This window comes from Jaculus jaculus, chromosome 11 (assembly GCF_020740685.1).
Source record: "Jaculus jaculus isolate mJacJac1 chromosome 11, mJacJac1.mat.Y.cur, whole genome shotgun sequence".
NCBI lineage: Eukaryota > Metazoa > Chordata > Mammalia > Rodentia > Dipodidae > Jaculus > Jaculus jaculus.
In genome coordinates this window covers 104,738,032-104,845,367 of record NC_059112.1, presented here as the reverse complement: position 1 = coordinate 104,845,367, position 107,336 = coordinate 104,738,032, and the positions used below count along the sequence as shown (strand labels likewise).

Here is a 107,336-nt window from a genome sequence, read left to right as displayed (position 1 = left end):
TGGTTCACCCCGAGCAGATCCTGAGTGCCCACCCGTATCACTGACGCAAGCCAGTCATTCCTGTGGCTGTTGGGTTTGACTATCATCTGCCTGTGCAGAATTGGGGTTTGAACCCAAAGCCTCGTGTATGCTACGCACAAGCTCTGCCACCCATAACTGCATTCCCAGACCCTGGAAATTTTCTTTTTTTCCTCTTTGTTTTTTTCTGAGGTAGACTCTTGCTCTAGCCCAGGCTGACCTTGAGCTCACTGTGCATCCTATGGAGTTTCTGATCCTCCGGTCAACATTCCTCTCCCTAAGTTCTGGGATTCCCATTCTTGCTCTGTGCTGTGCTGAGAATCAAACCCAGAGAGCATGAATGTTAGCCTAGCATCCTACCAACTGACCCACACCCCCAGCTCTGGAATCACTTTTTTTTCTTGTGTGTGTGGTGTGCATATGTGTATGCATGTGTATGTCCTTGCACAGCCTCATGTATATACCCACAGTGAAGTGTGTTTGCCTGCCTGCAGTGGCTAGAATTGGGTGTCCACTTGATGTTTGAGCCAAGCTCCGGTGATTCCTTTTTCTAAAAATTTAAATATACATTTAAAAAAATTATTTGAGAGTGACAGAGAGAGAAAGAGGCAGATAGAGAGAGAGGGAGAATGGGTGCACCAGGGCCTCCAGCCACTGCAAATGAACTCCAGACGTGTGCACCACCTTGTGCAACTGGTTAACATGGGTCCTGTGGAATCGAGCCTTGAACTGGGGTCCTTAGGCTTTACAAGCAAGTGCTTAACCGCTAAGCCATCTCTCCAGCCCCAAATATACATTTAAAAAATAATTTTCCAGGTCAGCTTGGACCAGAGTGAGACCTTACCTTGAACCCCCTCCAAAATAATAATTTTAATTTATTTATTTGCAAGCCGACAGGTAGAGAGAAGAGAGAGAGAATGGTCATGCCAGGGCCTCTAGCCGCTGCAAACAAACTCCAGACGCATGTACCCCTTGTGCATATGGCTGGGGAATTCAACCTGGGTCCTTTGGCTTCACAGGCAGGCAAACGCCTTAATCATTAAGCATCCTCCAGCCTCCCCTTTTTTTAAGGCATGTGCCACCATGCCTGGCTTTAAGTATTCTTTTAAAAATACTTTTATTTATCTATTCATTTATTTGAGAGAAAGAGAGAGAAAGAGGCAGAGAGAGGAGGAGAAAGAAAATGGGCACGCCAGGGCCTCTAGCCACTGTAACAAACTCCAGATGCATGAGCCACCTTGTACATCTGATTTTACGTGGGTCCTGGGGAACAGAACCTGGGTACTTAGGCTTTGCAGTCAAACACTTTAACCTCTGAGCCATCTCTCCAGCCCTCTTTTTTTTTCTTTTAAAATTTTTTATTCATTTATTTTGAGAGAGAGAGAGAGAAGCAGACAGAGGAAAAGAGAGAATGGAAAGGAGACATAAAGGGAAGAGAAAGGAAGGGAGGAGGATACTTAATAGGTTGATATTGTACATATGTAATTACAATGATTGTAATGGGGAGGTAATATGATGGAGAATGGAATTTCAAAGGGGAAAGTGTGGGGGTGGGGAGGGAGGGAATTACCATGGGATATTTTTTTATAATCATGGAAAATGTTAATAAAAATTTAAAAATTAAAAATAGAGAGAGAGAATGGCCAGCCCTCTTTTTTTAAATTATTATTATTTTTTTCTGAGGAGGGTGGGGCCTCTCTCTAGCTCAGGCTAACGTGGAACTCACTCTGTAGCCCAGGCTAGCCTTGGGTGCTTAGGCGGCATGGGGAAGATAAGAGAGCGGGGAGGAGGGGCAGGCAGGCTGGGTGAGTCTGGGGACAGGGCAGGGAGGGACTGTGGTGTGACCTGCCTCCTCCCGTCCACAGTGGAAGTCAACAGAATGCCTAGGGTGTCGGCCTCCCTGCCCATGCCCACCAGGTGTCCTTTCTGCGGGAACTCTGTCATCACAGTGACCACCTCTACCCCAGGACTGCTCACCTGGCTGCTGTGTGCTGGGCTCTTCATGTTTGGGTGAGTGGAGGGTTCAGCAAGCATCTCTGTGGAGCGTGGAGGCCCGGGGACGAGGGAGGTCCCGGCGTGAGAGCACTGCTCTCTCGGGCGATGAGCCACCGGCTCGCGGCGTGGCTGGGGGTGCGGATGGCGGAGGCGATGCCGGGGCCCACTCGGAGGTGGGGTGGCGCGCAGGCCTCCACTCGTGCCGCTCTGAGGCTGCAGGTGTGGCCTGGGCTGCTGCTTCATCCCCTTCTGCGTGGGAAGCCTGATGGACGTGAGCCACTCCTGCCCCGTGTGTCACCAAGAGATTTTCCGACACCACCGCCTGTGACCCGAGCAAGAAAGAATAAAGTGTAACCTGTTGTGCGCGTGTGTCCCTGTCCAGCGGTGGGTGGCAAGGGACTGGGTCCCGCAGGCGCTGCGTGGCATGGCCCGGGTGAGCCCAGCACTCTCAAGGTCCAGCCGCTTCTGGCTGGACACACCGAGAGCCCCCGAGGACCACCTGTTCTTTCTCGCCCCTTTTTCCATCGGCTCCAGTCTCTGTCCCCTTGTTGGGGAAACCTGCATTCACCCCATCATCCCTCATCCGGGTTCACACTGGCTCTTAGCCTGAGCACCAGCGACCCATCGCTACATGTAACATGGCAACCCTTACCTGCCTGGGTCCTCCGCAGTGGGTTAGCCTCACTGTCCCCACAGGCACCTCCTGGTGGGCTTCTTCCCGTCTTCCCCTATGCCTCCCGCAGAGGTGTCTGCCCATGTCTCTGGCACCCAGAAGACACAGCAGGTCTCCCCTGCTGCAGGCATTCGCGCCTGGGGAGGGCACCCCACCTCCTCCATCCGGGGCAGCTCTTGGCCCCTTGTCCTGCTTCATCCACACTGCCTCCTCCCCTCTGCCTTGCCCTCGCTTCCACCTTCCTGCCCTGGGTCCTGCTAATCCTTCCATTCCTTGCCAGCAGCCTGTGGCTGGCGTGCTGGGACAGGGTGAACTCAATTCATGTGGCCAAGAATCGGTCACTTCCTTTGGAGGCTGAGTCACGAGGATTGACAGCTTGAGCTACATAATAGTAAGACTCTGTCACAAAAAAAAAAAAAAAAAAAAACACAAATCAGGCTGGAGAGATGGCTTAGTGGTTAAGGCACTTGCCTGCAAAGCCAAACGACATAGGTTCAATTCCCCAGGACCCACATAAGCCAGATGCATAAGGTGGCACACACACCTGGAGTTCGTTTGCAATGGCTGGAGCCCTGGTGCATCCATTCTTTCTCTCTCTGTGCCTCTTTCCTTCTCTCAAATAAATAAATGAAAAACAATTAAAAACATCTAAACTTGCCATGCCAGACCAAACCCATACCCTCAGCACAATGTCACTTGAGGCCACCTGTGAGCTGCCTTTGCCATTCTCCAGGCGAGTTGGTACCAAATGCCCACTCGCAGGCAGCCTCCTTCTGAGCATTCTAAGATGGCTCCTCCCTCTTAGTTGCACATGTTGCCTGGTTTGTGGCCTCTTGGCTTAGCCTAGCACTTCCAGGACTTGGCAGGACTGGGGTCAGGAGCTCTATGGAAACTGGGAGAGGACAAATCTTCCCAAATCTCCTCATGGGTCCCCAGCAAAGTTCCTTCCTGCAGTTGCACCCCAGCCTTACACACTGGGGATGCCAGGGAGGAAGGGAGTGTTGAAGGTCTCAAACTAACTTGTGGATGGATCTTCTGTAGAAAATGGTGACTGGAAGCAAAGCTGAAAATAACGGCTGACTAGATCTTTGCAGTGCTGGGGAATGAAGTGCGCAGTCTATCACTGCACTGATCTACCTTCCCAGCCTGTGTGTGTGTGTGTGTGTGTGTGTGTGTGTGTTTCGAAGTAGGGTCTTACTCTAGCCCAGGCTGACTTGGAATTTACTATGTAGTCCCAGGCTGGCCTCCAACTCACAGTGATCCACCTACCTTAGTTCACTTAGCTTCCACCACACCCAGCTAGTAGATTTTGAATTTTGTTTTTTGTTTGCTTTTTGAGACAGGGTTTTACTACACAGTACACACTGGCCTGAACTAAATACTCCTGCCTCAGCCATCTCAGTGCACCACATCTGACCTAGATTTTTAATTTTTTTTTTTGAGGTAGAGTCTCACTCTAGCCCAGGCTGACCTGGAAGTCATGGTGATCCACCTACCTCTGCCTCCCAAGTGTGGGGATTAAAGGCTTGCACCACCACGCCTGGCTGATTTTTAATTATTTTCAGAGATAAAGGCAGATAGAGATTGAATGTGCCAGGGCCTCTAACCACGGCAAATGAACTCCAGACAATGTACCACCTTGTGCATCTGGCTTTACATGGTTACTGGGAAATTGAACCTGGGTCCTTAGGCTTCGCAGGCCTTAACCACTGAACCATCTCTCCAGCCCTTTTTATTTATTTATTTATTAAGGTAGAGTTTTGCTCTAGTTCAGGCTGACCTGGAATTCACTATGTAGTCTCAGGGTGGCCTTCAACTCATGGCGATCCTCCTACCTCTGCCTCCCAAGGGCTGGGATTAGAGGCGTGTGCCACCACGCCCAACTCTGGCCTAGATCTTCAGGCATAGGTGGGATTTATGAATAAAATCTTCAACTGGGAATAACATGCCAGGTCTCATGCCATGTCCACACTCACCACCAGAGGGCAGTGCTGGCTCGGCCTCGGATGCAGACAGCCAATCCAGTGGCTAGACAGATGGACCCTTACAAACTTGGGTCTGTCCGAGACTCCTGAACTGGCAGCAAAAGATGTGGAAGGCGCGCACAGGGAGGCTTGGCGAGCTGGAAACTTTCCCTAACCTTCCCAGCTGAGATTCCTAGGAGCCTGAAAGTCAGGCAGGCAAGAGCTACACTGTCCAAGGCGAGGCAGTTCCTCCATGTCACCCCGGTTGGGGGGGAGGGCCTGGTGCTGGCCTGCTGGTCACAATGAAGGCCCGGGTACTGACCCAGCACTTGGCAGGCACTGCAGGACAACACCCCAACAGGTCCAGTAATAGGTACCCCGAATGTGTCCAGCCAGCTCGGATTCCTGGTGTGCTCCTGAAGCCAAAGGAGGTGACCTCTGGTCTGTAGTGGATGACGACCGGACACCATGCTGGCCCAGGGCCATGGGGCCTCCGGAAGGACGAGGGAGCGCCTGACAACCTGGTCACACACCATGCCTGTCTTGGGACTCAGGTAGCCACCGAGTTGCCACCTGGCTGTGCTGGCAAGGCCACGTTTACCCTGAATCACCAGGAGCTCAGCTCCAGACCTTTTCTCACCTGAACCTTGGTCTCCCCTGGGACTGCGAGACGAGCCCACAGGCATGAGTGTCTCAACCCTGGACCGAGAGGGATTGTGAAGTGACTGCTGGCGCACATCTCCCGTCCCAGTCAGTCATGGCCTTGATGGATACCAGTACCACCTGGGTGCCCAGATGCATCATGAGACAGGGGCGTCCCTCTCAGACCAGCCCTCACGTTGAGGAGCCAGACTTCCCAGCCTCATATTCACGGTGTCTGTAAGTGCTGCTCCCTGACTCGGGCATGGCCGCATCAGTGCACGCAGGCTTGGGGGTCACCTCCCCCTGACCAGGAGGGCTGGACCGAGGCACGGCTGCTCAGTCCGCACCTGCCCCCGGGGCTCTCAGAGGGGCTGCTGGTGCTCGCTCGGTGCGCACCTGCTGACTGACCGGTGTGACAAGGCGCTCTCCTGCCGCAAAGCCCAGCACTGTTCTTAGCTCCTATTTCCTACCACCCCGTCCCTCTGGGGCCACAGCCAGGAGGTTCAGCAGGTCTCACCCCACCCAGCCTTATCAGGGGTGCAGACAGGAGGGTGTGGTATGACCTGGGCAGGGTTCTAGTATCAGCAGATGTCAAGGAAGGCTCCTGTGCCTATGGCCCTCCTGCCAGTGTAGCCCAGACAGTTCCACTGGGGCCCCTATCCTCCAGCCAGGTGGGTGATGGGGATGCCTGGGGTCACAAAGGCTGAAGAGGGAACTTTAAGCAGCTTCCTGTATGCCCTGCCCTATAGGAGGGCCACTCCCTTGAACCGCACAGGAAGCGGCAAGGAAGGCCAGGTGTACTTACGCCTCACTGGCCGGTAGGGCTGGGCTCCAAGGATAGCCTGGTCTCCAAAGATCCACGCATGGTGAAGGGCCCTAATATCCGGCACAGACCCTGTGTCTCAAACTCACACAGCCCTGGCCAGCTGTGTTCAAGGCACGGAGCCCAGCGTTCAGGTTTCCCTCTTTAGCGGCCACCCAACTGCCCAGGTCCATCAACAACAAACCACAAGGTCTCAGAGACTTGTCCTTCCTGACCTTTGCTCCCACTCAGAAGGCTTCCAGGTGAATAGGTTGTAAGAACCTTTACTATGCACAGGTCCCATGAAAGAGTTGTTACAGGGTGAGGAAACTCGTCTAGGACCTTGTTCCCCACGGGGGCAGACATGATCACCCATCTGTACCACCAGAATTGGGGCGATTTTCCACTCCATCATTTTTGGTGCTCAGCTGCCACAGGGTACTGGGTGCGACTTAGAGTGGCAGGGCAGGGCAAGGACAGCAAGGACCAGAGGTGGAACCCACACACTCTCCCACACAGCCCTGGGGCACATCCCTAACTTGACAGTACGTGAGCACAAATGGGACCCTGGCTCCCCTTTGTCCCTAGCAGCACCACCTCCTGCAGCTAAGGCAACTGTGCTTGATGCCCGGGTTCCAAATGCCAGGTGGCAAAACAGCATTGTGACAGAGAACACCCATGCCCCACAGAGGCAACAGGCGGCTTCACAGCACCCTCATCCAACTCACATCTCCCTTTAGAAGCTCCCACACCGGGGCTGGAGATGGCTCAGCAGCTAAGATGCTTGCCCTAGCTTGCCTCAGGCAATGCCTGAGGACCTGGGTTCAAGTTTCCCTGTACCTATGGAAAGCCAGATGCACAAGCTAAAGCGTGTGTCTAGTTCACATGTAGTATCTAGAAGCCTTGGTATGCCCATTCTGTCTGTCTCAATATTTTTAAAATATTGTAATCATTACCTGAGCAAGAGGAAGATAGACAATGTTCACACCAGGACCTTAGCCACTACAAACTCCAGACATGTGCCACCTTGTGCATCTGGCTTACGCAGGTAAACTTTGCAGACCAGTGCCTTAATAGGTAAACCATCTCTCCAGCCTCTCAAAAACTACACACACACACTACACATACACATATTTTCACATGCTCACAGGAGCCAAAACTTAGTAATACACCATGGCTGTGTGTTCAAAGCTTGCACTCTCTACCCCTGGCACCACAAGCAGGGGTCTCCAGCACAGAAGGGAGAAAGAAGGGTTACGTGCAACACCTAATGCTCCCTGACATCACACAGGAGCAAGCCAAGCTGCAGCTAGGAAGAGGTAAGTGGTTGGCCCTTGGGGCTCACATAGATGAGGCTGTCCACAGGTTGATCCCAAGCCGCCGTCGCCATGCAAACCCCATTTCCACATGTGCTCTTTGTTTTGGAGCAGGGCCTTAAGCATGCCGTTCTGCCTCCACCTCCTTGTTCTGTTCAGTGCACATGTCTACATTAACATGGCGAGCGCTATTGGACACACATGCGCCTCTCCTTGCTGGATGTGCTGATCCTCAAAGTTACTCTAAAGGCAATGGTGATCCTCGAGATCAGCCAGCAGGGCAACCCTGGAATATGCTTTCACGTCGCCAGGTGGAGGATGTATATAGGAACGTGCTGCTGAAGATGCCGGTAGAATGTCCTTCGTGGAAGTCTCAAGCCGGCCTCACACTTGCTACGCGTCAAAGGATGGCTCTGAACTCTGGAGCCCCTTGGGACCCCAGGAACGCTCTACTGCGTCTCCAGCTTCTCGTTCTTCCTGGTGATCATTCTGGGACAGCTTCTGTGGAGGGCCAATGTGGCTGCACTTGCTCACTGAGGTCACCCTCTGGACCCATCAGTAAGTGCATCCGTATGTTGCATAGGGCCTGACATCCTCAGGATATTACAACAAGCTGGTTGGAAAACAGTTGTTTCTTCATTGTATTTTAAAAATTCCATTCCCATCTTCCCAAAACCAGTTTAAATGAACCCGGAGTCCTGATCTCAGAACTGAGAGTGAATGGCCAAGTGAACGCAAGGCATGAAAGACACGCTGGAAGATTTCTTTGGAAAACATCAATATTTGAGGGAAAGCATTTAGGCTGCAGTTACCTAAGACTCCAGCCAGCCCCCAGCAAACTCTAAACAAAACCCCTTCGTGTTCAAAGACTCACACTGAGCCGGGCGTGGTGGCGCACGCCTTTAATCCCAGCACTCGGGAGGCAGAGGTAGGAGGATCGCCGTGAGTTCAAGGCCACCCTGAGACTACAGAGTTAATTCCAGGTCAGCCTGGACCAGAGTGAGACCCTACCTCGAAAAACCAAAACACAAACAAACAAACAAAGACTCACACTGGGTGAATGGGCCTCACTGCCCTGCCTGTAGCTACAAACAAGTTGTTCACAGGAAGAAGTCCTTGAAGGGCACGGAAGGACCCCTGCGATCTTGCTGGTCCGGCTGACTGGTAGGCAAAGTGGGACATCTGAAGGCACATGCTTCACAGAGCAAAACAAGACATTTGACCCGGGGTTAAGACTGGGCCACAATCATGGCCTGGCTGCAGGATGAGGTGCCATAGGTAACATACACCCGAGAGCCTATCCGTTTGAGAACAGCCACCCACCATGGGCATGGCATGAGACCTGGCATGTTATTCCCAGTTGTTGGTTTTACTTATAAATACCACCTGGGAAAACTTATTCTTAAATGCTAGGGATGAAGTCCAGAGCCTGGAACAAAGCAGGGAAGGACCCACCAAGGGGTCGTATAGGCAGCCCTTGGTTTTTTCAGAGCACACATCGTGTACTGGTGGGCCTAGAGAACTAGGGACTCCTACCTCCTCCTCCTCCTAAGTGCTGGGATTATAGTACCACACTGCACTAAAATCTTCTCTTTCTTAAGCTCAAACGTGACTGGCTAGCTATAACCAACACCCTCCAACCTCCAAGAAAAACAAAACAAAAACCCCTGTAACTAAGAGGGAAAAGAATACCACAGAAAGACTTTGACATCGCCATAAATAAAAGGGCTCTCAGGTCAGTTTCTAGTGAGAGTGCAATCTTCCTCAACTTCCACAGCACTGAATGATCATTTTTATAGAAAATTTTATTCAACATACAACATTTTCCAGCAAAAGGCAATATACAGGAGGGTTGGTGTACACCGCTGCTACAGAAACAGAATACTGGGCGGAAAGGGGAAAGAAGTGTGGCTGCTGATTCTCTATGCACTCAACCCAGACACGCAGCTGGCAGGAGCTCCAACGCAAAGGGACAAGGCGGGGACTCAAATAAAGCTACGAACGAGTGTCGACGTCGGCGAATTCACTTGCAGACTCACCCAACAAAAAGTGACCTCCTCCCAGGGGCAAATTGTACATATTCATTCATTAAATATACAATTTCATTTTTCCTGTTTACTTTTTTATTTTATCTTTTTTTTTTTTTTTTTTTTTTTTTTTTTTACAAAGTCAACAGCTTACTAACCACTAGCGAGCATGCGCTCTTGCTAAAAGGCTCTCCTTCCTGCATGGCTCAACCTGTTGCGTCCTCACAGGTCCTCCTGGAATCCTTTCACCTGCATGGATCAACTGCTGAGACCATGAAGCCTGCGGAGGCATCAGAGTGACCTCACTGTATCTGCTGCTCTCGGTGGGACACGTGACCCTGCATGTCTGCCCGGCCTGTGCTCAGGGTCCGTTCTGCACAAGCTGCTGACAGCAGTGGCTGGTGGAAGCGAGTTTATTAAAAAGACCCAGGCAGCCGGAGAAGACCCCGAGCGAGGAAGGGCCGACAATGTGCACAACGAAGGAAAGAGCTCTGTTTATTAAGTTGTGAGTTTCTCTGGTTTGCCTTTACAGATGCACACAGGTCATTCAAAGTCTAACTGATGAGAGTCAGACAAGCCCACACATCAGCCTGTCTAGCTGCACAGCTGGTGGCAACCCCCAGGAAGGTGGCCAGGCTGCTTGTACCAACCACACAGCTCACAGACCTTCTTTCCACCAAGGACCCATGTCCTAGGAACCTCTGCTCCCCAGGATGCTGACAGTTGCCTTTCATTGTGGTTACCATAAAATAACTCTCATTGGCATCCAAGCTTTATAAAAACACCTTCATTTTGCTCAAAAAGGGCAGTCAATAGATACAGAGAAGCCAAACTGAACAGCCTCAACAAAATAAAATTAACATCAGCAGCAAATCCTCTTGCTGGAGACTTCGGCTAGAGTGCACGTGTACCAAAGTTCTACGGCTGTTAAGAAGGGGCACACAGCCACGCGCTGTCCCTCGCCTTGGACGCACAGTAAGGAAGTCAGTTGTGGATCTTAATGGCCTTTTCAAGGTAAGTGTAGCGACTCCTCTTTGGGGCTTTGTTGAAGTGATCAAGCCCTAGCCAAGGCCGAGGATGAGACATGTTACCTGGGGGGAGAAAGAACCACGAGTGAGAGCCCAGAACCCCATGGCACTGCTGTGCCAGACCTGGGGGCGGCTGCACGGTAGCAGAGCGGGGCCAGCGAGCTGCTCGGTCAGCCCTGTGCGCAGAGAACCACTGACATGCACGAGTCCAGTCACCACCCAGCCAGCTGCTACAACCGTAAGCCCACGCGATCCTAAGGCACTTAGGGCTGGCACTTGAACCAAAGCCACTGCAGTTCAGAGACCTGCACCTGAAACAAAGCCTTCCACGAGGGCCTTTCTTACCAGGCTGCGGCTCAAAGTCTTTCAAATTCACTTCATACTCATCTTCGTTAATGTACTGGTGCCGGCCCATCATGACAATTGCAAATTTAAACTAGAAGACAAAAAGCAAAACCCCTTATTTTCCTTGAGTGCCAGAGATGCAGCTGCCTTGCCAATGGGGGCCAAACACTAGTCCGAGGTCTGCAAGGATTACAGGAACGCCTACCTTCTCAAACTCCTTTTCCTGGATGTCTAGCAGGCTCTGTATCCGTCTCATCACCTCTCTGAAGTGCTCACCCTAAGAAGGCAGAGGACACGTGCTGAGGGCGTGCTGCCATGACGCCCCGCCCCAAGAGCTCCCTGAGGTTCTGACCGACACGAGATGCCCAGCCCCCTCCAACACCCTTACCTGGTGTATCCTCAACAAAAATGGAATTCCAAATGTCCCAAACACTTCTTTGTGAAAATGTGCCACTGTGATTAGCATCTCATTTTCCTTATCTATGTCCACTTGGTCCAAAGGTATTTCCTGGGGACAGTTTAAACACAATTAGTTTCCTAAGTGTTTTTTGTTTGTTTAGTTTGTTTTTGTTTTGCAGAGATCTAGATGTAGGCATTTAGTTTAGATGACCCTCCAACAAGTTGGCTCACTGCCTTACAAAGGGCTTGGGTGGCCCCAGAAGTCTTCAACACTTAGTCCTCAGGCTGGCACTGCTGGGAGGCGATAGAAACCATGAAGACAGTGGCCTAGAGAACGGTCTTAGGCAATGAGGGATTGTGCTCTTGACACAGCAGCAGGACGCGATCTCCCCTCTTCTTCTTTTATCTCCAGTCATGGGATGAACGGGTTTCTTCCATTACATGATTCCTACCATGACGTGCTGGCCTGCCACAGACTCAACAGGCAACAAGGCCAGAAAACCACAAAAGGAAACCTCCAAAACCACTCACAATAACCTTTTTCTCTTAAGCAGATTCAGAGATCTCGTGAAAATAACATAATCCAAGTGTGACTTACACAATCCTATTCTACCTAAATGTCACAGCTGAATCTGGCTTAGGGTCACTTTTCTAAGAAAACTAGTACCACTCCAGCTACTGTGAGAACAGGAGCAGAGACCCACAGCTCCAGCCTAGACAGCCTTGGTTCCTATACATCAAGTTCATTTCTTTCTTTTTTAAAAATATTTTATTTGGGATGAGAAAGTTTTTTTTTTTTTGCTTTTGTTTGAGGCAGGGTCTCACTCCTATAACCCAGGGCTGGGCTCACAATCAGGGGAATCCTGCTAGACCAGCCTCCAAAGTGCTGGGATTAGTGTGCATCACCACGCCCAGGTGAGCTGATACTTTTACCAAGTACAGAGTCTGCTTGGGACCAAGCACCAATGGGGAGGCAGATAGAAGGATCACTGAGTTTGAGGCCACCCTGATACTACAAAGTGAATTCCAGGTCAGCCTGGGCTAGAGTAAGACCCTACCTTGAAAAACCAAAACCAAAACAAAGTCTGTTTGGGACAAACAAGCTCCAGAGATGCAGGTTGGTAATGGTTTCACAAGAAGGAATGTACTAAATCACTAAACTGTACAACTGAAAGATCACAACACTTAAAACATGTTATGTGTATTTTCTATAGCGAAGCATGCAAAAACCTGTACTCAGGAAGCTGGTGCTTTTATGACTCACTGTGATTTATCACAAATACATCTACTCTTGCAAAAGAAGATCTGTAATGAAGTGGACCTCAAGTACTGGCACACATGCTGACTCAAGCCGCCTATGCAGCTCACAGGAAGTTCACACTAGCAGCAAGACAGATCTCCCCACTCGGGAACCCCCAGGTTCTTTGATGCCAGCCAGTAGACAGTTACCTCTATTCGAAACGTGCGACTTGTGGCAGGAGATAGACATTCTAATAGTTCATCTTCTTGATGTACACCAATGATTTTGTAGCTTACAATTTCTAGCAGCCTAAAAGAAAAAAATAACCAAAAGGACAGTCTTCATATTCATATAAGGTACAAGTAGATGGCATGGTGGCTCATACCGGTATGCTAAGAGCACAAGGTTAAGGTAGAATGATCACAACTTTCGGTGCATTGTGGAATATAGCACAATATGTTGTATCCAAAAACAAAAATCCAGCAACCAAAATGGATTTATGTTTAGGAAGAAATTATGTATGTAAGACCAGCCAGACATACTTCCTCTCCAACCACTCCCCCGGCCATGTTTGGTTTTCCGAGGTAGGGTCTTGCTCTAGCCAAGGCTGACCTGCACCTGACTATGAAAGTTAAGAGGTATTGGGCTGGCTTAGCAGTTTAAGGCATTTGTCTGCAAAGCCAAAGGACCCAGGTAGACACCCCAGGACCCACGCCAGCCAGATGCACAAGGGGCACAGGCACCTGGAGTCCGTTTACAGTGGCTGGAGCTCTGGTGCACCCATTCTCTCCCCCTCTCCTTCTGTCATATAATACATACATACATACATACATACATACATACACACACACACACACACACACACACACACACACACACACGTATATGTATATAAATAAAAGTTAAGGGTTATCTGATCCAAACACAAGTGCAAGAGTGGGAAGGACATCCTTTGGCCGAAGTCTAATATTTGGGGTGTTTATTTATTTATTTATTTCAATTATTTATTTATTTATTTATTTATTTATTTATTTATTTATTTGAGAGTGACAGACACAGAGAGAAAGACAGATAGAGGGAGAGAATGGGCGCGCCAGGGCTTCCAGCCTCTGCAAATGAACTCCAGACGCGTGCGCCCCCTTGTGCATCTGGCTAACGTGGGACCTGGGGAACCGAGCCTCGAACCGGGGTCCTTAGGCTTCACAGGCAAGCGCTTAACCACTAAGCCATCTCTCCAGCCCTGGGGTGCTTATTTTTGAGACAACACTCTTCACTGTATAGCCCTTCAAACTCATAGCAATTCTTCTACCTCTGAACTGCTGAGATTATAGGTGTGAGCTACCAGATCAGGTTAGGTACAATCTCCTCAAATTGTCTACTTCCCCAAGAAGGAACTGGAATTGGGCAGGACCAGGTCCTTGACTCAAGAATGTACTATGTTAGCCAGGCGTAGTGGCGCACGCCTTTAATCCCAGCACTAGGGAGGCAGAGGTAGGAGGATCGCCTAGAGTTCAAGGCCACCCTGAGACTCCATAGTGAATTCCAGGTCAGCCTCGCCTAGAATGAGTCCCTACACCTCAAGAAACAAAACACAAAACCAAAAACAAAAAATGTACTATGCTATATTTTTGTTAGGTAGGGTTTCTCTCTAGCCCAGGCTGACCTCAAACTCATAGCTGGGATTAAAGGTGTGCCTCGGGGCTGGAAAGACTATTTAGTGGTTAAGGCACCTGCCTGAGAAACCTAAGTACCCAGCTTCATTCCCCAGTACCCTCCTAAGCCAGATGCACAAGGTGATGCATGCATCTGGAGTTCGTCTGCAGTGGCTAGGAGCCCTGGCTTGCCCATTATCTCTCTCCCTTCAAATAAATAGTTTCCCTTACTATATGTATTTCAATTAATATCACAAGTAAAACGCTTATCTATCCTTCTAAAGTCCACCTTCCAAAGTCCATGAAACAAAGAACATGCCTCTTTTTTTTTCTTTTGATTTTTTTTTTTCAAAGTAATATCTCACTCTAGTCCAGGCTGAGTTGGAACTCACTATGTAATTCATGGCTGGCCTCGAACATATAGCAATCTACCTCTGCCTCCCAAGTACTGGGGTTAAAAGCATCAGTACCACACATGCCATATCCAACATTTAAAAAAAACTTTTTTTCTTTTTTTATTTGAGAGAAGGAGGGACGGGAAGAGAGACGCAAAAAGAAAGAATGGGCATGCCAGGATCTTCAGCCATTGCAAACGAACTCCAGATGCATGTGTCCCCTTGTGCATCTAGCTTAACGTGGGTCCTGGGTCCTTAGGCTTCGCAGGCAAATGCCTTAATCACTAAGCCATTTCCCCAGCCCATATCCATATCCAGTCTCTATCCTACATGGCACTGCCACCTACAAACTCTATGCTCCAAAACCATGCAATTGAGTTCTTAAAAAAAAAAAAAAAAAAACTCATTATGTGTAAGTAAATTTGGTTCTGTGTTGGCCAATGTTTCTAGCTCTCCTAGGCTGTGGGCTGGGTACTCCTGCATGGCAGTTGCATAGGCGGGTGTTCCCAGCCATCCCAGGGATGTACATTCGAGAGTAGATCCCAACTACAGCAAAGACACCTTTTTGAGTTCACGGTGATCACTCGACTTGAACCACACCATTCCCTGAGTGGCTTTTCTACTTGAATTTCGCCTTTTTTTTTTTTTTAAACCACAGACAACCACCACCTGAAGACAAGAAGGGAAAAGTGGCTAAATAACACAGCACTTCCTAACTTCTGCAAAACAGCAGCTGCAGGCAGACTTGGTTAGACATGTGGATTCTGGTGGGGTCCATTTCCATTTGGGAATTGCTTCGGGGACTGAGTTCTGGGTGACCACAGCTGGCTCCAGCTCTCCTGGAGCCTAGGGCAATACTTGCCTAAGTTTCCCTGATGCCTTGTCACCAAGTTCCACAGCTTTTTTACATTCTTCTAACAGGTCCCGGACACAGCCATGCTTGTCTGGATATAGTGTTATTTCCTAAGTAATGACAGGACATTGTATATCAATGTTGAGGCCTCTACCACACTGAGGGAGGAAGAGAGGGAATGGGTGGTGGGAGGGTGGGCTTTTTTTTCAAGGTCTGGGTATTAAAAACTACAGGTGGTGATAATTTTTTGTCTTTTTAGGGTAGGATCATATTCTCTAGCCCTGGCTTACGTGGAACTCGCTCTGGAGTCTCAGGTCGGACTAGAAGTCACAGTAACCCAAATTCTAGGGTTAAAGGCATATGCCACCATACCCTGCTCTCCCAGGAATTTTGTGAGCTCTTGTTTCTCTTCCTTGGCAGGTGGCTGAACTACATTTCCTAACACCCCTTGCGATTAGTTGTTTTTGGAGACAGAGTCTCACAAACTGCAGGTTAACCACCTCTAACTTCATTATGTAGCTGAGTGACTCTGAACTTCTATCCTCCTGGCTCTACCTCTGAGGGCTGAGACCAAAACCGGGGCCTTGAGCACTACAGGCAAGCACTCTCATATCTCAAGTACATCCTTGGCCCACTCGACAAACATTCAAATCTCACTAGTAAGAAACACTTACCTCTTCCCTAAATTGGCTGTTTAACCATATACACTTAAAACTTCTCCTGTTCTCAAAGTCTGTGATTTTCATCTTAAGCTATTGAGAAAAAGAAACACTGGTTTGAGATACACTCCCAGGAAATCCATTTATTCCTTTTTCAAACTGATTTTGACTCTTACCTGTTGGTAGTAAAGTTTCTTAGGTTGTCTTGGTTTAAAGAACTGTAGAAGATCTCTTAAAGTACCTTCATAATTGTGTCTAAGAGGATTACCTGGGCCATCCCTATAACTACACAAGAAAACAGTATATAAGTGAAAGAGAGAAATGTGAGCACAAAAATTAAACCAAACGCTCCTGGAAGCCTATGTCTGGTTCAGGGATCAACTGCTGTTCCCCAGAAAGAGTGCTGAATGTTCTCTTTGAGGAAACACAGCTCACAGAACCCCTGAATCCAAGGGGATGCTCTGAGGGTAGACCAAGTAAATGCTTTCAGAGGCAGTTTTCAAGTCACTATGCCACCTCTGGATCATGTGGTGTGATGGAGCTAGGTATATGGTAATGAGGAAGAGGCCAAGATGATCCCTGAACACAGGCAGTGAGGAGTCACTTGTGACTGTGCAGGGTGAATCAGGCTTACCCTTGAGACTTGAAGAACTGCAGCAACATTGGGTCTGTGTTGAGCCTCTGTGCAACTGTCTTTGCAACCTGGAGGGCAGGAAGGGAGTTTTGCACTCTGGACAGATAACATACATGTGCTAACAAAACTCAGGGCTATCTGCTTACATTTATAAAGAAGTGGCACTTAAGCAGCCCAGTTTAAATTCTCCACACAAATGCCAGGCATGGTGGTGCATGCCTTTAAGCCCAGCAATCGGGAGGCAGAGGTAGGAGGATCGCCATGAGTTTGAGGCCACCCTAAGACTACATAGCTAATTCCAGGTCAGTCTGAGCCAGTGAAACCCTACCTCGAAAAACTAAAAAAAGAAAAATAATAATAAATTAAAAAAAAAAATTCCCCAGACATTAAGAACTTTTTAGCTGGATGTGATGGCACATGCTTTTAATCCCAGAACTTAGGCGGCTGAGGTAGGAGGACTATGGTGAATGTGAGGCCATCCTGAGATTACAAAGTGAATTCCCAGGCAGCCTGGGATGGAGTGAGAACCTACCTCGAATAAGCAAAAGAACATTTAAAAAACAAAAACAAACAAACAGACCCTACATCCTTTAGTATGCCACCATGAAAGTGGCATAATGTTTAAAGGTGATGCATGCATCTGGAGTTCCATTACAGTGGCAGGAGACCCTTGCATGCCACTTCTCTCTCTCATGAAAAAAATTAAAATGTGAAAAAAAAAAATTAAAATGTGAACCTGGGCGTGGTGGCGCACACCTTTAATCCCAGCACTCGGGAGGCAGAGGCAGGAGGATCGCCATAAGTTCGAGGCCACCCTGAGACTCCATAGTGAATTCTAGGTCAGCCTGGGCCAGAGACCCTACTTCAAAATAACCAAAAAAAAAATAAATAAAATAAAATAAAATAAAATGTGCTACAGAGATGGCTTAGCGAAGCCAAAGGACCTAAGTTCATTTCTTCATATATGTATATGTGTGTGTATGGCTTCTTTCTCTCAAATAAATAATAAAATAACTTTTACTTATTTAATTTTTTGATTTTTCAAAGTAGAGTCTCATTCTAGCCCAGGCTGACCTGAAATTTTATAAAAATATTTGTGTGTTGGGGCTGGAGAAATGATTCAGTGGTTAAGGTGCTTGCCTGCAAAACCTAATGACCCAGGTTCAATTACCTAGTACCCACACAGAGCAAACTGCAGACAGTGGTGCATGCAGCTAGAGACCCTTGCCTACCCATTCTGTCTGCCTCTTCCCCTTCCTTCTCTCCCTCCCTCTTCCCAACAAATAATTATTTAAAACAATGGAGAATTTCTGGTGTGGAGCCACAGGAAGAAAAAAGCATCCACTGAATACCTGAAAATAATTCATCCTATTTGATAATGTAACCACAAATCCAGGGTCATTGGGAATTGTTTTATCACAGAAGATGACATCCACGCGGTGATAGAGGTCTCGGAAATATTCTTTTGCAGTGGGCAATTCACTGTTATCATTCTCAGGGTCATCCCTGGGAAGGGAAAAAAAAATGTTCGCAGACTGAAGTCCACTGCAAGCAGTAATTCAGGAAAAGGAATCCTCTGTTAGGCAACAGTGATACACTGGCTCTCATTTGAGGCTGCTAACAAGTCTCATATACAGTCCCACAAGGCGCAAGGAAAGCGACTGCTTATGAGAGGTCTGTAAGGAGCCCCTCGCGAGGTCAGCTGTGTGACCACTGCTTCCTGGGCAAGAGGCTCAGCACAGGGCTGGTTCATCTGGGAGCTGCCTTAGATGCAGCTTACTATCACCTGCTTCAGTGCACTGCTCTGCAGGCCATGGTGACCTGAGCTGCCTGGTGTATTCTCTACGACATTCCTAGAGAAGGGTAATGTTTCTGCTCCACCATGAAGATATCTCACCCTGCTAACAGTTATGGAGCTCACTGACTGCAGACACTGCAGGGACACGAGATCAACTCATGTGATGCCAATGCTCACTGCTAACTCCAACTAAGCAGAAAGCAGCTGCTGTGTGACTCTTCTAAACTGCAGCTCAAAGGACAGCACAAATGCCAGTGGGGCCAGGGCTGACTAAAAAACTTTCCACCATGTGTACACAGAGATAAAGAACCTTCTAGCATACAAGATGGAGGCTGTCAAAGGTACATACTTCTGAAACACTATAATGTCACCATCCATAAGTTCATCCAGGGCTTTATCAAGAGACACATCGTAGTCCTGAATTCTCTCTGTTAAATTCGGTTTAACTTCCTGCAGTGAAAGATATGAAATGGTTAAAGTGCAATTTTTGTGTTTAATATCTAATTTGATCACATTTTCCAACACGCTGTAAATGCCTGTCCTAATTAAATACATCTCCACCCACCCAAGGTAGATTAGAGTCTCACTCTAACCCAGGCTGATCTGGAATTCTTCATGTCTGTAATCTCTGGCTGGCCTCGAACTCACAGCAATCCTCCCACCTCCCAAGCACTCAAATATCTCTCCCCCCACCAATATACCTTTGTGCTTTTTTTGTTTTAAGTTTTTGAAATATGGTTTTCCTGTTTGCTCAGATTGGCTGAATTCCTGGGCTCAAGTGATCTGCCTGAACCTCCTCTTTGTCTCTAAGCACTTGCCAGCACTGGCTCATGCCTTTAATGAGCAATTAGGAGGCTGAAGTAGGTGTATCACCATGGGTTCAAGGCCAGTTTGGGCTACAAGAAGACCCTGCCTTGAAAAACAATTCATATATTTAAATATATACATACATACACACATATGTCCATTTATGCATGTGTGTGGTAGTAGATATGTCCTTAAAGGCAGCTTTAGAGGATGTAAGCAGGAGGCAGCTAGTCTCAGGTACACAGTGAATTCAAGGCCAGCTCGGGCAGTAAGACCCTGTATCTCAATAAATAAAAGTTGATTTTCCTTTTTTTTTCCCAAGGTAGGGTCTCACTCTAGCCCAGGCTGACCTAGAATTCATTATGTAGTCTCAAAGTGGCCTCCAAGTTGTAGTGATCCTCCTACCTCTGCCTCCTAAGTGCTGAAATTAAAGAATACGCCAGCATGCCTGGCCAAAAAAGTGCTTTTCAACTCAAGACTAAAGGTCCTAGGTTAATTACAGGCTTTAGGCAATAACAAATTCAAGGCTATAAAAATATCTCCCACCCACAACCAGAAATGATAGTGATTCTTGAGAAAGAAACTACAAACCTCATAGAGGATAAGGGTAGTATCCTGGATAAATCCTGCTCTGTCACACATAACTGGGAGCAAATCACCTATGATAAAGAAATCTGTGTCAAACCCACGTTATGATACCCCAAGCAAAGTCTACTTAAGTACAGCCAGGACTTACGTATTTTACAGGATATGGGTGTATAGATATGTCCACAGTAATTCAAGCTCCTTGTTTTAGGATCATACATCTTCAAAAATAACATTACATCATCTACAAGTTGATGAACAGACTGTTAGGAGGTTTAACACAGGCATGTGGCAGCTCAATGACAGCACAGGTCCCTAGAAGTCATTATATGAGGCTTGAGAGCAAACATGGGCTCCACACATCCCACCAGAAGGAACTGCTATAGAAGACAATACATAAAGGAACCAAGAAATCCTAGATTTGAGACTTGGCACTAACTAGCTACAGCACAGTGCCCACAGGAATAGAACAGCTGTGTGACCCCTCAAAGCAATGAAAGTCTGTTTGTATGACAGCCACCTATCAGTGGCACACCCCCGCAGCCACACCAGTCATAAACAGGCAGTGTGGCCTCAACAGACATGACATACACGTTAGCCCTACCTAAAGGAACAGAACAGTGACGAGCACAATCCTGGTCAAGGGGCTGCTGCTCCCACCCCTAGGACACTAAGGCCAAGCCAGGCCAAGCCAAGCCAAGCCAAGCCTTTTTTTTTTTTTTTTTTTTTTGCCTAGGGCTTTTAGAGCTCTGAACACAAAAAGGCCTGAGTGAACAAGGGAAGAGGTTCAGCCCTCTGCTGAGATCAATCCAGAATGCCACGCTTACTACTCTAGGTATAGCACCGTGTGGGCACTTACGATCTTTATCAAACTTGGGTAAGGTTGCTCCACTAGCAGCCAGCTCGGGATCAACTGTTTCCAGGAATATTGTCCAAGGGTTTTCATTATCACTGAGTTCAATCATCTATTTCCAAAAGAGACGATGACTTTAGACAGTGTAATGTCTTAGGTGACAGGGTGCCAACTATATTCAAGGCATGCAGAAAATATCTAGTTCTATTGAACAGGACCCAAAAGCCTCCCACAGAAGCCCAAGAGACACCCAAGGAACAATATTTACTGTTTTATTGCCGTCAGCTTCATTATCTAACATTGCAGGGCGTTTTGTTCCATTACTCCTTGCCTGCATAGGCCATAATCGAATTTGATCTTGTGGAAATCCCTGAAAAAAAATTTTTTTTTAAATATATTAAAACAAGTACCAACTTAAAGCTTTTGTGAGTAAAAATAGAAAATGTGGTAGTGGCAGAATACACATTCCCACACAACATTCTCTGGGCTCTGGTGAAAGGCTAGCTCGGAAGAGCTGAATGGGATCCTGAGACCTAGGTAGGAGATTGGCGTGGCACACCCACCTTCCACAGGGGCTCTGTGCAGGTCAAAACCTCACCTTCACAGAAGCCCAGACACAGAAACCACCCCCTAGATAAATGTCAGAGAGAAATATTACGGGATGAGTGGAGGCTGTACGCACCATGGTCTGAGAGAGGCTCTGAACAAACTCAGCCAGGGAGGAGTTCTTCAGAACCTTGAACACGGTGTACTTTACTTTCTCCTCATCATACATGTCATTTCCTTGGTGACCACAAAACTGGTCCTCTGCAACTATCTAAAGGCACACAGAGCAGAGCTTACAAACACAGTGAGGCAAGACTTGGGTTCCAAAAGAACTCTTTCCCTAGAGTCACGAGAGAAGCACTGGGAAAGAACCAGAACTCATCCAGATATCTACAAGATTGTCCCCCAAGAATTAGTAGTACTTCACTACAGGCACCTCCCAGATTCTAAGTGCACTGGCACCAGCCTGTACTTGCCCTGGAACATCTGCAGCTAAGCCTGAGCTGCCACAGCCGACTTCAACCCTCTGGGGCCACCCTGACCACACGGGGCTTGAGAGGGCCAAGGCAGACCTGCACTTGCATGTAGAGATGAGCTTCCTGCCGCTCCTTCCGCTTCTGAGCCTCAATCCTTTTCTCTTCTTGCAATCTTTCCACCAACTGCTGGGGAATATCATGGTCTGTGACAGCTTGTAAAACTTCACCTGCAAGACAAACACGTCATTTTTCACCTCAGTGCAAACTCTACTTTCCCCACCTTACAACATCATGGCTTTAGTTCTTACTCATAAAAGAAATAACCAGCTGGGTAAGGTACCCATGCCTTTAATCCCAGCACTCAGGAAGCAGAGGATCTCTGTGAGTTCAAGGCCACCCTGAGACTACATAGTAAATTCCAGTGAAACCCTACATTGTGTTTTTACCAAGGGAACACTAAGGAAGTTGTGGGGAACTTGTGACACAGCTGTGTGCACACACCACAACACAAAAACAAATTAAGCCATCCGTACTCACTGAGCTTTGACTCCCTGATGTACACTAACATGTAGGCGTTAGTGCAGTGTCGGACAGATAGGTCGTCATCATGGCCCCCATAATTGTGCTCAATCGCTTCTTCTTTAGTGCACCTTGACACCACGTCGTCATCAAATTTACACCACTGCAAAGAAAGACGGCAGCTGTCAGCAGACAGGCTTGAGGGCAAGTTGTACTGAGCACCCAGACCTGCTCAAGGCGCTCTCTGCAGACACCCCACGGCAGCGCTGCTGGCTGTCCTCCTTGTTCAGCAGTTCTGGGGGACACTCCTCTGCCCACTGTCAACAGTCTACATCTGTTCAATCTACAGACACTGCTCTTCACACGTCTAAAGCTCAGAGGTTAAGATCACTTGCTACTTAATAAGCATGAGGACCTGAGACTAGCACAGTCTGACTCTAAAACCAACGTTAAAAAACAAAACAAAACACGTTGTATTGGGCTGGAGAGAAAGCTTAGTTAAGACACTTGCTGGCAAAGTCAAAGTCCAGGTTCAATTCCCCAGCACCCACATAGGGCCATGCTCTAGGGTTCATTTGCAGTGGCTGGAGGCCATCTGCCCTTCTTTTTCTCCCCAGGTTGAGGTAGAAACCTTATCTCAAGGAACTATGCAGGGAAGAGGGCACCCAATGTTTCACACAGACAGGGTTCACATATCTGCATACAAATACATACACTATGCATCCAGACCGGAGTGGTGTGTTACTTTACACACAAAACTGCACACACACAAGCAAAAAGAAAAAAAGCCACAAAGCACACCAAATTGAATCCATAAAGTGCAAAGTTCATGCAGTGCTCATTAAAACACAACACAATATTTTATAGCATTATCAGGTAACATCATAGTTATGGGGAAGGTCACGCCAAGTCCAGTATTCATCACCCTCACATAAAATCAAGGGTTTCTGTGAGGCTCAGTGCGTATTGTGAGCAGTGGAAATGAGACAAGGAAGAAAACAGCCAGAGAACACATGCACCCTTCAAAGGTGTAAACAATCCTTAACTCACTCCATGTTAGGTTCCCTAAGGAGCACCACCCTGAGCCCCAACACTTACTTTGCCATCTCCTTTGGGGTTCAGGTAAACCACATAATGTCCACCATGGTTATCTCCACTGTGAACCAGGACTGCATGGAGAATATAATTTGCAGGGTCCTTGGGGTCTGTTTTTTGCAAAAATTCATCAAGTGGCAATTGTTCTGGAAACTCAAACCTATTATAAAAAAGCAATTTAAAGAAGCTCAATGTCCATTTGTACACAACACTGAACCTTCTTAGGGCTTCATCAAACGCCCATCTTGAATGACAACAAATTGGCTTCTTCTGAAAGTTAATGGTTAAATATTTTTATCAACTTGACGCTTGAGGGTATAGGTGAGGAAAGATACGTCAAACAATGGGATGACCTAGTAATAATTTTAAGTCCAAGGACCTTGCCCAATAGTCTTATGGTAAGTTCACACTGAGCTCACTTCCAGAAGGAGCTGGGATACCTAAGGGGAAAGGCATAAAGCATGGTATGATGGTGCATGCACTCAGAAAGCTCAGGAAGAAGAATTACTGTTTGAGGCCAGCCTGGGCTACAGAATTGAGTTACAGGTTTGCCTGGGTTAGAGGGAGATCCTGCCTTACAAAAATGAATTAAAATCAAGATGTGGGTAAAGAGGCCATCATCCTCAAAAAATATTTTTTCCTTTTGAGGCAGGGTCTCCCTCTAGCCCAGGCTGGCCTGGAATTTACTATGCAGTCTCAGGGTGGACCTCTAACTCAGACCGATCCTCCTACCTCTGCTGGATTAAAGGTATGCATCACCATGCCCAGTTTCACCTTCAAATCTTATCATGGGCAATACTTGACTTGGATCTAAATTACTGCTTTTTCAACATGACATTTAGTTGCCAAAAATCTCTTAAGCATGGGTAACAAATTTAAGTGCATTCAGTACAGGAATGAAGCTCCACCTGGCCTCAACCTGGCCAAGCCTGAACTAAGGACTGAGTTCAATCTCCAACCCTGCCTAAAAACACAGTATGACGGTACATACCAGATCCCAGCATTTGGGAGGTAAAGGGAGGAGAATCTGAAGGTCAAGGACATCCTTGGCTACATATCAAGTTATGAGGTCAGCTTAGGCTACATGGGGACTCAAAATTCTGCAAGCCCCAGAAACAAGAAGGAAAGCTGTGCCCAGAGTGGTGGTGCATGCCTTTAATCTCAGTACTTTGGGAGGCTGAGATAAGAGGACTGCTGTGAGTTCTAGGCCACCCTGACACTAATTCCAGATCAACCTGGGCTATAGCAAGACCTTACCTTGGGTGTGGGGGCGGGGGTGGGAGAACAAAAGAAAAGACAAGGCAAAGAAAAAGACAAAGAAAGCCAGGCAGAGCAGAAGTGATGCCAAAGCAAATCAGGCAGCTAGTGGCTTAGGCACTTTAGCCACCACCTTGGGTGGCTGCAGCACTGTACTGTTAAATGTCTGATTTCTTAAGTGAGAAATCTGTACACTGAAGGAAAATCTCACAATTGTTAAAACTCTAACAAGTAATTCACTAAAAACAGTAAGAAAGACAAGGTGAGGTCTTCACAACTGATCAGTGGGCTCAAACAGTCTTAGGCTCCATTTGTGTAAAGTGATAAAAAAAAAAAATCTTCCTTTTTTTTTTAGATAGTATCTTTTTAAAAAATACTTTATTTTTATTTGAGAACAAGAAAGAAGAGGCAGAAGGAGGGAGGGGGGAGGGATAGAAAGAGAATGGGCTTGCCAGGGCCTCCAGCCACTGCAAGCAAACTCTAGACGCATGCACCACCTGGTGCATCTAGCTTATGTGCATCCTGGGGAATCCAACATGGGTCCTCTGGCTTTGCAGGCAAGCGTCTTAACTGCTAAGCCAACTCTCCAGCTCTAAGATAGCATCCTGTTCTGTAGCCAAGGCTGGCCTCAAACTTCTTGTGATCCTCTTGTTAATACCTCCCCACTGCTGGGATCACAGGCTAGGAAGTAATGAGCAAGCAAAGACTCAGCTCATGCTCACACTGCACTCAACGTGAAAGTGAGTGAACATCCCTTGTCCTCTTCAGAACTGATGTTCAAAGCCAATAATGCTTTAAAAAAAAAATCTAGCCGGGAGAGGTGGCTCACACCTTTAATCCCAGCACTCGGGAGGCAGAGGTAGGTGGAGCACCATGAGTTCGAGGCCACCCTGAGACTGCACAATGAATTCCAGGTCAACTTGGGCTAGGATGAGACCCTCTGTCTAACAAAAAGGGGAGTGGTCTAGAAATGGATTAGCATTTCCTTGCAAAGCCAAGACAAACAGGTTGGATTTCCCAGGACCCATGCTGCACAAAGTGGAGTATGTGTCTGGAGTTCATCTGCAGTGACTAGAGGCCCTGGCCATATACTCTCTCTTTCAAATAAATAATATTAGCAAAAAAATGTGCAAAGGTACCAGTAGTGGAGTACAACATAAGCTTTCTTTAAAGCCCTAGCAGCTTCTGAAAGTATGTACATCAGAAACTATGAAAAGACAGATGTGATGGCACACGCCTTTAATCCTAGCACTCAGGAAGCAGAGGTAGGATTGCTGTGAGTTTGAGGCCATCCTGAAACTACAAAGTGAATTCCAGGTCAGCCTGAGCTAAAGTGAGACCATACCTCAAAAAAACAAAACACAAACAAAAACTGATGGAAAGCATGTGTACTCCCAGCACTCAAGAGGTAGAGGTAGGGGAAGCACCGTGAGTTCAAGGCCACTCTGAGACTACACAGTGAATTCCCAGTCACCCTGGGCTAGACCAAGATCTCCCTAGCTCAGGAAGGGGGGACACCCAAAATTACAGAAGACACTTTGCTAACATTTACATTATGCCCCAAATCCAATTTATCAGAAATGCTAATAAACACAAAATCTGTGAAAGAGACAGGAATCACCCTGTCCTTGCAGTTAGGGCATCTATGAGGACAGGCAGCTAGAAACAAGCAGGCCTTTGTATCTTCTAGGTGACACTCACATTATAAAGTAGAACCCCTAAGGAAAGAGGAATTGGCAGGTCAGAGAGCTAGCTCAGCCTCAGTCCCCACATCCCCCACATTACCTATCATTGATCTTGATGTTTTGGTCCGTCTGAGGGTCGTACATGAACCGCATCAGCTGCAGGTGTAACACTGGAGGCAACGTTAAGAATTTCACACCTTTCTCTGCTTCCTGAACATTAAGAAAGGCACAGTTCGTTCAACATTTTTTCAATTATTACTTATTCATTTGTTTTGGTTTATCTGAGACAAAGCCCAATCTACCTCTGACCTCCAAGGATGGGAATAACCCTTGTGCCACCATGCTGAGCTTAACCTCTTGTTCTTTTTTTCCCCTTATGTTTTATTTTTATTTACTTCCATTTTTTCAAGACCAGTCTCACTCTAGCCCATTCTTCCTTTCTTTCTGAAGTTTAGAGACTTTCTTTGCAGACAAGTGCCTTAACTACAAAGCCATCTCTCCAGTTCAGTAACAAGGTGAATGAGAAAGCCAAGTCAGGGTCTCTGTGATCTGTGATCTGCAGTGTTTGAGAGATTACAAAATAAGACTAAATGTCCAGCCCAGGGAAAATGGTTAAGTAAAAGCATTCACTGCTGTAAAACAGAAAAACATAAAGGAGTAACGGGGGGGGGGGGGGGGGGGAATCAAGTGGAAAACTAATCACCATTCTACAAAACTAGACATGTTTACAGAAGCCCTGATGGGAACAAGCACAGATCTGGGGGCAGGTAGACTGTGTGAGAGAGGACTCCTGTCCTGGGCTCTTCTGCATGTTAGATGAACAGAACACTCTTGCTTTACTCCCTTCTGACCAACACACCCCCTTCACCCACAGAGATTCAAATCCCTATCAAGCAGCTAGTAAAGCCCCAGCCGTCAGGGCACCAGGACCAGGCACATACTGTACAATAGTGTTTAAGACAGTTATCTTGTCAAGGCCCAGGCTCCTAGTCCATACTACACAGCCACAATGAAGGACCAAATATATCTTGTCAAGGCCCAGGCTCCTAGTCCATACTACACAGCCACAATGAAGGACCAAATATTTTTGTCTCCTCTCCTGCCCACTGAGGTGAAGACTCTGAAGTGCCTTGGGCATACCCGGATGCCACACCTTCCTGGTGTGGAAGAATACCTGCCAGCAGCAGCATTTCCTTAGCACCGTAGGCTGACAGTTCTCTTTATGCACAGAGGCCACTGGTCCCTGGCTTAGGAACTAAGTGGTCTGATGCAACAGAAAACTGGTTGTGACACAGTATCAAGCTGGCAGGACTGGTAAGCACTGGTCAGTGAGATAAGCTCTGAGAATAAACTCACTGAGCGGCTCAGGCCACTTATGAAGGTAGAAAACAAGACCCAAGACTGCTCAATGCAGCACCTACAGCCCAGGTCACCAATGGATCCTGGACATGCCACTTCAACAGTGACTCAGGCAGTGTGTCATATTGCCCAAAGTTCCCTAAGGCCAGAGTTGGGGAAATGCACTCCTTTCCTAGACGTCGTACCACTTAGAAAACTTTCAAAATAAAAAAATAATCTGGGCATGGTGGCACATGCCTTAAATCCCTGTTCGTTGGTCCCAGCACTCGGGAGGCAGAAAGGTAGGAGAATCACTGTGAGTTCAAGGCCACCCTGAGACTACATAGTGAATTCCAGGTCAGCCTGGACTACACCAACACCCTACCCCGAAAAACAAAAACAAAAAAAGGAAATAAACAACTAGGCTGGAGAGATGGCTTAGTAGTTAAGGGATTAGCCTGCAAAATCTAAGGACCAAGGTTCAATTCTCTAGTACCCACTTAAGCCAGATGCACAAGGCAGTTAGTGCATGTGTCTAGAGGTTTTGGCAGAGGCAGGAGGCCTTGATATGCCCATTCTCTCTATATGCCTCCCTCTTTTCCTCTCTAATAAATAGGTAAAATAAAATATATACACAAAAGAAACAACTACACAGGAAGAAGAGGGTATGCTCCAGCGACAACACAGAGCATTTCAGGCACATGGCAGCGCTGAGCTCTGCAGGTTCCACCCAGCACCTGCGCACTGGTCCACACCAACCACTGTCCCTGTGCTCACAGCCCAAAAGCACCAGGAAAGGAACAGTAAGCAAAGAACTGCAAACACGGGAGAGGTAGCTGAGGCAGCGCAGCAAACCCGGTACCTGCAGGCCGTGCTCCCCGGCATCGTATTTGTTGTCCCCGTCCAGCTGTTCAACCGCTACATAATCCACGAAAGATTCAAATACTGGAGAGAACAAGGAAAAAGAGGTGAACTGACATGATAGCTGAAGACCATCTATGCAAGAGGGTCAACTGGGGTGTAAATTATTACCAAGAGTGTAGTTTGGAAACACAGGCAAGCATGTGACTGAGCCAGGCTTGGTGATACAAGCCTTTAATCCCAGGACTTGGGAGGCAGAGATAGGTTATGGTCATCTTGAGTTTGAAGCCAGCCTGAGACTACATAATGAACCTGGGCTACAGGAAAACCCTACCTTGAATACAGGGGTGGTGAAGGCATTTGCCTGCAACACTTAATGACTTTATTCAATTCCCTAGCATGCACGTAAAAGCCATATGCTCAAAGCAGTACATACATCTAGAGTTTGTTTGCAATAGCTAGAGGCCCTGGAACACCCATTCTGTTTGCTTACACTGCTTGCAAATAGATTTTTTGCTGTTAAAGTCACTACATGAATGAGACACGCCTTTCTGTGCACAAAACTTACTGTTTTTCTTTCCTTTTATGCTAAGCTGGATGTCGTAATAGTCTTCTCTTCTATCAGACCGGTAGTCAACTTCTTTGCACTGAATATAGGACTGTGGGGAAGCAAACAACACATCAGCATTGCTAGTCATGTCTGCTCCTGAACGCTTTCAAACTGTTCTTCAAAACTGGTGCTCACATACCACCATTTTGCCTCTGAATAATTTTGGAATGGTGCCTTCTACACACGTGCCTTTCATCTTGTTTTCCACATTATCAAGCAACTGAAAGAGAAGGTTTGGGCATTTAAAAACTTATGTTTAAGTAACACAGCAATACTTTACTAGGAAAGTCAAGTCAAAGAATTTCTAGACTATAAAAATATTATATAACCTTTGGCATGCAATTATCAAAAACAAAATCTTTGTACTTGGTTGGAATTTTTATAAAAAATATCTACATGCAAAAGTTGAGGTTAACCTTTTAAACAGCTTTGGGATGAATTAGTAATCTGTAGTGCCTTTAGAAGCATTGGTATATTCATTTTACCTCTGTGAAAAGCATGTAAATTGATCACTAAACTTAACTCGTAATGGTCCACACCAAGAGATTAATGAGGTTGAGCCTGTCAACAGGATTGACTGGTTTGTCCATGGGTACTTAATCAACTGGATTCAATCCAGCTAGTGCTGCAAGAAAGAAAACACACCTTGCCCAGCCAATCACCTCGAACAGCCATTTCCTGTGTGCGTGTGCGCGCGCCTGTGTCTCCTCCAGTGAAGGAGGAGAAGTGTGCTAAGGACAAGGGAGGGCAAGGGAGAAGCGCCAGCACTCAGCGCCAGCCTCAGGAGGAGGTGGGTGCTAAAGTTGTAACAGGCAGCCCCACTCTGGATTAACTATGGCCACCTGAGCCCCTCTGCTGGTTCCTTGGTTCCTGACCCACTGCTGTTAAAACACATTCCCCAGCACTTTACCTTCTGCTGCCTGATCAAATAGCTGTAAAATGTGAGCCAGTCATGGTGGCACAGGTCTGTAATCCCAATACTTGGGAGGGGCTGGGGCAGGAGATCAAGGCCATCCTTGAGCTACATAGTGAATGCAGATCCAGCCTATACTAGTTGAGACCCTGTGTTCTTTTTAAAAAATAAAAATAAAAAGATCCACAACAGCCGGTCATGGTGGCACACGCCTTTAATCCTAGCACTTGGGAGCAAGAGGTAGGAGAATTGCCATGAGTTTGAGGCCACCCTAAGACTACATACTGAATTGCAGGTCAGCTGAAGCTAGCACAAAACCCTATCTCGGAAAACCAAAAAACAACCTAGATGTGCTCTGCCTTTTCACTGAACCAAGCTGGATGTGCTCTGAATTAGATCTGAGGTTTTCATTTGGTTAACTTATGGCACTGCTTTAAGTTACTGAATGCAAAACATTGCAACTGCTGGAAACTCACCACTCGACAAAGCTCTTGAACGTCATGTTGCATGAAGCTATCCAGAGTTTCCCACCTTCCAAAGAGAAAACAGACAATTCCATTCATCTCTCCATTTCAAACGAGAAAGTTAAGAAGTAATTTAAATTAATCCTAGCACTTAGGAGGCAGAGGTGGGAGGATCGCCAAGAGTTTGGGGTCATCCTGAGACTATATAGTGAATTTCAGGTCAGCCTGGACTAGAGCAAGACCCTACCTTGAAAAATAAAGAGAAATGCTAGGTGTGGTGGCACACGCCTTTAATCCCAGCACTTGGGAGGCAAAGTACAAGAATCACCGTGAGTTTGAGGCCACTCTGAGGCTACATAGTGAAGTCCAGGATGACCTGGACTAGAGTGAAACTCTACCTCGAAAAAACAAAAAGAAAAAAGAAAAGAGAGGTACCTAAATCAAACAACGAAAACAAGTTATCAGCCATTATCCTCACTTCTGACTCATATCTTCGGGAGATATAACTCTCAAGTGAATTCTCAGAGGACAGCAAAATATTTACCATTTATATTGTTTAAAGTGCTTGTACACAAGCATGACCTGAGTTCGGATCCCCCAACACTCATATAAAAGCAGGTGTGGTGGTGCGCTGCATTTAATCCTAGTGCTAGAGATAGGTGGAGACAGGACGATCCCAAGAATTGCTGGCTAGGTAGTCTCCCCAAATTGGTAAATCCTGATTTTTGTGAGTTACCCTTCCTCTGATTAAAGAAGATACCCAATATTGACTTCTAGCCTCCACACACTTGTGCACACACATATGCCCACCAACACATGAACACACACACAATAAATTTGAGCAATCTTAATGCCAGAGTTGTTACTTCCAAGTAAGTATACATACGTTTCAAGCTAACCAAAAAAAGGGCAAAAAATTCCAACAGAGGGAGAAATGGCTTAGCAATTAAGGCACTTAATTAAGAACACATGTAAATCAAGATACACAAGGCAGTGCATGTGCCTGGAGTTCATTTGCAGTGGCTAGAGGCCCTGTTGTACCTAGTCTATCTTTTTGTTTGTTTGTTTTTGAGTTAGGGTCTCACTCTAGCCCAGGCTGACCTGGCATTTACTATGTAGTCTCAAGGTGACTGGGATTAAATGCGTGCGCCACGATGCCCTTCTATCTGCCTGCCCTTCTTTTTCTTCCACTCTCTCTATCTCTATCTCTAATAAATAAGAGTACAAAAAAACTTTTAAAAAAATCTACAATGGGGGTGTAGAGATGGCTTAGTGGTTAAGGTGTGTGCCTGCAAAGCCAAAGGATCCCGGCTCAATTCTCCACGACCTATATGAGCCAGATGCACAAGGGGGTGCGTGCATCTGGAGTTCGTTTGCAGTGGCTAGAGACCCTGGCATGCCCATTCTCTCTCGCTCGCTCACTTTCTCTGTGCCTCTTTCTCTCCCTCAAGTAAATAAAGCATATTTTTTAGAAATCTACAACAAAGCCTGTTTCCAGAGAGGAACATGGTGGCTATGATAAACTCCTGCAGCTACATGCAACCCCCCCCCCCCCGGAGTACATATCTGCTCCACACTGTATACTTTGTCCCTCACACAGAAAGCAGATTGCAGGTACAGAACTAACACATACCCAAATGACTTCGTTAGCTTTTTTGTTCCTACGGGCTTGTCGCTGTGCTGTAGTTCATAGAACACTCTCTGCAATGCTAAGGGAACGCTCTTAGAGGAGTCATCCCCCTCTGTTGGCATCATGTATACAGCCTGAAAAATTTACAAAAGTTACTTTTATGTGAAAGTATCTTTTTCCAATACCAGAACATATAAAGCGACTGCTATGGCTTTTTAGCCATCCTAAAATAGTTCCATATGCTTGAAAAAAAATCATGAGCCAGGCACTTTAATCCCAGCACTTGGAAGGCAGAGATAGGAGGATCTTCATGAGTTTGAGGCCAGCATGGGACTACAGAGTGAGTTCTGGGTCAGCCTGAGCTAGGAGACACTACCAAGAAAAAATAAATCATGAATATCCTAAGATACCATCTAGAAGACAAGAGGCACGCATCTAATGACCACCACTGTCACTTCATACTCCTGATATCACTTACAAACACAAATTTCAAAGAAATTAGGTGGCACTCAACCTTCCAATCACATGGTGATATCTGAAAGGCAATGTCCGCACACAACTCCCCAAACAGAAATGACTATCTCGCATATTTAGAGCCAAAGGATGATCTTATTCATGCTTAGAATACAGGGTCTGGTACCAGGTCTATGACCCCAACTGTCTAGAAGCTGAGGCAGAAGGAACGCAAGGTCTGCACAGCCAAGTTCAAGGTCAGATCACTAGTGGAACCTAGCCTTAACATTTTTAAAAAGAGGCACCAGGTAGGAAACTTGAAGTAGTATGTCATTAACATTAATGGAGTTCATATTTTAGAAAATCTATATATTCTAAATTATCTGTAGCACACTTTAGTAAACATGACCACTCATATCAGCTTAATCAGCAAGTGCCTAGGCACTAGGGAATGCAACCAGGGTCCTAGCTGAGCCTCCCCATGGTCCATGGAATGAGGGGAACATCTGATGAGGACTCTGCTGGTCCCTTGATATACCCGACAGAATTGCAGGTAAGTTCCATTACCTTTCGGAGTTGATTTGTGAAAAATAAGGTCTGCAACAGGCTGTTCATGTAACACGTCGCTCCCTGGTTCTTTAAACCAACATAGCCTGTGTGCTTCTTCGAGTCCCACCTGAAAGATCAGCCCAAGTTTAAGGGTAAACTGCAAGAGACACTTTCAGGCTTCTTTAATGTGCGTATTTGAGGGGCAGGGAGGCTGCTTTAGCATCAGTGGTATGGCCAAAATGTTACTGTTACATGGTATCACCTCTTCTCTAGCATTCTAAGGAATGAGTTCTACACACCGCTCCTTACTATGGACAGGCCTGTGTTCTCATTACACAGCTCCCATTTTGGTTGCTGGTCCATTCCAACTCAGGACTGCATTTGTTAGCACTCGTGGATACTGGTAAGGAATGTCCTTCTATTCGCATCAAACGTGACTCATAGCAATCTTATCATACACACATTACAGAAGCCAAATGCTTTTCAGTCGCTGAAATCCAACTTGTCTGTAGTCACATATTCAAGAAGAGACAGGAATGTGTACTGGACAAGTTTTACATTCAAGCTTTTAAAGCTAGAGTTTTTCCCCATTTACTTTTCTGGGTGCTGTTTGGGAGCTGAAGAGAAAGCCACAAAAAGCAGAATGCTCTTCCCTCCTCCACCCCACCTCCCAGTGTGCAAACCAGCACCATCACTAGTGAAGGCGTCATGGTGTCGGGAACCCAGCAGCCCAGGACTCTCAGTGGTGCCTACTGCACCCATGCTCCCACATGGCAGAGCCTCACACCCCCACAAAAGTACTCTCTGGTGTATGCATCAGCTGCTCTGGTTTCCCTGGCAGCTTGCGAGTTCCGTAAGATCTAAAGTCTAGCTGCCTGCGTAAAGTTACACGTGCAGCTGCTACTAACCCTACTAACCATGAGCAAGGGAGAGGTGGCCACGGTGTGGGTGGGAGGGACAGAGGAGGTTGCTGGCTAAGTGCGTCCAACTCAGAAGCGCATGCTGAAGCTTCAATAGGCGCACGGCTACCAGCTAAAGAGAGACTTACGCAACTCCATGGGGAGCATCAGCCTGAACAGAGACTTCAAAGGTGACCTTGTCATTATCTATAAATCCTTTCTCAGGATCGGTCACTTCCTATAAGAGTACAAACATGCAACTCAGAACACAAGCACCCACTTTACCCCAAAAGGACAAATGCCCTTTATACCCTACACTTAACAGACTCAAACACAACTTTTAAAATTTTGTCCCATTTTGCTTCTGATTTAGGAGTGGGTTTTTTTTTGGTATTTATTTATTTAAAATCATATTTTAAACCTTGGTTTCTGGAATAGCTTGGCCTCAAGAGAACTCCAGCTAGGGAGGAGCACCCCCCACACCAAAACTGGTCACCAGCTCTGCAAGAAGGGGCCAAAGTGAACAAACCTAGAAACAGCCACAAGAAACCATCAATTCTGACTCAGGACAGAGTCCAAAGAGTAATGTGTCTCCCCAAGAATGATAAGCCTGTTAACACTTAGCCAGGATATGGTGGCACAGGCCTTTAATCCCAGAACTTAAGAGGCAGAGGTAGTAGGTCCCTAAGAGCTTGACTGAGGCCAACCTGGAACAGACTGAGATCCAGGTCAGGCTGGGCTAGACAGACTCTAGCGGGTATGAGGATGGCGTGAGCTAACACTTGAGGGGCTGGGGAGCACAAGGAACTGAGTTTGAATCACTGGACCCATGGAAGGCTGCATGTGGGGCATGCACCTGTAATACCAGGGTCAGATATGCAAGGGCATAACGGGGCCTGGGCTTGCTGGTTAGCCAGTCTACCTAAATCAACGAGCTATGGGTTCAATGAGAAGATCAGCCTCAAAAACATGTGGAGAACAAGTGAAGAAAACACCCAAGGGTGACCTCTGGCCTCCACAATCACATGTGCAAATACCTGTAGACATGCATGCACACACACTCACACACATTGACATTTGAATCCACATGAGTATGCTAAACACGTATGCCGGAAAAGCATATACATTCTCAGAAATCTGGCCAACTTACAGCAAAGTGAAATTCACTCTAAAATGAATGTAAGAACTTAAAAAACAAAAAGAATTAGTAGGCTAGTACCAATTCTTGGATTATGCAGACAGAACACAGAGCTACTTACACTCCAGGCCATAAAATTGGAAAATCCCCAGTCGTTTTCCTTATGGAAGAACAAATGGCTGATGCGGCGACTGAACGACTTGTCCTCGTCTCTGCAGTTCATGATCTTCAGCACTGCTTGCGCATGGCAGGACCACGACCTGTTCAGAAAGATCACCTGAGCCTTAGTTGATGTGTTTCAAAGTGCTACACCAGCACATGAACAGTTTCTCATCAGACTGAGTTGCAGGGAAGCCAAGCCTGTCTCTACCTTTGTTGGGTGCTCCTGTGGCTAGACCCATCATGACTTTACATTTGAAAGCCTCAAAAGCTTGAAGCTCAAGTTGTCAATGCCATCTGTAAAATGCGAGTTCCCTGACTTGAAGCAGCGGTCTTAACAGAACTATAGCTCAGCACAGTAGTGGTCCAGCAGAGGCAAAGCCCTGGGTTTTGGCACTACCACAGCAAAAAGGGAGGAAGAGAGAACACAGAAGCCACAGAAATAAAAAAAGCAGATGAGCTGGGTGTGGAGCCACATGCTTGTGACTCCAGCATTTGGGAGGTTGATGCAGGAGACTGCTGTAAATCTGAGACCAGTGTACACAGTGAGCTCAAGGTATAGGGTACATCATAAAACACTGAGTGTGAGGGGTGGGGGAAAGAGCTAGATGTGGTAGTTCATGCCTTTAAACCCAGCACTGGGGAAGTGGAGGCTGGAGGACTGCCATGAGTGTGAAGTCTAGGCATGTCTGAGCTACAGAATGTGTTCCAGGTCTAGGCTAGAATGAGACCCTGCCTCACTGAGCAGAGGAAGGAACGAGGTAATGCTCCCGGATCCTCAGAAAGCAAGCGCTGAGGGCTGGATACGCTGTAAGAGGGAGCTCCATGACACCCCACCTGTGCAGTACTACCTGGGCACTAAGGAATTTGGCAAGTATGGGATCAATTTACAGCCAACAGAGAGGCCAGCCACTTTAAAGGCCTAATATTCATGATTTGTAATAGAAGCAGAGCTATGACGTGAGCATACCCACTGACTTCTGGCGGCCTCTTTCTAACTGTTATTTCAGTGGTCACTTTTACTTACTTGGGAAGCTATGGGAGCCAGAGGGCTCACTTGCTCCATGCTACCATGTAGACCAATATTTGGCTGAGCACAAATACAGCCCAAACATCAAGTCATAATAGGCACACAAGAAAAAAATGGCTCACTCCTTTAATCCCATCACTTGAGAGGGGAGACAGAGATAGGAGGATTGCTGTGAGTTCAAGGCCACCTTGAGATCCAGGTCAGTCTGGGCTAGAGCAAACCCTACCACACTAGATAAATAAATGGGCCTGGGCTACAGTGTAAGGCTGGTTTGGTACTTCTTTTCTGACAGTGCTGGGCTTCAACCCCAGGTCCTTTCACATCCTAGGAAAAAGCTCACCGCTCTGAGCCACTCACTGAATAGCTTGTCACTTCTTTAACATTACGAGAAGATAACACGTGCAATGTTCCCTGGGCGTCTAGAGCACAGCCAGGCTGCTGCCCTCTGGAAAACACTTCCCACAACCCCCAGTGTTGCAGCCGTGGTGGCGGGGAGACCAGAGCACATGAAGCAGAACAGCGCAGTCCAAACCACTCTCCAGCAGAATGGAATTTCAGAGGGGAAAGTGTGGGGGGCGGGGAGGGAATTACCATGGGATTTTTTTTTATTTTTATTTTTTATAATCATGGGAAATGCTAATAAAAATTTTAAAAAATTAAAAAAAAACTCTCCAGCAACCCTCTGGGCTTCTGACATGACAGTAACTGATGAGGACTGAGGGGAGATCCATAAATATGAGGTGAAATCATGGGTAAAAGGCTTGAGCTGCTCCTAGCATGAAGCCAATGAAGTTCAGTTCTATCTATATAAATAGAAGGACCAACGGGGCTTTTCTATTAAGACTTTTCTTGTTTTCTTTATGACATGGTCTCATATAGCACAGGATACCCTTGAACTGATCCTTATGCCTCTACCTCCCAATGCTAAAATAATATTAGGACATTTTACAATAAGCATCTTTTTTAAAAATTATGAGTAATTTTCCCCCTAAAGTAAGAGATCCACATTTTGAGACAGAGTATGGGCAAGCAAGGGCCTCCTGCTGCTGCAAAGAAGTATGTGCATCTAGTTTTATGTGGGTAGTGAGAAATTGAACCCAGGCCAGCAGGCTTTGAATGCAAGTGCCTTTAACTGCTAATCTATCTCTCCAGCCCCACAAAAATGTTTTATAGGTTGAGTCAGCCAAGAAACAAAATGAAACTCAGTGAGAATGATGGGATTCACTTCCTATAATGTAGGATCATGACTTGCAGATTTGTAGTTGCATCATGTAAACTCTTACGTGGAGTCAGATTCGGCATTGCACTGGAGAAAGAATCCTACGCTTTTTTGGTGTGGTCTGTCTGGATAAAAGCGTGGCATCACCATAATCTTCCATGGCAGATTTCGCACAAAACACGGAGGGCTAAGGACCGACTCACTCAGTCTGCTGAAGCGCTCGACACAGAACTGAAAGGTTGCCTCGGAGCGCCAACTGGTGTCTGCAAGAAAACATGCCATCAATCACAGAGCCAGGGCATTGGCCAAACACGCATATATACTGGAGGTAGCTGTTCTATGTCATCTCAAGCCACTGGCTGAAAAATGACAGTGTCATTTCCAATTCATAAGCAGGCTACTAGGACAGTTCTGTATTCTGGATTCCCAACCCCAAGGGCTCACTTACACACCTGCTCGTCTCTAAGAGATGAGCATCTACCTACCACAGTTTCACTCCTGAGGATTCCAGGGACTGAGTGAAGGGACAGACTTCAGAGGAAGGAAGGTAAAGAGTCTAGGGCACTCAGGAGAATACCACTGCCCTGGGGAGCACATGTAAAGGCCAAAGAATGGCTACATCGGCCAGACAGCCCCATTATCATCCCTCAGATCACAACTTTTGTGAAATACTATGCTGGACCCATTATAGGGGGAATGTGTTTTAGGTACAAACCTGATATTCTAATAGTGAGCATAAAGCAACAGGAATTATGGTTTTTCCCCCAACAGTAACTCAGAGCAGAGGCTGAAGGTCTCAACTTAAAATGCTGCTATTTACTGGCAATTGGCAAGTGGCCACAGGCCAATCAGTAGACAAATATAGCAGTATCGCACTGTGTGCTCCTGTGACCACCCTGCCACAGCTGGTACTGACAGGCATTGCTGAGGCATTATGAAGCTGTTGCAGAAGGCCTGTCTACACCGAGGAGCTTGTAGGGACTGAAGGCCACACCCTGAAGGGCCTCCAGTCTTTCCACAGCACAGAACCAGGTCTTCTTGGCATCCCTAACCACAGGATCCCAAAGCCCAAGCAAAATATGACTTATGAAATGTATGTTCATTAATAAGGACACCCTGCCACCCAACAAACCCAGGCCACTATCCATCTTCAAACTCTAAACACACTGAATCCTCAGCAACTTCTGCTTCTCAGTGAACCGAGGTTACTAGAAGTGTGCAACTACCAAAATTGTTCTTAAGAAAACATGTCCATCAGTCCTCACGAGAGGGTATTCTTTACCAAAGAAATAAAAGCCAAAAGTCTCTGTGAGGGCATTTTGCTTTCTTTCGGCCCCCTTTTTGTCACAGCACATACCCCTGCCCTTTCACTCAAGGCAGGGGCACTTCTGTAGACAGCAGCTGTAGATAAAGGCATGTTTAAGAAGAGACCTCAGCTATAACTGATCTGGGCCTGTGGATGGGAGTAATCCTTTTCTCCTGGTGAGGGGGAATCCTAACAGAAAGAAATTAGTTTAAGACAGTGTCTACAATAACTTGGCAGAAAGGGTATGCCATCTCCTTTTATGGATATGAAAATCACATGTGAGCAGCATTAATTCCCACATTATAGAGGAGTGAACTGAGATATGCTGAATTTAAGCATTTATAAAGGGATGGTACATCTTCTACTCCCAAGATTTGTGGACACACTAAGCATTGATCGTAGCTCTGGTTTTAACATGTACCCTAGCGGAAGCATGCCCCCATTAAGCTAGGCTGGTTGTATTATATAATTCAATCTGTAGAAGTGAATTCAATAAACACAAAATTGAAGCCTTTTTGTTCTTTCACCAACACATTAGTAAAATCCTTGAATTCTTCTTTGTCTTCAAATATTACATATTAAATATTAGTATATGTTACTCTATGCATTAAGGAAAAGCTATATACATAAAAAGAAACAGGCAAGATTGAGCGCGGCTCCCAGGCTGATCACACATGGTACGCGCTCCGTCATGCCGCAAGCTCAGCCCTGTCCCAGCTCGCGCTTCCTTGCACTACTCAGTGTAGCAGGTCACACTGGACCGCCGCCTCGTATTCAAGGCACATTCTTAGAACAGGCTGAAGCAGCTCAGCATAAACCTGTGTGCATCAATGTTAAGCCTGGGGTGCAGCTCTGTTGTAACACATATGGTTAGGGGGGGAAGGCTCAGGCTAAATTGCCAGCACCAAACATAGAAAACTTCACTTGGTATTCATACTAGAGGAACACTGAGATTTACAATAGATAAACAAATAAAGGCCTATGAAAAAAAGAGAAAGACTTGATATCCATCTGTAAGATAAGGAACCAAGCCGGGTATGGTGACACATGCCTTTAATCGAGAGACAGAGGTAGGAGGATTGGCATGGGTTCAAGCCACCATGAGACTACACAGTGAATTCCAGGTCAGCCTGCTGAGACCCTACCTACCTCTGCGAGGAATAAAAATGATAAAGAACCAGATGATTACCCTCATATATAGAATAACATGACACTGACTGATAAAGGTCACTGCCTCAAAAAGCAAATGCACAGGAGATGGGACCCCCACATATATTTTTGTAACTTTTGTGAGCTTATAGTTTTTAAAAAAGGACAGAGGAGACCCTGAGGGACCTGGCACCCAGCATCAGTGTGTGACGGGATGGAGGCAGTCGGCCTGGTGCCACTGCAGCCACCACTCCACGCCTGTCATTCTCGTGATGGCACGTCAGGCTCCTGCCAACAGCTGTCATCACCCATGCTAAAACCACACTCCTCGATAACCCACTGGCTCCAATCCTGCCCCAGCGGGACCCTGGCGTGCTGGCAGTGGTTACCAGTCAGTCCCAGAGCCCCTGCTCTCCCACATTCACAACCTACTTATCTCTGCGGGCAAAGGACAAGAGACCAACACGGACTTCAGATGCAGGCACTAGAATGGGACCCATTTCTCCAACTCGTGGTCTGAGGTGACTGTTATCAAACCTCAGTTAGTACCTGTCTGTGGAGACACACAACCAAACCCAGATCCACCGAGATCTGAATCCTCACAGGCTGTGTATTTGCTCTAAAACTTCTCTTAGCCATCTATGGCAAAAAAAGTACTCAATAAACCAAAATAAAAGAATAGATATGACAAGAAGATATGTCATCTGCCCATTAAATGCTCCCTTCCTCAAGAAAGCATCTAGTCAATTCTGCTACACTGGTATCCTTATGCCAGAGACATTCCCTACTGAGAAGGACCTGGGAGCAGTCAAGCCACTGATCATAAACTGACCTAAAGCCCGTATTTCCGAGGTCCTATATCCTAGTTTGACCTGTTTAAAGAAGACTGATTCAAAGAAAGGCCAGCATCTGGGGAAATAATCAACAAGAGCCCACAGAGAAGTACAGGGCAAGGTCACCATGAGCTGAAGCACGCTGGACACAGAGCTCCTCAACCTTCCAAAGAGTCCTGAACCCTGTCGCACCTCACTTATACCCTGGCACCAGACCTACATAAGCACACCATGGCTGGAAAAAGGCTGCTCTAAGTTCTGCTCCAGAGCCCTGCCCTCCCGTGCCTTTGGCCACGCTCTGACTCCTGGGCCACTGGACAGCTCCAACTCTGAATGAAAGGACTACTGCTCTGCTACTTCTAAGAACCCACACAGGGAACTTCCACTTACTGGTCCTGCGACTTACTGTCAGTGTTCACTACTAATAATTCAGTAAAGTGTACCTCAAAAATAAGGGCTCTGCCTCATTATACCCTCATAACAGTGGTTCTCAACCAAAGCAACCCAGGCCCCCAGTAGGTATTCGGCAACGTCCAGAGGTGTGTTTATATTAGTCATTACTACAGGTGGGGAGTGGGTAGGGATTGGGAGACATTACATCCTATGGTGCACAGGACAGTCAGTCCATGGTGTTACGACTGCATCTGTTTCTCCCGGCAAACACTACTCATAAGGGGAAAAATGCTTGAACCACAGTGCTCTGTGAGTGCACTACTGCGGTGGGGGGCAGGCTACTGCTCCACACACAACTCAACTAACCCCAATGCACGCCTGGCCACCTTCCCAAATTACTCTCTGAACCACTCTCTGGCATCTCTGCTGTCTAAAGTAAACCAATGCCCAGTAGCCAACGAGACCATGCCCACACCGTTGCCCTTCATCTACAGTGGAAAGCGCACTCCACAGGGAACAAAGCAGCGGGGTGTAGCCCACGCCTCTTTACCTTCCTCAGATATTGCCTCAGCCAGCTGCCAGGGGTAAACCGCACTGTGAGAGAACTCTCAACTGCGGCTGCAGTTTCGCATGGAGGCTGAACTTTTGGCAGGAGGTCTGAACAGCAGTCCTTCTGGTGGTGCAGCCCGTGCCTGATGGTTTCTTTCAACTGCCCCGTTACTCCCCTGGGAAGGACACAACCCTCATGAGGATTGATGGACATGCTTGTACAGAACATGGTTTCATATTATACTGCAAGATTCCAGGGGCTGCATAAAGCAATTACTGGCTGCTCCCTTCTCAGGATTTTGACTGGCAAATGTTTAGGTCTCATAAGCTGATAAATCAAAGAAGAAATGGTCTTGAAAGAAAAGTGGTTCCCTACAAATTCCCATGCATGTACATATGCAATGTCTTCACAAGAGAAAGCTAGAGGAGAGTCGGCAGGGTGTACGGGGCCCAAAGCTTGACTGAATTCACACCTGACAGGAGTGGGGAGGGCGGGATTTGCAGCCACAGCTGACTGAAAGACACTAGATGAGAATGCAGTGGAAAGCCAAATCCCAAGGCCTACAAGTATTTTGCCGCAAACAAAAGGAAAAGGAGATTTAGGTCTACCTGACTTAATGAATCTAACAGTGGCTGGAGACCTGTGGGTATGACAAACACCCATTACTACATACCTCTTAACTTTCAACCCCTTGCCTGGGCTGGGGAGAAGCAACTTACCTTGACATTTTGTGCAATCTTGAAACTCAAAACAAAAAGAGGATTCTATATTGTCCTCAGATAGGAGCTCTTGAAAACTAGCTACTCTAAAGAAACTCATAAGTACTCAAGAAAAAAGGATGGATGGACCATGTGTTTCTGACAGATCACCTACATTGTGAGTGGCGAGTCACACTTACCGTCCTCCATGTCCTCCTCGGCATTGCTGTGCCCATCACTCAGGGCCACATTCCCATTGATGACGGGGTTCTGAGTAATTCTTGGTGGGTCATCGGCATCTCCAGCTTTAAGTAAAATGAAGAACTCTCTTGAGTGTTACTTTCATGGTTAAAAGGCACAAGTATGCTACTTCTCCCCCGGCCCAATAAGTGAATATTAAGAAATAAAATCTAGATACAATTTTGCTTACAAAAAAAAGGGGGGGCTAGAGATGGCTTGGCGGTTAAGCCCTTGCCTGTGAAGCTTAAAGACCCTGGTTCGAGGCTCGATTCCCCAGGACCCACGTTAGCCAGATGCACAAGGGGGTGCACATGTCTGGAGTTCGTTAACAGTGGCTGGAAGCCCTGGCGTGCCCATTCTCTCTCTGTGTCTGTCTCTGTCACAATCAAATAAATAAATAAAAATGAACAAAAATTTTTTTAAAAAATTAAACACGAGGCTGGGCTTGGTGTATATTGGTGTATACCTTTAATCCTAGCACTCAGGAGGCAGAGGGAGAAGGCCTGCCATGAGTTTGAGGCCACCCTGAAACTAATCAATGAATTCCAAGTCAGTCTGGACTAGAACAAGACCCTACCTCAAAAAACTAAAAAATATCAGAAGTCTTGACTGAAAAACTGGGTCTCACGCTAGTTCAAGATGACCAAAATTCAAGCTGTACCCCCAGATTGGCCTCATACTCTTGGAAATCCTTCTATCTTAGTCTCAGGAGTGATAGACCACACCTGGGTTAACTTTTAAACAATGACTGACAAACTGTAAATTTCAGTTAGTGCTCATCCACTAATATATAGCAAAATATCTCAACACTAACACAGATCTGTGACTAAGTTAGAATAAAATAGCTGGGTCTGTTAGCTGATGTCTGTAACCTCAGCATTCAGGAGGATGAAACAAAAGGATTGCCATCACTTTGAGACTGCTTCAAAAAAAAAAAGTAGAGTAAATCAGAATATACAAAACTTGAGAAGGGGTCTTGATATATATAGGCCAGGCTGGCCCTGAGCCGAGTGCTGGAATTATAAGCATGAAGCACTGTCTGGATCAAACCTTAGAGGGGTTTTTTGTTTGTTTGTTTTGTTTTTGATTTTTTAAATTTTATTTTCGAGGTAGGGTCTTACTTCAGCCCAGGCTGACCTGGATTTAAATCTGTAGTCTCATGGTGGCCTCGAACTCACAGCAATCCTTCGACCTCCGATGCGTGCCGGGATTAAAGGAGTGTGTCACCATTCCCGTCTCCACACTTTATGGAGTTTTGTTGTTGTTTATTTTTATTTATTTATTTGAGAGCAACAGACAGAGAGAGAAAGAGGCAGAGGGAGGGAGGGAGGGAGGGAGAGGGGAGGAGAGGAGAGTGGGTACGCCAGGGCTTCCAGCCACTGAACTCCAGATGCTTGTGCCCCCTTGTGCATCTGGCAAATGTAGGTCCTGGGGAATCGAGCCCTGAACCGGGGTCCTTAGGCTTCACAGGCAAGCACTTAACCGCTAAGCCATCCCTCCAGCCCAACTTTACAATTTTAATTGGCTAGTTTCCCCTTTAAGTCCACTGGTGGCCTCCTACCCAGAAACTCAAGGCAACTTCAGTGCAACTAACCAGGGCTAGCCACACCTTGTCTGGAACTCCTCTGGCACAGAGAACACTGCAAGGGGAAGTGAGTTCCAGCTCCACAAGGGAGGCATGCCTTTCTAAATAGCTAGGTGTGTGTGTGGGCTTCACAAAGCCCAGCTGTTCAGAACCGTGGACAGCACCAAATGGTTTCTAACTTTCAGCTGCAGCTTGAAACTTTGCCACAAACTCCTAGTATTAAATTGTGCCTCTCTCATAACTCTCAACACCGTAGAGATAGATACAAACCTTCCCGATCAGACTTAGACAGGTGTTTAAGATCACTTTCAGTGTCAACATCTCTTGTTCATTACCATCAGTATACACACTTGCACTAGAAAGCAATTCTAAAAGCATATGCTTTTCAATACATCCCTTGACCTCTATGCTCTGCGGTTTGTTTTGCTTGTGAACAGCAGAGTTTGGAGAGGAAAAGGATCTTTTGGCGACAGTCTGCCTTAGAACTTGTAATCCTCCTGCCTCAGCCACCCAAAGGCTGAGATGACACGGCAATACAGTTGAGTGTCAGAGACCAGGAATATGTGTACATTTAAGCAAGCAGCTGAACCATCTCTCCAGCCCCAGAATAGGCAATTTTTAAAAATTTCCCAATAAACCAGTTAGTTCCACAAGATGGGAACACGATGTGTCATAGTGCTGGAGTGCTTGGCTAGCACTGTGTTCACACTGAGCACTTTACAAAGACAAGCCTCGGGCTGGAGAGATGGCTTAGCGGTTAAGGCACTTGCCTATGAAGCCTAAGGACCTAGGTTCAACTCCCCAGAATCCACGTAAGCCAGATGCACACGGTGGTGGCACATGTATCTGGAGTTCATTTGCACTGGCTAGTGGCCCCTTATGCACTCATTTTCTCTCTTCACCCCCTACCTCCCTCTCTCTGTAATATATAAACAAATAAAGTAACTTAAAAAAGACAAATCCCTTGAAATGTCTATAAATAAAATAAATCAATTAGCATTCTACTATTTGTATCTCACTCAGAAATAGCCCATTAGTCTTCAATATGCTGGGTACTAGAGAGGGGAAATGAAGGGGGTATTGTTTTGATTTGGTTTGGTTTGTTTTGGGCAGGATCTCACTCTGTGGTCCAGCGTGGCCTTGAACTCAAGAATTAAAGGTATGAGTCACAATGCCCACCTGTACTTCATATGTTTATTAAATGGCACTAATGAGAGATGGCTTAGAAGTTAAAGCGTCTGCCTACGGAGCCAAAGTGGTCATGAGTCTAGGGATGTAACGCCTGCTGGTATCTGGCTAAATGCATATACTATGCTCACCAAACTGGCCAGTAAGCACTTTTCTTAATGTTCATACTCATATATTAACACTACTCTCACTTTTGGTTACAGAAGCTTCTCTTTTCAGATGGTGGTGACCTCTGCGATGACTCAAAAGACACCACAGTGCTGAGAAGTGGCAGCAACAGAGCGCTCAGCACTGAAACATCTTCATCACAGCCTCCAAGGCTCAGGGTCGCTTGTGGAAGAGGTGGCGGGGAAGAATGTATGAGCCAAAGGAAGGGTAGGACTGCTTACAATGCAGTCTTCCAGACCCCAAATGGCCTGGATATCCATGACCTCAGAGCGCCTGACACTACCTACACAGGACCAGTATAGTGGGAAATGATGGCAGCAAAATAAAAGTGAGGGCTGGAGAGATGGCTTAGCGGTTAAGTGCTTGCCTGTGAAGACCCTGGTTCAAGGCTCGACACCCCAGGATCCACATTAGCACGCATCTGGAGTTCGTTTGCAGTGGCTGGAAGCCCTGGCGCACCCATTCTCTACCTCGCTCCCCGTCTTTGTCTGTCGCTCTCAAATAAATAAACAAAAAATAAATAAATAAAAGTGATTGAGAGGGGAGGGGGGATATGATGGAATGGAGATGTGTAGGGGAAAATGAGGGGGAGTTATCGTGGTTTATTGCCTATAATTATGGAAATTTTCAATAACTAAAAATATTGAAAAATAAATAAAGCATTACAGGCTGGGCTTAGTGGCGCACACCTTTAATCCCAGCACTCAGGAGGCACAGGTAGGAGGATCACTGTGAGTTCAAGGCCAACCTGGTGAACTTCAGAGTGAGTTCTAGGTCAGCCTGGGCTAGAGTGAGACTCTACCTCAAAAAAAAAAAAAGGAGGAGGAGGTAGTTGGGAGAGGACTTGGTGCTTAAGGTGCATGCCTGCAGAACCTAATAAGCACCCGGTTCGACTTTCCTGGTCCCACATAAGCCAGATAACCATGGTGGCACATGCACCTGGAGTTTGTTTGCAGTGGCTAGAGGCCATGGCATGCCCATACTCTTTCTCTATCTCAAATAAATAAATAAATAAACAAACAAACAAACTTCTTAAAGACATAAAAATGGAAGCATTACAGGCTGCCTGTCTATCAAGCCCGCACGTGCTCGCCCTCACAGAGGCGGCCTAGGCTTGTGCTTGCTCTCCCCCGCTGGCCTCCATTTGTGATGTCATAACAGAACTAACATCTCACCAAAGAACACTCCCAAAGTCTCTGGAAATTAAACAGCACGAACTGAATACCTAAATCTTACCCCTTTATGAGGTAAGACACTAGAAAAGGCTCAAGTGCCACATGTTGGCTTTGACATTTTCTGTCATTTTATAAACATTGATCAAAAATCCCCCGGAATGCGAGGAATGGTGGGACATGCCTTGAATCCCAGCACTCAGGAGGCAGAGGTAGGAGGATCGCCATAAGTTCAAGGCCCCCCCCCTAAGACTACATAGTGAATTCCAGGTCAGCCTGAGCTAGATAAAATGAAACCCTACCTCAAAAACAAAAAAAAAAAAAGACGACGACGAAGAAAATCCCCCTAAAAAAGTCAGGACAGGGTATAAGGCTTGCCCACTAACTAATCACAGCCTGCTAACCAAGAGGTGGTGCCTTGGCTTCAACATCCAACTGTCTCAGAGTCACCACATCTCTCCCTTAAAGACTACTTTAGACAGAGAAGCCAGAGACCAATCTTAGACCCCAGGCAGTCACATAGCACCTTAGGGACGGCATGTTTTCATCCCCACTTGGCCACCAATTCAAAGTGTGTTGTTTACTTCTCCTCTCTTCCCACATTAAACCCTTCAGAACATTACTTAATATGAAGGTTATAGAAACAAGAAGAGGTTGCAATGTAGCTGAGTTGTAAAGCCCTTGTCTAGCAAGTTTGAAGAGGCCCTAGGTTCAATCCTCAGTACCACCAAAAAGGGGAAAAGAAAAGGAGAAAAAAAGAGTCGGAGAAGAAAAAAAGGACAGTATCATTCTGCATACATAACACTACTACCTAACAATCCCTAATACATTCAAGGAGAATAAACGAGTTATGTGGGGACTGGTTTTTTAAGTCCTAAATCACCTTCTTGCCCAAGCCTGTAGTTCCCAGCCATGTCTCATAGTTCTGGAGTCTGGGCCGGGGGCGGGGGGGGGGGGGGGGGGGGGGGGGGCGGGGGAGCTGGGGAAGAGAAGGTTCCATCATCCACACCAGTGATTACATAGAACTTACAAGAGTTAAACACCTCAACATTCTTTTTTTTAAAGCACCTGGCAAAAAAAATCAACAACTTCATCAATTCAGAAAAACAAAATGACCACAATACCAAAAAGCAGATAGTAATAGAAGAACCAGTAAAATCCAAAAGAAGCCTTGAGTTTTGTAATAACAATATACTAAGGTCAATTCCGTAACTGGATCTCTGGTAATGGAGACTTACCAGCAGGAAGGGTATACCTGGTAGGAGATAGCTGAAAACTCCTTATAACAACTCTGCAACTTTTCTGTAAATCTAAATTACTCCAAAATAAAAAGCTTAATTTAGCCAGGTGTGGTGGTGCAAGCCTTTAATCCCAGCATGGATCACCGTGAGCTCGAGGCCACCCTGAGATGACGTAGTGAATTCCAGGTCAGCCTGGGCCAGAAAGACCCTACATCCTGAGTGGGGTGGGGAGAACAGGAAACACAGAAATTCTTTATACCTATGGAAGATATTTGAACTGATATAATGCATGAATTTTCCTCCCCCGCCCCTTTTTGTTTTTTTTTTGAGGTAGGATCTGACTCTGGCCCAGGCTGACCTGGAATTCATTATGTAGTCTCAAACTCAGCCATTCTACCCTCTGCCTCTCAAGTGCTGGGACTAAAGGTGTGCACCATCCTGCCTGGCTGCCATGCAATTTTTAATAGCTCAAAAACTTTTTTGAGCTGGGCATGGTGGTGCACGCCTTTAATCCCAGCCCTCGGGAGGCAGAGGTAGGAGGATCGCCGTGATTTTGAGGCCACCCTGAGACTCCATAGTTAATTCCAGGTTTGTATGTGTGTGGGATATGTATGAGTTTTTGTATGTCTGTGGGTATGCATGCATCTGTATGCATGCATGTAGAGTGCAGAGGTCAAGGTTAGGTGTTTTCCTCAGTCACTTTCTACATCATCATCACTTTGTTTTTGTTTTGTTTTGCAAGGTAGGATCTCAGGCTGACATGAAATTCACTCAGGGTGGACTTGAACTCTTGGCAATCTTCCTACCTCTGCCTCCCAAGTGCTGCTATTAAAGGCTTGCACCATCACACCCGGCCACCATTACTACAGTGTCTCATATAACCAAGGCTGAGGATGACCTTGAATTCCTGTCCCTCCTGCTTCTACTTCCAAAGTACTAAGATTACAGGTGTGCTCCTCCATGTAGTATGTATGGTATGTCTATGTGTGGTATAAGTGTTTGTGCAGACATGTACAGGCCAGAGGAAGATGGGGTGTCCTCTATTTATGTTCCATTTTGTGTCCCTGAGCTTTTCCACTAGACTAGTAGGACAGGGTGCTCCAGCTTTTTATGTGGGTGATGATCCTTATTTTTTGTAAGTCTCTTAATGAACTTGCTGCTCACCAATTTGGCTAGACTACATAAGACTAGCTAGCCAGCCAGTCAACTGGCTTTAGGAATCCATTGTCTCCATCTTGCCAGAGTTGAGATTAAAGACATGTGATGTGTGTCATCATATCAAGTTTTTATGTGGGTGCTAAGGACCCAAATTCAGGTCCTCATGCTTGTATGGGAGCCCTTAACTGACTGAGACACCTCCTCAACCCCAAAACATGGATGCCTGTGTCAAGCCTTCAGGGCTGCCTTCACTCCAAACGATGCACTAGACCACTCTGTCTTGCTGCCTGTGCCAAAGCACTCCAACGGCTTATCACCTGCTGGGCATTCTGACCTGTAATAAGGCATCAGCCAGGTGCTTTACAAAGGCAACCATCAAGCACACTGATACTCAAGATCATAATCATACCAAAGACTAGGAATGCTAACCATATGATCAGACTCCTGCACTAATTCGACATATAGGAAAATCTTCCAGTTCCTACTCAGCTCCATTACATCATAATGTTCCAGTTCATTCATCCACAAAAGTCTGCATGGTGGTACACGCCTTTAATCCCAGCACGTGGGAGGCAGAAGTAGGAGTTCTTTGATTTCAAGGCCACCCTGAAACTAAATAGTGAATTCCAGGTCAAAGTGAGCTGCAGTGAAACCCTACCTGGGCAACCCCCCACAAAAAAGTTTGCAGGCCTGAAATCTCCTTATACATATACAATCACAGCCCCTAAAAGGCTTAAGCAGTAAGTAAGCCTTGACTGAGGCTTTCAGGTCATCTGAACAAGATAAAGGGTGGTTGGGACCCAGAATTCAGTGACATGGAAAAAGACAAGTCCTTTTGTCTTAATGTGCTTCTAGAGAGTGGTGATGGATGGCACTGGAAGCACAGAGGCAGGCCCTGGGCTTCACATGGAGCTTCCTCACCGAGACCTCAGAAAGAGCTGCAGAGGCAGCAGAGACACTGGAGAAAACAAAGCAAGGCACAGCAAACCATCATCAGAATCTCATTTAAATTTGTTTTTATTTTACTATTCATTTACAAGCACAGAGAGGGAAAGAATGGGTGCACCAGGACCTCTAAGTGCTGAAAACAAACTACAGATGCCTTCACTACTTTGTACATATGGCTTCATGTAGGTGCTGGGGAATCAAACCCCTGTCCTTAGGCTTTGCAGGCAAGCGCCTTAACTGATGAGTCATCTCCCAAGCCCCTGTATCTCATTTTATTTTTGTTTCATTTTTTTCTGAATCTCATTTTAAAGCTCCTTCCAGCAAATGGAATGAAAGCCTTCACCCCAACCCTGGGCCCTGAGAAGGCACTGGGATCCCTCATGGAAGAATAAAAGGTCAGGTGTGGGACAGGCCTGTACTTGGACTCTGCTCCTGCCACCTCAGTCCCTCTGTCCACCATGGCTACATGTGTCCTCAACATCACAGCAGAGGGAACCTTCCAAGCTACTTGCTGTTCCGCACAGACATCGATGGCAGCACTGACTTACGAGCCTCTCCTCTTCACTGTGCCAGAGGCTCCAGTCGCTCTAGGAGTTTCTTTGGCCATCTTATTAGCACTAACACTGGCTTAATCAAACCCATGCATCTAAAGTGTTTCTTGTCTTTGGATGCTGCACTGGTTATGTGGCTCCATGTATCCCTGACACTGGCAGGAAGCCCATTCCAGAAAACAGCCTGGCCAACTAAAGCAGATCTTCGGTCTGGTGCCTTTGGAGGCACCTGCAGAGGGGCCCAGGTGTTGGAGCCAGCACAGCCTGAAGAGTGGAAAGATATTTGTTTGGTTGAACCTTGACAGTGTAGCAATTCTGATTGAAACTGGTTACACTGAAAGTGAAGGCCCAGGGAAAGCTGCACAGTCTGTATGCTTAAAAACTATGTGATTCTTTCAATTTGGTTTTATTATGTAAAATCCATTCCCCAGAAACTTTACTACTGACCACATCTACCTGAACCCCCAGAGAATGAACCCAGTGATGGGCACTGAGGAGTGCAAGATACTCAGGGCTGGCGAGAGTCCGTGCTGCTTTTGCTACAGTCACTTCCACAAAACAAGATCATCTGTGGAAAAAAAAATATGTGTGTGCGTACAGACAGTCTACCGCAGCTCTACAACAATGGGTCTTTATAACATGGCCACAGAAGTGCCATGCAGGGAACATGAGGTCCCTTCATGGATTTGGCAGACTCCCCCGAGGCACCAAGTTCACAACCTGAGAGGAGAAATCTTTGTTCTTACCTTATTGCCTCCCTGCTGTTTGGATGTTTATAGCAAGTATGTATTCCTCTCATGAAAGAGCAAAATTACACACATCCCCAACAGAGCGACCGATTCCAAGAAAGTACAACTAAACTACTGGCTGAGGCAAGAGCTTCACCATAGTAGCCTTTGTAGGTTGTACACGAGGGGGCCTGAAAGAACTTTGTGCACTTTGAAATGGGCATCCAACTACCTCAGACGCCTGGCTCTGTTTTAAAACTACTAAAAAACAAAACAAGATGTGGTGATTAAAACTTTCAAGACCCCATCCCTGTGCAGGATGCACATCTCTAACTGCAGCTCCCAAGAGGCAGAGGTTCACCAATCTGAGGCTAACACAAGCTAAACTTGGGATGCAGAGATGACTAGTTGCTAAAGTGTTTGGCCTGCAAACCCTAAGGACCTGAGTTTGATTCATTCCCCAGTACCCACGTAATGCCAGGTGCACAAGATAGCACATGCATCTGGCGTTCATTTGCAGCAGCTAGAGGCCCTGGCATGCCCATTCTCCCTCCCTCCTTACAAATAAATAATTTAATTTTTGTATTCCTTTGAGAAAGAGTCAGAGAATGGGCATACTAGGGCCTCCAGCCACTTCAAACAAACTGTAGATACATGTGCCACCTTGTGCATGTGGCTTATATGGGTGATGGGGAATCGAACTTGAGTCCTTTGGCTTCGCACGCAAGTGCCTTAACCCACTAAGCCATCCCTCCAGCCCAAATATATTTTTTTTAATCAAAACTTTTAGTCAGGTGTGATGGCACCTGAGTTTGAATACAATCCTACCTCAAAAAGGCAGAAAAAGAAAACTTATGACCAAAGCACTTTCTTTCGAGCTGGAGAAATGGCTCAGTGGTTGAAGGTTTTCGTTTGCAAAGCCAGTAGGCCCATGATCTACCCCCTAGGAACCATGTAAAACTAGCCCATTCATATTCTCTATCTCTTTCCCTTTCTCTCAAATAAATGGTAAATAAAATATTTATAAAATTAATTAAAAAAAGATTAGGGTCTGCAATGACAAGCTCCCACTACTGTTTGACCAAGAGAGAGGCTACATCCAGTAGAATCTCCTTAAATTAGCACTGCTCATCCCATTTAACTATGCTGACTACTTTCTCCACTGGAGAATCTTCTTTCTTTTTCAGAAAGTAGTGAGACCCAAGGAAATAAACCACCCCTCACACATTAACCAAAGCCTAGGTGAAACCAGAGGAATTAGTGGAATGAGCAAGAATGCGGCTTCCATGGCGAGTCTGGCAATCAGTGCCAGGGTGAAGGAGACAGACACTGAGGATACTCAAAATATACCAAAGCAGAAACCCAGAGGCTCCTGAGACTTTATCACTGAAGGAGACTTACAACAAACCCACCACAACACAGGAAATTTTATGAAAAGGGGATGGAATGCTCTTAATCGGAAGGAGGATCACCATGAGTTCAAGGCCAGCCTGAGACATAGTGAATTCCAGGTCAGCCTGGGCAAGGGCTACAGTGAGACCCTACCTTGAAAAACCAAAAATATATAAATACATCAAGTGGAAGCTGGGTATAGTGATTCAGGTCTGCAATCCTAACGCTTGGGAAGCAGAGGCAGGAGTACTGCTGCAAGTTCAAGTCTGCACAGCTAGCTACAAGCCTCCAGGACACACTGCAAGATCCTGACCGTCCCTTTCTCCTTGCCAAATTTTTAAAGTGGTTATTTAGCAGAAAATTGAAAAAAAAAAACAAACAACAACAACAACAAAAAAAAGATAAAGCAAAAGGGGGAGGCTGAATAGATGGATTAGCAGTAAAAATGCTTGCCTGCAGAGCCAAAGAACTCAGGATGGATTTCCCAAGACCCACATAAGCCAGATGCACATGGTGGCATGGTCTGGAGTTTGTTTACAGTGGCTGGAGGAACTGATGGGGCCATTCCCTCCCTCCCTTTCTCTGCCTCTCTCAAATTAAAAAAAAAAAAAAAAATTTAAAGGGAAAATGTGTTTCAAAAGTGGTGATGTTACCTGGACGTGGTGGCACACACCTTTAATCCCAGCACTTGGGAGGCAGAGATCAGAGTTTGAGGCCACCCTGAGACTACACAGTAAATTACAGGTCAGCCTGAGCTAGAGTAAAACCCTATCTTGGGGGGAAAAAAGGGAGGAGATCCGGGCATGGTGGTGTACGCCTTTAACCCCAGCACCTGTGAGGCAGAAGTAGGAGGATTGCTGTGAGTTTGGGGCAACTTTGAAAATACAGAGTGAATTCTAGGTCACCCCTGGGCTAGAGTGAGACCCTGCCTTGAAAACCAAAAAAAAAAAAAAAAAAAAACCACACGGGGAAGGGGCTTAGTGGTTAAGTGTTTGCCTGTGAAACCTAAGGACCCCGGTTCAAAGCTCGATTCACCATGACCCATGTTAGCCAAATGCACAAGGGGGTGCACGCGTCTGGAGCTCATTTGCAATGGCTGGAGGCCCTGGAGCACCCATTCTCTCTATTTGCTTGCCTCTGCCTCTTTCTCTCAAATAAATAAAAATATACAAACAAAAACAGGGATTAGGGATGATATTAAGGGAGGTTAATGTCAGCACATTCCCCAGCTGGTGGGATCTTAATAAAAAAATTTTCTAGTTGGAAAGGGGCAATGGTAATGTTGAGAAGAGTGCCTAAAGAAGTTAAGCTCTATCAGGTTGTACCTGGATTGCTTTGGGCCAGGGAAGAAGGACAATGCACCAGGACAGACAGCCCTTTGACCATCTTTCCCCATAGACAGCAGGGTGCAGTTCAAACCACAGCAACTCTCATCAACTACCTGAAGACATTCTCAAGCCCATCTTCATTACCTATAGTCTTCCTGCAGCAAGACACAGAGGATGAAGCTCCTTTCAGAAACGATCATGAATGGTGGGGGGGGAGGTGTCAGCCAAGACGTCAGATCACTATCCAGGTACCTGCTACACCCTGGGGTGTCATCAGTCTGCAGCAAGCCACCCTACCAAACTCACACAACACGCTCCCAACAGGATGCCAGCTTAACTAGCTATTCAGAGGTGGACCTTCCCTGTTGGAGTAGCCTGGGCATTAATACCTAGTACACTGCCTTCCCAGTACAGGCCAGGAACCTTGTCACTGGCAAGGGTTCTTATTTATTCTAAAGGCAGAAGCTCCTTGGTAGCTTGTACTTTTTTCCCAGTCACCCAAAACTGTGAAAGTCACCAATTTAAGACTGGGACACCACACTGGCTGTCTCCCAGATTTCAACACTGATGGATTTGAAGCTCCTGTCAATCACACAACGAGCTTGTAGAAAGGCCACCCCAGTGTTTGTCAACAGCTGTGACTCAGCACAATGGCCACTGCCCCTCACCAGACTGTATTCACAAAACAGTGAGAAGCCAGTCCCCACAGGGTATGACTCCCACGCTGGCTCTTGAGTGAAGCAGCTCTGCTTTTCCTCTTCCCTTCCTGTTAGGATACTTGCTTCTCTCCACCCAGAGCATCCATTACCAGTTCACAGGTTCCCTTGCTGGAGACCAATGGGTACATTTCCCTCAGTACCTACCTTCCTGTGACTGTTTCCAACATCTGAGTAAGAAGCCTAGATCCCAGACTACAGGCGAAGAATGATCTGCTTCTCTTCAAGAATTTCAGCAAGTCTCCTTTTGGTTAGCCAAGGCATGTGTTAACTTACTACGAAAATGGCAGAACTGACTGCCTAGCCTACGCATGACACTTAAAATCCTGTTTCTTCCAACTTCCTTAAATCCAAATTGATTCAGACTAAGTACCTTATGAAACAGGTGGTTATTTCACACTTGACACTGTTATGGTGCATGTCAAGAACACCTTGTTATGGGCTGGGGAGACGGCCTAGCAGTTAAGGCAATTGTCTGCAAAGCCAAAAGACTTGGGTTCGACTCCTCAGGACCCACATAAGCCAGATGCACAAGGTGGCACATGCGTCTGGAGTTCATTTCAATGACTGGAGGCCCTGGTGTGCCCAGTCTCTCTCTATCTGCCTCTCTCTCTTGCTGATTCTTTCTTTCTCTCTCAAATAAATAAATAAATAATTTTTAAACTACCTTTTCACACCCTTTTCTCCTATGTTCTTCCTTTGCCCTGGAGACCAAGCAGCAATATCCAGGTTACACATCACCCATCCAAAAACTAATAACAACAAAAGTCAACTTAGAAAATTCTCTAAAGAAACCTTCAGTAATTTATGAAGGTCTATCAAAATTCTCCTCTGGGAAAAACAAAGAAAGCTTATGCTACTCAAGGTAACTTATGTTAAACAGCAGTAAAACTGAATTAGCAGTTATCAGAAGAGTATGTTTATGGTTCTAGCACCCTCTTCCACAAGGCCAACCGCCAGCCGGCTGGCCCCTCTTCCACAGCACTCAGCGGAGTTCACTGCACAGTATTTCCTGATTAAGAATCTCCCACAAGTCAATTCTGAAGAGGAACGAAGCATACAACCCAATGCTGAGCAAACGGGCAGCAGGTAGAGCGAAAGGTCTGCATGGATCTTTTGCAACGCACGGGACTGAAGTGATCTGCCGAACATGGTAGCTCACGCCTTTAAACCCAACCCAGCACTCGGGGCAGAGGTGAGTTCAAGGCCACCCTGAGACTACAAAGTGAATTCCAGGTCAGCCTGGGCTAGAGACACCCTACCTTAAAAAAAAAAAAGGAAAGAAAAGAAAAAATTGTGATCCTCTTATCTCTGATTCCCAAAGGCTAGGATTACAGGTTTAAATGTCAACATGCCCATTTCTGAATGGATTGAGCCACTTTCCTGGACTGTCCTTCCTACAGGGAAGGGCATGGCAAGGCAAGCAGTCCTATGAACAACCAGTTTTTGTAGAACAGACCAGTAAGAAGGTTGCGGCAACAGTCTCAGTAAGGGCCTCATTTTAGGTAGTGGCTGGTAGAACTGTTAACAGTATGTTGGGACCCACATAAGCCAAGGGGTGCATGGATCTGGAGTTCATTTGCAGTTGCTAGAATTCATGGAGTACCCAGTCTCTCTTTCTATCTGCCCCTCTCTCCCCCTCTCTGCCACATAAACAAAGCCAGGTGTGGTGGTCCAGCACACCTTTAATCCCAGCACTCAGGAGGCAGAAGTAGGAGTATCACTGTGAGCTCAAGTCTATCCTGAGACTGGGCCAGAGTGAGATCCTACCTCAAAAATAAATAAATAAATTTAAAAAAAAAGTTCAAAATAGGTTTCAGCTGCATAAGGCCTAAAAAGGGGGGAGGTGGGAACTGGAGATGTAGCTCAGTAGGTAGTACTTCGCATGCAAGAAGCCCTAGGCTCAATCCCCAGCATTAACTAGAGTGGCCTGGGCTATTGAGACCCTGTGTGGGGCATGGGTTGGGGCAAGGCACAGATACCCAGGACACATGTTAGACTGAGACTACTTTCCTAACCTACCAGGACATGATTCTGCATACCTCAATAACCATCCTGCCTTGCCTGTGGTGTCCCTTTTTCACCTTACTTGTGACCAAGTATATTCCTTCCAGCCGGCCACACCCCTCAGCAGATGTCTGTACTCTCATTCTGCATGCCCATCACATGCCTGGTGACATCTGTCTCAGCACAACCTCGGCAGGTATGTATGACCTCCTTTTCCTAGGCATGTAGCAACTGAGGCACCAAGAGCTTAAGCAACAAGCATGAGGTCACACAGCAACTAAATGACAAATCTAAACTGAAACCCAGACCAATCTAAGGCACAGTACTGCCCCTCTGTAAACTGGCTCTTCCTCCCTTTCTGAAGACCTGACTTAAGAGAAAGCACAGTAAAGTAAGGTTAAGTATATATTTTCTTCCCATATCTGCTTGTATTGATCGTTTGATTACAAAGAAAATAATCAGAAAATCAGTTGGCTGACAGGAGCCAGAACCCTGAAGGAAGCAGGTAGCAACAAAAACATCCAGATCTGACTGGTTGCATCGAGGGAGAGGTTTCTGGGCCTGGCCTAATTTCTCTTCTACTGGCCTGAGTTGATGCTCACTTTGTAGCTTCACCAAGAATTCTTCCACACAAGCCACATGAAAGTAGATCACTTGCCTCACCTCATCTGCTGTCTTCATGTAGTGCTACCAAAAGGATGTTTTGACTAGGCAGTCTACCCAGGTAGCATGTGCTAAAACTCACTGACGCTCCAGCCACCTATCCAGGGGCTGAAGGAGCCCAACACCCCAATAAATCAAGGACCAGCGAGTACTTTCAGAAGCTGTGGGGCTCAGATGCTCTCATCTCTGTCCGCAGGGGTCTGTGTGCTGATCTAAAGCCAGGTGATGCAAGATTACAAAGAGTTCTCACCTGCAAAGAAGCACCATGACAAGGAACAGCTTTCCCATTTATGTTTAGTTAGCCACGCTGCAGCACAAAGCAAGGCCTAGGGAAGGCTTAATGTATATTTAACAGGTCATACAGAGACCAGATCATGACTTCTCCAGTCTGGTGCTCCTCCTTCAGCTCCTAGTGACCACTGAAGCCAGACAGTAAATAAACTGCCAAGTAAATTCATTCCCAGCAGTCCTAGTATAGTTGCAGCCCCCACAGCTCCATCTGCCTCCCAACAAGACATGATTACGGATGACGGCGCTGTGATCCGCTTTTAGGCCTCACAGGTAGCAGGCCTATGATCACAATGCCAGTGAACTGTCCCTCATCTTTCCCTCCTTAAATTCCTCCCTTCCTAACTTTCTTCACCCCTCAGAATAGGGCACTTTTAAAATAACCAATACTCCTATGCAAGGACTGTGCAGACATCAGTCAAAAGCAAATGTAACTCCAACAGTGAGACAAGAGTCAGCTAACTAACCACGACCTATATTGACAGGTCTCCCAGCCTCTCCCCTCCCTTGAAACCACTCAGCCCCATAGGGGTGGCACTGTATGCACCTCACAAAGCCTTTTCTTCCTCAAGCTGGTCAGATCTCTGACAATCTCCAGCTGCTGGCTCCATGGAATCCAGGCCAAGACTGGTGCAAGCTGCAAGCTATCAGTTCCCATCCGAGTCTACTCAGCCTGGCGAGTGAAGCCTGCCAGAGTGATGCTCAGTTCCACTCTCCAGCTTTTTGTTGTTTTTTGAGGTACGGTCACACTCCAGCCCAGGCTGGCATTTACTATGAAGTCTCAGGGTGGCCTCACACTCAGGATCGTCCTACCTCAGCCTCCCCAGTGCTGCGATTAAAGGCTTAAAGACAAGCACCACCACGCCGGGATTCTCTTCAGCTTTTTAAAGAAATATTTACTTGAGAGAGAGGCAGATAGAAAATGGGCACACCAGGGCCTCCAGCCACTGCAAAAGAACTCCAGTCCATGTGCCACCTTGTGCATCTGGCTTACCTGGGTACTGGGGAATCAATCATGGGTCCTGAGGCTTCCTAGGCAAGCACCTTAACTACTAATCCATCTCTCCAGGCCTCTCTCTCCCCCACCCCCATTCGTTTTCCGAGGTAGGGAGTACAAGCTGACCTGGAATTCACTATGTAGTGTCAGGGTGGCCTTGAACTCACGGTGATCCGCCTACCTCTACATCCCCAACTGGGATTAAAGGTGTACACCACCACGCCTGGTTTCTCTTCAGCTTTGATAGATGTATTCTTTCACTCTTCCTGATCCCAACTGACAGCAGGAATTCTAACACCCCACTTGAGGAGTAAAAAGCACAGACACCTCCAGGAACTAGAGGTGCTACCTATTCAAGTGATCACAGCCAGGTAAGACAAGACACCCAGAGAATAAGGCCAGGCAGAGGCCCACTCAGAAGAACTGAGCTCCTAAAGTTTAAGAAATCGCCATCTGTTACTAATGGAAACTTGGACATGAAAATAAAACTTCATGAGAAAGTCTTGGAAGCACACACACGTGAACCCAGGTTGGGGGGTGGGGCTAAATAAAACCTTACGGAAATTCTAGCACTCTCCACTCCACAGTCTTTCAACAAAGTTTCTGAAACTTATGGGCAGGGACATTTTCCCTGGTATTCTGGAAAAATATGTTCCCCAATGATAGGACACTTTTACCCTAATGCCAAATGGAATGTACTCGAGAAAATGACATGTTCATGCTGCTGGAGCTTTGTTTTGACCCAAATGCAATCCTTTCTGTGATGTTTCACATGTTACAACGTACACCATATAACACACACACAAACACACACACACAGAGAGCATCCTCTCAGGGATGCAGTCTACCAGCTATTTGGTTTAATCACACATGCCAGATAGTCGGTGAAGTTACTGCCTTAGTGGACCTAGTGAAAAAAGATAGTCTAGTCCTTGGCAGGGACTCAGCCCTCCTGTGCCCCATTACTGCCACTGATAAGCTCCACTGGTAAGAGCCCACTGCCAGCATCTTTGGGGCCAGCCGTTTTTCAGGGGCCGTCAATGACCAGAATAAAGTTATTTACACAGGAGAGCACTGCCAATCACAGGAGCAGAGTTCCTGCCCACCAGAATGCAGCACCCCACAGAGCAAGTACAGGAATTACCCCAACTTCCTTAGGAACTCATTCATTTATGAAACATCTGGACAGGGAGGTTTCTTGCTGAAAACAAAACTAGAGCCACAAACCATTTACTTCCCAGTCCATTCAGATGGACCTCACTGTGACTCTTGCCAGTCTGACTCCATGAAGTAGGTATGAAAACAGACTATTTTGATTTGGCCCTTTGAATTACTCTGAGTCAAGAGAAATATAAAGTTACATGACCAACTGGCTTGAAACTCCCTATGTCAAAAGATTCCATCCTTATGCCGGGCGTGGTGGCCCACACCTTTAACACCAGCACTGGGAGGCATAGGTAGCAGAATCACTGAGTTGAAGGCGACCCTGAGACTACACAGTAAAATTCCAGGTGAGCTAGAGTGAGACCCTACCTCTAAAGGGGGAAAAAAAAAGACCCTATTCTTTGCCTGAGCCTTTACGTCAAAGCCAGTAACAGAATGAAGTACTTAGTAAAACTCCTGCCACATGGGCAGAAAACAATTTCAGAGTTTGGTTTGCCTGTGATGTAGGCAGCCATGTGTGGAGGGGCGTTCAGTTTCAAACACACACACACACACACACCTGGCCGGATATGGACCGAACCACTTACAGCCAAGCAAAGGTAACTTATCAACCAAAGAGGGCCTGGGCAGGATGAACTCGGGCCCAGGCCAAAGGCTGCCAAGAGCAGGTGTTTTCACAATCAGGCGCGTCGCCGAGCAGCCCCGTGGAGAAGCGATGCGAGGGCGCGTGCGGAGGAGCAGGTGGGAGTGAGCCCGGAGCAGCCCCGCGAGCTCACCGGCCCAAGCAGGCCAAACTCGGGAGACCTCACACTCCCAGAGTGGGGGACCGGTCCCGGGAGCCCGCCTCCCGACGGGGGTTGCCCGCAGTCACCGCAGCTCGGTCCTGGTCGCCCCAAGTCGGACGCTTTGTGCACAATGCCACGGAGGGGCCCCGGGGGGGGAGGGGGCAGCCCGCCTCGGCCGGCGCGAGGTCGGGACCGAGGAGGGGGACCCCCGCGGCCTGCTTAAAGATGGCGAGCCCCTCGCGTGGCTCCCGCGGCCGCCCCCCGGGCCACAATGAACACGCCGTGCCGCGGGGCCTCACCTTCCATCTCCATATCCTCGGGCTCGCTCAGCTGCTGCTCGCCCGCCTTCTGCTGCTGCTGCTGCTGCTGCTGCTGCTGCTGGTGATTCATGTCGGCCGCGGCCTGGACCTCGCCTGCGGCCGGGAGCCCGGGCTGCGGGCCCGGCGGGCGGGCGGCGGCGGCGGCGGCGGCTACGAACCGGGGCGGCGGCGGCGGCGGCGGCGGCGGGGCGGCCTCCTCCTCCTCCTCCCGCGCGTCGTCGGCGGCGGCGGCCCCGGGGCGGCCCGCGGCGGGCGGCGGCGGTAAGGAGACGCGCACGTACTTGCTCGCGATTCGCCCAATCTCGGCGCCGAGGCGGGCGGGCGGCCGTCGGGCCGGGCCGGATGGCCTCCTGGTTCGCGGCGGCGGCGGCGGCGGCTGCTGCTGCTGTGGTTGTGGCTGTTGCGGCCGCCGCTGCCGCCGAGGCCGCCGCGGGACCCGCCTCCCGCCGCCGCCGCCGCCGCCGCCGCCGGGGCCGGAGGTGCGGGAGGACCGCGGGCCGGCCGGGGGCGGAGGGCGGCCGGGCGGGGGCCGCGGAGTCAGCCCCGCCTCGGTCCGGGCGCGGCGAGCCGGAGGCCTGGCCGGCCGCGGAGGGCCTGCGGAGGCCGAGGCCGAGGCCTGCGAGAGCGGCGGCGGCGCTGCTGCTGCTGCTGTTGCTGCTGCTGCTGCTGCCGCTGCTGCTGCCGCTGCCGCCGCTGCGGCCCGGCGGCGAGGCGGCCGCGTTCGGAGCGCTGCGGCCTCCGCCTCCTCCTCCGCCTCCTCCTCCTCGGCGGCGGCGGCGGCGTGGTCCTGGTCGTCGGGGGGCTCCGGCGGCGGACGCGGCGCCCGGCGGCTCGGCTTCGGCTCCGGCTCGGCTCGGCTCGCTCTCAAAATGGCGGCGGCGTGAAATGTCACATCCGCATGGGGGCCGGGAGCGAGCGAGCGAGCGAGGGACGAGGGCGGGCGGCCGGGCGGGCGGGAGGCGGGGCGGGAGGCGGGGCGGAGCCGCGACCCGCCCGCCGCCGCCGCCGCCGCCGCCGCGACCCGCCCGCCCGCCCGCGCGCGCGCCGCCCGCCCGCCTCCGGCCGCCCGCCCCCGGCCCCCGCCGCGCCGCGCCCCCCCCAGCCCAGCCCAGCCCAGCCGGCGGCCGCGGGCCGCTGCGCCCCGAGCTGGGGTCCGGGCGCGAAGAGGGGCCGACGCGGAGCAGCAGCCGCGGTTCTCGCTTACCGTCCTTAATCGGTCCCCCGCTTTCTGCACCCCGTGCGTCACCCAGGAAAAGTGAGTTCTCGACCCCAATCCAAACCCGCAAAGTTTAGTCGGGGGGGGGGGGGGGAAACCCACCCCACGATCTCTTCCCCTCGGTGGACTTGCGTTTCATTGTTTGCTAGCAGCCCCAGCTGGCTTGAAGATGATCTAACTCTAAAAAGACATCGTGTATCAGCAAATAATAAAAAAATAATAATAGTAATAAGGATTTTTAAAGCCGGGCGTGGTGGCGCACGCCTTTAATCTCAGCACTTGGGGAGGTAACAGGTAGGAGGATCGCTGTAAGTTCGAGGCCACCCTGAGACTACATAGTGAATTCCAGCTCAGCCTGAGCTAGAGTGAGACCCTACCTCGAAAATAAATAAATAAATTTAGGGGCTGCAGTGATGGTTTAGTGGTTAAAGGCGCTATCTTTCAAAGCCTGCTGGCACAGGTTCGATTCCCCAGTGAACCACATAAAGCCAGATACACACTTCTAGAGTTTGTTTGCAAAAGCAAGAGGCCCACTCTCTCTCTTCCTCACTCCCTTATATGGAAAAAAATAAAAAAGTACTTTAAAAATAATTTTAGCCGGGCATGGTGGCACATGCCTTTAATTCCAGCACTCGGGAGGCAGAGGTAGGAAGATCGCTGTGACTTTGAAGCTACCCTGAGACTACATAGTGAGTTCCAGGTCAGCCTGGGCTAGAATGAAACCCTACCTCGAAAAAACAAAAATAAGATAAATTAAAAATAATTTTAGCAGGGCATGGTAGCTCTCCTGGCAAGTTTCAGGGCTAGAGTACAACCCTGCCTCAAACAAACAAAAAACAATGACAGCCATAATAACAATGATGACGAAAAAGAATTTGGAAAGGTTATCCACCCTGGAACTTCCAACTCCAGGACACAGTCACAGATCCAGTCGCTCATCCTGTTCCTCACTCTGCAGAGAGGAGAGCAAGGTCTCAATTCAGGCTGGGTTATGGTGACATTCTTACCTCAGTTTCCTCATAGGCTTTAACCACTGTGTACCATGGCAACCAAGGTATTGTGGATAAGGCAAGAGGAAGAGGAAGAAGCCTGGCCCTGCACCTATATGTAATGCCACCACTCAAGAAGCAAGAGGATCACCATTGGGCTGGAGAGATGGCTTAGCAGTTAAGCGCTTGCCTGTGAAGCCTAAGGACCCCGGTTCGAGGCTCGGTTCCCCAGGTCCACGTTAGCCAGATGCACAAGGGGGCGCACGCGTCTGGAGTTCGTTTGCAGAGGCTGGAAGCCCTGGCGCGCCCATTCTCTCTCTCTCTCCCTCTATCTGTCTTTCTCTCTGTGTCTGTCGCTCTCAAATAAATAAATAAAAGAGGATCACCATTAGTTCCAGACCAACCTGGGATACAGAATGAGACCCTATTTCAATGCAAGATACAGGAAGTCTCTACAAACCCACAGGGAGAAGATAAAAGTTGGCCTGAATAGGCCAGGCAGGGGACTGTGATTCCTGTCCATCTGCCTTGCATTTCTCTGCAGGTCATGGGCTGCCCAGCACCCATATAAATGCTTTATTCCATATTTTTGTCCCCAATGTGTGGGACACAAGCACTCCATAGAAGTTGGTGGTGGGGCTGGAGAGATGGTTCAGTGTTTAAAGGCACTTGCTTACAAAAATAGCTGACCAGGGTTCAGTTCTCAAACCACCAAACAGAAGTCCAACAAAAAAAGTGGTTTACAAGCACCTGGTCTCTCACTTCATACTCACATGCAAATTAAAAAAAAAAAAATTCAAGGCCATGGATGGTGGCTAAAACTTTTTGTCCCAGCACCCAGGAGGCAGAGGTAGGAGGATTGCTAGAGTTTAAGACCAGCCTGAGATTATGAAAGAAAGTGAATTCCAGATCAGCCTGGGCTACAGCAAAACCTTACCTCAAAAAACAACAGAACCCTAAATGGGGTGCACACCATTAATCCCAGCACTCAGGAGGCAGAGGTAAGAGGATCACTATGAATTTGAGGCCACCCTCAGACTACATAGTGAATTCCAGGTCAGCCTGGACTAGAGTGAAACCCTACCTCGAAAAAAGACAACAAAAATTAAGTTGTTGGAATGAAGCTAAGTATGTTGGCATTGGCACACACCTGTAATCTCAGCACACAGGAAGCAGAGGCAGGAGGATCCTGAGTTCAAGGCCATTTTCAACTATATAGCAACTCCAGGCTATTCTGGGCTACAATGAGTCTATGTCTTTAAAAAAAAAAAAAAAAGGTTGTTGACTGAATTTGTGATGTGACTGGGTCCCCCAGGCCCCAAATATTTGATATATTCGGTTTCCCATTCATGAACTTCCTTCTGCTAGATCAGATAATCAGAAAGATGCAGTAATTGGCCCAGATTCTGGATTCCCCCAACAGTGGTCAGTGGTAGTGCTATCCACACGAATGCTAATGATACCATTCATATGCAAACAAAAGCCAAGTCTAGCACTTTTTGACTTGCAAGAAAGGACAATTCTATCCTTGAAAAGAAATTGTTATCCTTGCTAGGACACAGCCTACCTTGCTTTTATTGTTGAGTTTAAACCCAACCCAGGAATTAAGAGGTTGAATTATAGAGCGGATAAATTAGATATGACTGTTGAACAACCCTCATCCAAAGGCTCGGGACCAGCAGTGCTGCACATCAGATTTTTGATATATCAGTGTATGTAGAATGACATAACTTGGAGATGAGGCGACACTCAAAACAGAATTCATCTATATTTTTGCTTTTAATATTTATTTATTTAAGAAAGAGAAAGAGGTAGAGAGAGAGAATGGGTGTGCCAGGGCCTCCAGCCGTTGCAAACAAACTCCAGATGCATGCACTACCTTGTGCGTCTGGCTTACATAGATCCTGGGGGACTCGAACCTGGGTCCTTTTCCTTTACAGGCAAGCACCTTACCACTAGGCCATCTCCCCCACCCATATATATATATAGATAGATATATAGATATATATATATACACACACACCCATATATATATGTGTATATGTATATATATAAATATTTATATATATACACACGCACACATACATACATGTTATAGACATACTTTATTCATATGGCTTGAAGGCAATGGAGTACAATATTTTTAGTGCACCCATACTTTGCAACCTCACATTTTTCTCATCTAACATCAGGTTAGTGCTCAAATTGTCAGATTTTAGAGAATTTCAGATTTACGATTTTCTGACTGGAGAATTTATGTGTATACAAATACAGTGAAATATTATGCAGCAGTAAAAAGGAATGAAACATAATACATAGTCCTTATGAAACTTGGAATCCTTATGCTCAAGGAAGACTTAAGAAAACATACTATGTGATTGCAATTCCATGAAGGTCTAAAATGGGTAGAGCCGTTTAGAGAAAATTGCTTGGTGTAGTACAGGGACGGGTGTGGGGGTTAAGGGAGTAACTGGGGGTAATGAAAATATTCTAGGGCTGGAGAGATGGCTCAGCAGTTAAGGCGCATGCCTGTGAAGCCTAAGGACCCAGGTTTGATTCTCCAGGTCCCACATAAGCCAGATGCACATGGTGGCGTATGCATCTGGAGTTTGTTTGCAGTGGCTAGAGGCCCCAGCATGCCCATTCACTCTCTTTCTCTCCCTCTCTCTGTCCCTAGTAAATTAAAAAAATATATTTTTAAAAAAGAAAGAATATGTTTTAAAATCAGATTCTGAATTGAGCTACCAAAACTCTGTTTCTATAACCCAAAGTCATTTATTTATTATTATTTTATTTTTATTTATTTGAGAGAGAGAGTTAAAGAGGGAGAGAATGGGCATGTCAGGGCTTCAAACCACTGCAAAGAAACTCCAGACACATGTGCCACCATATGTATCTGGTTTATGTGGGTACTGAGGAATTGAACCTGGGATCTCAGGTTTATCAGGCAAACACCTTGACTGGCTATGCCATGTCTCCAGCCCCCAGAGGCCATTTTATCCTACACTTTACATGGGTACGTTTTATGGTGCATGAATTATTTCTCAATAAAACTACTGAGGCAAGGGCTGTCGAAACAGTTTAGCAGTTAAGCTGAAGGACCCAGAGTCAATTCTCTAGTTCCCCCGCTCTCAAATATATAAAAAAATATTTGTGCTGGAGAGATGGCTTAGTGGTTAAGGTGCTTGCCTGTAAAGCCTAAGGACCCATGTTCAATTCCTCAGTACTTTCCAGCCCCATCTTTTTGGGGGGCAGGGGATTGACTCTAGCCCAGACTGACTTGGAACACACAATGTAGCTCCAAGAGGGCCTCAAACTCACAGAGATCCTCCTACCTCTGCCTCTGATGGAATTTAAGGCATACACTGCCATGTTTTGAGTCAGGTGTGGGGGGAGATCATAGTGAGTTCAAGCAAAACAGTACCACTATATGGTACATATACCTTCTTCTGCCCCTCCCCCATACCTGCTCACTCCAGATCCTCCCTGTTTTGCTTTTTCATAGTACTTACAATGTTTGCAATAATTACTATTACTTGTTTGCATGATTGGTAAAATAGAATTGAGAAGCCAGGCTTGGTGACACATACCTTTACTCACAGTACTCAGAAGGCAGAAGTAGGAGGATGGTCGTGAGCTCAGGGCCACCCTGAGACCACAGAGTGAATTCCAGATCAGGCTGGCCCAGGACAAGACCTCAGTAATCAAGAGAGTAATAATAAGAGAATGCTTGCAAAGTCTGATGGCTCAATTTGATTCCACAGTACCCACGTAAAGCCACATACGCAATGTGGTGCATGTGTCTTAAGTTCGTTTGCAGTAGCAGGAGGCCCTCTGACTCTCAAACAAATAAAAAGAAATAAAAAACAAAAAGAAACCAACCCCCTCCGCCCCCACCCACACACATGAGGACCTGGAAGGCTCGGTCGCTGGCACAGTAGATGCTCAGTAAAGCTCTGAAGCAGGACTTCCTCATGTACACTGACTACTTGCTGCCGCTTAGGGCTGCCCGGGCTACAATGGTGGGAACACAGGTGCCTGCCGGCGTGGGAGGCCTCTCATGCCACAATACTTCCTTGCCTCTTCCTGTCTGGCCCGTTCATACCCTTCAAGTGGCAGATGGTTGAGGTAGAGTTCATTTCCAGGCCACCCTGGTTCTAGAAAAGCAATGTCAGTGCAATGGGAAGCCTACAGGAAAACAGCCCAGGGCTGGAGAGTTGTCTCAGTGGTTAAGGAGCTTGCCTGCAAAACCTAAGGACCAGGGTTTGATTCCCTAGTACCCATGTAAGGCCAGATGCCCAAGGTGGCACATGTATCCATGTATCTGGAGTTCCTTTGCACTGGCTAGAGGCTTGGGTGCACCTATTCTTTCTCTCTTCCTCTCCCTCTCAAATAAATAAATAGCCAGGTATGGTGGTGGCCACCTTTAATCCCAGCACTCTGGAGGCAGAGGCAGGAGGATCTCCATGAGTTCAAGGCCATCCTGAGACTACGTAGTGAATTCCAGGTCAGTCTAAGCTAGAGTGAAACCCTACCTCAAAAAAAAAGGGGGGGGAGCACATGCATCTGGAGTTCAGTTGGAGGGGCATGACACCCTGGTGTGCCATATTCATTCTCTCTCTCTCTCTGCCCCTTTTTCTCTGTCAGTCTCTCTCAAATACAGTCTCTCTTAAACAAATAAATTTTTCTTTAAAGGCCCAGACTCAGGTATTCTGGAGGGTAGGGTCTCACTCTGGCCCAAGCTGACCTAGAATTCACTATGTAGTGTCAGGGTGGTCTCGAACTCACAGTGATCCTCCTACCTCAGCCTCCCGAGTGCTGGGATTAAAGGCGTGCGCCACCACGCCTGGCTCTCCTGGCATATTTCAGTATAGAACCAGTTTTACACCATTCTGCAAGTGCAGTGGGTATATGTAAGACTCTGCCAGTGGATCGCTCTGTAATGCCAACTTCTCTGGAACTTGAACGTTAAAATGCCCCCAAGGTCGTGGAGAGGTCCAGAAGGGAAGATGACCAAGGCGCCGTTCTTGACCACTGCCAATTTTTTAAAAGCTAACTTTTACTCTAAGTTTGGCATCTGAGGGCCTAAGGTAGAGGCAGAAAACCGGGGAGACAGGAACAGCCAGGGAAGCTGACTGTCATTAGAGCCAGCTAAGTGCAGGGAGGGGCCACCCTATCATTACACTGCCAGGAAAACACATTTTGCTGCTCCAGGGCTGGGGCCATGACTTGACATAAACAGAAGGTTGGGTTTTCTGCGCAGGAACCAAAATATTTACCTACCTGTAAACTGTCTTGGTGAGGTTATGGATAGAAGTGTCAGAAGAAATGGGATTAACATGCCTTTTGTTAATTTAGCCATCCAAACTAACTAAATTCCTGAACAATCTACAGTCACACCCAAATTAGGATGAGGACTGGGGTCCATGGGCCAGAAGCGAAATGACCGTAGAGACAAGGTCAAGCCCCTGGAAGAGGGTTTTCACACAAGCTTCTGTAAACTTAAACTTGGGGAGCTTGAGTAACCTCCTTGAACTCAAGGCTCTTGTCAGGAGAATGGGGAAGACAGTATAGCTGAAATGATACAATCTGCTAACCCTTGGCCGGGGGATGCAGTCCCATTCAGAGTAGCTGTCTAGTAGGAAGGAAACCCTGTGTACCCACTTCAGCCCCTTATAAACACACACCTGTAATCTCAGCACTTGGGAGGCGGAAACAGAAAATCAGGGCTGTCCTCAGGTACATATTGAGCACAGGCCAGCGTGGGCTATATGACACCTTGTCTCAAACAACAAAAAAAACCGCACCACCAATCTGATCACTTGGGAAATTCCAGCTGTGGGTAAGAAGATGCATTACTGGGCTGGAGAGATGGCTTAGTGGTTAAGCACTTGCCTGGGAAGCCTAAGGACCCTGGTTTGAGGCTCAACTCCCCAGGACCCACGTTAGCCAGATGCATAAGGGGGCACACGCATCTGGAGTTCATCTGCAGTGGCTGGAGGCCCTGACGTGCCCATTCGCTCTCTATCTATCTGCTTCTTTCTCTGTAACTGTCAAATAAATAAATAAAAATAATAAACAAAAAAATTTAAAAAAAAAGAAGACACATTACCATAATTCTAATGACTGAAGGGAATGGGTGCTGTGGGAATGCTAGAGTTCATGCATCATCACCCTGACTTTATTTTTTTTTGGTTTTTCGAGGTAGGGTCTCACTCTGGCTCAGACTGACCTGGAATTCACTATGTAGTCTCAGGGTGGCCTCGAACTCATGGCGATCCTCCTACCTCTGCCTCCCTAGTGCTGGGATTAAAGGTGTGCCCGGCTCACCCTGACTTTAAACCCTAAACCGAGCTATGGGAAATATGACCAGGAGGGCCAGGTGTGGTGGCGTGCGCCTTTAATCCCAGCACTCAGGAGGCAGGAGGATCGCCTGACTACAGAGTGAATTCCAGGTCAGCCTGAACTAAAGCGAGACCCTACTTCGAAAAACCAAAATGTAGATTCTATATGTACATATAAAATCAAGAGCCGTAAGGACACAGTTCAGTGTGTAAAGCAAGGCTCTAGGTATGATCAGTAGCACTGAAAATAAATACTGCAATAATTGCTGATAGTTACCCGCCATTATCTGATCCATTTGTTCTCTACCAATTAAGTGAAATGTCTGAGGTTTGCTTTCAAATAATCTACCCAAGAAAATTTTGCAGATTTAATTGCATTCTTTCACAAATTCAATTTGTATCTCCTAATAGATCATTATTTTCTGAACAACTTTTGAACCAGGATGTGATTTAAAATAAACGTTTTCATAGTAGAAAAAATAAACAAACAAAACCTCTTAGCCCAACGTGGTGGTGGAAGCCTGTTATCCCAGCACCCAGAGGAAAACGGTAGGATCACTGTGACTACAGAGTGATTTCCAGGTCAGCCTGGGCTAAAGTGAGAACCTACCTCAAAAAAAAAAAAAAAAAAAAGGGCTGGAGAGATGGCGTAGCGGTTAAGCGCTTGCCTGTGATGCCTAAGGACCCCGGTTTGAGGCTCGGTTCCCCAGGTCCCACGTTAGCCAGATGCACAAGGGGGCGCACGCGTCTGGAGTTCGTTTGCAGAGGTTGGAAGCCCTGGCGCGCCCATTCTCCCTCTCCCCCTCTATCTGTCTTTCTGTGTCTGTACCCTCCTTGGCGTATATCCTTTGGACTCTACTCAGGACCTCAAAGATACTTGCTCATCCATGTTTATCACTGCTCTATTCACAAAAGATAGGGAGTGGAACCATTCTAGATCAGTCTCTCAACTAATGAATGGATAATGAAGATGTGGTTCGTGTATACCATGGAGTTCTATTCAGTAGTGGAAAAAAAAAAAAAAAAAGTTTGCCGGGCGTGGTGGCACACACCTTTAATCCCAGCACTTGGGAGGCAGAGGTAGGAGGATCACCATGAGTTCAAGGCCACCCTGAGACTACATAGAGAATTCCAGGTCAACCTGAGCTAAAGTGAGACCCTACCTCGAAAAACAAAAACAAAAACAACAAAAAAAATTGCAGGGAAATGGACGGATGTGGAAAGGATTATACTAAGTGCGGTAACCCAGACTCACAAAGCCAATCACTGAATGTTCTCTCTCATGTGGATCCTAGATGTTTAGATTTGTATCTGAGCCAGGTATGGTGGCACACGCCCTTAATCCCAGCACCTGGGCGGCAGAGGTAGGAGGATCACTGTGTGTTCGAGGCCACCCTGAGAATAGTGAATTCCAGCTCAACCTGGGCTAGAGAGAGACCCTACTTCAAAAAACCAAAAAAAAAAAGAGGGGGGGGGAAGGCATGGGGAAGGAGGGTATTACCATGGGCTATATTTTTTATCATCATAGAAGTTGTTAATACAAATTTGAAAAAAAAAAGATTTGTATGTGAGTTGAAGTAAGAGTACCAGAGGCCAGAAAGCTAGGAAAACCCCAGAAGGGAGGGGCCCTGGGTGAGCAATACCTGCTGTCCTCTGGCTAAGTGCATATATGGTACCCACCAAACTGCCCCGTAAACACTTTTTAATATTTATGTCCAAATGTTAATGATAGCCTCACTTTTGGTTATAGAAGCTTCTCTTTTCAGGTGGTGGTAATCACTAGGATGACTCAAAAGTCACCATAAACTGGGCATGGTGGATCATACCTTTAATCACAGCAGTTGGGAGGCTGAAGTAGGAGGATTGCTGTGAGTTCAAGGCCAGCCTGAGAATCATTCCAGGTCAGCCTAAGGCTAGAGCAAGAACTTACCTCAGGAGAAAAAGAAAGTCACCATAGTGCTGAAAAGCAACAGTGAGTATTCAACACTGAGACATCTCTCTCACACCTTCCAAGGCTCATGACCATTGTGGAAGAGGTGGCAAAAAGAAAGTAAGTGCCGGGCTGGAGAGATGGCTTAGTGGTTAAGCGCTTGCCTGTGAAGCCTAAGGACCCCAGTTCGAGGCTCGGTTCCCCAGGTCCCACGTTAGCCAGATGCACAAGGGGGCGCACGCGTCTGGAGTTCATTTGCAGAGGCTGGAAGCCCTGGCGCACCCATTCTCTCTCTCTTCCTCTATCTGTCTTTCTCTCTGTGTCTGTCGCTCGCTCTCAAATAAATAAATAAAAAATTAAAAAAAAAAAAAAAGTAAGAGCCAGGGCTGGAGAGATGGCTTAGTGGTTAAGGTGTTTGCCTGCGAAGCCAAAGGACCCAGGTAGGATTCCCAGGACCCACGTAAGCCAGATGCACAAGGTGGTGCATGCATCTAGAGTTTGTTTACAATGACTGAAGGCCCTGGCACAGCCATTCTCTCTCTACCTCTTTACCTCTTTCTCTAATTAAAAGAAAAAAGAAAGAAAGAAAGAAAGAAAGAAAAGAATGTAAGAGCCAAAGGAAGGGTAGGACTCTTAAAATGCAATCTTCCATGTCCTGGATATTCATGATCTCCCAGTGTCTGACACTACCTACACAAGACATTAATAGAAGGAAAAGACAATGACATCAAAATAAAAGAGAGTCAGGCGTGGTGGTGCTTGCTTCTAATCTCAGCTCTTGGGCCACCTGAGAGGCAGAGGTAGGAGGATCCCTGAGAGTTGGAGGCCAGCCTGAGACTACCTAGTGAATTCCAGGTCAGCCTGGACTACAGTGAGACCCTACCTGGGAAAAAATATTAGGAAAGAGAATGTGAGTGAGGATGGGCACGCTAGGGTCTCTCATTGCTATAAACCAACTCCAGACACATGTGCCACTTTGCGCACCTGGCTTTACATGGGAACTGAGGGATTGAACCTGGACTGTTAAGCTTTGAAAGCAAACACCTTTAGCCACCTTTAACCACTGAACCATCTTCCCAGCCCCTACCCCTAATTTTTTTTTTTTTTTCTTTTTTCAAGGTAGGATTTCACTTTAGCCCAGGCCAACCTGGGATTCACCATGTAGTCCCACGCCTGGCCCAGCCCCTGATTTCTAAATTTCTCAGTGAGAAATTATCTAAAGCTTCAGGAAGTAGCTGTCCCCAGGTGTAGCCCATCTTTCTCTCCAACTCTCTATCCAACCCTCCCAGGGCTGAAAGGATTACAGATCACCACAGAACCAGAGAGGCCATCTCCTGCACAAGGAATTCTAGGCACAAATGAGGGAGGGGGAAGCCAAGCGGGGAGGTTTTGCTAGAATGTCAGTGGGAAAAGTCAGTTAACAGCTCCTGAGGCTTTCGGGCAACCATGAAAGAGAGAGTGTTCTGGTGTGACTCCTTTCTCCTCTTTGCCAGCATCCTTTGAGTGAACAAAGGAGGCTCAGGGAAGCCCCGGAGAACTTGAAGCCATGACAATTCCTAAGTCACTCTCAAGTCCACCTCCAAAAAACAGGCTTTGTAGCTGGAAGACTTCTCAGAGGCGGCAAACACATCAGCCTCTCCCCAGGTGCCAGAGAGAGAGAGAGAGAGAGAGAGAGAGCGCCAGGGCCTCCAGCCACTGCAAACGAACTCCAGGCGTGTGCACCCCCTTGTGCATCTGGCTTACGTGAATCCTGGAGAATCGAACCTCGAACCGGGGTCCTTAGGCTTCACAGGCAAGCGCTTAACCGCTAAGCCATCTCTCCAGCCCCATGTTTTTATTTTTAAGATCGGATCTCATGTAGCCCAAGCTGGCCTTGAGTCCCTGACCCTCTTGATTTCACTTCTAAAGTGCTGGGATTATAGTAGCATATCACCAAGCCCAGCTACATGTCCAGATTTCTGGTTTGTTATTTAATATTTTATTTATTACTTGAGAGAAAGAAAGAAGCAGATAGAGAGAGAATGGGCACACCAGGGCCTCCAAATGCGCCACCTTGTGCATCTACCTGGCTCACATGGGTCCTGAGGAATTGAACCTGGGTCCTGGAGCTCCAGGGGCACGATCAGTTAGCATGTGGTACTTAAATGAGCCTTGGACCTTAGGCTTCACAGGCAAGCACCTTAACCACAAAGCCATCTATCCGGCCTGTTTTTTGTCTGGAAGTACTCAATAAATGTATCTATTCTTACCTGGAAAATACTTGGCTTACAAAGACTACAAAGTATGCTGGTGTCCTGGCAAAGACAGGAAGTTGCCAGGAGTTTGAGACCAGGCTGGGCTACCTAGTGAGTTCCAGACCAACCAGAGGTATATAGCAAGACACTTTCACAAGGACAAAAGATCGCAAACTGGGCAGGATGGCCCCACACCTTCAATCCCAGCACTCAGGTGACTGAAGAAAGACAGCTATGAGTTTGAGGTCAGCCTGGACTAGAGTTCTACCCTGTCTCAAAACAAACAAACAAACAAGCAAGACCACAAAGTTAATTAGGACGCTTGACTTTAACATGAGTCCGTCTTGGAGGCTCAGTTCTCGGGGACCATGGGCTGTTCCCGCCACTTGGCGCCTCACGCTGCCTCTGTCCTCTGCCTACTAGATGCTCAGACCCCAAGCTCACCATTGAGATCACTGCCGACCAACAGTGCATGCAACCCAGGGACAGGCATGGAACAGGAAGAAACAAGCCATAGGGACAGCCAAGGACATCTACAACCATTAGAAACCCACAATCAAGTGGAGAAATTCACTTTTCAAAATCATATGTTTGGAGGTGGGCATGGGGGCGCACACCTTTAATCCCAGAACTAGGGAGGCAGAGGTAGAAGGATTGTTGCGAGTTTGAAGCCACCTTGAGACAGCATAGTGAATTCCAGGTCAGCCTGGACAAGAGACTACATTGAAAAACAAAACAAAAAAAAGTATGCAAAGACATATATAGGGCTGGAGAAATGGCTCAGCAATTAAGGCACTTTGCCTGCAAAGCCTGAGGACTGGAGTTTGATTCCCCAGTACCCACGTAAACCCAGAGGCACAAGGTGGCCCATGTGTCTGGAGTTTGTTTGCTGGGGTTAAAGGCCCTAGCACATCCATTCTCTCTCTCTCTTTGTAAATAAAATATTTAAAAACATTAAAAAATCATATATATATATATATATATATGATTTATATGATATATATATATATGATTATATATATATTCATCCCACAAAGATGATGTCCATCTGTAACTCAGCTACTGAGAAGCAAGTTACTTGAGACCAGGACTGATCAGAGTGATCTGAACAACATAGAAAGATACCTCCACAAAAAAAACAAATACCTGGTTTTGTGCTTTCCCTCCAGGAGTAGTTGGATAGCAGACATAAGGATCTGAAACTGGTGCTGGGGACATCCGGCGGAAGCTCTCTGAGGCACCTGGGGAGAGGCTGATGTGTTTGCCGCCTCTGAGAAGTCTTCCAGCTACAAAGCCTTTTCTTTGGAGGTGGACTTGAGGGTGACTTAGAAATTGTCATGACTTCAAGTTCTCCGGGGCTTCCCTGGGCCTTCTTTGTTCACTTAAAGGATGCTGGCAAAGAAGAGAAAGGAGTCACACCAGAATGCTCACCTCCAGCCTTTAATAGCCTAGCACCTACCTGCCCGCCCACTGCCCCCACCTAGCCAGCTTAAAAAAACTGAATGTAGCTGGGCGTGGTGGCATGGTTTATGCCTTTAATCCAAGCCCTTGGTAGGCTGAGGTAGGATAATTGCCAAGAGCTGAAGGCCAGCCTGGGCATTAAAGTCAGATCTAGGTTAGCTTGGGCTAGAATGAGATCCTGCTTCTAAAACAAAGGAGCCGGGAGTGGTGGCACACACCTTTAATCCCAGCACTCAGAGCTAGGTGGAGAGCCATGAGTTCAAGCCCACCCTGAGAATACATAAAGAATTCCAGGTCAGGGTTGGAGAGATGCTTTAGCAATTAAGGCGCTTGCCTACGAAGCCTAAGGACCCATGTTCGACTCTCCAGGTTCGACTTTAACCAGACTCACAAATTGACAGAAACGCACAAGGTTGCACATGTGTACAAGGTGGCACACGCCTCTGGAGTTCAATTGCAGTGGCTGGAGGCCCTGGCACACCAATTCTTTCTGGCTTGCCTCAAAAAAGAAAAAAGAAAAGAAAAGAAAAGAAAAGAAAAGAAAAGAAAAGAAAAGAAAAGAAAAGAAAAATGAAGCCAGGCAAGGTGGCACATGCCTTTGATCCCAGCACTCGGGAGGCAGTTAGGAGGATCACTGTGAGTTTGAGGCCACCCTGAGACTACAGAGTGAATTCCAGGTCAGCCTGGGCTTGAGTGAGACCCTACCTCGAAAAAAAAAAAAAAGAGAGAGAGAGAGAGAGAGAGATTTCTAGGCCACCCTGGGCTAGAGAGCAAGACCCTACTTCAAAAAAACAAAACAATAAAAAATAAAAAGAGTTCATTTTGACAGGTGCGGTGGCACATGCCTTTAATCCCAGGTAGGAGAATTGGAAGAGTCCAAGGCCAGACCTGAAGCTACAAGAGTTGTTGTATCAGAAAAACCAAAACAAGCCGGGCACACGCCTTTAATCCCAGCACTCTGGAGGCAGAGGTAGGAGGATCACCGAGAGTTCGAGGCCACCCTGAGACTACATAGTGAATTCCAGGAAAGCCTGAGCAAGAGTGAATCCCTACCTCAAAAAACCAAAAAGAAAAAAAGAAAAACCAAAACAAAGAAATGACAAAAGACTTGTTCTCAGGTGGAGGGATGCCTTAGCAGTTAAGGCACTTGCCTGAGGAGCCAAAGGACCCAGATTCAATTCCCCAGGACCCACATAAGCCAGATGCACAAGGTGGTACATGCATCTGGAGCTTATTTGCAATGGCTAGAGGCCATTCTCTCTCTCCTCTCTCTCTTTATCCCACCTTTCTCTTTCTCTCTTTCTCTCCATTAAATAAAAATAAAATACTAAAATAAAATAAAATAAAGTCATGGCTAAGAGCATGGCTTTTTTTTTTTTTTTTTCTTTTTTGATTTTTTTTCGAGGTAGGGTCTTACTCTAGCCCAGGATAATCTGGAATTCACTAGGTAGTCTCAGGGTGACTTCGAACTCACAATGATCCTCCTACCTCTGCCTCCCAAATAATAGGATTAAAGGTTGTACCACCACACCTGGAAAGAGTATGGTTTAAAAAAAAAAACAAAAAAACTAAACTAAACTAAAACTTACTTTCCAAATGTGGGCTGCAATATATTGATGATTAAGTAATAAATGGTAAATGTATAAATTGGGGGGAGCTGGCTCTTCTGAGTATATCACTTTAGCACTGAAAGAAAAGACTGCTGGGGGTGTGTGATGGGCCAGAACTGGACTGACATTGATTGACCTGACTTCAGCCAGGGGTAAACTCAAACAGCTGGAATCCTGGACCCAAACTTTCCAAAAACTACCTACAGTCTTACATGGCAGCTTAAGTTTGAAGACCTTCTTCTTTTTTAAAATTTTTTTTTTTTTTTTGTTAACAACTTCCATGCTTGTAAACAATATCCTATGGTAATGCCCACCCTCCTCCCACTTTCCCCTTTGAAACTCCACTCTCTATCATATCCCCTCCTCCTCCCAATCAGTCTCTCTTTTATTTTTATTTTTTTGGTTTTTTGAGGTAGTGTCTCACTCTGGTCCAGGCTGACCTGGAATTCACTCTGTCGTCTCAGGGTGGCCTCGAACTCATGGCGATCCTCCTACCTCTGCCTCCCGAGTGCTGCGATTAAAGGCATGCGCCACCACGCCTGGCTTCTCTTTTATTTTTATGTCATCATCTTTTCCTCCTCTTATGATGGTCTTGTGTAGGTAGTGTCAGGCACTGTGACGTCATGGATATCCAGGCCATTTTGTGTCTAGGGTGAGCACATTGTAAGGAGTAAGGAGTCCTACCCTTCCTTTGGCTCTTACATTCTTTCTGCCACATCTTCCACAATGGACCCTGAGCATTGGGGGGGGGGTGTGATAGAGATATTGCAGAGCTAAGCACTCCTGTCACTTCTTTTTTTTTTTGAGGTAGGGTCTCACTCTAGCCCAGGCTGACCTGGAGCTCACTATGTAGTCTCAGGGTGGCCTCGAACTCATGGCAATCCTTCTACCTCTGCCTCCCGAGCGCTGGGATTAAAGGCATGTGCCACCATGCCCAGCTTTCCTGTCAGTTCTTTCAAGCACCATGAAGCCTTCTGAGTCATCCCAAGGTCACTGCCATCTGAAAAGAGAAGATTCTCTACCAAAAGTGAGAGTAAATTTAATGTAAGTGTATGAACATTAAGAGAAGTGCTTACTGGGCAGTTTGATAAGCATAGTATATACATTTAGCCAGACAGCAGCAGATGTTACACCCCTAGGGCTCATGACTACCCCTGTTTTAAGTTTTCAGTATCAGGGATGCATTCCCTCCTTTGGAGAGGGCCTCCAGTTCAATGAGAGGGCAGTTGGTTTCCACCATGACAGACATGCCACTATTGCACCCATCGGCTCATTTGGCCTGGGTGGCCAAATATAAGGTTTACAGTGTCCCCTGTTGAGTATCTTCACTGGTGATTTCTCTCTCTCCCATTGAACTGCATGCAGAATGCTCCTTCCAGCTTTCTGTCAGCTGGTCTACATGGAGGATGTTATCAGCTCAGTTCTAGCAGGATTTCTCAGTGACCTTGCAGCCCAAGTATGTGGAGTCTTCAGCAATAGGGTGAAGACCTTCTTTAAAAACAAACAAACAAACAAACAAACAAACAAAAAAGCTTGGGAGAAATGGCTTAAAAAACTGGAGAGACAGTTGGGGGGTGGTGAGGGAGGGTATTACCATGCGATATTTTTTATAATCATGGAAAATGTTAATAAGAATTGAGAAAAAAATAAAAAAATAAAAACAAAACAAACAAAAAAAAAAAACAAAACTGGAGAGATGGCTTAGCAGTTAAGGCCCTTGCCTGCAAGGCCTAAGGACCCAGGTTCAATTCTCTGGGTTCCTTGTAAGCCAGAAGCACGTGGTGGCACATGTGTCTGGAGTTCGTTTGCAGTGGCTGGATGCCCTGGTGCACCTATTTTCACTTTCTCTATCTCTCTCTCTCCCTCCCTTTCTCTGTGTCTAATAAATAAATACCTTTTGTTTATTTATTTGAGAGAGAGAGATAAAGAGACAAAGAGCGAGATTAGGCAAATGAAGTCCAGACACATGTACCATCCTGTGCATCTAGCTTACATGGGTCCTAAGGAATCGAACCTAGATCCTTTGGGTTTGCAGGCAAGTGCCTTAACAGCTAAACCATCTCTCCAGCCCAGGCACCTGTTTCTTCCTGGTCCCTAGCAGATCTCCACTCCCTGGTCAACATAATTTCAACTAGCATTGCCTATGTTCTTTTGTTTGTTTTTGTTTTTTGAGGTAGGATCTCGCTTTAGTTCAAGCTGACCTGGAATTCACTCTGTAGTCTCAGGGTAGCCTCGAACTCATGGCAATCCTCCTACCTCCGCCTCCTCAGTGCTGGCATTAAAAGTGTGCGCCACACACCCGGCTAGCTTTGCTTATGTTCTATGAAGTCGTTCTGCACGTAGTTCATGAGTTTCTACAGAGGGTGATCTTTGCTCTTCTACTGATGTAAAAGGGATGTGTGTGTGTGTGTGTGTTTTGTTTGTATTTTTCCAGATAGGGTCTTGCTCTAGCCCAGGCTGACCTGCAATTCACTATGTAGTCTCAAGGTGACCTTGAATTCACAGCAATCCTCCTACCTCTGCCTCCTGAGTGTTGGGATTAAAGGTATGTGCCACCACACCTGACTCAGATTTTTTTTTCTTTTTCTTTTCTTTTCTTTATTGTTTATTTGCAAGTAGAAAGAACAAGAAAGGGCACACCATGGCCTCTTGCTACAGCAAAGGCACTCCAGATGTATGATGTGCCACTTTGTGCATCTGGATTTACATAGGTAGTGGAGAATTGAACCAGGGCTGGCAGGGTTTGGAAGCAAGCACCCCTAACTGCTGAGCCAACTACCCAGCCCTGTCTTCTTTATTTTATTTTTAAAAAGTATTTTAAATATTTATTTATTCATAAGAGAGTGAGAGGGAAATAGAGAGCGAGAGGGAGAGAATGGGCACATCAAGGCTGCCAGCCACTGCAAATGAACTCCAGATGAATGTGCCACCTTGTGTATTTGGCTTTATGTGGGTACTAGGAAATAGAACCTTGGTCCTGGGGCTTTGCAGGCAAGAACCTTAACTGCTAAGCTATCTCTCCAGCCCTTCATTAAATACACACACACACACACACACACACACACACACGTATGTATGTATTTTATTTATTTGAGAGGAGAAGAAAGAGAATGGGCACACCAGGGTCTCCAGCCACTGAAAACAAACTCCAAATTCATGTGTCACCTTGTGCATCTGTCTTTATGTGGGTCCTGGAGAATTTAACCTGGGTCCTTCGGCTTTGCTGGCAAGTGTCTTAATTGCTAAAGCATCTCTCCAGCCTCCTGTTTTTTTTGTTGTTGTTTGTTTGTTTTTTGGTTTTTTTTTTTTTTTTTTTTTTTTTGGTTTTCGAGGTAGGCACTTACTCTAGCCCAGGCTGACCTGGAATTCACTATGGAGTCTTAGGGTGGCCTCCAACTCATGGTGATCCTCCTATCTCTGCCTCCCAAGTCCTGGGAGTAAAGGCGTGCACTACCACGCCTGATTTGTTTGTATTTTTAAAATATTTTATTTATCTATTGGAGAGAGAGAGAGTCAGGAAGAGAGAATGGGCATTCTAGGGCCTCTAGCCACTGCAAAGGAACTCCAGATGTATGTGCCACCTTGTACATCTAGCTTATGTGGGTACTGGGGTGTCAAACCTGGGTCCTTAAGCTTTGCAGGTAAGTTGTCTAAGCCATCTCTCCACTTTCTCCCACATTTCTTTTTGGTTAAGACATTTAAGCTGAGCCCTTAGGGGGCTGGAGAGATGGCTCAGCAGTTAAGGTGCTTGCCTGCAAAGCCTAACGATCCCGGGTTCAATTTCCCAGTGCCCACATAAAGCCAGATGCACAAAGTGGTGCATGCATCTGGAGTTCATTTGCAGTGGCTGGAGACTTTGGGCCCTGACGTACCCATGTTCCTATTGTCTCTCTTTCTCTCCTTGCAAATAAATGAATAAGCTGAGCCTTGAAGCTAGACAAAGAGTGAGGGGAGAAGGAGAGGCTGAGTCATGGGGACGACAAAGATGGGGAAGGAAGCTGTGGTGAGGTTCAGCGGTCAGCAGTATAGCTTGTGCTTAGCATGCACAGACCCCTGGGCTCCATCCCCAGCTGTGGAAAGATAAATAAAGGAAAGAAAAAGAGCCATGGAGGGCAATATGCTGTTTCCTGGGCTCCCTGGGTCAAGGAGATCAGAACTTGGGCTGCTGAGTGAAGAGGAAATAAATACATATATATGTTTTTATTTTTATTCCCCACCCCCTGAGATAGGGTCTTACTCTGGCCCAGACTGACCTGGAATTCACTATGTAGTCTCAGGGTGGCCTCGAACTCATGGCGATCCTTCTGTCTCTGCCTCCCAAGTGCTGGATTAAAGGCATGGGCCCCCACGCCCAGCTTATCTTTCTTTTCTTTTCTTTTTTTTTTTTTCCTGAGAGAGAGAATGGACGTGCCAGGACCTTTAGCCTGCTGTAAACGAACACCATGCATGTGCGCCCCCTTGTGGTGCATGTGCAACATTGCACGCTTGTGTCACTGTGTGTCTGGCTATGTGGGGCCTGGAGATTTGAACATGAGTTCTTAGGGTTCACAGGCAAGCACCTTTACTGCTTAGCCGTATCTCCTGCCTGGACTTTTTTTAAAAAATAGTTTTATTTATTTGCAAGCAGAGTGGGGAGAGTAAAATGGTGGGAGTGGGGAGAGAGAGAAAGAATGAGTGGGCACATCAGGGCCTCCTGTCAGTACAAATGAACACTAACTAGGTGCAGGTGTTGCTTTGTGCATCTGGGTTTACGTGGGTACTGAGAAGTTAAATGTAGGTCCTCAGGCTTTGCAAGCAAATGACTAACCATTGAATTCTCCAGCCTCAAGCCTTGAACTTTTTTTTTGTTTTTTTGCTTTTTGAGGTTGGATCTCACTCTAGCCCAGGCTGACCTGGAATTCACTACATAGTCTCAAGGTGGCTTGAACTCCCAGTGATCCTCCTGCCTCTGCCTCCCAAGTGCTGGGGTTGAAGGGGTGTGCCACCATGCGCCGATTTTTTTTAAATTATTTATTTATTTATTTGAGAGCGACAGACACAGAGAGAAAGACAGGTAGAGGGAGAGAGAGAGAATGGGCGCGCCAGGGCTTCCAGCCTCTGCAAACGAATTCCAGACGCGTGCGCCCCCTTGTGCATCTGGCTAACGTGGGACCTGGGGAACCGAGCCTCGAACCGGGGTCCTTAGGCTTCACAGGCAAGTGCTTAACCACTAAGCCATCTCTCCAGCCCCCGATTTTTTTTTTAATATATTTATTTGCAAGCAAAGAGAGACAGGACACAGAGAGAGAATGGACACATCAGGGCCTCTCTAGCCACTGCAAATGAACTTCAGATGCTTGTGCCACTTTGTGCATCAGGCTTTATATGGGTACTAGGGAACCAAGCCCTGGTTATTAGGCCTTGCAGTCAAGTACCTTAACTGCTGGGCCATCTCTCCAACCCACTTCATACACTTTTCTTGTTTTGTTTTGTTTTTCAAGGTAGGGTCTCACTCTAGCCCAGGCTGACTAGAATTCACTATGTAGTCTCAGCGTAGCTTTGAACACTCAGCGATCCTCCTACCTCTGCCTCCCTAGTGCTAGGATTAAAGGTGTGTGCCAACACACCTGTCTAACCTTGAACCCTTCTATTTATTTATTTATTTTTTTTGGTTTTCTGAGGTAGGGTCTCACTCTAGCCCAGGCTGACCTGGAATTCACTGTGTAGTCTCAGGCTGTCCTAGAATTTATGGCAATCCTCCCACCTCTGCCTCCTGAGTGCTGGGATTAAAGGCGTGCGCCACCTACCTACTTCTACCTCCAAAGTTCTAGGATTGCAGGTGGCGTCACCACGCCCTCCTTATTCATTGTTGAGAACCGAACCCAGGGATCTCTGCATGTTAGGAATCCATTTTACCAACTGAACTTCATTACTTGCACAGATCTTCCTGCCTCAGCCTCCCGAGGGCTAAGATTACAGGTGTGATTGGGCATGATGCCCAATGGTTATGCCTTTTTTTTTTTTTTTTTTTGCACCATATACCAGTGGGTCCGTATCATGACATAATAATGGACTGATATAAATAATCACCCTTTTCCTTCTCCAGGGTTCCTTGGAGACAGGAGAAGCCCTCGGGGTTGACCGTGACACGCAGCGCGTGGGCTCACGTGGAGTGATGGTTGCTTTCGGGGCTCATCACAGGAGTTCTTTTAATACAGCCTCAGAGCCAGCTCCCTGTGGAAGCGGCTCCGGCTGCCAGCACCGCTTTCCTAGAATAGCTGCAGCTGGGGGAGGAAGTGGCACTTCTGTTCTCCTCCGTGAAATGCAGGAGCCAAACATCACTTCCCGTCGTTTCCTCCAGAGGCACCCAGCACCCACAGCCATGGAACCCCAGTCTCCCCTCTCTCCCCGGGTGCTTGGCAAGCACCCCCACCCCCGCTGGTCCAGGAGAGCCATGGCTGTACAAAAGGCTTTCATCTCCTTGAGCACGGATGCAGCTCAGTTAAGCAGAAGAGATGGGTTGCTGAGCTGCTATGGGGGTTACACCTATTATCTCAGCATTTGAGAAACTGAGTCAGGAGGACCTCGATTTCCAGGCTAACTGGGCTAAATAGCAAAATCATGCCCTCAGCAAAATGATTGGGGATTGTGGTGATCACTTAGTGATTAAAAGTGTTTGTTTGCATTGAAAGACCGGGGAAAAAAAAAAAAAAAGATTAAATTTAAGCTGGGCGTGGTGGTGCACACCTTTAACCCCAGTATTCGGGAGGGAGAGGTAGGAGGATTGCCATGAGTTTGAGGCCAGTCTGAGACTACATAATGAATTCCAGGACAGCCTGGGCTAGAGTGAGACCCTACCTCAGAAAACCAAAAAAAAAAAAAAAAAAAGTATTTGTTTGCAAAGCCAGCCAGGCTGGGTTCAATTCTCCAACCACCACATAAAGTCGGATGGGCAGTCATTTACAGAGGGAAGAAGAAAGGGAGGATGGGGCTGGAGAGATGGCTTAGCGTTCAAGGCATTTGCCTGCAAAGCCAAACGACCTCTGTTTGACACTCCAGGACCCACATAAACCAGATGCACCAAGGGGGCACATGTGTGTGGAGTTCATTTGCAGCGGCTGGAGGCCCTGGCATGTCCATTCTGTCCCTCTCTCTCTCCCAAATAAATAATTAAAAAATAAATAAAATATTTTTAAAAGGAAAATGGATGGAGGAGGGTGGAAGAAAGGAAAGAAGGAAGAGTCAAAGAAAGGAATGGATGCCGGGCGTGGTGGTGCACGCCTTTAATCCCAGCACTTGGGAGGCAGAGGTAGGAGGATCGCTGTGAATTCGAGGCCACCCTGAGACTCCATAGTGAATTAATTCCAGGTCAACCTGGGCTAGAGTGAGACCCTACTTAGAACACCCCCCCAAAAAAAAAAAGAAAAAGAAAGAAAGAAAGGAAAGGAAAGGAACTGAGAACATAGCAGTGTTTGCTTAGCGTGCGAGAAGTCCTGGCTTTGATCACCAACATTGAAAATTCTGGGCATGCTATCACATGCTTCTCCTCCAAGCACGTTATATACATGCACACCACACAGGCAGACAACAAAAACAGAACTTCAAGCCAATCCAGAGTACACAGTAAGACCCTGTTTCAAAAAGCCAAGAACCAAGCTGGGTGTGGCGGCGCATGCCTTTAATCCCAGCACTCGGGAGGCAGAGGTAGGAGGATCACTGTGAGTTCAAGGCCACCCTGAGACTACATAGTGAATTCCAGGTCAGCCTGGACTAGAGCGAGACCCTACCTCGAAAAACCACACCTAAAGCCCCAGGCCCTCCAGAGAAACTAAGAAAACTTGTGTAAATGTCACTGTCCCCTCACTGGGTTCCAGTGGCCTCAGGAATGACAGGGCTGGGCTGAGCGGCTTCAAGCCTGGCAGTGGGCATGAGCAATGTAAGCTTCTCCCGAATACTCCTTGTCCTGGCCCAACCAAAATAGCGAACACCAGATGCATATGCTACTTTGGGCATCTGGCTTTATATGGGTCCTTGGGGAATCGAACCTGGGTCCTTAGGCTTTGTAGGCAAGCGCCTCAGCCACTGAGCCATCTCTCCAGCCCCCATAGACTGTTTTTGGTTAAGTACATTCTGCCAGCAACGTGAAGCTGAGTACACCCCGCGAGGCTCTCAATGCTCAAGCTTGCTGAACGTCCCAGAAAGGTCCCTCCAAGGAGCGTCACCCCACGTCATCCGCGTTCACCGCCGGCTTTTCTTCTGCGATGTCCTCTCAGCTAAGTTTGGCTCTGGCAGCCGAGCGCCTTTGTCTGGCATCTGTCTACTAAGTACCTGGCGGCTGGCAAGTGGTTAAGACTATCTGGATGCTTTCCCTATTAACTGTGCCAAGAAGGAAAAGGCAATCCCATGGGGACTCCTTGTTTCCCCCAGCTGGAAGCCAATTTAGCAGTTCCTGCACTCGGTTCAGCTCCTACCAACAGCAAGAGGCCGCTTCCTAATAGGTGTGAGGCACCAAGGAAAGTGCTTGGGGACCGTCCCTAGTTTGATCTTGCCGCCTGGCAGACACAGGGAGTTGCCTGCTCTGCATCCATTCTGCATTCAAGAATTTTTTTTAGCCGGGTGTGGTGGGGCATATCTTTAATCCCAGTACTCGGGAGGCGGAGCTAGGAGGATCACCAGGAGTTCAAGACCACCCTGAGACTTCATAGTGAATTCCAGGCCATACTGGGCTAGAGAAAGACCCTACCTCAAGAAAGCAAAACAAGACAAAAAAAGTTTTAAAATTATTTATTTATGTGTGTGTGTGTGTGTGTATGCACATGCTCAGGTGCACCAGGGTCCCTTGCTACTACCTGTGTATTTCAGACGTATGTGTCATTATGTATTTGGCTTTAGGTAGGTGCTAGGGAGTTGAACTTGGGCCTCCAAGTTTAGCAAGCAGGTGCCTTTAATGGCTGAGCCATGTCCCCAGCCCCTTGCCCCTTTTATAAACTATTCATTGAGATAGAGAGATGATTTGGCGGTTAAGGTGCTTGCCTGCAAAGCCCTGTGACCTGGGTTCAATTTTTCAGTGCCCACATAAGCACGTAAGGTCAGATGCACAAAGCGGCACACACATGCAGTGGCTGGAGGCCCTGACATGCCCATTCTTTCTCTCTCTCTCTCTCCTTGCAAATAAGTAAGTAAAAATATATTTTTTAGGCACACGCCTTGATCACTGTGAGTTCAAGGCCACCCTGAGACTACTTAGTAAATTCCAGGTCAGCCTGAGCTAGAGTGAGAGCCTACCTTGAAAAACTGCTGAGCCATCTCTCCAGTCCATACATTTTTTTTTTTTTTTTTTTTTTTTTTTTTTTTTTTGGTTTTTCGAGGTAGGGTCTCACTCTGGTCCGGGCTGACCTGGAATAAACTCTGTAGTCTCAGGGCGATCCTCCTACCTCTGCCTCCCGAGTGCTGGGATTAAAGGCGTGCACCACCACGCCCGGCTCCATACATTTTTTAAAACTTTATTTTTATTTATTTATTAGAGACAGAAAGAGTGGGCACGTCAGGGCTTCTAGCCACTGCAAATGAACTCCAGACACAGGCACCTCCATGTGTATCTGGCTTATGTGGGTCCTGTAGAATCGAACCTGGATCCTTAGGCTTCACAGATATGCTCCTTAAGTGCTAAGCCATCTCCCCAGCCCCATAAAAACATTAAAAAAACTATTTATTGGCAACTTCCATAAATATACACAGTATAAAATGATCATAATCCCTTTTCAGCACTCTCCCTTTACCCCCCTCCCGACCCTCCTTTTTTTTTTTTTTTTTTTTTGCTTTTTGAGGTAGAGTCTCACTCTAGCCAAAGCTCAAAGCTGGCCTGGAATTCACTATATAGTCTTAGGCTAACCTTGAACCAACATCCTCCTACCTCTGCTTCTCCAGTTCTGGAATTAAATGTGTATACCACCATGCCTTTTTTTTTTTTTTTTTTTCGTGTTTCAAGGTAGGGTCTCACTCTAGCCCAGGCTGACCTCTAATTCACTATGTAGTCTCAGGGTAGCCTTGAACTCATGGCGATCCTCCTACCTCTGCCTCCCAAGTGCTGAGGTTAAAGGCGTGTACCACCACACCCAGCTTTCTTTCTTTCTTTTTTCCTAAGTAGGGATTTACTCTAGCCTAGACAGACTGAAACTCACTCTTTTGCCCAGGCTGACTTTGAATTCATGGCGATCCACCTACCTCAGCTTCCTAAGCGCTGGGATTATAGTGAAGAGCCACCCCAACCAGCTTTTATTTTTTTATTTTTATTTTTTTTAATATATATATTTTTAATTTTATTTATTTATTTATTTGAGAGCGACAGACACAGAGAGAAAGATAGGTAGAGGGAGAGAGAGAGAATGGGCGCGCCAGGGCTTCCAGCCTCTGCAAACGAACTCCGGACACGTGCGCCCCCTTGTGCATCTGGCTAACGTGGGACCTGGGGAACCGAGCCTCGAACTGGGGTCCTTAGGCTTCACAGGCAAGCGCTTAACTGCTAAGCCATCTCTCCAGCCCCCAACCAGCTTTTTACATGTGAGAGGAAACAATTTTTTCTTTTCTTTCTCTTTCCTTTCTCCTTTCTTTCCCCTTCCTTCCTTCTTTTCTCCCTGCCTCCTTCCCTCATTTCTCTCTGCCTTCTTTCCTTCCTTTCTTCTTTCCTCTCTCCTCTCCCCCCTGTCTTCCCCTCCTTTCATATTCTCTCTCTTTCCCTCTCTGTCTGAAACAGGATCTGACAGCCCGGCTTGCCTGGAATTCACTACGTATCCCAGACGGACTTTAAATTCACGGCCCCGGCCTGCACAGTGCTGGGATTACCAGTGTGCACCTCCAGCCCGATTTGAGAGGACACCAGCTTCCCTCTGGTCACAGTCCAGTTCTGTCCCTGTAGCCCAAACACCCAGCCGACGTGCATACGCGCTTCCCTCGCCCCAGGTTTGAGAAAACTGACTGGAGGAATTTCTATGACAGAAATGAGTCACCAAGCCAGTAAGTGGCAGAGCTGAGTCTGTTTTCCTCTGAGCTAACGCTGCTGATCACAGCAGACTGAGGATTACCGCGGGTATCCGTGCCCCACCGCCGCTTCTGCGGTCAACTCCTGCCCACCATAAGGACACACATCAGCAGCAAACGTAGGAACAGCGGCCGCCGCCAGGCAGGCTCCGTGCTGGGAGCAGGTCTCAGCGATTCCACTGAGCTCATTCTCTTTTTCTTTTCCTTTTTTTCTGAGGTAGGGTCTTCCTCTACCTCAGGCTAACCTGGAACTCTCCATGTAGTCTCAGGGTGGCCTTGAACTCACGGGGATCCTCCTACCTCTGCCTCCCGAGTGCTGGAATTAAAGGCGTGAGCCAGCATGCCTGGCCTAATAAATATGATTTTTTAAAAAAACTTAAAAAATAAAATGAGGCCAAGCCTGACATGGTGTCATATGCCTTTAATCCCAGCACTCAGGAGGCAGAGGTAGGGGGATTGCTGTGAGTTTGAGGCCACCCTGAGACTACAGAGTGAATTCCAGGTCAGCCTGGGCTAGAGTGAAACCCTACCTTGAAAACCAAAAAAGTAAAAGTAATAATAATAATAATAAAACCTTATTTATTAAAGAGAGAGAGAGAGAGAATGGGCATGCCAGGGCCTCCAGCCACTGCAAACAAACTCCAGATGCATGTGCCACCTTGTGCATCTGGCTAACGTGGGTACTGGGGAATTGAACCTGGATCCTCAAGCTTCATAGGCAAACATCTCAATGGCTAAGCCATCTCTCAATTCCCCAGGGTTTTGTTTTGTTTTTGAGGTAGGGTCTCCCTCTGTTCCTGGCTCACCTGGAATTCACTGTGTAGTCTCAGGGTGGCCTTGAACTCACCTTGATCCTCCTACCTCTGCTTCCTGAGTGCTGGGATTAAAGGTGTGCACCACCATGTCTGGTTTTTCAAGGTAGGGTCTCACTCTAGCCTAGGATTACCTGGAATTCACTATGTAATTTTAGGGTGGCCTCGAAGTCATGGTGATCCTCCTACCTCTGCCTCTCAAGTACTGGGACTAAAGGCGTGTGCCACCATGTCCAGTTTACTTTTCTTTTTTTTTTTTTATTTTTTAGTTTTTCGAAGTAGGGTCTCACTCTGGTCCATGTTGACCTGGAATTCACTATGGAATCTCAGGGTGGCTTCTAACTCAGAGTGATTCTCCTACCTCTGCCTCCCAAGTGCTGGGATTAAAGGCATGGGCCACCACACCTGGCTTACTTTTTTTTTTTTGTGATTGTTGTTTTGTTTTTTTGAGGTAGGGTCTCACTCTGGTCCAGGCTGACCTGGAATTCACTCTGTAGTCTCAGGGTGGCCTCAAACTCACGGCGATCCTCCTACCTCTGCCTCCCGAGTGCTGGGATTAAAGGCGTGCGCCACCACGCCTGGCTTTACTTTTTTTTTTTTTTTTATGAGAGAGAGAGAGAGTGGGAAAGCGAGAGTGAGGCAGAGAGAGGCACACAGAATGGGCGTGCCAGGGCCTCCAGCCACTGCACTCCAGCTGCATGCGCCACGTTGGGCATCTGGCTTACGTGGGTCCTGGGGAATCCAACCTGGGTCCTTAGGCTTTGCAGGCAAGTGCCTTAGCCGCTAACCCATCTCTCCAGCCTCACTTTATTCTGTTTCTTGTTTTTCAAGGTACGGTCTCACTCTAGCCCAGGACCTGGAATTCACTCTGTAGTCTCAGGGTGGCCTCGAACTCACGGTGATTCTCTTACCTCTGCCTCCTGAGTGCTGAGATTAAAAATGTGTGCTGCCACACCCGGCTCACTTTATTTCTTAACTTTTTACATGTGTGTGTATGTGTGTGCTAGGGCCTCTTGCTGCTGCACACATGCACCAGACACTTGTGTCACTTTTGCGTCCAGCTTACATGGGTGGCTGGGGAATTGAACCCTGGCAGGCACACTTGGCAGGCACGTGCCTTTATCAGTTGAGGCGTCTTCCTAGCCCCCTGCATTCATTCCACTAAGCAGTTAGTGTGTACCCTAAGTAACAGATGAGGAGGCACTGCACACCTGTAATCCCAGCACTCAAGAGGCTGAGGCACCAGGATCTTCAGTGTGAGGCCCAGTCTTTTCAAATTTGAGACTCTGGGTTTTACAAGGAGACAAAAAAAAAAAAAAAAAAAAAGAGAAGGAGAAGGAGAGGGAGAAGAAACCGTTGTTTTCTGTTTGCCTTTATTTCCTGGTTTCTTTTTCGTTGTGGCTAACTTTCCAGCTTGCTTTTCTCTCTTCACTGCCTCCCACTTCCTTATGTTAGGACTTTAAATGAAATACATTCTCCACACATTTACTTTCCTTCGGCTGAAGCTCAGTAAACCCATTGGCAACACACTTATCTCCCTAGTTTTTTTGTTTCTGTTTTTTTGTGTTTTGAGGTAGGGTCTCACTTTAGCCCAGGCTAACCTGGAATTCACTATTCATTCTCAGGGTGGCCTTGAACTCACAGTGATCCTCCTACTTCTGCCTCCCAAGTGCTGGGATTAAAGGCGTGTGTCACCATGCCTGGCTTACTATCCAGCTCAAGGTAGCCTCAAACTCAAGACCCTCTTGCTTCAGTGTCCCAAATGTTGGGATTGCAGACATGTGCCACCAACCCTGGTTAGTAAACATTTTAATTTTCCAAAGACATATATATCAGGAACCGTCAAATAAGTTTTCGGCACCCTCCCATTCCTCAGTCCTAAGGACTTTTGAAATGATATGAGTGGGCTGGAGAGATGGCTCAGCAGTTAAGGTGCTTGCCTAAGGACCTGAGTTCAATTCCCCAACACTCACATAAAATCAGATGCACAAAGTGGCACATGCATCTGGAGTTGGCTTGCAGTGGCTGGAGGCCCTAGCACACCCTTGTGTATCTGGCTTACATGGATTTTGGGAAATTGAACAGAGGTCCTTTGACTTTGCAGGCAAGTGCCTTAACTACTAAGCCATCTCTCCAGCCCCCCCCCCATATTTATTTATTTATTTTCTCTCTTCCCTTAACTTTTTTAAAATTTTTTTAAAATTTTTATTAACATTTTCCATGATTATAAAAAATATCCCATGGTAATTCCCTCCCTCCCCCGACACTTCCACATATTTTTAAAAATTGAAATTATGTTATTGTTCTGAATATTGTTTCATTGTTACTGAAGGACTACTGGTGTATGCTAAGCAAGCCCTTTACCAATGAACTTAGTCTTCCACATTGTATAATCATTGGCTTATTTGGGAGTTACAAGCCTCCCAATTATTTCAAACTGAATTTATCAAGGGAGTTTCATTAATACTTGGCCCATTGTGCTACTGCCAATTCATAAAATTTGTACATTGTTGTGTCCATTTAAAAATTATTTATTTGGGCTGGAGAGATGGCTTAGCGGTTAAGCGCTTGCCTGTGAAGCCTAAGGACCCCGGTTCGAGGTCCGGTTCCCCAGGTCCCACGTTAGCCAGATGCACAAGGGGGCGCACGCGTCTGGAGTTCGTTTGCAGAGGCTGGAAGCCCTGGCGCGCCCATTCTCTCTCTCTCCCTCTATCTGTCTTTCTCTCTGTGTCTGTCACTCTCAAATAAATAAATAAAAATTTAAAAAAAAAAATAAAAATAAAAATTATTTATTTATTTGAGTGAGTTAAATAGGCAGAGAAAGAGAGAGACAGAGAGAGAGAGAGAGAATGAATGGGCACACCAGGGCTTCTAGCTATTGTGAACAAATTCCAGACACATGCACCACCATGTGCATCTGGCTTATGTGGGTTTTGGGGAGATGAACCTGGGTCCTTAGGCTTTGCAGGCAAGTGCCTTAACCGCTAAACCATCTCTCTAGCCCCCACCCCTAATTTTCTCCCTCACAAACCAACCCTTCATCAAACTTCCTTCTCTCTTCATATTAGTTTACTTTTATTTTGATGTCATGATCTTTTCCTCCTCTTATGATGGTCTTGTGCAGGTAGTGTCAGGCACTGTGAGGTCATGGATATCCAGGCCATTTGGGGTCTGGAAGTCTACACTGTAAGCAGTCCTACCCTTCCTTTGGCTCTTACCTTCTTTCTGCCCTCTCTTCCATGGTGGACTCTGAGTTTTGACTGTGTGATAGGGATGTCTCAGTGCTGAACACCCCACTGTCACTTCTCAGCACAAAGGTGACTTTTCAGTCATCCCAGAGGTCATCACCATCTGAAAAGAGAAGCTTCTCTGACAAAAAGTGAGAGTAGCATTCATATATGGGTATGAACATTAAGAACAGTGTTTATAGAGCCAGGCGTGGAGGCACATGCCTTTAATCCCAGCACTTGGGAGGCAGAGGAGGATCACCAAGAGTTCGAGGCCACCCTGAGACTACAGAGTGAATTCCAGGTTAGCCTGAGCTACAGTGAGACCCTACCTCAAAAAAAAAAAAAAGAAAGAAAGAAAGAAAAAGAAAGAGGAAGAGAAAGAGAAAGAAAGAAAAGTATCTACGGGCAGTTTGGTAAGCATAATATATGAATTTAGCCAGATTGCAACAGCAGGTGTTACTCTCCTAGGGCTCATGACCATAGGCTTTTTGGTTTTTTTCTTTTTTCTTTTCCTCAAGGTAGCAGGGTCTCACTCTAGTCCAGGCTGACCTGGAATTCACTCTGTATTCTCAAGGTGGCCTTGAACTCACAGCAATCCTTTAACTCTGCCTCCCAAGTGCTGGGATTAAAGGCGTGCGCCACCACACCTGGCTACCCTAGGCTTTTGACTAGCTTTTCAATACCAGACATGGCTTCCCTCCTGCAGAGTGAGCCATTAGTTCATTTAGAGAGTGGTTGGTTTCCCCCATAACAGACATGCCACTCTCTATTGCACCAGTTGGCACATTTGGCTTGGCTGGCCAGTCTTAAAGCTTGCAAAGTCCACTGCTGTTTATCACCATTGATGACCTCTCTCTCGTCCATAGGACTGCTTTCTGTCAGCTGGTCCAAAGGGAGGTTTTCAGCTCAGCTCCAGATTGATTTCACAGTGACCTGCAGTCCAAGCATGTGGAGTCTTCAGCAATAGGCTCTTGCCATCTATTCCTGGTGGGAAACCAAGAGCCTTGGCAATGCTCTGTAATGTTTTGGGGGTATCAGGGACCTCCCTGACCAACAACTCACTGAAAGGTATCCCATCCCTAGCACTGAAGTTTTTCTTGGAATAATCTATGACTTCTGGGTGTGTTTTTATCCAAAGTAGGTTTCCATACAGTTTATTCATAACATCTTAATTTTGATTAACTTTCTTCCCACACTTCCTTTACTCACTTAGGTCACTACAACACCAGTAATCTGTTCATCTACTTAGATATATACAATACCATCCTGTTATGTCCTCCTCTCTCCTCCATCCTTATATCCTTATAGACTCTTTTAGCTTACTAGCCTCTGTTACTAGGCTGGCCTGGAATTCGCTATGTAGTCTCAGGGTGGCCTTGAACTCATGGCGACCCTCCTACCTCTGCCTCCCGAGTGCTAGGATTAATGGCGTGTGCCACCATGCCTGGCTCTGGCACTGTCTTTTACTCCAATTTACATACAAATCTAAACATTTGTAGCTAGGATACACATATGAGAAAGAACATGTGGCATTTGGTTTTGTGGGCCTGGATTACCTCAGTATAATCCTTTCCAGATTCATCCATTTCCCTGCAAATTTCATGATTTTACTTTTTTTTTTTTAATTTTTATTTATTTATTTGAGAGCGATAGACACAGAGAGAAAGACAGAGAGAGGGAGGGAGAGAGAGAGAATGGGCACACCAGGGCTTCCAGCCTCTGCAAACGAACTCCAGACGCGTGCGCCCCCTTGTGCATCTGGCTAACGTGGGACCTGGGGAACCGAGCCTTGAACCGGGGTCCTTAGGCTTCACAGGCAAGCGCTTAACCGCTAAGCCATCTCTCCAGCCCATGATTTTACTTTTTTAAATCACTGAATAGAACTTTATTGTATTATTGTGCCACATCTTTATTATCCATTCATCAGCTGATGGACATCGAGGGCCTCCTCCATTTTTAACATGAATAAACTGAGGTAGGGGAGGAGAGGAATTAGGACGGCTGATGGGTAGGTGCTGGATTCCAAGACAGCTCTGCCTGACTGGTCCCCAGGTCTCTTGCAAGTCCAGTGACACCTCTTCTCCAAGCTCATTACATCTTTTTTTATTGTTGTTTTGTTTGTTTGGTTGTTTTTTCCAGGTAGGGTTTCACTCTATCTTAGGCTGACCTGGAATTCACTATGGAGTCTCAGGGTGGAGTCGAACTCACAGCGATCTCTCTACCTCTGCCTCCCAAGTGCTGGGATTAAAGGCGCGCGCCACCCAAGTAGGCTCCAGACACTGCAGTTCTCTCCTTCTCCCTCCTGCCACTGTTTACTGTAACTGGAAACCAGCCTTACACAGGAAGTGCGCCTGATCCATTAGAGGGCTATGCCAGCTTATCTGCCTACCTGCGCTTTTGGCCACAGCCAGACTGTCTGGAGAGGGACCGGAGGGTCTCAAGCTGCCCTACGGGGTCAAGGCCAGGGAGTCACAGAAACGAGGGCGCTCACCTGGGTCTCATGCAGCTGCTGCTACCTTAGGCATGCACCCTGCACCTTGAGCTCAGAGGCCACCAGGTGCTCAGACGCGGGGAGTCAGCTGCAGGCTCCCCAGGGGAGCAGAGAGGGCTGCCCACGCTGAGGGTCCAGCCACCGGGCAGGGTCCGGCCCAGGCCCTCCTGGCTGGCGCAGAGCTCGCGGTCCACGCGCCCTCTAGTGGCCATCTGGAGAAAAGTGCGCGGGCCCAGCCGGCCTGGCACCGCTCCGGTGTTCAGATCTTACCAGGCCAAGACAGAGAGGAGGAGGGAGGGAGGGTTAGCCGGGCATGGTGGTGCACGCCTTCAATCCCAGAACTTGGGAGGCAGAGGTGGGAAGATCGCCGGGAGTTCGAGGCCATCCTGAGAGGACATAGTGAATTCCAGGTCATCCTGGGCTAGAGAGAAAAAAAAAAAAAAAAAAGAGAAAGACGGAAGGCTCCTGACAGACACCTTTTTCTATATTTTTTCAAATTCTTATTAGAAACTTCCACGATTATAAAAATATCCCATGGTAATACCCTCCCTCCCCCACTTTCCCCTTTGAAACTCCATTCTCCATCATATCCCCTCCGCATCTCAGTCAGTCTCTCCTTTATTTTGATGTCATGATCTTTTCCTCCTCTTATGATGGTCTTGTGCAGGTGGTGTCAGGCGCTGTGAGGTCATGCAGACACCTTCCTCTAAAGAAGGGCGCCTCTGAGTACCTCTGTCCCAGCTAGGCATGTTGCTGTGCCTTAGTCCCACTTATGGGAGGCTGAAGCAGGGTGATCACTGGGGTCTAAGAGCAGGAGTTCAAGGCCAGCCCGGGTAATATAAGTAGTGAGGCACCTCCCTCCTTCCCTGGCTATGCCAGCATTAAAGGAATCTTATTTAGTCTGGCGGCCTCCTCTGGTGCCAGGCAAACACACATGCGCCACTTTGTGCATCTGGCTCTACGTGGGTACTGGGATATCAAACAGGATGATTCAGCATTGCAGGGTAACCTCTTGCGAGCTTCTAGGATTAGAGGCACGCGCCACCACACCTAATGTTTCTGCTACTTTTTAAACTTTTATTTTATTTTATTTTATTTATTTATTTATATTTTATTTATTTACTTTTGGGTTTTCAAGGTAGGGTCTCACTGTAGCCCAGGTCGGTCTGGAATTCATTATGTAGTCTCAGGGTGGCCTTGAACTCATGGAGATTCTCCTACCTCTGCCTCCCCAGTGTTGGGATTAGAGGCGTGCGCCACCACGCCTGGCTCCTCAGCTGTGTTTGATCTGTGAAAGTTCATATGGCTCAGCCTAAATTTCAACAATATGCATCATAAATGACTCTGGAGTCCCCAGAGGTTCCTTCCTGAAACATGATGACCCAAAGCAAGCCAAAGACGCTAAAATAAAGAAAAAAAAAAAAAAGGTGGGGGTGTCACTTCAAGCTACTTAAAAAGAAGGTAAACTGGCCACTCCAGGAGCCAGGGAGGGCCACATTTGAATCTGGCTTCCTGGAATACAGAATGAAAAGGGAAACAAGAGAAGGTAGGCTTTTTGCCATCAGATTAAAAAAAAAAAAGCCGTGTTCAGCAGAAAGCAAGCCGGATGTTAGACCCAGGCTCCGGAAGAAAGTGGCCCAATGGGACAGTTGTGGCTCCCAAACATCAGCTGCGAGGAAATTACATTTGAGCTGAAGCTGGAGAAGTTTGTAGCGGCTTTACATTTCAACAGGGACATCCCTGCAACCAAAGGCAATGATGAGATCAAAAGGAGTCTGATGGGGCTGTGGGGCTGGAGAGATGGCTTAGCGGTTAAGCGCTTGCCTGTGAAGCCTAAGGACCCCGGTTCGAGGCTCGATTCCCCAGGTCCCACGTTAGCCAGATGCACAAGGGGGCGCACGCGTCTGGAGTTCGTTTGCAGAGGTTGGAAGCCCTGGTGCACCCATTCTCTCTCTCTCTCCCGCTATCTGTCTTTCTCTCTGTGTCTGTCGCTCTCAAATAAATAAATAAATTTAAAAAAATAAAAAAAAAAAACCGGAGTCTGATGTATCTTATAAGCTGTGCGTCTGATGAAGAAGGGACTGTGGAGAAAAGTGACAGGCTGGGAATACGGCTCAGCAGTAGGGTACTTGGCTGGCATATGGGAAGTCCTAGGTTTCAATCCTAGCACCCCTAAACACCCACCCCCCCTAGAACCACTTGTGAAGGATGATTTAGATTAGGTTAGCCTCCGGGTAATCCTGTGAAGGATGACCTTGATTAGGTTACTTGATGTGGGCAGACCCACCTTAACTGTGGGCAGCCACCGTTCCCTGGGCTGGGGTACTGAGCTGGATCACAAGGAGAGAGCTGGCTGAGCACTTCCAGGTCACCGTCCACCATGGCGGGGAAGGCGTGGCGGCAGGAGCTGGACGCGGCTGCTCACGCTCAGTTCACGGTCAGGAAGCAGAGAGAGGCAAATACTGCTCTGCAAAGTGAAGTATCTATGTGGAGGTCATCTGCAGCACCAAGAGGCCCTGGCATGCCCATCCCCCCTCTCTCTTTCTCTCTGTTTGTAAATATTTTTATTTATTTATAAGGAGGAATGGTACCTCTTCCATTGATGTAATGTCTCACTCTAGTTCAGGCCCTTCCCTCCCTTGCCTAATCAATTTGACTTTACTAGCATAGTTCATCTTTCTTTTTCTTTTCTCGTTCTCCACCTCCCTTCTTTTCTTGCTGTAGCCCAGGCTGACCTGGAATTCACTAGTCTCAGGCTGGCCTCAAACTCACATCAATCCTTCTTCGTCTGTTTGCCAAGCGATGGGATTAAAGACATGCACCATAGCACTCAGCAATATTTGATCTTGTGTGTGTGCTGAGGTAGGGTCTCAATCTAGTGCTGGAGTTCACTATGTAGTCTCAGTGGACTTGAGCTCACAGTGATCCTCCTACCTCTGCCTTCCAGAGTGCTGGGATTAAAGGCGTGTGCCACCACACCCAGTTTATCTTCTTTTTTAAATATTATTTAATTTATTTATTAGAGAGAGAGAGAGAGAGAGAGAGAGAGGCAGATATATATATAGAGAGAGAATGAACATGCCAGAGCCTCTAGCCACTGCAAACAAACTCCAGACCCATGTGCCACCTTGTGCGTCTGGCCTACATGGGTACTGAGGAATCAAACCTTGGTCCTTTGGCCTTGCAAACTTACATCTTATCTGCTAAGGCATCTCTCCAGCCCAGGCTTATCTTCTTAAAAAATTTTTTTTGTTTTTATTTTATTTATTTATTAAAGAGAGAGAGAGAGAGAGGGAAAGAGAAAGAGAGAATGGACATGCCAGGGCCTCTAGTCACTGCAAACAAACTCCAGACACATTCACCACCATGTGCATCTGGTTTATGTGGGGTCTGGGGAATCAAACCTGGGTATTTAGGTTTCACAGGTGAGTGCCTTAACCACTAAGACAGCTCTCCAGCCGTTATCTTCTTTTTAAGTAAATCATTTTACTATCATTAAAATAAAGGATATTACAGATTTGGGCATGAAGGCTCATGCCTGAAATCCCAGCACTCGGGAGGCTGAGGCAGGAGAATGGCCACAAATTCCAGCCTAGACCAAAGAGACCTTAGCCTTTCCTTTTTCTTTCTTTCTTTCTTTCTTTCTTTTTTTTTTTTTTTTTCTTGTGGTAGGCTCTCGCTCTAGCCCAGACTGACCTGGAATTCACTATGTAGTCTCAGGAAGGCCTTAAACTCCCTGTGATCCTCCTGCTTCTGCCTCCAAGTGCTGGTATTAAAGGCATGCACCGGGCTGGAGAGATGGCTTAGCGGTTAAGCGCTTGCCTGTGAAGCCTAAGGACCCCGGTTCGAGGCTCGGTTCCCCAGGTCCCACGTTAGCCAGATGCACAAGGGGGCGCACGCGTCTGGAGTTCGTTTGCAGAGGCTGGAAGCCCTGGCGCGCCCATTCTCTCTCTCTCCCTCTATCTGTCTTTCTCTCTGTGTCTGTCGCTCTCAAATAAATAAAAATAAAATTAAAAAAAAAAAATTATCACTAAAAGGCATGCACCACTACACCTGCCTGCCAAGCCACTTTATCCTGAACAACAAACAAAGGAGATTAGTGAGCTCCATCCTCAGAGCTGCATAAACTGAGTTTGGTGATGCATGCCTGTGATCTCAGCACTCAGGAGGTAGAGGCAGAAGCATCAGGAGTTCAAGACCACCTTCAGCTGTGTAGTCAAAGGAGGGAGTTGGGGCCGGTCTGAACTACCTGAGACTCTGTCTCAGAAAAAAAAAAAAAAAAAATATATATATATATATATATATATATATATATATATATATATATATATTTTCCTCCCCTGCCTGTGTCTCCCCAATTCCTCAACTCCAGATGCCAATATTGTTATTGCTGTTGCTTTACATTGTTCCTTTGTCCTTCCAGAGAACATTTATACATATCCTAGCAACTAGTTCTATATATTCCCCCCATCCCACATACATACTTTTTAAATGTTTCTGAAGAAAAACTGCAAACATAGGCCAACATAGAACAGCTTGGAGACGGAGCCCTGTGCACCATCTTTCAGGCAGCACCGTTGATTCCTGGCCATCTTACTGGCCTCTCTCACCCCAACCCCGCCACCACTGTTTCCTGAGGTCTCAGGTAGTTTTATTATTTCCAATATAAATGTTACCTTTGTTGTTTTGTTGTTTTTGTTTTTTTGAGGTAGGGTCTCACTCTAGCCCAGGCTGACCTAGAATTCACTATGTAGTCTCAGGGTGGTCTTTAACTCAAGGAAATCCTCCCACCTCTGTCTCCCAAGAGCTGGGAATAAAGGCATGTGCCACCACGTTTGACTCCCTCTTCCTCCTCTTTGTGGTGATGCTGGGATTCAAACCCAGGACTTCTTGAGTGCTAGGCAAACATTCTACCTCTGAGCTAGCTATACCCTATTCCAGACATAATTACTTCTTACTTGGGACAGGAAATAAAAATGCATTGAGGGTTGGGGAAATGGCTTAGTGGTTAAGGCATTTGCGTGCGAAGCCTAAGGACCCCAGTTCGATTCCCCAGGACCCAAGTAAGCCAGATGCACAAGGGGGGTGGGGCGTGTGCATCTGGAGTTCGTTTTCAGTGGCTGGAGGTCCGGGTGCTCCCATTCTCTCTTTCTAACTGCCTCTTCCTCTCACTCTCAAAATATATAAATTACATTTAAAAAATGCATTGAGAGGCTGGAGAGATGGCTTAGTGGTTAAGGCACTTGCCTGCAAAGCCAAAGGACCTTGAGGGATTCCCAAGACCCACGTAAGCCAGATGCACAAAGGAGCTCATTCATCTGGAGTTTGTTTGCAGTGGCTGGAGGCCCTGGTGCCCCCATTCTCTCTCTCTCTCTGCCTCTTTCTCACAAAGAAATAAATAAAAATGCATTGACTCAAGTAGTTGCTTTTTTTTTTTTCTTGATTGCTTTGTATTTTTCAAGGCAGGGTCTCCCTCTAGACCAGGCTGACCTGGAATTCACTCTATAGTCTCAGGGTGGCCTCGAATTCATGGCGATCCTCCTACCTCTGCCTCCCAAGTGCTGGGACCAAAGGCGTGCGCCACCATGCCCGGCTGAGACTTACTCTTTGACCTCATGTAATTCTGGGCATGCAGTGTACCTGTCTCCCTTCTGCAGCGCCTTGCCTGACTGCGAGGTCATGTCAGTGACGCAGGCTGAGCTCCAGAAGCTCTTGTTCTCCAGCATTTTCCTTGGCCCCGCCTCATCTCGTTAACCTGTGACAGGTTTCTTTGAGCATCCGGAGTTCATAAAGTTCAGCTCATGGAACTATAGACCAGGGAGGCTTGAGTAATCTTTCTTTGCATAATATAGCACTGAAGTCACTTTCCAAATGCCAAAGAGGCCTTTCCTTCTATTTTTATCCCCCCCTTTAAAAAAATATACATATTTTATGTATTTATTTAAGAGAGAGAAAGAGGCCAAGAGAGAGAGAGAGAGAGAGAGAGAGAGAGAGAGAATGGACACACCGGGGCATTCAGCCACTGCAAAGGAACTCCAGACACATATGCCTCCTTGTGCATCTGTCTTACATGGGTACTAGGGAATCAAACTCAGGTCCTTAGGCTTTACAGGCAAGTGCTTTAACTGCTAAGCCATCTCTCCAGCTCCTCCCTGTCTTTGTTTTTGGGTTTTTTTGTTTTGTTTTGTTTTGTTTTTTAGGCAGGTTCTTACTCTAGCCCAGGCTGACCTGAAACTCACTCTGTAGCTCCAGGCTGGCCTCAACTCATGACAATCCTCCTACTTTAGCCTCTCAAGTGCTGGCATTAAGAGAGTGTGTCACAAGCCAAATGTGGTGGTGGCACACACCTTTAATCCCAGCACTTGGGAGGCAGAGGTAGGAGGATTGCAATGAGTTCGAGGCCACCCTGAGACTACATAGAAAAGTCCTGGTCAGCCTGGGCTAGAGTGAGACCCTACCTCAAAAAAACAAAAAAGAGAGAGACAGTGTCACCATGCCTGGCTTTCATTTTCATTTTGATAGACTAAACATTGAGAGATATTACTTTGCTGATAACATTACAGCCATAAAAATCAGTAGCTCAGGGGATGGGAAAGTGGCTGAGAGGATAAAGCGTTTGTGAAACCTAAGGACCCCGGTTTGATTCCCCAGGACCCATGTAAGCCAAGGTGGCACATGCGTCTGGAGTTCGTTTGCAATGGCTAGAGGCCCTGGCGTGCCCATTCTCTTTCTATCTACCTTCTCTCTCTCAAATAAATAAATAAAAATATTTTTTAAAAAATCAGTAGCTCAGGCTGGGGAGATGGCTCAGTTGGATAAGTTCTTGCGGCATAAGCGTGAGTATCTGACTGGGGATCTCCCGTAAAACGCTGTAGTAGTTCAAGAAATCATGGTGCGTCTCGAGCGAGATGAGAAGCGGAAGCTGGAGAGTGGCTCAGACGCTCACAGGCCAGACGTCCCTGCAAATACAGCAGTGACCAAGGAGAGACCGCCTCAGCACAAGGCACATGGTGAGAAGTGATACCCGAGGTGACTTCCACACATGCCATGACACACACACACACACACACACACACACACACACACACACATACGCACACACACTCAGTTCTTCAAGCACCCTGGTAAAGCGTTTCTAGTCTAGCCTCAGCATTAGAGATGGCTAGCAGGCAGTGGTGGCGGCTATGGAAAACTAAAGTCTCACGATCCATCTTTCTCTCTCCTCCCCATTCCCTTGCTCCTTTCTTTCTTTCTCATGTAGCCCAGGCTGGCCTCAGACTCACAATGTACAAAGGCAGCCTAGTGCTGCTGATCCTCCTGCCTCCACCTCTCAGGCGCCGGGAGGGTTATGATGTGTGCCACGGCGCACCCTTTCCTGCAGGGCCAGGATGGGACCGCTTTGTGCATGCTCAATGAGCACTCTGCCGCCCAGTTCCCACCCCACCCCAGCTTACTCCTGAGGCCAACATCCAGGGTATTTACTGCCCGCACAGTACTGTGCCATCGTCATCTGTATCTGAAATGTCCCATCACTATCAGGCTGGCCTGGAATTCACAATGTAGTCTTGGGGTGGCCTCGAACTCCAGGCGATCCTCCTACCTCTGCCTCGGGAGTGCTGGGATCGAAGGCGTGCGCCACCATGCCGGGCTCCGTCCCACCGCTCTTGAAAGAGACTTTGAATCCATTCAAGTTTCTCCCCATCTCCCCAGCCACCAGCCTGGGACAACCATCAACCACGCAATGGCTTCACCTTCCCTGACTGGTTCCCATAAATGAAACCGAACAATATGCGAGTTTTCCATTTCTGGCTGTTTGTCACCCAATTTTGGGTGTTCATCTTGCATGGTAGTGTGGCCATTATGCCATTGCCCACATACACCCTGATTTGATTTGTGCATCTGTTCATCTACCGATGGACATGTACTTATTTGTTTATTTGGTTGGTTTTTCTAGGTAGGGTCTCACTCTGGCCCAGACTGACCTGGAATTCACTATGTAGTCACAGGGTGGCCTTGAACTCACAGCGATCCTCCTACCTCTGCCTCCCGAGTGCTGGGACTAACAGCGTCTGCCATCCCCTGCCCTGTGTCTGCAATTCTTTCATTCTTTCTTTCTTTATGTGAGAGCGACAGACACAGAGAGAAAGACAGATAGAGGGAGAGAGAGAATGGGCGCGCCAGGGCTTCCGGCCTCTGCAAACGAACTCCAGACGCGTGCGCCCCCTTGTGCATCTGGCTAACGTGGGACCTGGGGAACCGAGCCTCGAACCAGGGTCCTTAGGCTTCACAGGCAAGTGTTTAACCGCTAAGCCATCTCTCCAGCCCCTGTGTCTGCAATTGCAATTCTAATTTCACTCTACCTCTGGTTCTCTCAGAAGATGAAGCTTGTCCCCAAAGTCTGTCTTGGGACTTGGGCCTGACTCTTCCCAGTCCCTCTGTGGGTCACCTGACTTCCAAGGGTACACAGGAGGAGGTTGGAAGACTTTCACAAGGGAGGAGGGAGGAGAGAACGGAGGTGGGCATGTCCAGGAATTTTTATTTTGTTTTGAGGTAGCATCTCACGCTAGCCCAGACTGGAACTCACTCTGTAGCCCAGGCTGAGCTCAGCCTCTCCTTGAGCTTCCTCCCTCTGCCTCCCACATACAGAGATGAAAGGTGTGTGCCACCACGCCCAGTTTGAGAAATGTTTTTGCTGAAGGAGGGTGGACTTACTAGGTTTCTTTCTTTTCTTTTTTGTGTATATATGGTCTCTCTCTCTCTTTCTCTCAAATAAATGAAGTTTTTTTTTTTTTTAATTTTATTTGTTTGAGGGCAGGAGAGATGGCTTAGCAGTTAAGGTGCTTGGCTGCAAAGCCAAGGGACCAAGGTTCCATTCTCCAGGATCCACATAAACCAGATGCACAGTGTGGTGCATGTGTCTGGATGTTCACAGTAGCTGGAGGCCCTGGCATGCACATCCTCTCTCAATCTCTCTCTCTCTCTGCTTCTTCCTCTGTCTCTCAAATAAATTAAAATTTAAAAATTAGAAAAAAAAAAAGCGTTTATTTGAGAGCGAAAGATAAAGAGGCAGACACAGAGAGAGTATGAGCGCATCAGGGCTTCCTGCCACTGCAAACGAACTCCAGAGACATTCGCCACTTAGTGCGTCTGGTTTTGTGTGGATAATGGGGAATCAAACTCCGGTCCTTAGGCTTTGCAAGCAAGCACCTTAACTGCTGAGTCATTTCTCCAGCCTCCCCATTTCTCTCTCCCTCTCTCTCTCTTTGGTTTTTCGAGGTAGGGTCTCACTCTAGACCAGGCTGACCTGGAATTCACGATGTAGTCTCAGGGTGGCCTCGAACTCACGGTGACTCTCCTACCCCTGCCTCCCGAGGATTAAAGGCGTGCTCCACCACCCCGAGGCCTTCATGGAACTCGTCAGCAAGGAAAGCAAGGTCAAGTTTCAGAGCACCCTGCGATGACGAGCCACTCCGGGAAGCCATCCTAGGGGTGATGCTCCTGGTGGAGGGTGTCCGTGCTGCCCGGAGCCACAGCGAGCCTCCTTCCCGTGCGAGGGCCCCTCTCTCCGGAGACAGGTCGGCTTTAGTTGGGTTGGCACACGGTGTGTGTGTGGGGGGGTGTGCCCTGAAGCATCTGACTTTGCCACCTGGCACCTGCATGTTTCAAGTTGCGGGACTCCAGCATGGAGCGGGAGTGGGGAGCCGGGTCCATCAAAGAAGCGCCTGGACAGCAGGCTGGGGTGGGGGAAAGGGGCTCGAGTGTGCCCGGGGATGGCGAGTTAAGAGTGGGGGTCTCATCTGCGATGCCCGGCTGGAAGGAGAGTGGGGGGGCTCTCCTGAGACCTCAATTCATTAGACCAGGCTGGCTGCACTACTGCACACAGGCAGCAGGGGGCGCAAGGACGTCACGCGGGCGCTCGCCTGGGAGGTGAGCCCGCAGTCTGCAGAGCCCTGCAGAAGGTGGCCTTGGCCTCTGGGAGGGCCGGGAGACACCTGTTCTTTGTTCCAGCTACACCTACCAGAGGGAAGTTCTCCTGGCCCTTCCCTATGGTGGCATGAATACGCAAACAGTCAAGTAACCGGCCTAGTCAGTCCTGAGAGTGTGTTTTAACGCCCTGTGTCACTTGGCCAAATGTGATGTCTGCCCTTAAGAAATCTGCCCTCCAAATGGACACCACCTACAGGCTTTTCTTCGGCGGCAGTGCACGTGCTTGTAAGGTCAGGACATTTTGACTTTTTTCTTTTTTTTTCCGAGGTGGGGGTCTCGCTCTGGCCCAGGCTGACCTGAAATTCACTATGTAGTCTCAGGGTGGCCTCGAACTCATGGCGATCCTCCTGCCTCTACCTCCCGAGTGCTGGGATTAAAGGCACGCGTTACCACGCCTGGTTTGCCTCTTTTTTGTTAATTTTTATTTATTTATTTATCTGAGAGCGACAGACGGAGAGAAAGAGGCAGATATAAAAGAGAATGGGCACGCCAGGGCCTCCAGCCTCTGCAAACCAACTCCAGACCCATGCGCTCTCTTGTGTATCTGGCTAACGTGGGTCCTGGGGAATCGAGCCTCGAACCAGGGTCCTTAGGCTTCACAGGCAAGTGCTTAACCACTAAGCCATCTCTCCAGCCCTTTTTTTTTTTTTTTTTTTTTTTGACTACAAAGTGTCTCAGTTTCTGTCTTGGTAGACGCCTGTCCCGTCACCTGAAGTAGTTCAGCCCACAGAATCAGGTGAGGCACAGTATTGTGACTTTGGAAAATCATAGGCTAACTGCCTTTTGGGTGTGCCTAAGAACTTGTAGGATGTAAGGGAATCCTGTCTTCCTCTGTTTCCCCCTTCCTCCCTCTCCCTCCCCCTCTTATTCACCTAAATAAATCATCTAAGGACTGGAGAGGTGGCTTAGCAGATAAGGTGCTTGCCTGCAAAGCCAATAGACCCAGTTTGGATTCTCCAGGTCCCATGTAAGGCAGATGCACATGGTGGTGCATGCGTCTGGAGTTCATTTGCAGTGGCTAGAGGCCCTGATGTGCCCATTCTCTCTCTCTCTTGCTAACAAATGTATAGAAAATAAAATGTTTATAAAAATCATTTAAGTTGCTGGACAGAATTCTTTTTTTAAAAAAAATGACAATTTCATAATTAGTCATTAGACCATGCTAATTCCCTCCCCTCCCCCACTTTCCCTTCCGTCATAAATCCACTTGCCTTCAAAGCCAAAGAACCCAGGTTCGATTCCCCAGGACCTACATAAGCCAGCCAGATGCACAAGGGGGCGCACGCGTCTGGCGTTCATTTGCTGTGGCTGGAGGCCCTGGCATGCCCATTCTCTCTCTTTCTCTCAAATAGATAAATTAAGTTACATGAAGAAATAAACTGGACATGGGGCTCATGCCCATCCCAGCACTCAGCAGGACCAGATAGGAGAATCACTGTGAGTTTGAGGCCAATGTGGGCTGCAGGGTGAGTTCCAGGTCAGTTTGGGCTAGAGTGAAACTCTGCCTCAAAAACAAAAAGAAGCCAGGGATGGAGGTGCACTCTTTGAAACCAAGCACTTGGGAGGCAGAGATAGGATCTCCATGAGTTCAAGATCACCCTGTGACTACATAGTGAATTCCAAGTCAGCCTGGCTAGAGTGAGACTCTATGTCAAAAAAAAAAAAAAAAAAAATAGAAAGAAACAAGCAAACAAACAAAAGGTCTGGGGGTGATGATGAACACCTTTAATCCCAGCACTCAGGAGGCAGAGAGAGTAGAAGGATCACTTTAAATTCAAAACCACCCTGTGATTACTTTTTTTTTTTAACTTTTATTTTATTTATTTATTTATTTATTTTTGTTTTTTGAGGTAGGGTCTCACTCTAGCCCAGGCTGACCTGGAATTAACTATGTAGTCTCAGGGTGGCCTTGAACTCACAGGATCCTCCTACCTCTGCCTCCCGAGTGCTGGGATTAAAGGCGTGCGCAACCACACCCGGCTTTATTTTATTTTATTTTTCAAGGTAGGGTTTCATTCTAGTCCAGGCTGACCTGGAATTCACTATGTAGTCTGAGGGTGACCTTGAACTCACAGTGATTCTCCTACCTCTGCCTCCTGAGTGCTGGGATTACAAGCGTGCGCCACCACACCTGGCTACCCTGTGATTCCAGGTCACCCTGGGCTAGAACAAAAGGCTACCTTGGAAAAACAAAACCAGGAAGAAAGGCACTTGCCTGAGAAGCCTAAGGACCCAGATTCAATTCCCCAGTACCCACGTTAGCCAGATGCACAAGGGAGCGCATGCGTCTGGGGTTTGTTTGCAGTGGCTGGAGACCCTGGCGCGCCCATTCTCTCTATTTGCCTCTTTCCCTCTCTCTCTCTCCCTGAAATAAATAAACAAATATTTTTTAAAAAAAATAGCACTTGGGAGGCAGAGGTATATTGGATCATTGTGAGTCCGAGGCCACCCTGAGACTCCATAGTGGATTCCAGGTCAGCCTGGGTTAGAGTGAGACCCTACCTCAAAAAACAAAACCAAACAAACAAAAAAACCAGAAGAGCAAAAGAAGGCGCGGCCCAAGCTGAAACTCACTCTGTCGTCCCAGGCCGGCCTGGAGCTCACACCTGTCATCCTTTCCTTCCTTCCTTGGCTGGGTGTGGTGACACACGCCTTTAATCCCAGCACTTGGGAGGCAGAGATAGGAGGATATCCAGGCCACCCTGAAACTACATAGTGAATTGCAGTTCAGCCTGGGCTAGAGCAAGACCCTGACCCTACCTCAAAACAAACAAAAAAATAATAAAAATAAATAAATAAGAATTTTTGTTTGTTTTAAAATATTTTATTTATGTACTTATTTACTGAGAGGGAGAGAGACAGAGAAAATGGGCACAGGGTCTCTAGCCACTACAAATAAACTACAGATCCATGCACCATCCT

General features: G+C 47.1%; 1 protein-coding gene across 2 annotated transcripts; it reads right to left on the bottom strand.

The window, feature by feature from the left end:
• Nucleotides 1–9,197: 9,197 nt before the first annotated feature.
• Usp7 (ubiquitin specific peptidase 7) lies at nucleotides 9,198–61,219 on the bottom strand. 2 transcript variants are annotated; one of them, XM_045161554.1, is made up of 31 exons: nucleotides 61,074–61,219; nucleotides 42,656–42,760; nucleotides 37,591–37,789; nucleotides 35,240–35,378; nucleotides 34,130–34,218; nucleotides 33,100–33,208; nucleotides 32,083–32,213; nucleotides 30,462–30,516; nucleotides 29,212–29,292; nucleotides 29,031–29,121; nucleotides 28,464–28,546; nucleotides 26,364–26,473; nucleotides 23,325–23,481; nucleotides 22,245–22,389; nucleotides 21,804–21,934; nucleotides 21,368–21,502; nucleotides 20,954–21,055; nucleotides 20,692–20,797; nucleotides 19,984–20,076; nucleotides 19,839–19,906; nucleotides 18,790–18,890; nucleotides 17,995–18,148; nucleotides 16,643–16,710; nucleotides 16,185–16,293; nucleotides 16,024–16,101; nucleotides 15,359–15,459; nucleotides 12,659–12,758; nucleotides 11,199–11,318; nucleotides 11,016–11,087; nucleotides 10,811–10,901; nucleotides 9,198–10,528 (listed from the first exon to the last, which is right to left on the bottom strand). In XM_045161554.1, exons 1-31 carry the CDS (start codon nucleotides 61,162–61,164, stop codon nucleotides 10,422–10,424), a joined length of 3,321 nt encoding a protein of 1,106 aa, XP_045017489.1. In that variant the 5' UTR covers nucleotides 61,165–61,219; the 3' UTR covers nucleotides 9,198–10,421. The 2 variants fall into 2 exon arrangements, with proteins under 2 accessions (XP_045017489.1, XP_004652309.1); XM_004652252.2 differs by lacking the exon at nucleotides 61,074–61,219 and adding an exon at nucleotides 41,758–41,932.
• Between the last annotated feature and the right edge of the window lie 46,117 nt (nucleotides 61,220–107,336).

Coding starts and splice junctions, on each gene's coding strand:
- Usp7 (XM_045161554.1), bottom strand. CDS start 61,164: ATGAATCACCAGCAGCAGCAGCAGCAGCAGCAGCAGCAGCAGAAGGCG. Junction 42,761..61,073: donor CGAGGATATGGAGATGGAAG/GTGAGGCCCCGC, acceptor TTTTACTTAAAG/CTGGAGATGCCGATGACCCA. Junction 10,902..11,015: donor AGGAAAAGGAGTTTGAGAAG/GTAGGCGTTCCT, acceptor TTTGTCTTCTAG/TTTAAATTTGCAATTGTCAT.